The sequence below is a fragment of the Thamnophis sirtalis genome, unplaced genomic scaffold, assembly GCF_051295495.1.
Source record: "Thamnophis sirtalis isolate CommonGarterSnake01/CBP01778 unplaced genomic scaffold, rThaSir2_p1.2 scaffold_3, whole genome shotgun sequence".
Classification (NCBI taxonomy): domain Eukaryota; kingdom Metazoa; phylum Chordata; class Lepidosauria; order Squamata; family Natricidae; genus Thamnophis; species Thamnophis sirtalis.
In genome coordinates, this window is record NW_028261383.1 from 4904805 (window position 1) to 5048983 (window position 144179).

Consider the following 144179-nt stretch of genomic DNA (forward strand, 5'->3'; position numbering starts at 1 on the left):
ATTTTTTTGAATTAGAGCTTTTCTTCCTGTAGTGTAGTTCTTCTTAGCTCTTATTAAAATATATATTGGAAAGAATAGAAAGGAATTCAAAGTGGGCTCTTCTGGGTGCAAAGAGACTCATGATCGATGACCTGTTTGACCCACTCCTTGGGCATAGTCTGGTCATCTCCTACATATTTATTCAGTGTACACTGAAGGAATTTCCCTCCAGAAAAATGTGGGAGAAAACCTTACAGACGAAAGGAAGCACACATATATCTACATTTTAAGAAAGGAGGACAAAATAATAATAATACATATGCATTTCTAATACTTGATGTAAGAATAAATATTAATAATTAACAAGTCTCAAGTTATTTTTTTACAGTTTCTACATGTACAGTTACTAAACTCAATAAAGTGTTATGGTCTAAATAAAAATAAACAAATCAGTTGCATTGCCATAGCACTTTTGATAAAATGTATTGAGAAACAAAGGTGTCGTGGTTACTACATACAATTCTTCTATATTTCTAACAGGTTAAAACTTTCCCGCTGCTCCAAAAACCTGCTTCCCTCACAAGCTACAGTCACCCTTTAATGATTTCAAGAAAAAACTTTGCCCAAGCCACCCATAGAAAATAATGTGTACCATTTTCTAAGATTGGTCTTGTTAGGTGAGCTCCCCGATGGGAGAGCAAGTACGTTCAGAGAAGCTTTGTTAGAGTTGTGTTGGAGAACACACAAACCAGCATACAGAGACACTGCAGTTTAAATAGGCTTTTACTTTTGTGAAAATAGAGGTATCAGAGTCCATTAAACAGTCCAAGTCATACAAGGTCAATCATCAATGTCTTTCAGTTAAGGGATAATCCTAATAACATAGTCCAGTATCATATAATCAGTTCAGAACTCAAAGTTTGCTACCAGTTGCAAAACTTACAATAGTTCACGACACTCAGATCAGATCTGCCCAGCATCTAACGAACAGAGAACTAACAGTCATTCTGGCTCCCTCTTATGGCCAGTTGAGGAAAACAGCAACCAATCACATTTTACAGTATGATTTAAAGAAACAGGTACAACATTGTTACATGATTTATATATTGCCAACCCAACCGTTAGAATTATATTCCTAACAGGTCTGTTGAAACATGTGGAGAGTCGACAATCCTCTGTCTCACATCTCTACATATATTCTGGTTGTAAGCTGTTCCTTTGTATTCAGGTCAGGCCTCAGAATGATAATGTAGCATTTGGGTATGAAGATGCAGCCCAGAAGCCCAGCACTAGAGGCCAAGATGGAGAAGAGCTGAACAGCCACCATGTATTTCCCTTTAGTGCTCAGGTAGGTGGGCACAAAAGTCATCCAGACACTGCAGAAAACCAGCATGCTGAAGGTGATCAGCTTGGCTTCATTGAAGGCTCCAGGCAGATTTCTGGCCAGGAAAGCCACCGTGAAGCAGGTGACAGCTAAGAAGCCCATATATGAAAGGGTGATGTAGAACATGACAACAGAGCCTTCATTGCATTGCAGGATGATTAGTCCAGGCTGAGAATGAAAGTCAGAGTCAGGAAATGGGGAAGAAACTCCTAGCCAGATGGAACAGATGATAATTTGGAGAATAGAACAAGAAAGGATGATTGAGTTGGCCAAGCCCTTTCCCAACCATTTCTTCATTTGGTTGCCTGGTTTTGTGGCCAGGAAAGCCAGCACCACCATGATGGTTTTGGCCAAGAGAGAAGAAATAGCAACTGAGAAAATGATGCTGAACACTGTTTGTTGTAGAAGGCAGGTTGCTTTCCTTGGTCTACCAATAAAGAGAAAAGGACACAAGAAGCAAAGCAGAAGGGAGACCAGGATGATGAAGGAGAGGTCTCGGTTGTTGGCTTTGACAATGGGAGTTTCTAGGTATTGAATGAATACAATTGAAACAAGGCCTGTGGTTAGGAACAGGAGTAGGGAAAAAGAGACCAGGATGATACCCAGATGTTCTTCATAAGACAAAAAGGAGATAACTCTGGGGATGCATTGGACTCTGTCCTCATTGGGATATTTATCATCTGGACATTTGGTACATTTTTCTGTATCTGGAAAAACCAAAATGCGACATTTATTAAATGTTGTGTCCTTTTATATTTAAAGGAATAAATTGTTGGGGTAACAGCTGTTAACCAGCAGCATTTTTTATGATACATTTTTTAACATCTCTAGAAAAAGAAGGCAAGAATATCATTTTTTTTTCTATGAAATTGGGGAAGTCTTATTTCCTGAAAGATTTACAGCAAAATATGCCGATTCTCCACAGCAACCTATAAGATTAGAAGTAAACAATTAATCAGTCTTTCTAGACTAACTTTCTGGGTCCTATTAGAATGTACTTCTTAATATACTGGACTCACATGCTGTCTATCTTTTGAAATCTAATTGGCTGGCAGTGAAAACTGCTCCTGAAAATAATCTGGACTGGTTATTGGGAACCATGGTAATATGTGTGTAATGAGTGTATCCATAACTGTTCACATCACCTGACTATAAACCATCTATACTTTCCCAGTGATTCACAAGGGGAGGTCCATGTAGAAAGTATTGCAATAATCTTTCTAGAAGGTGGACCTAAGACAATTACTCTAGCTTCCAGGAATTCAGACATTCTTAGAATGGTAAATGTAGACACATTCAAATGAAAAAAACAACATATATTTTCACTTGCAGTAGTAATAGACCTATGTCTTCTTAACTCTTTCATCATCCCACTTTGCTACTTCCTTTGAAATAAGAATTGTGCAGGTTGAAAATAAACAAGACAAATTGAGTTTCAATGTATCTTTTAAATGTGCACTCTCATGAAAATGGTCTGGATGAATCTACTTCCATAAGGTCTACATTTTTCTTTGGTATTACCTACCTTCTTGATTGGAGACGGTCCCTTCTGGACAAGGAACACAGTCATAGCAGCAAACTGGCTCTCCTTCTCTAGCCCATTTGAGAAACCCAGGATGACAATTTCCCACACATTTGGACTGAGGCAGAGACTAAGAAGAAAAAGAAGGAATGCCAAATAAAATACAACATGTGAGGACTAAATCATTCATGGAAAATGAAGATAGTCAAATTGGGCTTCACTTAGATAAACATGAAATCTCAGACTAGTTCCAAATAGTTGTAAGAGATAGAACTACTCGCAGATTGTTCATTTAGTTCCTCTCTTTTTCTTCTCACATATCACGCTTCAGTAAAGGAGGTGTTTTTTTTAATTTAATAAAATCTGAATGGATCAATTAGATTTAATATTGTGACAAGTAGTTTTATATAAAAAAATATTTCTTCATTCTTTATATATGCATAATTTAATGCATTATATTGTATTCATGTTAACTTTTAGAATAAATGTTAATCTAAAAGATTTGTTAAATATTTATTCTAATAAAGGAAAATATGTATAGCTCAGGGTCAGTGGTGGGATTCAGCCGGTTCGCACCTATTCGGGAGAACCAGTTGTTAACTTTCTAAGCAGTTCAGAGAACTGGTTGTTGGAAGAAATCTCCTTTTGTTTTTTCCCACTTTATAGGGCTAATCCAGTAAGGAAGGCAGGAAGGAAACATTCTGATGTTTTTCTATCCTAACCTTTATTGCCCTGCTTACAGAAACTGCCTTTCCGGTTAACCCTTATGACATTGTAACAGCTAAGGCGAAGCGCCTATCGATCTGAGTGACCTTGAGTTGGCCACACCCACCCAGTCACATGACCATTGATCCCCACCTACCCAACTGGTCATTAGGGCAGAGAACTGATTGTTAAATTATTTGAATCCCACCACTGCTCAGGGTTGAAATGAGGGGCCCTTGCTGCTCTCTGAGCTTGCTTGTTTTCTGGCAGATGTTCCATTACCCTAACTAGGTAACATCATCAGTGCTAATAAGGGAATGGGGCTTGCTCTCAGTTTTATGTTCTGGTGTCTTGCCTGTTTGTATGGATGGGGGAAGTCTTACGAATTATTTGGCTGGGCTGTTTACTAATAGATCTTTGGCAGTTTTTTGATTGGGGTATTGCTTATTTATTTGTTGGTTTGAAGTTGACCTTGGAGTTAATCTATACTGATCTGAGTGCTGATTACTGGTGGAGAGGTGCTAGAGTATTTTCCCCTTTGGGGCTGGTTGACTGTTTCTTTTGCATAGTCTACAGATGGGTTCCTACCGGTTCGGGCAACTAACTCAGCTGGCCACCCTCCAGAACTGGTTCTATCAGTGGTGCCATAGGCACATCCATCTTGTTTTTTGCTTCTGTGCATGCACAGAAGGAATTTTTTTTATTACTGCACAAAGTGCAAAGTGCACCCCTGAGCGAACCAGCAATAACAGAAGCTGGAACCCACCCCTGATAGTCTATAGATGTTGTTGGTGTCTATGTGTCTATTGGTGGCTGATTTGTCAAAGTGCCAGAATTCTAGAATTCCTTGGCATTTTTGTATTTGACCTGGTCTAGGATTGACACATTTTCCAGTTGAAACTATGGTTGTGAAATTAAAGAAGTTTCATCATGCCTCTGATTGCCAGTTGGTGTTCATGGATGTGTTCTGCCAGCCTTCTGCCTGTTTGTCCTACATAGCAGTTGGTGCAGTTTTTATACTGTATGTTGTAGATGACTCCTGTTTTTTTCTTCTGGGGTTTCTGGGACTTTTGGTTTGAATGTTTTGGAGGGCTTTAGTTGGCTTGTGTGCTATGCTGATTCCATGTGGTTGTAATAGTCTATTTGTGGTTTCTGATATATTCTTTTTTTTTAATAAATGTTTTTTAATTTTAGTTTAAAACAGGTACACATCTTTCTTTACATCTGTAGAAAATGTATCAATCAATTACAGATAAGTTTTGGTACATCTCCTCCACAGTCAACCAACATAACTCATATTAACTAAAGCATTATTATATATCCATTTTCATTTAACTGTAATTATTATTTAAAAATATTGATAAAAGTAATAATCTTGAACAATCCCTGCCCACACCGGTGGGAGAGGAAAAAAAAAAAAAGGACAAATAAAAAATAAAAATTAAAATAAAAAATAAAAGATAAAAATAATACAAAAAAAGACAAAAACGACAAGAGACAAGGCAGGAAAACAAAACATAACACAGGTGTCTATCATGAAAAAAAAGAAGTATATCAACTGGTTACAACATGCTTTGGTGCTTCTCTTCCATTAACTCATATTAATTCAAATATCTTAACTCAAATATTTACCATATCAACATCATTATACCTCCAGTTTTAATTACCTATGGTTATTTAAACATCCTTCATCCTTAGCTATGCATTACATAATTAATCCATAACACATGCTGACAATTCATTTACTTATTTGTAAAATCTTCTATTATCATCAAATCCTCATATCCTATTTTAGCTGGACATCCATAATATTTAATTATATCATATATCATAACATTTTCCCAGTATTGATTAACATTTGATTGTATGTATTTTATTTAGTTTTTTAATAGTGATAATTATTGTAGTTAATACTCTTTATGTATAATCTTCCAATTGTTAGTTATCATATCAACTCCACATTATATACATTACTATCAATATCAATTATTATTCAACTATATCTGTTGGTTTCTGATATATTCTTGATGTATGGCAGTGTAATACTTTTTAAAGTTTGTGTTGGTTGTGCTGTATTGGATTGTGTGGGTATTTATTCTGTTAGATTTATGAAAATAGAATAAAACTGTTATGAAGAAAGAAATGTATGACTTAGGGCCTAATTTCTAGAACTGTAGTTGGATGATATAGAACCAAGGTCATGAGAACACATGCCTCAAAAAGTCAAGCATCTCTTGTTGCACAAGATGAACATGATTACGAGCCCATTGTTGGAAAAGGTTATTTTGAAAGCCCAGCTAGATATCCAAGACAAAGTCCTTTCAGTTGAAGAAGTATAACTAGATGACACCAACTGCCATGGAAAGGCAAACTCACATATATTATTACTTAAATTTGGAGCCTCATATCTGCCTAAACAGACTTATAGTAGCTAACAAATCGTGAAAAATAATATCATTCAAGGTATTTTAAGATGAAATGCTGTCTTACAAGTCAGAGGAAGAATCTAAATTATGTTTGTTTTCAAATTGTTTTTCATTACTTCCAACATCAGAAAGAACTTTCTGTCGATGAGAGTCATCTTCCAGTTCTCCAGTTTTCTGGGTCAGGGCATTTTCTGGCAGTTATTATGCATTCAAGTAAACTGAAAATCTTAGAATTCCTTTCAAGGGGCAAAATCTCAGTGGGATAAAAGAGAAGAATGAATTACTCTGGCCATGTCTTGGCTTCGTAAAAGTATCACTGACTATGGATCTTTTCTTTCCATGGACACCGACTGTCCCCAATTTGGATGGTCAGAAGATCAAGGCTTATTTGCTATAGTGACCAACAGGGCATCTATCCAGTCTTGGTTCAGTTTCATTGGATTTAGTCCAAACCTGAATTTAGGTACCTGTTACCATAACTGCCTTCTTATTTGCTTATTTGCACATTAAATTCTCAGTGAAAATCAATCACCTTAATGATTAGGCTTAGCCAACTTAAAATGGGTACTATGACTTTTGGTAATGAAGGAAGAACACCAATATTTCTACTACCTTGTTGCATAACCTTAGCCATGACATTGTATCATGATTGATGATTAGTCTCTGCCTTTCAAAACTCCCCATTTTCTTGTCGATGGGAACCATCCTGGGAAGAAGCACCCAACCTATGGCATTCAGATCTGCTGCTACATCTCCATTCTGGTCCAAGTACAGTTTCCGATGGGAAATATTACAAAACTCGTTCTTCTCCAGAAATGGATGGAACTAGAACAAAAACATCAGGAATTTTAAAAGCAAAAACCTTGGTTTCTTACTCCAGGTGGTCTTTTCACAATTGACTCTTTCTTGTCTAATTTGCAAGTATTGTGAGTTGGGAAAACAAATGTTACTACTATCTTCGGAAGTGAAAAAAAGTTGTGATAAGTTTGACAATTATATATTGAAAAAAAGGTCTATTGACAAGATATAACTGACCAAATTTGACCAAAAGGGAACTAATGATAGACCACAAATAAATTGAATGAAGAAACAAATGAAGACATTATTCATAAACTTGTTGGAAAAAAAGCAGGGTGATTACCAGTAAGCATGGATTTGTCCAAAAGAAAGTTGCAGGCTAATCTTCTCTCAGATAGGCCAAATGAGAAACCTGGCTGAGAATATCTGCCTGGACCAAAGTCCCCAAGTTGGCTTTTATGATTAAGATGGGACTTGAACTCATGATCTCCCTCTAGCTTGTACATACTAGTGTGTAAAATAAAAAGTTAAGGTTGTAATATATTATCTTTTACTGTGCCAAAAAGAGTTATAAATCAATGTTAGGAATATAATCTAACGGTTGGGTTGGCAATATATAAATCATGTAACAATGCTATATCTGTTTCATACTGTAAAATGTGATTGGTTGCTGTTTCCTCAATCGGCCATAAGAGGGAGCCAGAATGATTGTTAGCTTTCTGTTTGTTAGATGCTGGGCTGATCTGATCTGAGTGTTTTGGAAGCTGGGTGTTAGAAAGTGCCGTGAGCTATTGTAAGTTTTGCAACTGCTAGCAAACTTTGAGTACTGAACTGATTATATGATACTGGACTATGTTATTTGGATTACCCCTTAACTGAAAGACATTGATGATTGACTGTCTTATCCATGTATGACTTGAACTGTTTGATGGACTCTGATACCTCTATTTCCACGAAAGTTAAAGCCTATTTAAACTGCAGTGTCTCTGCATGGTGGTTTGTGTGTTCTCCAACAACACTCTCACAACGCTTCTCTGAACACACTCGCTCTCCCAACAGGAAGCTTACCTAACAGTCAACATTTTTGTTTTCTTTTTTCCTTTCTACCGTACATATTCTCTTTTTCCTTCCCCTAGTTTTCCATTACTTTTTATTTCCCTTTGTATTTTACATTTTAATAAACTAATATAATTTGTAAATACAAAATGAACCAGATATAAAATTGAAACAAACATCTTGATGATTTATCAAATTGTGCTAAAAAACAACAAAGAAAAACATAACAAATAGAAACGAAGAAGCCATCAGTTAGAGAAGCATTAACTCAATTTCTTGCAGTTAGGCTAGATGGCCTCATATTGTTCTTCAAATATATAAATGTAAAATTTTATGATGCCGATCAGAAAACTACACTTACAGAAATTTATTTAAAAAGGCATAGCTGTGTTTAATATCAAAATACATCTATCGTGGTGGCTGCTCATTGGAATATTATGCCCTGACAGATTAGATTGACAACACCTGTTGGCCTTTTGTAGTACAAGGAGGGTGAGATGATTCACCTCCATCTTATTTATTTAGTTTGTCAACATGTATGAGATAGCAGGTATAAGGATCAACATGGACATGAACACAGGAAATGGGTACAAATGAATGGCGACAATAGGACAGGGATGGTAGGCACGCTGGTGTGCTTATGCACGCCCTCTTACAGACCTTGTAGGAAAGGGGTGAGGTCCATGTTAGACAGCTTAAGGTTAAAGTTACGGGGGTTTGAGGATGTTACAACGGAGTCAGGTAGAGCATTCCAGGCATTGACCACTCTGTTGCTGAAGTCATATTTTCTGCAATCAAGTTTGGGGGAGCTTTACCTTGAGTTTGTATCTATTGTTTTCCCATGTATTATTGTGGTTGAAGCTGAAGTAGTCATTGACAGGTAGGACATTGTAGCAGACAATTTTGTGTACTATGCTTAGGTCTTCTTTGGATTCCTACTCAATAGGAGCTAAGTTTGATGGATCCTTGTCAGGATCTCCTACCTGCCATGGCTGCAGCTTTGGGGCTTCTAAAGCTGCTTTGCCCTCTTTTCTTCTCCTCCTGGATCTGGAGGAATATGCAGCATTCAAGGTTTGGGCCAGAGTCTTAATGACACTGTTCAAATGGCGGTGAAAAGGGATCCATATTCTCCTCCTTTCCTTCCCAGTCTTAAGTGGCACTTTTTGGATGCATCTTTTCCGGCCTTTGATAGAAAAGACCTGTTTTGAAAAAGAACACTGAAAAGAACGATATTCATATTGAGGGTTCACAAAGGAAATGTGTTCAAGGGTATCATCCTCTGGCCCTTTTTTCCCCTGAAAACCAAAAGTCCAAATACTATGGACATATTTGTAAAGACTCTCACGTTCTAATATCAGATAATCAATGGTTGCCACGATCCAGACTTTTCCTTCGATAGGTCCTGGCATACCTTCAAATGTTAATTGGAAAGTATGAATTCTGTCCCAAACATTCATATATTCTATGTAGTGCACAAAGACATTGACTTGTCTCCACTTAGAGAGGGCAACTCTGAGGGATGCTGTATGTCCAGTTGTAGAGAATTGTTGTGATATAACAACACAAATTCCCTTCCTGACAAGCATTGGAGTCAAAGTCCTCATGAAATTCTCTCCATTATCTGTGTCTGAAGTAAATAGACCAATCAAGAACCATCTGAAATGGAGGAGAACTTGGACAATATGCGGGTAGACGATCCCTTCTTTGGGGAGCATCCAGTGGAAAAAAGGGAATTGCTTTTTATTACTCAGAGCCCCTGAAACAATTGCATCACTGACCTGAAAAACAGTGAAGAATGCAATGTTATATTCAGAGTCAGATCAACTCTAGAATATTAGCTTTGAATCAATACAACTTGGTTCTCATAAACAGAATAGTTTATGGTTGATCAGTTAGTAGACAATATCAAGAAACAGGATATAAAATGCAAAACATTAACAAGTACCCTCTCTCTCTCTCTGTGTGTATAATATATATGACATATACCCTGTTTCCCTGAAAATAAGACCTCCCCGGATAATAAGCCCAATAGAGGTTTTGAGTGCATGTGCTAAAATAAGCCCTCCCACAACACAGCAGCAGGCATGAGGTGACCATGCTCAACACCTCCTGCACCTCAAAAATAATAAGACCTCCCCGAAAATAAGGCTAAGTGCTAATTTCAGGGGTCAAAATAAAATAAGACACTGTCTTATTTTCGGGAAAACATGGCATACACACATACGCCAACCAAGAGTTAGTTCCTACTGTTATAATAATAAAGGAGTAATAATTAAAGAATAATATTGTAAAATCAGAATAAAGGATGGTGACATAATAGGTATTTCATACTTTAGATGTGTGCACTTCAGAATCATTCATTTGTCCTGGTAACTCATTTATATGTAGACAGGCTTACAATGGTTGAAACTTGGTTTTCCCTTTGATGAATATAGATCCTACTTTTCATGGCTTCATTCATCCCAAAGAGCAGGCTCATGCAAGTGAGTTTTAAAAGGACTTTGATCAGGGCCAAAAGTCTGGGCTTCATTTTAAATGCTATCAGTTTTCCCCATAATATTTCTCTGATTACTATGTAAAAAAACCCACCTTCTTCTGAGGTTCCATTTCTCTTCAGGTATTTTAGGATGAATTTGATCATGTATATGTTAGGGTGAAAAATAGCTGATATGTTGTCTAATGCACTTGAAGTGTTTTTTTTTTTTTTAATAAAGTGTAGTCCCAACAAGTCAATGAAACACATATGTTTTATCAAATATAGATAAGATAATCATTGGGATTTTTTTTTTCACAAAACACATATTTGTTCACCATTGTAAATATCATTGTTGGTTAAGATTATGCATCTAAATTACCATCACAGCTTCACCATCCTTTTTACAGAAGACCCTCTGATTGGTCACAAATGTGCAGGAGACAGCCCCAAAGCAATGAGGATGGTGTCACAAGAGGCTATTTGTGCTTTGATCCATGCCCCCTCCTCATTGTGAATCCCAATCACTAACCATGATACCAACAACAACTGATCATGGGGAAAAGCAGCTCTTGTGTTCCATAGACAAAATATAGTTGGATCTATTGCTCATCCCTGACTATAGATAGACAAGCATACACACATACCTGAGGGATTTTATAGGTGCCTACTAGTGATGACATCTGGATGGAGATATCCCTTTCAGCTCCATCAACAACAGCCAAAAGGTTGTCCTTCTTTCCACAGCTGTAGTTGGGAACGTTGGCTTCTCCAGTAGACAGCATGTCAAGCACAGCATCAGAAGTTGCAAGTGTGTTGATATAGTTGTCGTGGATGTTGTAACCTAATGTGAGATTGTGTAGGAGCTGGGGATTGTTGTTGACCACTTGAATGGCAAAAATCAGGATTAGCAGTTTAAAATGATTTGTCCGTGTTCTCCTGTAAAAAAAAATCATGTTATTATCAACAACAATAGAAACAGCAAAACACTTGTTTCAATTTAATCCTTCTTCTCTCCTCAAGCCAAGTGACTCTTAAACAATTCAGATCCAAAGCTAGAAGTAAATGATAGCTACCCATCAGTGTTTAATTGTATGAGCATTAAGGAGATGAAATGGATATCTCTCCACATAGATCATTATTTGTAACAGTTCTAGTTTTCATCTGCCCAGTAATCACAATTCAAAATTATTCAATCATTAATCACTTATGATTTTTCATGTGATCCAAAAAAAGCCGTTCTAAAAATAAGTCTATTTTTATAAGAATCGGGTATTGAATATCAACAAGCCTTTACAAAAATATGGAACTGGCACTACAACCTATTTAGTAAGTACAATAAACAAAACACATTATTCAAGTGCTGAACTCCAGATTGGAGGAGAAGAGGAAAATAACTTGGACTTCTTTCAGCCTTTTTTCTGCCCCGTCTTTGGAATTTTGCCTCTTTCACAAAATAAGACAAATGAGGGAAGCAATGAAAATGATCCAAGAAATTAGACAGGTACTACAATATATCAACAAGTGAAATAAGGAAAAATGAAGAAGAGTGTTAGAACTGCAAATCGAGAGAATGCAACTCTACCACATTGAATGACTTACGAGTAAGAATGAGTATAAGGAGCCAAGTTGAAAGGTAGGTGATAAGTAGGTATAGATGTTATTTTTGTTTCCGTGATGACTATACTAATGAGATGGTCCCCTGGCTTGTAAAAGCTCCATGGTTTTTTTCCATCCAGGTTCTTGAAACTTAACGGGCACTTCATTTTAAACTAATCTCAGAAATGTGATGAGATACCAGCAGCATCATATGCAGAAGGAGGAAATCTATAATTTATAGAGCTGAATCAATCCTCTTCCTGTTACTAAACTATAGCAAAAAATTCAAACCACTTTCACTTCTCTCATTTAGACAGAGGAAAAATGTTTCATTTGAAAGGAGAGAAAGGTACATTCAAGAGCACAGATCCTGCCTATCCCAAAATCTCTGCTATACAGAATGTCACCTGAGGAAGCTATCCTTTTTATTTTTTATTTCATCCTTTCCTGATGCAATATCCCTTCCATGTTGTTTCAGTCTTTGTTGACATCCAAGGAAATCACTGGAGAAGTAGCAAAACATGAGTCAATGACTGGGGTGGTGATAATTATAGTGAGAAGCATCTTCTCCTCTGAGGATCCTGAAGTTATTCCTTGGTTCCATATGCAGAGGGGAGGATGAAGAACATAGTGAGTTTGCAAGGATTTGATTTTTTTTTTCTGTTTGTTTAGCAAATAAAATAAAATGACTCCAAAAGTTATTCAGAGTCCTTTCATAGGTCAACTCTGATGAAGAGTTGGCAAGCAGTCCAAATTCTGGAACAAAATTGGCATTAGGTGTGGCATTGGCATTCTTCCATCGTTTGTATTTGTGAGTCCTTTTATCTTGGTGTATAAAAAAGTCTTGCTGTTCTTTGCATGTATAAAAACAAAGTGCCATATATTTGTTTCAATTTGATTGTCCCATTTTATCCCAATCTATTGCTCACTCTTAAGGATGCAGCAGAAGCCCCCATAGTTATGGGGATGCTGTCATGGGAAAATATGGCTGTTTTGATCCTTGTCCTTTCCCTATTTTCCCTACCTCCCCAATCTTTAGCCATAAATCCTACAATGATCGTGATGATAAAACAGTTCTGGGATATCATGGAGACAATGTGACTGGAGCTATCAGTCACCAATCATGAATTTCACACATGACTATACTGTCACACAAACAGTGAAAGTGAGCTAGTCCCTTGCTACATTCTTGTTGATAGCTTTGGCACTATGCAAAACTAGGACTTATGTATTGAATAATATGATATATGTTTTCATTGTCTAATTTTGTGTTTTCAGTAGGCATACGTACCAGTGGTGGGTTTCAAAAAAATTTAGAACCTCTTCTGTAGATGTGGCCTACTTTGTGGGAATGGCTTGCCAGCCATGTGACCAAGTGGTAGTGGCTTGGCAGTCATGTGACTGGGTGGGTGTGCGCAACTTGTAAAATGTGGTGAAACTGACTTAACAATGCTCTTGCTTAGCAACCCAAATGTTGGCTCAGAAACTCTGGCATTTGAAGCACGGAAGTCTTAAAGCTGTCAAGTTACAAGACCCTTGCACCCCAACCCTTTAGAAAAAAACCCCCAGGGGTGTTCAAACTTGACAGCTTTAAGATTTGTGGACTTCAACTCCCAGAATTCCTCCTCTCGCTTTACATCTTGATGATATGCGGACGAGCTGGAACTGGTTCTAAATGGCACTGTAGATTTGTGGAACCTCTTCTATAGAAGAGGTTAGAACTGGCAGGAACTCACCCCTGATACATACGTACACATAACATCTACACGTTTTTACATTTGTTTATATACATTTATCTCCCCCAGATTTAATTCTCCATAGTATTTCTTTATTAATAAATATCAAATTTGGCATTTTAACTCAAGGAATGATTGTTTGGCTTTTCCCAGTGAAATGTCTTTGTTGTGTTTCCTTGGTTCTATGATTGCAACAAAGCTGTTGAATTGTGTAAAGGAACATCTGCAGAAACTCATGGCTTCTGCCAGAATGATCCTTGCAGCTTCACAAGTTCAAGCTGCAAGCTCCAACCCTTTGGGGCATATCTGATGTCACAATGCACTTAAGAGAAAGGGGAGGGGGTTTGTCTGTTTCCATCACTCTGGCTCTCCAGTGAAAGTGATTTCCCCATATATTCCCTACATGGGGTCTATGTAGCAATATGGTCATTTTGTGGGAGTTTTTAACATGCTGCAAATGCCTGATAACCAGACATTGATTTCCTAGGTCTGCTGTAGTTGCTCTGTGGGGACTGGCCACACCATTGTATCCCCATTTTGTGGTAGGTCCTTGACCTCCTATCAAAAGCCAAATCTGCCCTAAAGCCAGAAAAGGTACAGGAGACCCAGCCTGAGAGTAGTAATATGGCCTCATAAGATATAATAAAAATATTTTAAAAACACAGGGAGTTTATTTATATACATTAACTATATTACATATTTTATATACAGTGCATGTCAATTCCTCTTCACTCGATGTGTCCCAGGCAAGCCAACAAACTAGACTCCCATGATTCAGAATCTAAATCTGCATGGAACTCCTTTAGGACTCCAGCAAACATGGATTTTAGCTAACCAGTGTTGCTTGTTCTTTTATCGCCAAATCTCAGCATTGATTCCTTTCAGCTAGAAAATCATTTTACCCCTCCTTGAGTAGTATCCAAGGTTGTGAAAACATGAAAGTCAGTTCTTGTTTACAGGCCCACCTCTATAGCAAAGCTGCTATAGCATGTATCCACTTCTCCCCTATAATTATGGAGCCGTTAGGGATTTCTCCTCCCCTCTTTTCTCTTCCAGGGAGTTTAATCAATTGTCACGCCAGAAACAATCCTGTAAATGGGAAATACAAGGATTAATACAAAGTTATGTCCTACCCAAAACCAGAGGCCCTAAATAGAGAGAATTCCTGGCTTGGCCTAATTTTTTGGCATTATATATCTAATTTTAGACTCTGGCCTTTCTGCTTTCATGCCCCTTTTCTGCTAGAGATGCTTATTTCAAAATGCAAAGTCAGTCCTTGAAGACACATTTCACTCCTGTTCCAGATATGCACTTAAAAATACTTTAATCCATCTTGATTTAGTCAAAGTTATGGACACAGTTATAGTCCAAAGCATCAATGGCCCCTTTGGTCTTCTTTAATACCATATTAGAATGCCATTCCAAGTTCTAAGATACCTTCCCTTTCTCCTTTCATCAAAGTCATTAATAAAAATGTTGATGAATACAGAATCCAAAGCAGAATACTGTGGCAAATCCAATTGTTCATGTTTGTTCAACCACTCAATCAGCCCACCTTGGATATATTTCTCAGCCAGCTTAATAACCACTACAGCATACTACACTGGTGTTCAGCATTGTCTTCTCAGTAGCTGTGTTTTCTGTGATGGTCAAAACAATCACAGTGGTGTTGGCATTCCTAGCCTCAAAACCAGGAAACAGAATGAGAAGGTGGTTGGGGAAGAGCTTGGCCAACTCCATCATCCTTTCTGGTTCTGGTATCCAAATTATCATTTATGACATTTGACTTGGATTTTCTCCCCCGTTCACTGACACTGATCTCCACTCCCAACCTGGAGAGATCATCCTTCAATTCAACAAGGGGTGTGTCACAATGTTTTATGTTGTGCTCGGCTCTATTTCCTGTCATTTGATTCACCATAGCTTTTCTGGCTAGCAACCTGCCTGGGGCTTTTAACAAAACCAAGCTAATCACATTCAGTATGCTGGTCTTTTGCAGTCTCTGGGTCTCCTTCCTGCCACCTATCTAAGAACCAAAGGAAAATCCATGGGAGTTGTGCAGATCTTCTCCATCTTGGCTTCCAGTGCTCTATAAAAAAGTTACCATGTCAAATGAACTCTGCCTCAAGCAATTTGCCCTGGGTGCTTTTTGGAAGACCCAGCCTGGATTTGAATGAGAATTTTCTTCTAATGATATATACAAAAAAAGTCACACAAAACCAGGGTTTACCTGCCAAGTCTCTTTTCAAAGAAAAGCAAAAGAGCTAACAAAAGAGTCATTTAAGATGGTCCAAATTCAAAGTTGGTCCAAGATCGAAGTGTCAGCCAGTTCAAGCATCTAAGGTTGAAGAGTGAAATTCATACACAGGGATCACTTTTGAGCATTAAATGTCATTTCCAGCAATGAGAACAGAGGGAACCCAGTCTCTTCTATCAACTGTCACTCCTTGGAATGTTGCTTCAGCCAACTGTCACTGCTCAGAATCTTGGCTGTTGCTAGGCAACTAACCTAATGGAACCTCTCTTCTGCTCGCCTTTTTCCTGGGCCTTGACAAGTCAACACCTCAAAATAACTACAATGAGTGCAGTGGACAATCTTGTCTTATCCCCCTGTAGATATCACATGATTTGGTTACATCACCATTAACCATAATTAATCTTCTGAAATGTATATATCCTCTTAATTTCTTAATGATTTTTTTTTGCTAAAGTCAATATCTTTTAGGACTTTAAATTCAAATTTATTTATTCATTTTTCAAATTTTCTAACCATCCATCTTCCTCAGATTGCCAAATACAGGTGAAACTCAAAAAATTAGAATATCATGCAAAAGTTCGTTTTTTTTTCAGTAATGCAACTTAAAAGGTGAAACTAATATATGAGATAGACTCATTACATGCAAAGCAAGATAGTTCAAGCCGTGATTTGTCATAATTGTGATTATAGCTTACAGCTCATGAAAACCCCAAATCCACCATCTCAGAAAATTAGAATATTACATGCAATCAATAAAACAAGGATTGTACATAGAACAATATTGGACCTCTGAAAAGTCTAAGCATGCATATGTACTCAATACTTGGTTTGGGCCCCTTTTGCAGCAATTACTGCCTCAACGTGGCGTGGCATGGAAGCTATCGGCCTGTGGCACTCCTGAGGTGTTATGGAAGACCAGGATGCTTCAATAGCGGCCTTCAGCTCTTCTGCATTGTTCGGTCTCATGACTCTCATCTTTCTCTTGGCAATGCCCATAGATTCAGGTGAGTTTGCTGGCCAATCAAGCACAGTAATCCCACAGTCATTCAACCAGGTTTTGGTGCTTTTGGCAGTGTGGGCAGCTGGAAAATGAAGTCACCATCCCCATAAAGTTCATCTGCAGAAGGAAGCATGAAGTGCTCCAAAATCTCCTGGTAGATGGATGCGTTGACCCTGGTCTTAATGAAGCACAGTGGTCCAAAGTCCTGTTGCTCAATGGTCCAAAGTCCTCTTTTCTGATGAGAGCAACTTTTACATCTCATTTGGAAACCAAGGACCCAGAGTACGGAGGAAGAATGGAGAGGCCAATCAAGCACATTAAACATGGTCATTGTACCAGGTTTTAGTGCTTTTGGCAAAAGTTGCTCTCATCAGAAAAGAGGACTTTGGACCCCTGTGCGTCATTAAGAGAGAAATTCAGATAGGATCCTTCCCAACTTCTCAAGTTGAAAAGAGTTGATTGGACATTTGTATTTTCAGACATGCAAAATTGCCTTGCATCGTGAAATGAGCAACATATCATTTATTTATCTATCATTAAATTTATGAGATTGGGCGGGGGGGAGGGCAGGCAGGCAGGCAGGCAGATATTATCTTCATGTTGCCTAAAATTAAAGTAGAATTAACTCAACTGGATGTGTTTCCAATCTGGTCTACATGGAAGGAGATTAGTCTGGACATGAAACATGAAGCAAATTATACATGAATATATATATAAGATTTTCCCCAATTTCATAGACCGTAGCTCTATATGGTTTAGAAAATGATGTTCTTCCTATCTTCTTTCTCAGGAGATATTAAGAAACATCTAGGAAAATGCTGCTGATATCATCTGATGTCCCTAGAAGTTATTCCTTGAAATGTAAAGGACAGAATTTTAAGGAAGTATTGCATTTTTATTTTCTCAGATAAAGAAAAATGCACCAAGTGTTCAGATGATCAATATCCAAATGAAAATCAAGTTCAATGTATCCTCAAAGTAATAACCTTCTTGTCTTATAAAGAATATTTGGGCTTCATCCTCATCTCTTTTACCCTATTCTTGTTCCTAACCACAGACCTTGTTTTAATCATATTCACTAAATACAGAGAAACTCTCATTGTCAAAGCCAATTCCATCTGCCAGTCAAAGTTGGCTGGTGACTCCCCGAGGGAGGGCCTTCTCTGTAGCTGCTCCAGCCCTATGGAACGATCTTCCCGTTGAGATCCGGACCCTTACTACCCTTCCGGCCTTCCGCAAAGCGACTAAGGCCTGACTGTTCCGGCAGGCCTGGGGCTGTTGATATATCCAGCCCCATCCTAAGTTATGAATGTTGTTGAATCTTTAATGTTGTTTTTTTATTTTTTGTATGTCCCCCCTCTCTTTTTTTACCTGTAAGCTGCCCTGAGTCTCATTGAGACTGGGCGGCATACAAATAAATTAAATAAACAAACAAACAAAAAAACAAACAAACAACTGGGACCTTTCTTACATACTTTTGGTCTCCCTTCTGCTTTGCTTCTTGACTCCTCTTTTCTTCATTGGTCAACCAAGAAAAGCTACCTGCCTTCTCCGACAAATGGTTTTCAGCATCATCTTCTCAGTTGCTATTTCTTCTCTCTTGGCCAAAACAATCACGGTTGTGCTTGCTTTCCTGGGCACAATACCAGGAAATCAACTGAAAAGGTGGTTGAAAAAGACCTGGGCCAACTCCATCATCATTCTTCTGCTGCTACCCAAATTATCATCTGCTCCATCTGGTTTGGAATTGCTCAATCATTCCATGACTCTGACCTCCATTCCCAGCCTGGAGTGATCATCCTGCAATGCAACAAAGGCTCTGCTCTCATGTTCTACATCACCGTCAGTTATCTGGGCTTTCTTGCTGCCTTCTGCTTCACAGTGGCTTTCTTGGCCCAGAATCTGCCTGGTGCCTTCAATGAAGCCAAGCTGATCACCTTCAGCATGCTGGTCTTCTGCAGCATCTGGCTGACTTTTGTGCCCACCTACCTCAGCACCAAAGGAAAATACATGGTGGCTGTTCAGGTATTCTCAATCTTGTCCTCCAGTGCTGATCTGCTGGGCTGCATCTTCATCCCCAAGTGCTACATTATCATTCTGAGGCCAGACCTGAATACAAAGGAGCACCTTAGAAGAAGAAGAAATGTAGAAATGTGAAACAGAAGAATTTTGATTCTTAAAATTTTCCAAGAGTCCAAATCTTGAATATGTGCAAGATGTTCTTCATACGTGAGTGGGCCAATGATTTTGCTTGGGAAAATTAAAGGGCAGTCAAACAATAGTATCTTGCTTTGTGTGTTTTAATCACAAATAAAACTGTATATTGCCCTTTCTTTAATAAAGGAGGTCAGTTTGTCGATATTGGCAGGTTTGTTAATTTCATCAGCCCTTTCTTCAAGATGGGCAGTGCTGAATCTTTCCAACTTTGTGCATATAGTAATCTCACTATAGTAATCATATATTGAAATCATGTTCCATGACATTTTTATAACAGATCATTCTTCAAACTTCAAAGGAAATGTTCTGGGTGCAATTGAATGTTTATCTTTAAAATTCTCTGTATCAATGTTTGAACATGAAACCATTTAACATGGCCCCAAAGGATGATATTATGTATCTGTCAGCCCTTCTTCATTCACAAATCAGGAAAGAAAACCACCAGACTCCATTTGTTGAAATCAAGTGTACTTTTACTAATTATAAATGAATAGAAGCGAAGCTAAGCTAAGTCTGGTTATTTAGGCACGAAAGCGAATAATATATTGTATAATTCATCCCCCTCCCCTTGGCATCCCGTGCACAGTCCAATCATAATTCTCCCAAATGTCAGGTGTGAGATAACTTCGAAATGCATCACCAGGATGGAATGCTGGTCCGTTGGCCTTGGCGGGAAACACTCCTCCTCCACATGCGCAGTAAGGTGGTCAGTTCAAAATCTAGAATCTTCCTCCAGCACAACAATGAGTCCCCTCCCAAATACCATGCCCCCCCTCCCCGTTTCAATGGCAGCCGAAGCAGCAGCAAAGCGGAGGCTGACAGTATCTTCATGTTGTTCATCTTTCCAACTCTAGAAACCTTTCCTATAAAAGCTCAGGATATGGTCTCTGTTTTAATTGAGTTGATGTGAAAGCCAAAACTAGGAGCAGCCCAGGCAATCTTTCCTTGCATACACATCATCCAAGATTCCTGACACACCTAGAGACTCATCTGATGAAGAGGAATTAAAAAATATATATGTTTATATGTGTATTGGAGAGGGGAAATAAGGCAGATGATTGTTATGGTTGACAACATTGAGAAACTTACCTTGAAACCCCATCCTTTCCCCTTCTTTTTCAGAGAATCAAAATGATGTTTATGTTCCTTGGACATTAAATCTTCACTCATTTTCTTTTTTATTATTACATAGATTTAACTCAGGTTCTTCTTGCCATAATTCAGCCATGTCTTCTGTGGTCAGACCTGTATTTGATAAATTTCCCTTCCTGAATCATTGATTTTGGAGGGCATGGGTGCCAGCAAATAGATTTCTGTGTCAGGTTTAGCTGAAACCTCAATGGATGGGCTACCCACCTTCACAGAGATGGAATTTTATTTATTTTTCCTATGATTCTATGCTCCACATTGAAGTAACTTGTCTCAGTAGAAAAAAAAACAGAAGAAGGTTTCTCTCACTGAGGAAGGTGAATACAGAGAGTGAACTGAGTGAAGCACAAATACTGGCCCAGAGTATTTTAAAAATGGATATTTCAGATTCTTTTCAGTTAAATTCTTAGCCTTGTAACTAGTGAAACCTATCTGGTTTACTTAGTCACCTTTTGCCAAATCTCAAAGATTCTGAATAGATCTTGGCACTGAGGGGAAGCCTTGAGACAAAACCAACACAGAGAGAAGTCTTGGATAAATCACCTCAGTACTCAGACAAGCTTTATTCCAAATAGAGATCCAGCTATGAGTAAAGTGGCAGATGAAGCAATCCACCAATTGAACAGCTTGTCCTTAGAAGTTGTGGTGCTCCATCACTGGAGGCTTTCAAAAAAAGACTGGACAACCATTTATTTGAAATGCAGTAGGGTCTCCTACTGGAACAGGGTTTTGGACTAGAAGACCTTCAATATCCCTTCCAACCAGGGGTGAAATTCAGCAGGTTCTCACAGGTTCTGGAGAACCAATAGTAGAAATTTTGAGTATGTTGGAGAACCAGCAAACACCACCTCTGGCTGGCCCCAGAGTGAGGTGCGAATAGAGATTTTTCAATATCCTTCCCCCAAAAGTGGGGAGAGAATGGAGATTTTGCAGTATCTTTCCCCTGCCACACCCACCAAGCCAATAGTAATAGTAGCCAATAGTAAAAAAAATGAATTTCACCACTGCTTCCAGCCCTATTATTCTATATTCTACATTTTATCTTTCTTTTCTACCTTTCACTTAGAGTTATTTATTGAAGGGAGGGTGGGAAGAGATTTATGACTCAACACTAAAATCATGGAATCCAGAAGTCTTCCAAAGATCATAATGCCACCAAACAAGTGCAGAAATAACTGGGGAAGGTCATCCAGAATGTTGCCACTGGAGGGGGGTTATCATTTGCATGTTCTTAACAATCAACTCTATTACTCTCATCAACTTTCAAGAATTAGTCATAGAGAAGAGAGAGCAGTGTTGAAAGAAATTTAGGTCTCAATATTTATCTCAGTTTAGACCATGGATATCAAAGTCACCCTGTCGCACTGCCATCACGTAATGTTTCACAACATTTTTACCATTTGTGGAGCTGAGGTGGGCGTGGTCTGTGTGTGATGCATCTGGCCTGTAGGCTCCCAGTTTGACACCCCTGTGTTCAACAATGGATTCCTTCCCCCACTGTTTGGGGAATCCTGTTTTCCCTGGCTGAAAACAAGTTTAATTATTCATTCATTTATTTTACCATTTGGAATATAATTTCAGTAGTCTTACAATATTATTATTTTTTATTTCATAGACACAGATCACTTTCACACAGACTAAAAATTCCATATTCATCCCACCCATTATTATTATTAATTTGTTTATTTTACTGATTGATTATCATGTTGGAATTTAATTTCATTAGTTTTGCATTCTTTGTAAGTTTTTTTTCTTGTTTTTAAATCATTGTATTTCTCAAATTGATGCAAAGGAAGTGTATAAGCAAATAATAACTGCAATGAAAAAATAAATATCATGAATCTAAGAAACAATGTTAATGTTATTTCCCAACTTTTATCGTCAGATGTTCCTTAGTGTTCAGGTCTGGCCTCAGGATGATAATGTAGCACTTGGGGATGAAGATGCAGCCCAGCAGTCCAGCACTGGAGGCCAAGATGGAGAAGATCTGAACAGCTACCATGTATTTCCCTTTGGTGCTCAGGTAGGTGGGCAGGAAGGAGACCCAGACACTGCAGAAGACCAGCATGCTGAAGGTGATCAGCTTGGCTTCATTGAAGGCCCCAGGGAGGTTCCTGGCCAGGAAAGCTACAATAAAGCAAGTGGCAGCTAGGAAACACATATAGCCAAGGACAACGTAAAACATGATGACAGAACCTTCATTGCATTGAAGGATGATCTCTCCGGGCTGCGAGTGGAGGTCAGAGTCAGGGAATGGTGGTGAAACTGCTAGCCAAATGCAGCAGATGATAATTTGGATAGCAGAACAAGAAAGGATGATGGAGTTGGCCAAGCTCTTCCCCAACCATCTTCTCACTTTGTTCCCTGGTTTTGTGGCCAGGAAAGCCAACACCACTGTGATTGTTTTGGACAACACAGAAGATACAGCTACTGAGAAGACAATGCTGAACACCGTTTGTCGGAGAAGACAGGTGGCTTTCCTTGGCTGTCCAATGAAGAAAAAGGAGGACAAGAAGCAAAGCAGAAGGGAGACCAGGATGATGAAGGAGAGGTCCCGGTTGTTGGCTTTGACAATGGGAGTTTTTAGGTATTCAATGAATATGATTAAAATGAATCCTGTAGTTAAGAACAAGAGTAGGGCAAAAGAGACCAGGATGATACCCAGATGTTCTTCATAGGACAGGAAGGTTATCCTTTTCGGGATACATTGGACCCTGTTCTCAGTTGGATATTGATCATCTGGGCATTTGATGCACTTTTCAGTATCTGAGAAAACAGAAAGTAATATTTCTTTTATATTGTCTCCCTCTGCATTTCAATAAATACTTTCTTTGGATGACAGGAGAGACAAGAACATGCCATACTAAATGGTCAATAGGAGCCTGCATACATATATAAAACATTTGTCTGACTGATTGTCTTATATCTCTCTTAGGGCAGCTAAAAGTCCAGCAAAAACTTTACCCAATATATACAAGTGTACCAACAACAAGCAGAAAAAAAATAAACCCAAAATACAATTTGTTGATGCACAGCAACCCTTCACTAATGCAATCCAGCATATTCTTCTCATACACTAACTTCCCCTTATCCGAGTGGTGAAGAGAAGAACCAGGTCTCCTGAATTTTAGAGGAGTCTGGGCCGTTTGGAATTCAAGGAGGTACTTGATTAATACTGCAGGAAATGCAACAGAAAAGTTAGGCTTCCAAGAACATGTCTTCAAAAAACAAGGTAGCCTTGATTTATGAAAGGATTTGGAACATGCCTCCTATACTTGCTCTAGTGGGACAAGCAGATAACCTCAGGGACAGGAATTCTGACTGAGATCTTGATTCTGTGCAAAATGCAGCTTTAAAGTGATTTGAATTGTACTTGGAAAAACACTATGAGCCTGTGCAGCTCAGATTATAGGGTTGAATATAGGGAAAACCAATAACATCCCTGCCGTGGCAGTCTGGATCATTTGTATGTTCTAAGTCCATAATGGCGAACCTATGGCACGTGTACCACAGATGGCACACGGAACCATTTGTCAGGTCACGCGAGGTGTTGCCCTGTCAACTGTCCAGCACACATGTGTGCACTACACAGCTCACTTCAGCCTTCTTTTGAGGCAATTTTTCACTCTCAGGAGGCTTCCTTGAAGCCTCCAGAGATCGAAAAACCAGTCCTATGGGCAAACTGGAAGTTCGGGAACAGACTTCCGGTTTGCTTGTAGGGCCAGTTTTAGCCCCCCCCCCCCCTCCGAACATTCAGGAACCTCCAGGAATCTACCCTGAATGATCCAGAGGGCTAAAACCGGCCCTAACGAACAATCCAGAAGTATGTTCCTGAACTTCTGGTTTGCCAGTAGGATGGGTTTTTCATACTGCAAAGGCTTAAGGAAAGCTCCGGGGGAGCTGTTTTCACTCTCCCCAGGCTCTTATAAATCCTTTGGAGCCTGGGGAAGGCGAAATAAGAACATCAAAAATGGGGAGAAGCACTGATTGTGCACCCATATGTGCTGGGGTCATGCACATAGCATTATAAGTATGTGGCACGCTTGCGCATGACCCCCTGTGCTCTCCCCGCTTTTGGCATGCGAGTCATCACTGTTTTAAGTGGTCTTCAGGAGCAGACCCATGTATAGCAACTGCAATAATTCAAACAGGAAATGAATAATGCACGTCAGGTAAGGGCATAAGAAGAATCTCTATGAATGTCACTCTAACTTGCCCGGGTTGAGTTGAAGTCGGATCCTTCCCATCCAGATAAATACAACTTCCAGGTGCTCATCCACCATAACAACAGCACCACCTGCCTGGCCACAAATGGCATACAGATTTATTTATTTGTTTGTTAAGTTTATTTGCCACATATTTTGCTGTGGGTGTACTGTAGGCAACTTACAATAATAAAAATAGAGAAATGAACACATATATAAATGTGACAGTGGTAAAGTGTGAGAATAAGTAAGGAAACCCACTGCAAATCAATGTCTCCCACTCCCAATCCCCAAATCCAAGACAAGGTCACAGTGCTCTGGATGAATCCAATATCTTGTCCTCCAGGGTTACCCACCTTCCTGAGTAGAGATGGTCCCCACAGGACAAGGTACGCAGTCATAGCAGCAAACTGGCTCTCTTTCTCGAGCCCTCTTGACAAATCCAGGATGACAATTTTCCACACATTTGGATTGAGGCAGAGACTAAGAAGGAAAACAAGGCACACAAAAATGTGTTAGGACTCATCATCCAATGACAAATTTGGTCAACCTGAGTATTAGCCAAGTTGTCTCTGAGCTTCAGTTACGTAAATATGAAATCTCAAATAAGTTCCAAATACTGACAGACTCTACATTTAGTTCTTCCCTTTTGCTTCTGACATATCAGATTGTAAGAAAGTACCATTCTGCTTAATCAAATCTAAAGGAATGGAATTGAGAAAAGATTAAAGCGAGTGACGGTTAATGCGGCCTACGGGGTGCTTAGATCTGGCCTGCAGGGCCGCTCTAGAAACAGTGAAGGAACGGCCCATGGAGCCTGTGCCAGAGAAAATGGAGCTCATGAGAGCCGTGTATGACCCTCTTGAGCTCTGTTTTTGCTTGTAGAGGGTTGCAGGAGGCCATTGCAGCTGAAAATGGAGATCAGGAGGCCTTTTTCACTGGCAGAGTGTTCAAGCCACTACAGGCGCCCCTGACACAAGTGATGTCAAGCTGATCATGCCCACCCTGGCCCCTTGAGGTCAAACACCACCCTGATGTGGCCCTCAATGAAATCAAGTTTGATACTCCTGCTATGAGGGTTCTGCACTTCACACTGAATTCTCAGTGAAAGTCATCCACATTACTAACTAGGCCTAGTCAACATACCATGGGTCCTAAGGATTTGGAAAATAGAGAAAAGACACCAGCATTTCACCAACCTTGTTAAGCAACTTTAACAGTAAAAGAGCATCTTTATTGATATTCAATCTCTGTCTTTCAAAACTCCCCAGATGTGCTAGGATGGGATCCTCCTTGGGGAGAATTATCCAGCTTAAGATGTCCAGATCTGATACTATGTCTCCATTTTGGTCCAAGTATAGTTTCTTTCGAGAAAGATTGAAATACTCATTCTTCTTCAGAAAGGGATGGAACTGAAATGGAAGCATCTCAGAATTCTAAAAGTACAAATCTTGGTTCCTTACCCCACAAGCTGTTTTTGCACATGAATGTTTCTGCTACAGTTTTTTAACTTTCAAATATGCTGAAGAAGGACACCATATCTTACTACAATCTTTAAAAGAGTTTTTGCAAAATTTCTCAAATATATGTTGATCAAATAAATAATTAACAAACATGTTAACTATAGAAAATGTTCTCCAGCAACAGATAACTAATTTTGTTTTGTTTATTTTGTACAATGACAATAAAGGCTATACTATACTATAACTTGAAAAAGCAATAACCAACAGAAAATTATTCAGTCCTTCAAGACAACAGTGATTTGCGGAAAGCATAAATCTCTAAAGAAGTGATTTTCCAGGCTAACGTCTATGGAGATTCTTAGCCATCCTGGTCATGGCTGTCTCAAAGGTGCTTTTTTCAAGAGTTAACTGGATTTTCTGTTTTTTCTTTGAAGACATTTCACTTCTCATCCAAAAAGCTGAAGCAGCTTCTTGGATGAGAAGTGAAAATTTTTCAAAGAACAACGAGAAAGTCCAATTGCCTCTTGAAAAAGCATCTTTGGGATTTCCAGGCTAATATTTTCCCAGGTGGGAAAGACAATGAGATAAAGTTATTTACTTTATTTTAAGGCTACATTAACAGAATCTTCTTTTGGTCTATTTTATTGAAAGGTTATATTAACAAAAAAAATTCCAAGTCTGAAAGTACAAATCTCCCACCATCTCTTTTAAGAGCCTGAAAAATTACAGGGGGGTCCTTTCTCATGTTTTTTTTTTACCATTATGCAACTTGTTAGGAATATAATCTAACGGGTGGGTTGGCAATATATAAATCATATAGCAATGCTGTACCTGTTTCTTTAAATCATACTGTAAAATGTGATTGGTTGCTGTTTCCTCTTTCGGCCATAAGACGGAGCCAGAATGACTTTTAGCTTTCTGTTTGTTAGATACTTGGCTGATCTGATCTGAGTATTTTAAAACTGCTAGCAAACTTTGAGTAGTGGACTGTTCCTCTTGAGTACCTCTTCTTTGTGGCAACCCCTGAGATATTGGAACACTGCTATCATGTCTCCTCTAGTCCTTCTTTCTCTTTAACTAGACATACCTAGTTCCTGCAACCATTTTTCATAGGTTTTAGTCTCCAGTCCCCTAAGAAGAGTCAGGATAAATGTTCTCAGGGATGTATGAATTTCAAATTCTATTCTATTAATCTCAAATCAATACATACTGTACATGACTTTATTTAAAGATGCACACATGCCCTTTATATTTAGTAGGATTTTTTTCATGTCAGAACATATCTATCAAATATGCCCATTGTTTGAAACATTATCTCTTGAGTGATTAGATTGACCAATCCTATTGGCATTTTGTAGCTCAAAGAGGTTGAGAAGGTTCCCCCCTCCTTCTGCTTTGGATTCCTTCTCAGGGAATCTTTGTTGGGAGCTCATACCTGCCACGGCTGCAGTTTTGGAGCAAAAAATATCTCTTTACCCTCCTTGCTTCTCTTTCTATATTTGGAGGAATAGGCAGCATTCAAGATATGAGCCAGAGTCTGAATGAGAGTGTATAAAAGCCCATCATTTGGGATTTGTGTCTTGCTCCTTTCTCCTTGGATCCCCACTGGCACTTTCTGGGTGCATCTTCTCCGCTCTTTGACAGAAAAGACATTTTTTGAAAAGGAACAGTGAAAATACCCATTTGGAAATTGGTGCTCTAGAAAGATAATGGGTTCATAGGCAATATCTTTTGGTTTTTTTTTCTGCTGAAGGCCGAAGAACCAAATACTATGGTTGTGTTTGTAAACCTTATGCCTTGTCACTATCATTCCGACCACGACTGCAGTGACCCAGACTTTCCCTTCAATGGGTCCTGGAATGCCTTCAACTGCTAAATAGAAAGGGATAATTTGGTTCAGTTGGGATTGGTGTTCCATGAAGTTAACAAAGACATTGACTTGTCTCCACTTAGTGAGGCCATTCCTGAGTTCTGATATAATTGCAGTTTCTGAGAACTTTGGTGCTATGACAACACAAATTCCATTCCTGACAAGCATAGGAATAAAAGTCCTCATGAAATTTTCTCCATTTTCTGAGTCTACAGCAAAGACACCAATCAAGGTCCATCTGAAATGGAGAAGCACTTGGACAATTGCTGGATACTCGATCCCTTCTCTGGGGAGCATTGGGTGGAAAAAGGGGAACTGATTTTTATCACTCAGAGCTTTTGGAACAAATACAGAACTGATCTGAAAAAGTAATGAAGTTTGATGTGTCATATTTGGGGTCAGATCAAATCCACAATATTACCCTTTAATAAACCTATCTTCATTCTTGTGAACATATTAAAATAGTTTGTTATTAAGCATTAGGCCATATCAAGCTAAATAATTCAAAATGCAGAATATTGACAAGAGTGAATATAATTGAATTAAAGAAACATATAAAGCAATAAAGATTAAAAACAAAGTACATAAGTCATATTTGTGTTGTCACCCCTACAATTTACTGCAATCAGACTCAGGTATGCAGATCTGAACTGAAATGTTTCAATTCTGTTTCAAGCTTGGCTTATAGACTTTAATGATTGACAATTTGAAATTTGACATATCAAATATTGATCCTATTTGTCATGGCTCCACTGAGCCCAAATCTCACTCTCAGACAAATGCTTGCCAAAAGGGTTTTGATCTGGGCCAAAAGTCCAGGTTCCAATTTAAGGGAAATCAATTTCCTCCATAATATTTTTGTTCACTGTGTTAGATCCTGAACTGAGATCTATAAAGGCAGCAAACCATTGTTTCCCCAGACTGATATATTTTTTGGTATTGATGGTTGAGGACAAAATATTTGTCAATAGTGGATTGACTTGTACTTCTTCAAGGATGCACTTTTCATCTACCCACTGTTAACCCTACTCAATAAGAAACATGCATTTAATTTAGCCATACTATCTGTTAGACTAATGGGTTTTCATTAACAGGTTCCTCTTTATTTCATTTTTATGCATTGAAACTACCATTACCATCTTCCACCCAACTGGAATATGGCAGCTATGATTTATATTTGTAATGAACCAGTGAATATTTGGGATATTGATTGAATAGTTCAGGTGTAAAATCATCTCCGGGGGCTCTATTGCTCACCAAGACTTTATGATAAATTGTATGATGGACAGATTAGGGTAAAATATATGTTGGCTAATATGCTTGTAATTTTATTTAATAAAATGGTTAATTAATGCTAGTGATACTATGTCTATTCAAGTTGTTTGTCAAATATAGTTAAGGTAATCCACTGGCATTATCTTCACAAACCTGGTATTTGCTCACCATTGAAAATCTTATTCTGAAAAAGGCATGGATAAAATGCAAGCTTCCCATCACTGCTGCACAGTCCTTTTAACAGAAAGCCCTTTGATAGAACACAGAGGAACTCTTAAACTTCAAAGCTGTGCTGCCAATTACAGGAAAGTAATGAGGATGGTCTCATAAGAGGAAGGGACTGCTCTGAATTTGGCCCCCTCCTCACTAAGTATCCCAAGGCCAAACAATGAGTCTTACAATGGTCATGGTGAAAAGCCACACTTGAATTCCATACAGAAGCTATGAATGGTTCAATTGCTCACTCATCACCACTACAAACCAGAAGTGGGTTGCAGGTGGTATGCCCAGGTATGGGTGTGCTGGAGCCTGCCCGGAGCACCGGATACCATTCTGGTATAGTGCTCTGAAGGGGCCACTCGCCCGCCCGTACTCCTTACCTGTCTTTAAACTCTTCGGCAGTTCTGTGCATGCACATGGCATGTACAGTGCGTGGGTGACACTCCGCTGAGCACTGCAGCATCACGGAGGTTCGCGGAAGGGTTGCTGGATGGTAAGACACATGCGTGTGCTGCGTCCGTGTGCACTCAAGCCACGCACATTCATATGGAGGATGCTGGGCCCCGTTGTAACCGTACCAGGTGCAACGAGATCTGGAACCCACCACTGCTACAAACCCTCTATCAGCTAGGTAACAAACAAACAAACACACACACACACACACACACACACAACACACAAACCTGTGGGACTTTGTAGGGACCTACTAATGCTGACATCTGGATGGAGAAGTCACTGTCAGATCCATCAAGGACAGCCAAAAGTTTATCCTTCCTTCCACAGCTGTAGTTGGGAACATTGGCTTCTCCAGTAGAGAGCATGTCCATCAAGGCATCTGAAGTGCCAATGGCGCTCAAATAGTTGTCACGGATGTTGTAGCCAAGTGTGAGATTTTGCAGCAGTGGAGAGTTCTTGTTCATCACTTCAATAGCAAAAACAAATCTTAGAAGTCTTTGGTAATCATATGAAAACCTAGCATTGAAAAAGCTATTTAAATTATCTGTATGAGAATGGCAAGCCAGAGCTAGAAGTATTATTTCAAAAGATCCATGTCCACCCTCCCCCCATGAATCCCATTGACCCTTATCTAGTTCCAATTTAGAACTGACCATTAATTAACTAGATTCTTGTAGATGTAGCAACAATTATCTCTTCTGCGCTTTAAGCTCAATGGATGTTCTTTGTTTCTTGCACCTGACATTATCATCATTACCATCAACAGCAACATTTTTTTAAAAAAAAATTCTCTTTTTTTACCCTACCCCATTATACTTTAATGACAATATTCATTCAAAACAGAAGCAAGTCCATATTCACCAATTACCATTTACTTTTGTCAATGCTAAGAAGATGGGCTGGGTTCAATGGTCATAAACATATAATCAAAACATTTAAAATATTAGACAGGTTTTGTAATGTAGGAGTAAGTAACATAAAAGGAAAGAAGGCAATTGTTAAAACTGCAAAAGGAGAGAATGCAACTGTGTCATGCTAAATGACTTACACATGAAACTGATTTGAAGGAGTCATGTTGAAAGACAACATTACTTCTGATAATGATGTTGAACTGATGATTATACTAACGACATGATCTCCTGGCCTATAATAGCTCCCTGGTTTATTTTCGTTGTGGTGCTCAAAACTCCGTGGGCACTTCATTCTAAGTTTCCCAGAGACTGGGTGGGATAACAGCAGCACCAGAAGCAGAATCAGGAGTGCCATAATTCATGGAGTTGCATCAATCCTCCTTCCATTTATCAACAAGAACAGGAACAAGAACAAGAAAAGCACTCTCACAGGATAGAAATGCCAGTGGTTTTCCTGATTCAGACAGAGGTCAACCAAGCTCTACATGGAAAGAAGAGAAAAGTACGTTCAAGAGCAGAGGCCCTGCCTATCACAAATTTTCTGCAACACAGAGCATGAGACATTTGTCTTTTTCTGGTGCAAGATCTCTTCTATGTTGCTTCAGTCTGATATGTACATCAAAGGCACTCATTGAAGAAGTCTCAATGGCTGGGCTGGGGATAATTATAGGGAAAAGCAGCGACTGCTCTGGGGACTCTGAAATTTTCCCAAGGCTCCATGTGGAGATAGGTAGCTAGAAAAAAGCATGTTAGTTAAAAATCACAGAGACTCCCCTGGGGCCAATGTTCTGTAGTCATTGTGGTGCTTCTTGTCAGGACATGTCCAGAAAGTGGAAAGTGGAAGAAGAAAGTTCAACACTCAGGAAATTGTCTTCTGCTGTTTTTCAATGTGGTGTCTTGTCCCCAGAGACTGCTGGGGAAAGTCATTCAGAGCTATGCAGTTTGGTGCCACTCTAGGTTAGTGACACTTAACTCTAGCAGTGCCTGTCTTCTAACCATAAGGATTCAATCAGTTCCCTGCCTAAAAGTATCAATAGGGGACTTTTGTGGATTTTTTAAAATATTGTGTGTCCATATAGTAATCCTAAATGGGAGCTGATAGCTTTATGACTGAAGTGAAATTTTATTTTCTGTTGATTCTAGGAATATCAGTTTTGAGATGAGAGCTGACTAAGAGACAGGAAAAAGACAGCCAGTCTTTACCATTAGCTAAATAGTGGGAAAGTGGATAAATAATGAAATAAATAGTGGGAAAGTAGACAAATAGTGGGAAAGAGAGGAGAGAAGTTATGTCTTTTTACACTCGCTCTATTGCCTTTCCATATTCACATAAAGCACTAAGATCTTTTTATATTTTGAAGTTTCTTAGTTTTGTAGTAAACCACGGACTGTGTGGTCCGCAGCTGAAATGGTGGTGATGCCCACAGTGTGGTGGATGTTACAACGTGATTACTTGCCATAACCATCCAAAAACTAATTTTGAAGCACATGGCCTTTCTTCTGGGTGTGTAAATGGCCTGAGTGTTGCTTTGACCTTCGTCTTCCTGATGTCAGTCAGATTTCAGGTAGAAATGAGTACTGTGACATCCTTGGTTGTGCTTATCAGTCACCTAAGACACAGCTTGGGCAGAGGTGGTGCCTCCGTCCTTTTGCTAAATGATCTCTCATGATCTAACATACTATCCATCTGAACCAGCTTCATGGACTGGTGATTGGTGACACTGTTTTACATGTTGATGATGTCCAATTACACCTTTTTATTCCTCACATCAGCCAAATAAGCCTTTTGAAGTTCTCCTCAATATCTAGAGGCAGTGCTGGTTTGGGAAGAGCCATCTTCTTCTGATTTTTAACACACTCAGAAAGAACTTGGGAAAAATTTCTTCGATGCAAATCTTTGTGGCCCAAAAAGTACAGGAGGGAACTAGAGGGACAGACATACTGGACATTATTCTTAGAAACACAGAAGATGTGATAGAGGGAGTTGAAACTGCAGGAAACTTGGGTGAAAGTGACCATGTCATACTAGAATTCAACATAACACAAACACAAGTAATATAACATAATGATACCAGAGTCTTAGATTTTAAAAGAGCTGATTTTAACCAATTCAGAGATGTCTTGAGAAAGATTCCGTGGATGAAAATCCCAAAGTGGAAAACAAGTCAAGGAGCTTGGGAAACTCTGAAAAATATGATCATAAAAGCCCAATCCATCACAATACCACTGAATAAGAAAAACAAAAAATCCAAGAAGAAACCAGCATGACTGCGCAAAGATCTTTCTGATAAAATGAAGGTCAAAAAGGACAAGTATAACAAAGAGGAAGATGGACAAATATCAGCAGATAGCCAGAATGTCAAGCCTCTAAGTAACATATCCCAAAAAATAAAATCCAAGGTATCTACCTTCTTTTCAAAGTCTATTTATTAGGCACACATTAATTTGGAAAGGGCTTGGTGTAATTCCGACACTGGACAGGATCTGGAATTACACCCAATTAAAGCAAAAGTATGTAACTTTCCTCCAAGTCACAATCTCCAATCAATCCTCAGTCCAACAGTCCAGTGACTCCAAACTCCTCCTTCGTCTAGCTGCAGGCATCTTCTCTGCTCCCACAGAAAACGAATGCCACCTAGACATAACATTCCCCCTTTATCTCTGCAACAGTTAGAAAGTGGCTAGCCTTATTAAACTCATAATATGAATAAATTCATATTATTAGATTCATTTACTTACAAATCTAAAAGCTAATTTAAAAACATACAAAGCATACAATAAAATATGACTACACTTATGCCATCTTCAGGCTCGACAGGCTTCCCCCCCCCCTCAAGTGAAAAGAACTTCCTGCAAAGAGACAACCATAAAGGTTTAATTAAACTCTAACCTCCCCTGCCACCTCTAGAAACCCCCCACTCAGATCAAAATGGCTTCTTACCTAAAAGACAAATTAAAGATAATATGAGAATGATTTTGAATACTTTGGAATACTATGAGGCCCATCCTGAAAAACAAATGGCACTGATGTTCCTCGATGCGCAGAAGGCTTTTGACAATGTGAATTGGCAATTTATGTTTTTACAACTGGAGCAGATGAATTTTGGCAAGAAGTTCACTTAAACTATACTAATGATATATCAGAAACAAGCAGCAAAGATAATGGTAAATGGAGAATTAACAGATCTGATTGAAATAAAGAGAGGTACGAGACAAGGCTGCCCATTATCACCACTACTCTTTGTCTTAACATTAGAGGTCTTAAACAGAAAGATCAGAGAAGAAGAAGAAATAAGAGGAATGAAAATTTAGAGAGAAGAGTATAAGCTACAAGTGTTTGCAGATGACCTAGTTTTTATTCTTGAAGATCCATTAGAAACAGCACCCAAATTGCTAGAAAGAACAGAGGAATATGGAGAAGTAGCAGGTTTGAAAATAAACAAAGATAAAACAAAGATTATGACAAAGAATATCCCAGCAACACAAAAGGAAGAGCTGTCAGAAACGTTGCAGATTCAAACTACAAGTAAGGTTAAATATTTGGAGATATACCTATTACCTAGATGTAGCACTATTAAGGAGGACAACTATACCAGACTAAAACAACAAATAGCAATTGATTTGGAGAAATGGGAAAATCTGCACTTATCAATGATGGGAATAATTTCTACAATTAAAATGAACATTTTACCAGAATTCTATACCTGTTTCAGACAATCCCAATCAGATTGGGTAAGGATTTTTTTCAAGATTTAAATAAAATAGTTTTGAAATTTATTTGGCAAGGGAAAAAAGCTAGAATAAAACTTAAATTACTACAAGATGCTAGATCTAGAGGATGATTTGGCCTACTTGATTGTAAGCTATACTATCAAGCAACAAACTTGATGTGGATTAAGGAGTGGATATCATTAAAAAACTCTAGACTATTGAATGTAGAAGCTCATGACTTATTCTTGGAATGGCATGCTTTCTTATGGTATAAGGGAACTAAAGCACATGGTTATTTTAGAAGACATTATATAAGGGAGGCGTTGTTATTAAATTGAACTGGTATATATATGCAGTGATGTTTTGTTGAAAAATGAAGGAATAAGATCTCTGAAGGTATGAAATACAAGGACAATAATGAACATAAGTATATTTTCTGAAAAAAATAATACTAATGTTAACTGAATATATATTGTAGAATGAAAATGAGGTTTTTAGTTATACTAGATGAAAAGTTTGAGATGGTAAATATTATTCGAGGATGTGGATGTTAAAACACTTGTAACCAAAGGACATGCTGCATGTGATGATGTGTTTTGTGTGTGTGTGTGTGTGTGTTTTTAAAAAAATTTATTTTATTGTTGTGTCTATTAAATATATAACAGAGAGATACGGTGTGTGTGTGTGGGGGGACGTAGTTGGGATGGATTGCCACAGGCAGGGGAATAAGAAACGATACTAAATTATAATCTATTAAATGAAACAATGAATGTATAAGAATGATAAATGTTAAAACACCTGTAACCAAACGACATACTGTATGTGATGATGGACTTTTTTTCACTTTCTTTTGTGTGTTCTTTTTTCTTTCTTTTCTTTTTTTCTTTTTTGCTTTTATTTTTCTATTGTTGTGTGTATATGTTGTCTATGTAGCAAAAATAAAAATAAAAATTTATATATATAAAAAGGTTTAATTAAACTCTAACCTCCCCTGCCACCTCCAGGAACCCCCTTTGGCTTATGGGGATTCTTCTCATGGAAATGTTTAATCAACCTATCTGCCTCCACTTTCCAGCTTTTTACCCAGGTTGCATCTGAAATTGGTTATCCTTTCCAGTGTATTAAATACTGTGATTGCCCCCTATGCTTGTAGGAATTTAACCTCATAGTGCTCATAACCCATAATCAGTACAAGTTTTGGTGGGGTTCAATCTACTGGCTTAAGGGAAGAACTGACAGTTGGTTTTAACAAGCTTCTGTGGAAAACTGGATTTATTTTCCTTTGCAGATGAGTGAGTTTAAGTTTCACTCTGAATGGATTTCTTATTTTAGTAATTTCAAAGAACATAAGAACTTAGGCCCTAACTTCCTAAGGTCACTGAAGCTTCCAAAATTTGGTGAAAAGTAAACTTTATCCCCCAGTCTGAATTGTGGTTGTTGGGAGCTTGAGTTTTGTTGATTTTTGCAGCTTCCGCTAAAGCGCACCATTTTCCCAGGAACTTTTTAATGAGTTCATCCATTCACTTACTGACATGGATGAGGGGGTTTCTGTTTGGATACTCCAGCATAGGGATACATTCCATGTCAGTGCTCATCTGAAAAGGAGAATTAGTCTCGTGCTACTATGCACTGCATTGTTGTAAGTGACATCAGTGAATGGTAACAGCTCTGCCCAATTTGATTGCTGGTAATTTACATAACATCTCAAATATTGGCCAGTCATTGTGTTCATGCATTTCGCTGCCCCATTCACGCTCAGATGAAAACCAGACCCAATCACTTTTATAAACTCCTGCCAGAACTTAGCCATGAATTGGACACCTATCTGATATAATTCTACGCAGCACTGTAGGGACTTAAGTCAGAGGGTGATCACTGCCCATTCCACTTGCCTAATTTCATATATCAGATCTATATTTCAGCTAGAATAAGTAGGGAAGCTTCCAGAGAAGGTGGGCTCACCCTGCCGCTCTCTAGCTAAGTCTGGATAGTAAAGCCTTAAAGATGACCTCCTGCCATTTTCCATTATAGATTATTTTCCCATCCACATAGAAGACTTCTGAAACCTTCCCATTTAGACGCCAGCAGATCATGTGATTTCTTTGGATAAGAGAACCAATGTGGTTTCTTCCCTCTTTCCTGGATCAAGTGATTCCTTTTGGGGCATGTCCAGAAAGGGTGTTGAGAGATTGATGACTCAACACTAAAATCATGGAATCTCCCAAAGATCATGATGTCACCAAACAAGTGCAGAAATAACTGAGGATGGTCATTCAGAGTGTTGCCACTGGAGGGGGTATCATCTGCATCAGTGCTGGATTCCTGCCAGTCCGCACTGGTTCTGGTGAACAGATTCGTCACCGGACCTGGAAGTAAGTTTTGGAACGCCTGCCCCAGACCTGTCATTCGCTTGCTCATTCGCCCCTGCCCGGTCCATTGCTAACTCTCCCTGCCCATCTGCACTATCCTAGCCCCATCCACCGCTCACTAATTGGCTAGCTCACCAATTGCCCTATCCGCCTCTAAGAACTTTATCTAAACCCACCTACCTTTTTTCCTGCTTGGCTCTCTATTGCTGCCTGCCGACTCCGAGGTGGTAAGTAAGCTGCAACTAAGTGTGGGGCAGGGGGGGGGGGCAGTGGCAGGCCATCTGGAGCAGCCTGCCACTGCCCTGAACTATAAGCAAATCCAGTCACCTTTTGCAGCCTTGCAAGGATCCTGGGCTTGCTTATAGCGCAGGGCTGCAGGGCCGCCAGAAAGCACGATCACGGGGGTGGGGGTGGGAGCTTCTGTGGCATGGTCAGCGTCTTTGACAGGTTTGGGGATCTCGTAAGGCCTAAGCAAAATCCCCGGACTTGCCCAAGATGCCAGGCTGACAAAAAGCATAGGCATGGTGGTGGGGACGGGAGCTTACATGGCACGGCCACCGTCTTTTACAAGTTCTGGGACCTCACAAGGCCTCTGCAAAGTCCCCAGACATGCCTAAGATTCCAGACCACCAAAAGCATGGGTGCGGGGGTGGGGAATGGAGCTTATGCAGTGTGGCCGGCATCTCTGATAAGTTCGGGGACCTTGCAAGGACTTTCCAAGGTCCCCGGACTTGCCCAAGATGCCAGGCTGCCAAAAAGCACGGGCACGGGCACGGGGGTAATCAACAAAGTTTGGTAACACCATCAATGCTAGAAGGGAGTGGGTTTGGGGGGTTAGGAGGAGAAAGGACAAAAAGGAGAAAGAGAGGGAGAAAGAGGAGTTGGGGGATAGTGGGATCCCTGCTACTTTCTGAGCTTGGTGGTTTTCTTGCAGACATTTCATTAGCAAACTAGGTAACATCATCAGTGGTAGAAGGGAATGGGGTTGGGGGGGAAGGAGGAGAAAGATAGGACAAAAAGGGAAAAGTTAACGAGGGAGAGGACTGTGGGGTCCTTTGGTGTTCTCTGAACGTGGTGGTTTTAAATTATTTTTAGGGAATTTTTATTTATTTATTGTTTATAGAATGTTTATTACAAGAAATGTTATTCCTTTTTGCAAATGTTTTATTTGTGATGCAATATGTTGCTTTTAAGTGTACAGGTGGGTGCATAGTTTATGTGTCTCAAGGAGACTGCTTTTCTATGGGCAGGTCAGGTTGGTGCAAGGCAGCTTTGCCAGATTTTGTGTGTTTCTGTGTGATATCTTAGGTAATTGTGAGGTGGCTGCTGGTTCTGTGAGCTCCCTGGCACTGTCCTTTACAATTTCCCACAATGCTTTGATGGTTTTTATTCCAGTGGCTTGGTCTTTCCTGTTCTTAGGGTTAGGGAAAACAACTGGTTTCATTTGCAGTCTTTTGGGGGGGAAATTGTTATTTTTTAGAGTTTTCCTGGCAATGCCATAGTTTGTGTGTGTGCATGTGTAATTTCCCGCAGTTATCTACACATTAATAATGATAAAATACTGATAATATTTCTTTATACATTTTAGTGACCTTTCCTTATATAATTGGTCTTTTCCTTCATACTTTTAGATTTCTAATTGCTGTTTCTGTCAGGTAGCAATTGATAAAACAAATCCCATGTGAAAAAGTATTCAAAGCCTTCTTGATTTTAATAGTCAATTTATTCATTCCTGGCCCTTGGGCTGCCAGTTTGACACCCCTGTGTTCAGCAACAGATTCTCTCCCACACTATTTGGGAAATCTCGTTTTCCCTGGCTGCATAGCAAGTTTAATTATTCATTCATTTATTTTACCATTTGGAATATAATTTCACTAGTCTTACAATATTATTATTATTTATTTCATAGACAGAGATCACGTTCACACAGACTAAGAATTCCATTTTCATCCCACCTATTATGATTATTAATTTGTTTATTCTACTGATTGATTATTATGTTGGAATTTAATTTCATTAGTTTTGCATTCTTTGTAAGTTTTTTCTTGTTTTTAAATCATTGTATTTATCAAATTGATGCAAAGGAAGTGTATAAGCAAATAATAACTGCAATGAAAAAATAAATATCATGAATCTAAGAAACAATGTTAATGTTATTTCCCAACTTTTATCGTCAGATGTTCCTTAGTGTTCAGGTTTGGCCTCAGGATGATAATGTAGCACTTGGGGATGAAGATGCAGCCCAGCAGTGCAGCACTGGAGGCCAAAATGGAGAAGATCTGAACAGCTACCATGTATTTCCCTTTGGTGCTCAGGTAGGTGGGCAGGAAGGAGACCCAGACACTGCAGAAGACCAGCATGCTGAAGGTGATAAACTTGGCTTCATTGAAGGCCCCAGGGAGGTTCCTGGCCAGGAAAGCTACAATAAAGCAAATGGCAGCTAGGAAACACATATAGCCAAGGACGGCATAAAACATGACGACAGAGCCTTCATTGCATTGAAGGATGATCTCTCCAGGCTGCGAGTGGAGGTCAGAGTCAGGGAATGGGGGTGAAACTGCTAGCCAAATGCAGCAGATGATAATTTGGACAGCAGAACAAGAAAGGATGATGGAGTTGGCCAAGCTCTTCCCCAACCATCTTCTCACTTTGTTCCCTGGTTTTGTGGCCAGGAAAGCCAACACCACTGTGATTGTTTTGGACAACACAGAAGATACAGCTACTGAGAAGACAATGCTGAACACTGTTTGTCGGAGAAGACAGGTGGCTTTCCTTGGCTGTCCAATGAAGAAAAAGGAGGACAAGAAGCAAAGCAGAAGGGAGACCAGGATGACGAAGGAGAGGTCCCGGTTGTTGGCTTTGACAATGGGAGTTTCTAGGTATTTAATGAATATGATTAAAATGAATCCTGTAGTTAAGAACAAGAGTAGGGCAAAAGAGACCAGGATGATACCCAGATGTTCTTCATAGGACAGGAAGGTTATCCTTTTCGGGATACATTGGACCCTGTTCTCAGTTGGATATTGATCATCTGGACATTTGATGCACTTTTCAGTATCTGAGAAAACAGAAAGTAATATTTCTTTTATATTGACTTCCTCTGCATTTCAATAAATACTTTCTTTGGATGACAGGAGAGATAAGAAAGGGCCATACTAAATGGTAAATAGGAGCCTGAATACATATATAAAACATTTGTCTGACTGATTATCTTATACCTCTCTTAGAGCAGCTAAAAGCCAGCAAAAAGACCACCCAATTTTTACAACTGTACCAACAATAAGCAGAAAATTAAACCCAAAATACAACTTGTTGATGCACAACAACCCTTCACTAATGCAATCCAGCATATTCTTCTCCTACACCAACCTCACCTTATCCCAATGGTGAAGAGAAGAACCAGGTCTCCTGAATTTTAGAGGAGTCTGGGCCCTTTGGAATTCAAGTAGGTACTTAATTAATACTCCAGGAAATGCAACAGAAAAGTTAGGCTTCCAAGAACATGTCTTCATAAAACAAGGTAGCCTTGTTTGATGAAAGGATTTGGAACATGCCTATTATACTTGCTCTAGTGGAACAAGCAGATAACCTCAGGGACAGGAAATCTGACTGAGATCTTGATTCTGTGCAAAATGCAGCTTTAAAATTAGTTGAATTCTACATGGAAAAAAAACTATGTACCTATGCAGCTCACATAATAGGGTTGAATATAGGGAAAATAACATCCCTGCCATTGCCGTCTGGATCATTTGTATGTTCTAAATCCATGATGGCGATCCTATGGCACACATGCCAAGGTGGCACACGGAGCCATTTGTCAGGTCACGTGAGGCGTTGCCATGTCAACTGTCCAACATGCATGGGTGCACTAGACAACTGAGTTCAGCCTTCTTTTGAGGCCATTTTTATTCCTTGAAGCCTCCAGAGCATGAAAAAACCGACCCTATGGGCAAACCGGAAGTTTGGGAACAGACTTCCGGTTTGCTCGTAGGTCCAATTTTAGTGCCCCCCCCCCCCGAGAATTCAGGGACCTCCAGGAATCTTCCCTGAATGATCCAGAGTGCTAAAAAAGGCCCCAACAAACAACCCAGAAGTCTGTTCCCAAACTTCCGGTTTGCCCATAGGATTTGTTTTTTGTGCTGTAGAGGCTTTGGGAAAGCTCCAGGAGGAGCTGTTTTCACTCTCCCCAGGCTCCTATAAAACCTTTGAAGCCTGGGGAGGGCAAAATAAGAACACCAAAAATGGAGAGGAGCACTGGTTGTGCACACATGCGCGCTGGGGTCATGCAATATAAATATTGGTGTTTCGCATGCCTGTGCATGACCCCTTTTGCTCCCCCCACTTTTGGTGAGACAAAAAAGGTTCACCATCACTGTTATAAGTGGTCTTCAGGAGCAAACCCATGAATAGCAACAGCATTAATTCAAACAGGAAATGAATAAGGCAGTTCAGGTAAGGGCATAAGAAGAATCTCTGTGAATGTCCCTTTAGGAATGGCTTCCACCTGCTCATCAACTGTAGCCATGAATCTAGGAGGAACCTCATATTGGGAACCACTGCCATCCAGGAGAGTGACATCCCATTCAGAGTCAGGGATGCTTTTTTACTTGTCCCTTGGGGGCCAAAAACAGAAAGACACTCTAACTTGCCCAGGTTCAGTTGAAGTTGGATCCTTCCCACCCAGATCCATACAACTTCCAGGTGCTCATCCAGCACAACAACAGCACCACCTGCCCGACCACAAATGGCATAGAGATTTATTTATTTCTTTGTTAACTTTATTTGCTACCTATCTTGCTGTGGGTGTACTGTAGGCAACTTACAATAATAAAAATGGAGAAATGAACACATATATAAATGTCACAGTGGTAAAGTGTGAGAATAAGTAAGGAAACCCATTGCAAATCAATGTCTCCCACTCCAAATCCCCAAATCCAAGACAACCACAGTGCTGTGGTTGAATCCAATATCTTGTCCTCCAGGGTTACCCACCTTCCTGAGTAGAGATGGTCCCTTCTGGGCAAGGAACACAGTCATAGCAGCAAACTGGCTCTCTTTCCCGAGCCCTCTTGACAAATCCAGGGCGACAATTTTCCACACATTTGGATTGAGGCAGAGACTAAGAAGAAAAACAAGGCACACAAAAATGTGTTTGGACTCATCTTCCATTGACAGATTTGGTCAATGTGAGTATTGGTCAAGTTGTTTCTGAGCTTCAGTTACGTAAAAATGAAATCTCAAATAAGTTCCAAATAGTTGGAAGAAACACAACTACTGACAGACACTACATTTAGTTCTTCCCTTTTGCTTCTGTCATATCAGATTGTAAGAAACTACCCTTCTGCTTAATCATATCTAAAGGAATGGAATTGAGAAAAGATTAAAGCGAGTGACGATTAATCACTCATGACATGCATTCCTCCATTCATCCTATGGCCATGATCATAAAGTATGATGATCTAGTGATATTCAATTTTAGAACTGAATCAAAATTTAATTAAAGAAATAAAATTTGTTCTAAAACCTTTATTATTGATTTATTAAAACAGAATAAATCTATAGTGATAAAAGAAATCTCTGACCATTAAGATCTGAAAGATTTTTTTCTAGATTATATAAAAAATTGCAAAACCATTCCAATTTAGGGAAATAGTTGAAAACCACTTTCCAATTGAGATAAAAAGGAAAATTTCCTTACAAAATAGGTAGCGCTGTCAATCTTAAAGGAGGAAGCATTCATTTATTTATGTATTTATTTATTCAACATATTTGGCTGCTGTGCTAGTGAAGAAAGATCAAATGTCACTATATGTAGAATTGTAATGAATTGAGATGGAGATGAGGTCATGAGTACATATCCTTTAAACAGGAATTTTTAGCTGCAGTGCATGGGAAATAATTAGGAACACTGTATTGGAATGGGACATTTCTATGTCCCAGCTAAGTATCCAAAAAGGTTCTTTCTCTTTTCAAATGAAATGCCCTCTTACAATCCAAAGAAAAAGTCTAAGTAGCATTTCAAAATATATCTCATTATTTCAAATATCAGGAAGGGCTTTTCTTTGGTTCAGTTCTTCAGTTTTCTGGGTCAAGGCATCTCATAAGAGATCAGTCTTTATGATTATGAATTCAGTGCCTTGGACTTCCTTTCTAAGAGCAGAAGGCCTATTGCCCTATCCCAGTGGGGTGAAAATGATCCATGGATAATTCTGACCAAGTCTGGTATATTTAAAAACATCACAGACTATGGACCTTCCCTTTCAGCAGACACTGGCTCCAAGCAGGCCATGGTGAATCCTAATGCCAAAGCTTGTTTCTCGCTGGGTCCATCAGGACTTCCATCGAGTCATTATTCATTTTAACTGCATTCATTCCAATCTTGAATTTGAATGCTGGTTTACATAATTCTTTTCTCCTTTGCTAAATGTACCTAAGAAACAAATGAATCTATCAGAACTACAATCAACAGCAATTGAGGGACTCACACACATTTCATGAAGATCCCAGATTGCAGAGAGGATACAGAAGGGTCATGATCCATTTCTTAAAATATACTCACTGAACATCCCATTGATCAGCCTAAAGCAGTGGTTCTTATTATAGTGTAGGAAGAATATCCATGATCAGGAGTACTGATGACTCTCAAGCCACCTGAGAAATCTATAAGGCAGGGGTGTCAAACTGAAGGCCTGTGGGCCAGATCTGGCCCACAGGGTGCTTAGGTCTGGCCTGCAGGGCCACTCTAGAAACAGTGAAGGAACGGCCCACAGAGCCTTTGCCAGAGAAAATGGAGCTTGTGAGAGACATGTGTGACCCTCTCGATCTCTGTTTTGCTTGTAGAGAGTTGCAGGGGGCCATTGCAGCTGAAAATGGAGATCAGGAGCCCTTTTTCACTGGCAGAGTTTTCAATCCACTACAGGCGCCCCTGACACAAGTGATGTCAAGCTGATCACGCCCACCCTGGACCCCTGAGGTCAAACACAACCCTGATGCGGCCCTCAATGAAATCAACTTTGACACTCCTGATATTAGGGTTCTGCACCTCACACTGAATTCTCAGTGAAAGTCATTCACATTAGTAACTAGGCCTAGTCAACATACGATAGGTCCTAAGGGTTTGGAAAATAGAGAAAAGACACCAGCATTTCACCAACCTTGTTAAGCAACTTTAACAGTAAAAGACCATCTTTATTGATATTCAATCTCTGTCTTTCAAAACTCCCCATATGTGCTACGATGGGATCCTCCTTGGGGAGAATTATCCAGCTTAAGATCTCCAGATCTGATACTATGTCTCCATTTTGGTCCAAGTATAGTTTCTTTCGAGAAAGATTGAAATACTCATTCTTCTTCAGAAAGGGATGGAACTGAAATGGAAGCATCTCAGAATTCTAAAAGTAGAAATTTTTGTTCCTTACCCCACAAGCTGTTTTTGCACATGAATGTTTCTTCTACAGTTTGTTAGCTTTCAAATATGCTGAAGAAGGACACCATATCTTAATACAATTTTTAAAAGAGTTTTTGCAACATTTCTCAAATATATGTTGACCAAATAAATAATTAACAAATATGTTAACTATAGAAAATGTTCTCCAGAAAAGATAACTAATTTTGTTTTGTTTATTTTGTACAATGACAATAAAGGGTATACTATACTATAACTTGAAAAAGCAATAACCAACAGAAAATGTTTCAGTCCTTCAAGACAACAGTGATTCGCAGAAAGTATAAATCTCTAAAGAAGAGATTTTCCAGGCTAATGTCTATGGAGATTCTTAGCCATCCTGGTCATGGCTGTCTCAAAGGTGCTTTTTTCAAGAGTTAACTGGATTTTCTGTTTTTTTTAAAGACATTTCGCTTCTCATCCAAAAAGCTGAAGCAGCTTCTTGGATGAGAAGTGAAACATTTTCAAAGAACAACCAGAAAGTCCAGTTCCCTCTTGAAAAAGCATCTTTGGGATTTCCAGGCTAATATTTTCCCAGGTGGGAAAGACAATGAGATAAGGTTATTTACTTTATTTTAAGGCTACATTAACAGAATCTTCTTTTGGTCTATTTTATTGAAAGGTTATATTAACAAAAATGTTCCAAGTCTGAAAGTACAAATCTCCCACCATCTCTTTTAAGAGTCTGAAAAATTACAGGGGGGTCCTTTCTCATGTTTTTTTTTTTACCATTATGCAACTTGTTAGGAATATAATCTAACAGGTGGGTTGGCAATATATAAATCATATAGCAATGCTGTACCTGTTTCTTTAAATTATACTGTAAAATGTGATTGGTTGCTGTTTCCTCTTTCGGACATAAGAGGAAGCCAGAATGACTGTTAGCTTTCTGTTTGTTAGATACTGGGCTGATCTGATCTGAGTGTTTTGCAACTGCTAACAAACTTTGAGTAGTGGAGTGTTCCCCTTGAGTACCTCTTCTTTGTGGCAACCCCTGAGATATTGGAACACTGCTATCATGTCTCCTCTAGTCCTTCTTTCTCTTTAACTAGACATACCCAGTTCCTGCAACCATTTTTCATAGGTTTTAGTCTCCAGTCCCCTAAGAAGAGTCAGGATAAATGTTCTCAGGGATGTATGAATTTCAAATTCTATTCTATTAATCTCAAATCAATACATACTGTACATGACTTTATTTAAAGATGCACACATCCCTTTTATATTTAGTAGGATTTTTTTCATGTCATAACATATCTATCAAATATGCCCATTGTTTGAAACATTATCTCTTGAGTGATTAGATTGACCAATTCTATTGGCATTTTGTAGCTCAAAGAGATTGAGAAGGTTCCCCCCTCCTTCTGCTTTGGATTCCTTCTCAGGGAATCTTTGTTGGGAGCTCATACCTGCCACGGCTGCAGTTGTGGAGCAAAAAATATCTCTTTGCCCTCCTTGCTTCTCTTTCTATATTTGGAGGAATAGGCAGCATTCAAGATATGAGCCAGAGTCTGAATGAGAGTGTATAAAAGCCCATCATTTGGGATTTGTGTCTTGTTCCTTTCTCCTTGCATCCCCACTGGCACTTTCTGGGTGCATCTTCTCCGCTCTTTGACAGAAAAGACATTTTTTGAAAAGGAACAGTGAAAATACAGATTTGGAAATTGGTGCTCTAGAAAGATAATGGGTTCAAAGGCAATATCTTTTGGGTTTTTTTTCTCCTGAAGGCCAAAGAACCAAATACTATGGTTGTGTTTGTAAACCTTATGCCTTGTCACTATCATTCCGGCCACGACTGCAGTGACCCAGACTTTCCCTTCAATGGGTCCTGGAATACCTTCAACTGCTACATAGAAAGGGATAATTTGGTTCAGTTGGGATTGGCGTTCCATGAAGTTAACAAAGACATTGACTTGTCTCCACTTAGTGAGGTCATCCCTGAGTTCTGGTATAAATCCAGTTTTTGAGAACTTTGGTGCTATGACAACACAAATTCCATTCCTGACAAGCATAGGAATAAAAGTCCTCATGAAATTCTCTCCATTTTCTGAGTCTATAGCAAAGACACCAATCAAGGTCCATCTGAAATGGAGAAGCACTTGGACAATTGCTGGATACTGGAACCCTTCTCTGGGGAGCATTGGGTGGAAAAAGGGGAACTGATTTTTATCACCCAGAGCTTCTGGAACAAATCTAGAATTGATCTGAAAAAGCAAATAAGATTGCTGTGTCATATTTGGGGTCAGATCAAATCCACAATATTACCCTTTAATAAACCTATCTTCATTCTTGTGAACATATTAAAATAGTTTGTTATTAAGCATTAGGCGATATCCAGCTAAATAATTCAAAATGCAGAATATTGACAAGGGTGAATATAATTGAATTAAAGAAACATATAAAGTAATAAAGATTAAAAACAAAGTATATAATTCATATTTGTGTTGTCACCCCTACAATTTACTGCAATCAGACTCAGGTATGCAGATCCGAACTGAAATGTTTCAATTCAGTTTCAAGCTTGGCTTATAGACTTTAATGATTGACAATTTGAAATTTGACATATCAAATATTGATCCTATTTGTCATGGCTCCACTGAGCCCAAATCTCACTCTCAGACAAATGCTTGTCAAAAGGGTTTTGATCTGGGCCAAAAGTCCAGGTTCCAATTTAAGGGAAATCAATTTCCTCCATAATATTTTTGTTCACTGTGTTAGATCCTGAACTGAGATCTATAAAGGCAGCAAACCATTGTTTCCCCAGACTGATATATTTTTTGGTATTGATGGTTGAGGACAAAATATTTGTCAATAGTGGATTGACTTGTACTTCTTCAAGGATGCACTTTTCATCTACCCACTGTTAACCCTACTCAATAAGAAACATGCATTTAATTTAGCCATACTATCTGTTAGACTAATGGGTTTTCATTAACAGGTTCCTCTTTATTTCATTTTTATGCATTGAAACTACCATTACCATCTTCCACCCAACTGGAATATGGCAGCTATGATTTATATTTGTAATGAACCAGTGAATATTTGGGATATTGATTGAATAGTTCAGGTGTAAAATCATCTCCGGGGGCTCTATTGCTCACCAAGACTTTATGATAAATTGTATGATGGACAGATTAGGGTAAAATATATGTTGGCTAATATGCTTGTAATTTTATTTAATAAAATGGTTAATTAATGCTAGTGATACTATGTCTATTCAAGTTGTTTGTCAAATATAGTTAAGGTAATCCACTGGCATTATCTTCACAAACCTGGTATTTGCTCACCATTGAAAATCTTATTATGAAAAAGGCATGGATAAAATGCAAGCTTCCTATCACTGTTGCACAGTCCTTTTAACAGAAAGCCCTTTGATAGGACACAGAGGAACTCTTAAACTTCACAGCTGTGCTGCCAATTACAGCAAAGTAATGAGGATGGTCTCATAAGAGGAAGGGACTGCTCTGAATTTGGCCCCCTCCTCTCTAAGTATCCCAAGGCCAAACAATGAGTCTTACAATGGTCATGGTGAAAAGCCACACTTGAATTCCATACAGAAGCTATGAATGGTTCAATTGCTCACTCATCAGCACTATAAACCAGAAGTGGGTTGCAGGTGGTATGCCCCAGTATGGGTGTGCTGGAGCCTGCCCGGAGCACCGGATACCATTCTGGTATAGTGCTCTGAAGGGGCTACTCGCCCGCCCGTACTCCTTACCTGTCTTTAAACTCTTCGGCAGTTCTGTGCATGCACATGGCATGTACAGTGCGTGGGTGACACTCCGCTGAGCACTGCAGCATCACGGAGGTTCGCGGAAGGGTTGCTGGATGGTAAGACGCATGCGTGTGCTGCGTCCGTGTGCACTCAAGCCACGCACATTCATATGGAGGATGCTGGGCCCCGTTGTAACCGTACCAGGTGCAACGAGATCTGGAACCCACCACTGCTACAAACACTCTATCAGCTAGGTAACAAACAAACAAACACACACACACACACACACATAACACACAAACCTGTGGGACTTTGTAGGGTCCTACTAATGCTGACATCTGGATGAAGAAGTCATTGTCAGATCCATCAAGGACAGCCAAAAGTTTATCCTTCCTTCCACAGCTGTAGTTGGGAACATTGGCTTCTCCAGTAGAGAGCATGTCCATCAAGGCATCTGAAGTGCCAATGGCGCTCAAATAGTTGTCATGGATGTTGTAGCCAAGTGTGAGATTTTGCAGCAGTGGAGAGTTCTTGTTCATCACTTCAATAGCAAAAACAAATCTTAGAAGTCTTTGGTAATCATATGAAAACCTAGCATTGAAAAAGCTATTTAAATTATCTGTACGAGAATGGCAAGCCAGAGCTAGAAGTATTATTTCAAAAGATCCATGTCCATCCTCCCCCCATGAATCCCATTGACCCTTATCTAGTTCCAATTTAGAACTGACCATTAATTAACTAGATTCTTGTAGATGTAGCAACAATTATCTCTTCTGCGCTTTAAGCTCAATGGATGTTCTTTGTTTCTTGCACCTGACATTATCATCATTACCATCAACAGCAACATTTTTTTTAAAAAAATATCTCTTTTTTTACCCTACCCCATTATACTTTAATGACAATATTCATTCAAAACAGAAGCAAGTCCATATTCACCAATTACCATTTACTTTTGTCAATGCTAAGAAGATGGGCTGGGTTCAATGGTCATAAACTTATCATCAAAACATTTAAAATATTAGACAGGTTTTGTAATGTAGGAGTAAGTGACATAAAAGGAAAGAAGGCAATTGTTAAAACTGCAAAAGGAGGGAATGCAACTGTGTCATGCTAAATGACTTACACATGAAACTGATTTGAAGGAGTCATGTTGAAAGACAACATTACTTCTGATGCTGATGTTGAAGTGGTGACTATACTAACGACATGATCTCCAGGCCTATAATAGCTCCCTAGTTTATTTTCGTTGTGGTGCTCAAAACTCCGTGGGCACTTCATTCTAAGTTTCCCAGAGACTGGCTGGGATAACAGCAGCACCAGAAGCAGAATCAGGAGTGCCATAATTCATGGAGTTGCATCAATCCTCCTTCCATTTATCAACAAGAACAGGAACAAGAAAAAGAAAAACACTCTCACAGGACAGAAATGCTAGTGGTTTTCCTGATTCAGACATAGGTCAACCAAGCTCTACATGGAAAGAAGAGAAAAGTGCGTTCAAGAGCAGAGCCCCTGCCTATCACAAATTTTGTGCAACACAGAGCATGAGACATTTGTCTTTTTCTGGTGCAAGATCTCTTCTATGTTGCTTCAGTCTGATATCTACGTCAAAGGCACTCATTGAATAAGTCTCAATGGCTGGGCTGGGGATAATTATAGGGAAAAGCAGCGACTCCTCTGGGGACCCTGAAGTTTTCTTAAGCCTCCATGTGGAGAGAGGTAGCTAGAAAAAAGCATGTTAGTTAAAAATCACAGAGACACCTCTGGGGCCAAAGTTCTGTAGTTGTTGTGGTGCTTCTTGTCAGGACATGTCCAGAATGTGGAAAGTGGAAGAATAAAGTTCAAAACTCAGGAAATTGTCTTCTGCTGTTTTTCAACATGGTCTCTTGTCCCCAGAGACTCCTGGGGAAAGTCACTCAGAGCTATGCGGTTTGGTGCCACTCTAGGTTAGTGACACTTAACTGTAGCGGTGCCTGTCTTCTAACCATAAGGATTCAATCAGCACCCTGCCTAAAAGTATGAGTAGAGCACTTTTGTGTATTTTTTTAAATATTGTGTGTCCATATAATAATCCTAAATGTTGATTCTAGGAATATCAGTTTTGAGATGAGAGCTGACTAAGAGACAGGAAAATGACAGCCAGTCTTTACCATTAGCTAAATAGTGGTAAAGTGGATAAATAATGAAATAAATAGTGGGAAAGTAGACAAATAGTGGGAAAGAGAGGACAGAAGTTATGTCCTTTTACACTCGCTCTATTGCCTTTCCATATTCACATAAGAGACTAAGATCTTTTTATATTTTGAAGTTTCTTAGTTTTGTAGTAAACAATAGCCTGTGTGGTCTGCAGCTGAAATGGTGGTGATGCCCACAGTGTGGTGGATGTTGCGACCTGTGCCATGACCATCCAAAAACTAATTTTGAAGGACATGGTGACCTTTCTTATGGTTGTGTGGATGGCCTGGGTGTTGCTTTGGCCTTCCTGTTCCTGAAGTGAGTCAGACTTCAGGTGGAAATGAGTACTGTGACATCCTTGGTTGTGCTTATCAGTCACCTAAGACACAGCTTGGGCAGAGGTGGTGCTAAATGATCTCTCATGATCTAACATAGTATCCATCTGAACCAGCTTCATGGACTGGTGAGTGGTGACACTGTTTTACATGTTGATGTTGTCCAATTATACCTTTCGACCTCAAATCAGCCAAATTAGCCTTTTGAAGTTCCGCTCAATATCTAGAGGCAGTGCTGGTTTGGGAAGAGCAATCTTCTTCTGATTTTAACACGCTCAGAAAGAACTTGGGAAAAATTTCTTGGATGCAAATCTGACAACTTTGTTGTCCAAAAGGTACAGGTGGTAACTAGAGGGACAGACATACTGGACTTAATTCTTACAAATACAGAAGAAGTGATAGAGGGAGTTGAAACTGCAGGAACCTTGGGTGACAGTGACCATGTCGTGCTAGAATTCAACATAGCAAAAACACAAATAATAGAACATCATGATACCAGAGTCATAGATTTTAACAGAGCAGATTTTTACCAATTCAGAGAGGTCATGAGAAAGGTTCCTTGGATGAAAATCCTAAAGAGGAAAACAACTCAAGAAGCTTGGGAAACTCTGAAAAATATGATCATAAAAGCCCAATCCATCACAATACCACTGAAAAAGAAAAATAAGAATTCCAAGAAGAAACCAGTATGACTGCAAAAAGATCTCTTTGATCAACTGAAAGACAAAAAGGACAAGTAGAACGAAGAGAAAGAGGGACAAATATCAGCAGATAGCTAGAATGTCAAGCCTCCAAGTAACATATCCCAAAAAATAAAATACAAGGTATTTTCCTTCTTTTCAAAGTCTTTCTATTAGGCATACATTAATTTTTAAGGGCTTGGGGTAATTCTGACACTGGACAGGATCCGGAATTACACCCAATAAAAGCAAAAGTATGTAACTTTCCCCCAAGTCACAATCTCCAATCAATCCTCAGTCCAACAGTCCAGTGACTCCAAACTCCTCCTTCATCCAGTTGCAGGCTCCCACAGAAAATGAATGCCACCCATAGATAAAATTTCCCCTTTATCTCTGCAACCCCTTTTTCAACAGTTAGAAAGTGGCTAGCCTTATTAAACTCATAATATGAATAAATTCATATTATTAAATTCATTTACTTACAAATCTAAAAGCTAATTTAAAAACATACAAAGCATACAATAAAATATGACTACACTTATGCCATCTTCAGGGTCAATAGGTTTCCTCCCCTTCAAGTGAAAAGAACTTCCTGCAAAGACACAACCATAAAGGATTAATTAAACTCTAACCTCCCCTGCCACCTCCAGGAACCCCCTTTGGCTTATGGGGATTCTTCTCATGGAAATGTTTAATCAACCTATTTCGATCCACCTTCCAGCTTTTTACCCAGGTTGCATCTGAAATTGTATATCCTTTCCAATGCATTAAATACTGTGATTTACCCCTATACTTTCAGGAATATAACATTCATTTAACGTCATAGTGCTCATAACCCTCAATCAGTACAGGTTTTGGCTTAAGGGAAGAACTGACAGTTGGTTTTAACAAGCTACTGTGGAAAAATGGATGTATTTTCCTTAGCAGGTGAGTGAGTTTAAGTTTCACTCTAACTGGATGTATTATCTTAGTAATTTCAAAAGAACCTAAGAACTTTGGCCCTAAATTCTAGCAGGCCACTGCAGCTTCCAATATTTTGTAGAAAGTTAAACTTTATCCCCCACTCTGAATTGTGGTTGCTGGGAGCACACCGTTTTCCCAGCAACCTTTTAATGAGTTCATCCATTCACTTACTGACATGGATGAAGGGGGTTCTGTGTGGTACTCCAGCAAATTCCATCTCAGTGCTCATCTGAAAAAGAGAATTGGTCTCGTGCTACTATGCACTGCATTGTTGTAAGTGACTTCAGTGAATGGTAACAGCTCTGCCCAATTTGATTGCTGGTAATTTACATAACATCTCAAATATTGGCCAATCATTGTGTTCATGCATTTCGCTGCCCCGTTCATGCTCAGATGAAAACCAGAACTTAACTCTTGGCATCACCCAATCACTTTTATAAACTCCTGCCAGAACTTAGCCATGAATTGGATACCTATCTGATATAATTCTGTGATCGATAGATGTTCTTAACAGTCTAGCTAATTTCTTTGCTGGGGAGAGACCATTGCAGTCTAAGAAATGGGCTTGTTCAGAAAATAAGTCAACCACGGTCAATATGACTGTGTTCCTGCCATTTTTCTTTCCTTGGAATAATACGGGGGCTGCCCCACCTTGGGTTTCACTGGCTGTATGAAGCCCCTAGACAGATTGATGCCAATGTGTTCCCATAGCATATTCATTTCTCTGGCGTCATGGAGTACATTTTTAGTTGTGGTAACTTGGCCTCTTCCACAAATTTTATCATGCAATTTGTGGGTCAGTGGGGGGTTATTATATAGCATTCTTCTTTGCTAAAGACTTTTTCAAGTCTCTGTATATCCTGGGGATCTGTGGGGTCCCAGGGTTGTTCTGATACTGCTACTGTCACCTCCCTTTGATTGCCAGCGGTTTGCTGCCTGTTTTCCCATTCATGTGATGGGTTTGGAAACGGTTCAGGGCCGAGTGCTAATTTGAGTTTCCAATCACTGCCTTCCCAAGTAATAGTGGGACAACATTTGTCCAAACAGGCAAGGCCCAAGATGGTTGATTCTATCAATTTTGGCACTATTTTGAAGCAAAACTCAAACTCAAATTCAAACATTTTGCAAATAAAACCTGAAACAAGTCCAGATTATTGAGGCTTTCCCTTCAAATACCATGTTCATCAATGGGACACTGAATTTGATTTAAAATAGTGATTGAGAGGGCTTTAATATGCTTCTGCCCAGCCCATTTCCATTGTTAAATAACTGCTAATTGATATTCAATGCCTGATCCTTAGAGGAATAAAGGATGATTTCTTTTTACAGTTGGTTTTCTGGGTCACTTATGAAACATCCTCTTCATTTCATGGTGTTTCCACTTTAATCATAATCATAAGAGATCTGGAAGGAACCTTGGAGGTCTTATAGTTCAGCCCCCTGCTCAAGCAGGAGAACTTATACTATTTAACTGTCTAGTCTCTTTTTAGAAACCTCCAGTTTTAGAGCACCCACATCTTCTGAAGGCAAGCTGTTCCACTGGTTAATTGTCCTCACTGTAAGGAAGCTTCTCCTCAATTCCAGGTTGCTTCCCTCCTTGATTCGTTTCCACCCATTGTTTGTTGTCCTGTCCTCTGGTGCTTTGGAAAATAAATTGACCCCTCTTCTTTGTGGCAGCCTATCAAATATTGGAACACTGCTATCATGTCCCCTCGTAGTCCTTCTTTTCTCTGACTGTCCACAATAAGAACAATTTATACTTCTTTATCGATATTTCTCAAGGTGGCAGAGGCAACCTGCTCTTTCCTTTTGACTGTCCAAAGGAAGAGAAACACAGCACTGTAGGGACTTAAGTCAGAGGGTGATCACTGCCCATTCCACTTGCCTAATTTCATATATCAGATCTATATTTCAGCTAGAATAAGTAGGGAAGCTTCCAGAGAAGGTGGGCTCACCCTGCCGCTCTCTAACTAAATCTGGATAGTAGCTGTGACCAGGGGGGCATTTGCCCAGGTTCGCCTGGTGTACCAGTTGCGCCCCTACCTGAACCAGGAGGCTCTCACAACAGTCACTCGTGCCCTTGTGACCTCTCGGCTGGAGTACTGCAATGTGCTCTACATGGGGCTGCCCTTGAAGAGTATTCGGCGACTTCAGCTAGTCCAGAATGCGGGCGCGAGAGCGATTGTGGGGGCACCTCATTTCACCCACATAACACCTATCCTCCGCGAGCTGCACTGGCTACCTGTCGATCTCCGGGTACGCTTCAAGGTGCTACTTGTCACCCATAAAGCCCTTCATGGTAGTGGATCTGGGTACTTGAGAGACCGCCTACTGCCGATTACCTCCACGCGACCTATTAGATCTCACCGATTAGCCCTCCTCCGAGTTCCATCTGCCGGTCAATGCCGACTGGCAACCACGCGGAGGAGAGCCTTCTCGGTGGCAGCTCCGACCCTATGGAATGATCTCCCCGTGGAGATTCGTACCCTCACCACCCTCCAGACCTTCCGCACAGCCCTCAAAACCTGGCTATCCCGTCAGGCCTGGGACTAAGATTGTAACCCGCCCAAATGGTATGAATGTTGTGTTTTTTAAATTTGTATTGTTCTATATGTCTAAAGTTTGTTTTTCCCCCTTCCCCTCTTGAGTTGTGAGCCTCCCTGAGTCCCCCCCAGGGAAAAGGGCGGCATATAAATTTAATAAAATAATAAATACTAAATACTAAAGCCTTAAAGATGATCTCCTGCCATTTTCCATTATAGATTATTTTCCCATTCTCATAGAAGACTTCTGAAATCTTCCCATTTAGAGGCCAGCAGATCATGTGATTTATTTGGATAAGAGACCAAAGTGGTTTCTTCCCTCTTTCCTGGATCAAGTGATTCCTTTTGGGACATGTCCAGAAAGGGTGTTGAGAGATTGATGACTCAACACTAAAATCATGGAATCTCCCAAAGATCATGATGTCACCAAACAAGTGCAGAAATAACTGAGGAAGGTCATCCAGATTGTTGCCACTGGAGGCGGGTATCATCTGCATCAGTGGTGGGTTGCTGCCGGTCTGCACCAGTTCTGGTGAACTGGTTCATCACCTGACCCAGAAGTAAGTTCCGGAACACCTGTTGCTCGCTCGCTCGTTCGCCCCCACCCATCTGGAAGCCGGTCCATTGATCACTCCCCCTGCCCATCTGTACTATCCTAGCCCCACCCACTGCTCACTGATTGGCTGGCTCACCAATCGCCCCACCCACCTCTAAGAACCCTATCTAAACCCACTTACCTTTTTTCCTGCTTGGCTCTCTATTGCTGCCTGCTGACTCCGAGGAGGTAAGTAAGCTGCAACTAAGCGTGGGGAAGGGGGGGGCAGCGGCAGGCCATATAGAGCGGCCTGCCACGGCCCTGAACTATAAGCAAGTCCAGTGACCTTTTGCGGCCTTGCAAGGATCCTGGGCTCACTTATAGCGCAGGGCCGCAGGGCCACCAAAAAGCATGGGCACGGGGGTGGGGGGGAGTTTACGTGGCTTGGCCACGTCACAAGGCCTTTGCAAGGTCCCCGGACTTCCCCAAGATGCCAGGCCACCAAAAAGCATGGGCACAGGGGTGGGGGCGGGAACTTACGTGGCTCGGCCAGCGTCTTTCACAAGTTTGGGGACCTCACAAGGCCTTTGCAAGGTTCCCGGACTTGCTCAAGATTCCAGGCTGCCAAAAAGCATGGGCGCGGGGGCTGGAACTTATGAAGCACGGCTGGCATCTCTGACAAGTTCTGGGACCTCGCAAGTACTTTGCAAGGTCCCCGGACTTACCCAAGATGCCAGGCTACCAAAAAGCATGGGCGCGGGCATGGGGGTAATCAACAAAATTTGGTAACATCATCAGTGCTAGAAGGGAGTGGGGTTGGGGGGGGGAAGGAGGAGAAAGGACAAAAAGGAGAAAGAGAGGGAGAAAAAGGAGGTGGGGGATAGTGGGATCCTTGCTGCGTTCTGAGCTTGGTGGTTTACTTACAGACATTTCATTACCAAACTAGGTAACATCATCAGTGCTAGAAGGGAGTGGGGTTGGGGGAGGGGAAGGAGGAGAAAGATAGGAGAAAAAGGAAAAAGATAACGAGGGAGAGGACTGTGGGGTCCTTTGGTGTTCTCTGAACATGGTGGGTTTAAAATATTTTAGGGAATTTTTATTTATTTATCGTGTATGGAATGTTTATTACAAGAAATGTTATTCCTTTTTGCAAATGTTTTATTTTTGATGCAATATGTTGCTTTTAAGTGTATAGGTGGGTGCATAGTTTAAGGTGGCTGCTTTTCTATTGGCAGGCCAGGTTGGTGCAAGGCAGCTTTGCCAGATTTTGTGTGTTTCTGTATGATATCTTAGGTAATTGTGAGGTGGCTGCTGGTTCTGTGAGCTTTCTGGCACTGTCCTTTATAATTTCCCACAATGTTTTTATTCCAGTGGCTTTGTCTTTCCTGTTCTTAGGTTTAGGGAAAACAACTGGTTTCATTTGCAGTCTTTTGGGGGGAAATTGTTATTTTTGGGAGTTTTCCTGGCAATGTCATAGTTTGTGTGTGTGCATGTGTAATTTCCCGCAGTTGTCTAAACATTAATAATGATCAAGTACTGATAATATTTCCTTATACATTTTAGTGACCTTTCCTTACATAATTGGTCTTTTCCTTCATACTTTTAGATTTCTAATTGCTGTTTCTGTCAGGTAGCAATTGATAAAACAAATCCCACGTGAAAAAGTATTCAAAGCCTTCTTGATTTTAATAGTCAATTTATTCATTCCTGGCCCTTGGGCTGCCAGTTTGACACCCCTGTGTTCAGCAATGGATTCTCTCCCACACTGTTTGGGGAATCTCGTTTTCCCTGGCTGCATAGCAAGTTTAATTATTCATTCATTTATTTTACCATTTGGAATATAATTTCACTAGTCTTACAATATTATTATTATTATTTATTTCATAGGCAGAGATCACGTTAACACAGACTAAGAATTCCATATTCATCCCACCTATTATTATTATTTATTTATTTATTTATTTTACTGATAGATTATTACGTTGGAATTTAATTTCATTAGTTTTGCATTCTTTGTAAGTTTTTTTTCTTGTTTTTAAATCATTGTATTTGTCAAATTGATGCAAAGGAAGTGTATAAGCAAATAATAACTGCAATGAAAAAATAAATATCATGAATCTAAAAAAGAATGTTAATGTTATTTCCCAACTTTTATCGTCAGATGTTCCTTAGTGTTCAGGTCTGGCCTCAGGATGATAATGTAGCACTTGGGGATGAAGATGCAGCCCAGCAGTCCAGCACTGGAGGCTAAGATGGAGAAGATCTGAACAGCTACCATGTATTTCCCTTTGGTGCTCAGGTAGGTGGGCAGGAAGGAGACCCAGACACTGCAGAAGACCAGCATGCTGAAGGTGATCAGCTTGGCTTCATTGAAGGCCCCAGGGAGGTTCCTGGCCAGGAAAGCTACAATAAAGCAAATGGCAGCTAGGAAACACATATAGCCAAGGACGACATAAAACATGACGACAGAGCCTTCATTGCATTGAAGGATGATCTCTCCAGGCTGCGAGTGGAGGTCAGAGTCAGGGAATGGGGGTGTAACTGCTAGCCAACTGCAGCAGATGATAATTTGGACAGCAGAACAAGAAAGGATGATGGAGTTGGCCAAGCTCTTCCCCAACCATCTTCTCACTTTGTTCCCTGGTTTTGTGGCCAGGAAAGCCAACACCACTGTGATTGTTTTGGACAACACAGAAGATACAGCTACTGAGAAGACAATGCTGAACACTGTTTGTCGGAGAAGACAGGTGGCTTTCCTTGGCTGTCCAATGAAGAAAAAAGAGGACAAGAAGCAAAGCAGAAGGGAGACCAGGATGATGAAGGAGAGGTCCTGGTTGTTGGCTTTGACAATGGGAGTTTCTAGGTATTTAATGAATATGATTAAAATGAATCCTGTAGTTAAGAACAAGAGTAGGGCAAAAGAGACCAGGATGATACCCAGATGTTCTTCATAGGACAGGAAAGTTATCCTTTTCGGGATACATTGGACCTTGTTCTCAGTTGGATATTGATCATCTGGGCATTTGATGCACTTTTCAGTATCTGAGAAAACAGAAAGTAATATTTCTTTTATATTGTCCCCCTCTGCATTTCAATAAATACTTTCTTTGGATGACAGGAGAGACAAGAAAGTGCCATACTAAATGGTCAATAGGAGCCTGCATATATAAAACATTTGCCTGACTGATTATCTTATACCTCTCTTAGGGCAGCTAAAAGTCCAGCAAAAAGACCACCCAATATATACAACTGTACCAACAACAAGCAGAAAAAATAAACCCAAACTACAATTTGTTGATACACAACAACCCTTCACTAATGCAATCCAGCATATTCTTCTCCTACAATAACATCAGCTTCTCCCAATGGTGAAGAGAAGAACCAGGTCTCCTGAATTTTAGAGGAGTCTGGGCCCTTTGGAATTCAAGGAAGAAGTTGATTAATACTGCAGGAAATGCAACAGAAAAGTTAGGCTTCCAAGAACATGTCTTCATAAAACAGGGTAGCCTTGTTTTATGAAAGGATTTGGAACATGCCTCCTATACTTGCTCTAGTGGAACAAGCAGATAACCTCAGGGACAGAAAGGCTGACTGATATTTTGATTCTGTGAAAAATGCAGCTTTAAAATGATTTGAATTGTACTTGGAGAAACACTATGAGCCTGTAAAGCTCACATAGTAGGGTTGAATATAGGGAAAACCAATAACATCCCTGCCATTGCAGTCTGGATCATTTGTATGTTCTAAGTCCATGAGGCGAACTGATGGCACACATGCCACAGGTGGCAAGCGGAGCCATTTGTCAGGTCACACAAGGCTAAAGTGACCAGATTTTAAAAATGGTAAAGCGGGACACCATTGGCGGGCGGGGCGGGGGGGTGTTCTTGATTAAAATTTTTGCCGCCAGGCGCTGAGGTGAAGCCGCCAAAGCTCCCGCCCATGGCAGCAGTGGTGCTTCCTACCCCTCCGCTCGGAGCACCTGAGCTGGGCACCGCGTTACCCCTGCCCTGCCCCCTCCTCCACTGCCGTGCTTTTGAGGAGCCGTCGGGCCTTTTTTCCTGCTCCCACCCCTCCGCCGCCTTCCTACTGGCTCCCGTGGCCTCAAGGCTCCTCAAAAGCACGGTGGGAGATTTGGTGACTTCACCAAAGCAAATCCAGCGGTGCTGTTAGAGGAGGAGGAGGCAGCAGCAATTAGTCTGGTAGTGGCGGGGGCTTACCGTCAGTCCAGTCGCCCCGTGCTCATCACAACAAATCATTGTGGCTGTACGGGAGTTAAAAAGTGCTACGCGGTGTTTTCTTGTCTTGGGATCAGTGGTCCCGTGGGAGTGTCTCCGGCCGCTGCGCTCGCCTTGCCCGCCGGCCTCCGAAGTGTGTGAGGGATGCTTGGGGAAAGGCTCCACTTCCAGACACCTCCAAGGGCCACACACACAGGTGGTTCTTTTCGGAGAGGCGGAGGCTTTCCCATGGCTTGTCCGGGTGGAAGTGGGGCTGGAAAGGCAAGCCGCTCCCCCGTCCATCCGCCCTCTCACTCGCTACACCCCGCCCATGCGAGCAGCAGCGGATGGGCAGGGGAACAAATGAGTGGCTTACTCGCTCCCTGCCCATCCGCCCGCTAACTCGCTACAGTACCCCGCCTAGTGAATTGGTGGGAGAGCGAGCGAGAATACGGCAAAATTAAAGTGGGATATTTTGATAATGCCCTGGGATGCGGGAAAAATTATTAAAAGGCGTGGCTTTCCCGCCAAATGCAGGACGTCTCATCACCCTACGCAAGGCATTGCCCTGTCAACTGTCCAGCACGCATGTGTACACTAGACAGCTCACTTCAGCCTTCTTTTGGGGCCATTTTTCAGCCGCTTGGGGCTTCCTTGAAGCCTCCAGAATGTGAAAAACTGGCCCTATGGGGAAACCAGAAGTTTGGGAGCAGACCTACGGTTTGCTCGTAGGGCCAGTTTGAGCTCCCCGGAGCATTCAGGGATCTCCAGGAGTCTTCCCTGAAAGATCCGGAGCGCTAAAACTGGTGCTAATGAACAACCCAGAAATCTGTTCCTGAACTTCCGGTTTGCCCGTAGGATTGGTTGTTCGTGCTGCGGAAGCTTCAGGAAAGTTCTGGGAGGAGCTGTTTTCACTATCCCCAGGCTCCTATAAAGCCTATGGAGCCTGGGGAGGGCAAAATAAGAATGCCAAAAATTGGGAGGAGCACTGGTTGTGCATCCATGCACACTGGGGTCATGCCCATATAAATATGGGTGTGTGGCACGCCTGTGCATGACCCCCTTTGCTCCCTCCACTTTTGGCATGCGAGCCAAAAAAGGTTCACCATCACTGTTCTAAGTGGTCTTCAGGAACGGACCCATGTATAGCAACTGCAATAATTCAAAGAGGAAAAGAATAAGGCAGGTCAGGTAAGGACAAAGAAGAATCTCTGTGAATGTCCCTTTAGGGATGGCTTCCACCTGCTCATCAACTGTAGCCATGAATCTAGGAGGAACCTCATATTGGGAACCACTGGGGAGTGACATTCCATTCAGAGTCAGGGATGCTTTTTTACTTGTCCCTTGGGGGCCAAAAACAGAAAGACACACTAATTTGCTTAGGTTCAGTTGAAGTCGGATCCTTCCCATCCAGATCCATACAACTTCCAGGTGCTCATCCAGCACAACAACAGCAGCACCTGCCTGCCCACAAATGGCATACAGATTTATTTATTGATTTGTTATCTTTATTTGCTACCTATCTTGCTGTGGGTGTACTGTAGGCAACTTACAATAATAAAAATGGAGAAAGGAACACATATATAAATGTAACAGTGGTAAAGTGTGAGAATAAGTAAGGAAACCCATTGCAAATCAATGTCTCCCACTCCCAATCCCTAAGTCCAAGACAACCACAGTGCTGTGGCTGAATGCAATATCTTGTCCTCCAGGGTTACACACCTTCCTGAGTAGAGATGGTCCCCTCTGGGCAAGGAACACAGTCATAGCAACAAACTGGCTCTCTTTCGCGAGCCCTCTTGACAAATCCAGGGTGACAATTTTCCACACATTTGGATTGAGGCAGAGACTAAGAAGAAAAACAAGGCACACAAAAATGTGTTTGGACTCATCATCCATTGACAGATTTGGTCAACATGAATATTAGCCAAGTTGTCTCTGAGCTTCAGTTACATAAATATGAAATCTCAAATAAGTTCCAAATAGTTGGAAGAAACACAACTACTGACAGACTCTACATTTAGTTCTTCCCTTTTGCTTCTGGCATATCAGATTGTAAGAAAGTACCATTCTGCTTAATCAAATCTAAAGGAATGGAATTGAGAAAAGATTAAAGCGAGTGACGATTAATCACTCATGATTTTGAGTGACAACCAGTGGGTTCCTCCTTTCTATATTGACATGCATTCCTCCATTCATCCTATGGCCATGATACTAAAGTATGATGATCTAGTGATGTTCAATTTTAGAACTGAATTAAAATTTAATTAAAAAATGAAAAATTGTTCTAAAATGTTTATTATTAATTTATTAAAATAGAATAAAACTATAATGAAGAAAGAAATCTCTGACCAGTAGGATCTGAAAGATTTTTTTCTGGGTTATATAAAATATTGCAAAACCATTCCAATTTAGGGAAATAGTTGATATAGAAAGGAAAAATTCCTTACAAAGTAGGTAGGGCTGTCAATCTTCAAGGAGACAGCATTCATTTATTTATGTATTTATTTATTCAATGTATTTGGCTGCTATGCTAGTGAAGAAAGATCAAAGATCACTATATGTAGAATTCTAATGAATTGAAATGGAGATGAGGTCATGAGTACATATCCCTTAAACAGGAATTTTTAGCTGCAGTGCGTGGGTCGTAATTAAGAACACTGTATTGGAATGGGATATTTCTATGTCCCAGCTAAGTATCCAAGAAAAGGTTCTTTCTCTTTTCAAATGAAGTGCCCTCTTACAATCCAAAGGAAAAGTCTAAGTAGCATTTCAAAATATATCTCATTATTTCAAATATCAGGAAGGGCTTTCTTTGGTTCAGTTCTTCAGTTTTCTGGGTCAAGGCATCTCATAACAGATCAGTCTTTAAGATTATGAATTCAGTGCCTTGGACTTCCTTCCTAAGAGCAGAACGCCTATTGCCCTATCCCAGTGGGGTGAAAGTGATCCATGGATAATTCTGACCAGGTCTAGTCTATTTAAAAACTTCACAGACTATGGACCTTCCCTTTCAGCTGACACTGTCACCAAGCAGGCCATGGTGAACCTAATGCCAAAACTTGTTTCTCGCTGGGTCCATCAAGAGTTCCATCTAGTCGTTATTCATTTTGATTGGATTCATTCCAATCTTGAATTTGAATGCTGGTTTACATAATTCTTTTCTCCTTTGGTAAATGTACCCAAGAAACAAATGAATCTATCAGAACTACAATCTACAGCAATTGAGGGACTCTCACACATTTCATGAAGATCCCAGATTGCAGAGAGGATACAGAAGGGTCATGATCCATTTCTTAAAATATAGTCACTGAACATCCCATTAATCAGCCTAAAGCAGTGTTTCTTATTATAGTGTAGGAAGAACATCCATGATCAGGAGTACTGATGACTCTCAAGCCACCTGAGAAATCTATAAGGCAGGGGTGTCAAACTCAAGGCCTGTGGGCCAGATCCGGCCCACAGGGTGCTTAGATCTGGCCTGCAGGGCCGCTCTAGAAACAGTGAAGGAACGGCCCACAGAGCCTCTGCCAGAGAAAATGGAGCTCATGAGAGCTGTCCGTGACCTTCTCGAGCTCTGTTTTTGCTTGTAGAGGGTTGAAGGAGGCCATTGCAGCTGAAAATGGAGATCAGGAGCCCTTTTTCACTGGCAGAGTGTTCAAGCCACTACAGGCGCCCCTGACACAAGTGATGTCAAGCTGATCATGCCCACCCTGGCCCCCTGAGGTCAAACACAACCCTGATGCGGACCTCAATGAAATCAAGTTTGAACACTCCTGATATGAGGGTTCTATACTTCACACTGAATTCTCAGTGAAAGTCATCCACATTAGTAACTAGGTCTAGTCAACATAACATGTGTCCTTATTATTTGGAAAATAGAGAAAAGACACCAGCATTTCACGAACCTTGTTACGCAACTTTAACTGTAAAAGAGCATATTTATTGATATTTAATATCTGTCTTTCAAAACTCCCCAGTTGTGCGTGGATGGGATCCTTCGTGGGGAGAATTATCCAGCTTAAGATGTCCAGATCTGATACAACGTCTCCATTTTGGTCCAAGTATAGTTTGTTTTGAGAAAGATTGAAATACTCATTCTTCTTCAGAAAGGGATGGAACTGAAACTCAGAAGTAGAAATCTTAGTTTCTTACCCCAAAAAGCTTTTTTTGCACATGAATGCTTCTTCTACAGTTTTCTAACTTGCAAATATGCTGAAGCAGGACACCATATCTTACTACAATCTTTAAAAGATTTTTGGCAAAATTTCTCAAATATATGTTGACCAAATAAATAATTAACAAAACATGATAATTATAGAAAATATTCACCAGCAACAGATAAGTAATTTTGTTTTGTTTATCTTGTACAATGACAATAAAGGCTATACTGTACTATAACTTGAAAAAAACAATAACCAACAGAAAATTATTCAGTCATTCAAGACAACAGTGATTCGCAGAAAGCATAAATCTCCAAAGAAGAGAATTTCCAGGCTAACGTCTATGGAGATTCTTACCCATCCCTGTCATGGCTGTCTCAAAGGTGCTTTTTCAAGAGACAACTGGACTTTCTGTTTTTTCTTTGAAGACATTTCACTTCTCATCCAAAAAGCTGAAGCAGCTTCTTGGATGAGAAGTGAAACGTTTTCAAAGAAAAACCAGAACGTCCAGTTGCCTCTTAAAAAAGCATCTTTGGGATTTCCAGGCTAATATTTTCTCAGGTGGGAAAGACAACCAGATAAGGTTATTTACTTTATTTTAAAGCTACATTAACAGAATCTTCTTTTGGTCTACTTTATTGAAAGGTTATATTAACAAACATTTTCCAAGTCTGAAAGTACAAATCTCCCACCATCTCTTTTAAGAGCCTGAAAAATTACAGGGGGGTCCTTTTTTTTTTTTACCATTATGCAACTGCAAAAATTTTCCCCAGGTGTTCATTCTGTAAGTAGCATCCCTTCCGTGGTACCCCAAGCATCATTTTCACATATCCCACTTAATAGATTGTGGGAATGCTTGTGATATAACTTAATTTCTTCAAAATATTAATAAATTATTTTCTGATGTGATGACCTTTCTAAGTGAGGATTGGATGCTATGATAGTTCAGTGGTTAAAAACTTCCTTAAATTCTTTGATAATTTATTTGTCTACATTTTCATTAAAAGAGGTAGGTTGGATTAATAAATCATGATTTTGTTATGCAAGAGTTGCATGGAGTCTTAGACAAAACCATTTGGAATTTGTTTAAAAATCATAAGCTCGCAAACTATTTATTGTTTCCTTTAAGGAGAGATACATAAGTAAAAACCAGGGGAAAAAATATCTCATTTCTAGTTTATATTGGAGCTGACAATAAAAAAGAATCTGGGAAGACCTTTTCCAGCTGAAACTATCTCTGAGTTGGAGAAGGGAGATAAAAACTCTCTTCCAGTCACTGAAAATTTGAGCCCTGGTGGAGCAGCAGTTAGAATGCAATGTTTCAGGCAAACTATGCCTACAGCCTGGAGTTCAATCCTGACCCAGCTCAAGGTTGGGTTCAGCCTTCCATCCTTCAGAGGTATAAAATGGTTGGGGTCAGTATACAAATAATGCTGACATTGTAAACCACCCCAAGAATGCTATAAAACACTAATTTATTAGTATAGTATAGCATAGCATAGCATAGCATAGCATAGCATAGCATAGCATAGCAGAGCAGAGCAGAGCATTGCATAGCATAGCATAGCATAACATAACATAACATAACATAACATAACATAACATAACATAACATAACATTATTTATTTATTTATCAGCATATTTACTTTATTTATTTATCAGCACAAATACAACACACAGACACACAGACACATACACACACACACACACACAAACATATTATCAGTCTAGTTGCTATAGCTATTGCTAAACATTTAACAGAAGGGCTCTAGAGATGTTCCCTGTTATTCTGGAGGGTGACACATGGGGAAAATTAACTCAATAACAAGAGAGGAGATTCTGGCTAAATGAGAGGAAAAGCATCCTAATAGGAGGAGCAGTTTTAGAGCTGAGTAAGGAAAGCAAAGAAGTTCAGTCTCCCTTTACTGGGTGCCTTAATGCAAAGACATAGAAGACACCAGACAGAGATGCTTTAGATGGGATCCCTTTAGAGAAGAATAATACAATAGCAGAGTTGGAAGGGACCTTGGAGGTCTTCTAGTCCAACCCCCTGCCTAGGCAGAAAACCCTATACCGTTTCAGACAAATGGGTATCCAACATCATCTTAAAAACTTCCAATGTTAGGGCATTCACAACTTTTGGAGGCAAGCTGTTCCACTGATTAATTGTTCTCACTGTCAGGAAATTTCTCCTTAATTCTAAGTTGCTTCTATCCTTGATTAGTTTCCACCCATTGCTTCTTGTTCTACCCTCAGGTGCCTTGGAAAATAGCTTGAATCCCTCTTCTTTGTGGCAACCCCTGAGATATTGGAACAGTGCTATCATGTCTCTCCTAGTCCTTCTTTCTCTTAAACTAGCCATACCCAGTTCCTGCAACCGTTCTTCATATGTTTTAGTTTCCAGTCCTCTAAGAAGAGTCAGGATAGATGGTCTCAGGGATGTATGAATTTCAAATTATATTCTATTAATCTCAAATCAATACATACTGTACATGACTTTATTTAAAGATGCACACATGACTTTTATATTTACTAGGATTTTTTTCATGTCAGAACACATCTATCAAATATGCCCATTGTTTGAAACATTATCTCTTGAGTGATTAGATTGACCAATCCTATTGGCATTTTGTAGCTCAAAGAGGTTGAGAAGGTTCCCTTCCTTCTGCTTTGGATTCCTTCTCATGGAATCTTTGTTGAGAGCTCATACCTGCCACGGCTGCAGTTTTGGAGCCACCAATATCTCTTTGCCCTCCTTGCTTCTCTTTCTATATTTGGAGGAATAGGCAGCATCTAAGATATGAGCCAGAGTCTGAATGAGAGTGTAAAGAAAACTGTCATTTAGGATTTGTGTCTTGCTCCTTTCTCCGTGGATCCTCACTGGAGCTTTCTGCATGCATCTTCTCCGCTCTTTGACAGAAAAGACATTCTTTGAAAAGGAACAGTGAAAATACCCATTTGGAAATTGGTGGTCTAGAAAGATTTTGGGTTCATAGGCATCATCTTTTGCGGGTTTCTTCTTCTGAAGGCGGAAGTACCAAATACTATGGTTGTATTTGTAAACCTTATGCCTTCTCACTATCATTCCCCCCACGACTGCAGTGACCCAGACTTTCCCTTCAATGGGTCCTGGAATACCTTCAACTGCTACATAGAAAGGGATAATTTGGTTCAGTTGGGATTGGCGTTCCATGAAGTTAACAAAGACATTGACTTGTCTCCACTTAGTGAGGCCATCCCTGAGTTCTGGTATAATTGTAGTTTCTGAGAACTTTGGTGCTATGACAACACAAATTCCATTCCTGACAAGCATAGGAATAAAAGTCCTCATGAAATTCTCTCCATTTTCTGAGTCTATAGCAAAGACACCAATCAAGGTCCATCTGAAATGGAGAAGCACTTGGACAATTGCTGGATACTCGATCCCTTCTCTGGGGAGCATTGGGTGGAAAAAGGGGAACTGATTTTTATCACCCAGAGCTTCTGGAACAAATACAGAACTGATCTGAAAAACCAATGAAGATTTCTGTGTCATATTTGGGGTCAGATCAAATTCAAAATATTACGCTTTAATAAACCTATCTTCATTCTTGTGAACATATTAAATAGTTAGTTATTAAGCATTAGGCCATATCCAGCTAAATAATTCAAAATGCAGAATATTGACAAGAGTGAATATAATTGAATTAAAGAAACATATAAAGCAATAAAGAATAAAAACAAAGGACATAAATCATATTTGTGTTGTCACTACTACAATTTACTGCAATCAGACTCAGGTATGCAGATCTGAACTGAAATGTTTCAATTCAGATTCAAGCTTGGCTTATAGACTGTAATGATTGGAGCTAAGGAAGATGGATAGCTATGATTTTTTTTTTAGTTTAAGCAATGCATTGAGTCATGACCTTGCTCTAAGTAAGAGAGTTTGATGATGATTGGGCCAACATCCTGTCGCAGAGAAAACTACTCCAGATAAGGAAAGTTGTGTGAAAAGTCACCTATGACTAGGATGCCATTTTTCACAGATGATAATTTTTGCGTTTGATTTACTAATATCATAGAATTATTATGAAAGTAAGAGCCAAGTCTTCTTAACATTCTACACAAACCAATTTGCCAGTAGGGTGATAATATCATATTATTAGCATACAACAAGGTGTTAGAATATGAACTTAGTGCCTTAGGCATATGTACTTCATGATCCTTCATCAGTCCTGGCAAGCCATCAATATTTAGACTGAAGAACCATGGTTGAAGTATGCACCCATTTCTTACCCCTTGGTAAATATTGATCCTATTTGTCATGGCTCCACTGAGCCCAAATCTCACTCTCAGACAAATGCTTGTCAAAAGAGTTTTGATCTGGGCGAAAAGTCCAGGTTCCAGTTTAAGGGAAATCAATTTCCTCCATAATATTTCTGTTCACTGTGTCAGATCCTGAACTGAGATCTATAAAGGCAGCAAACCATTGTTTCCCCTGACTGATACATTTTTGGGGGTTGATGGTTGAGGGCAAAATATTTGTCAATAGTGGATTGACTTTGTCTAAAGGCAGCTTGTACTTCTGCAAGGATGCACTTTTCATCCACCAACTGTCAACCCTATTCAATAAGAAACATGCATTTAATTTTGCCGCACTAACTATTAGACTAATGGGTTTTCATTAACAGGTTCCTCTTTATTCCTCTTTTATCTATTGAAACTACCATTACCATCTTCCACCCAACTGGAATATGGCAGCTATGATTTATATTTGTGAATGAACCAGTGAATAGTTGGGATATTGATTGAATAGTTCAGGTGGAAAAATCCTCATCGGGGGCTCTATTGCTCACCAAGCCCTTATGACAAATTTTATTACGGAAAGATTAGGGTAAAATATATGTTGGCTAATATGCTTGTAATTTTATTTAATAAAATGGTTAATTAATGCTTGCGACAGCTATGTATACTCAAGTTGTTTGTCAAATAGAGTTACGGTAATCCGCTGGCATTATCTTCATAAACCTAGTATTTGCTCACCATTGAAAATCTTATTATGAATAAGGAATGGATAAAATGCAAGCTTCCCATCATTGCCGCACAGTCCTTCTAACAGAAAACCCTTTGATAGGACACAGAGGATCTTAAACTTCACAGCTGTGCTGCAAATTACAGCAAAGGAATGAGGATGGTCTCATAAGAGGAAGGGACAGCTCTGAATTTGGCCCCTTCCTCACTAAGAATCCCAAAGCCAAACCATGAGTCTTACAATGGCCATGGGGAAAAGCCACACTTGAATTCCATACAGAAGCTATGAATGGATCAATTGCTCACTCATCACCACTACAAACCAGTGGTGGGTTGCAGGCAGTATGCCCCAGTACAGGCATACCAGAGCCTGCCCGGAGCACCTGATACCATTCTAGTATAGTGCTCCAGAGGGGCCATTCGCCCGCCTGCGCTCCTTAACTGTCTTTAAATTCTTCGGCCATTCTGTGCATGCACATGGCATGTACAGCGCCTGGGCAATGCTCCGCCGAGCTGCTGGAGCATCACGGAGGCTCGCAGAAGTGTCGCTGGATGGTAAGATGCATGTGCATGCTGCATGCATATGCACGCGTGCCACACACATTCATATGGAGGATGCTGGGCCCTGTTGCAACCGTACCAGTTGCTATGAGATCCGGAACCCATCACTGCCACAAACCCTCTATCAGGTAGATAACAAACATACGCACAAAGAAACAGACACACACACACACACACACACACACCTGTGAGACTTTGTAGGGACCTACTAATTCTGATATCTGGATGGAGAGGTCATTGTCAGATCCATCAAGGACAGCCAAAAGTTTATCCTTCCTTCCACAGCTGTAGTTGGGAACATTGGCTTCTCCGGTAGAGAGCATGTCCATCAAGGCATCTGAAGTGCCAATGGCGCTCAAATAGTTGTCACGGATGTTGTAGCCAAGTGTGAGATTTTGCAGCAGTTGAGAATTCTTGTTTATCACTTCAATATCAAAAACGAATTTTAGAAGTTTTTGGTAATCATCTGTGAGCCTAGCATTAAAAAAGCAATTCAAGTTATCTGTAGGAGAATGGCAAGCAGAACTAGAAGTCTTATTTCAAAAGACCCACGTCCATCCTCCCCTCACGAATCCCATTGATCCTTATCTAGTTCCAATTTAGCACTGACCATTAATTGGCTAGATTCTTGTAGATGTAGCAACAATTATCTCTTCTGTGCTTTAAACTCAGTGGATGTTCTTTGTTACTTGCACCTGGCATTATCATCATTACCATCAACAGCAACATTTTTTTAAAAAAAAATTTCTCTTTTTTTACCCTACCCCATTATACTTTAATGACAATATTCATTCAAAACAGAAGCAAGTCTATATTCAACGATTACCATTTAATTTTGTCAATGCTGAGAAGATGAGCTGGGTTCAATGGTCATAAACATATCATCAAAACATTTAAAATATTAGACAGGTTTTGTAATGTAGGAGTAAGTGACATAAAAGGAAAGAAAGCAATTGTTAAAACTGCAAATGGAGGGAATGCAACTCTATCATGCTAAATGACTTACACATGAAACTTATTTGAAGGAGTCATGTTGAAAGACATTACTTCTGATGCTGATGTTAAAGTGGTGACTATACTAACGACATGATCTCCAGGCGTATAATAGCTCCCTAGTTTATTTTGGTTGTGGTGCTCAAAACTCCGTGGGCACTTCATTCTAAGTTTCCCAGAGACTGGCTGAGATAACAGGAGCACCAGAAGCAGAATCAGGAGTGCCATAATACATTGAATTGCATCAATCCTCCTCCCATTTATCAACAAGAACAGGAACAAGAAAAAGAAAAGCCCTCTCACAGGATAGAAATGCTAGTGGTTTTCCTGATTCAGAGAGAGGTCAACCAAGCTCTACCTGGAAAGAAGAGAAAAGTACATTCAAGAGCAGAGCCCCTGCCTATCACGAATTTTGTGCCACACAGAGCATGAGACATTTGTCTTTTTCTGGTGCAAGATCTCTTCTATGTTGCTTCAGTCTGATATGTACGTCAAAGGCACTCATTGAAGAAGTCTCAATGGCTGGGCTGGGGATAATTATAGGGAAAAGCAGCGACTCCTCTGGGGACCCTGAAGTTTTCTTAAGCCTCCATGTGGAGAGAGGTAGCTAGAAAAAAGTATGTTAGTTAAAAATCACAGAGACACCCCTGGGGCCAATGTTTTGTAGTCGTTGTGGTGCTTCTTGTATGGACATGCCCAGAAAGTGGCAAGTGGAAGAAGAAAGTTCAACACTCAGGAAATTGTCTTCTGCTGTTTTTCAATGGGGTCTCTTGTCCCCAGAGACTGCTGGGGAAGGTCACTCAGAGCTATGGGTGCCTGTCTTCTAACTATAAGGATTCAATCAGTACCCTGCCTAAAAGTATCAATAGGGGACTTTTGTGGATTTTTTAAAATATTGTGTGTCCATATAGTAATCCTAAATGGCAGCTGATTGCTTTATGACTGAAGTGAAATTTTATTTCCTGTTGATTCTAGGAATATCAGTTTTGAGATGAGAGCTGACTAAGAGACAGGAAAAAGACAGCCAGTCTTTACCATTAGCTAAATAGTGGGAAAGTGGATAAATAATGAAATAATTAGTGGGAAAGTAGACAAATAGTGGGAAAGAGAGGACAGAAGTTATGTGTTTTTACACTCCCTCTATTGATTTCAATATTCACATAAAGCACTAAGATCTTCTATATTTTGAACTTTCTTAGTTTTGAAGTAAACAATGGACTGTGTGGTCTGCAGCTGAAATGGTGGTGATGCCCATAGTGTGGTGGATGTTGTGACCTGATTACTTGACATAACCATCCAAAAACTAATTTTGAAGGACCTGGTGGCCCTTCTTCTGGTTCTGTGGATGGCCTGGGTGTTGTTTTGGCCTTCCTGTTCCTGAAGTCAGTCAGATTTCAGGTGGAAATGAGTACTGTGACATCCTTGGTTGTGCTTATCAGTCACCTAAGACACAGCCTGGGCAGAGGTGGTGCTAAATGATCTCTCATGATCTAACATAGTATCCATCTGAACCAGCTTCATGGACTGGTGATTGGTCACACTGTTTTACATGTTGATGATGTCCAATTATACCTTTGGACCTCACATCAGCCAAATTAGCCTTTTGAAGTTATGCTCAATATCTAGAGTCAGCGCATGTTTGGAAAGAGCCATCTTCTTCTGATTTTCACACACACAGAAAGAACTTGGGAAAAATTCCTTCGATGCAATTCTGACAACTTTGTTGTCCAAAAGGTACAGGTGGGAACTAGAGGGACAGACATACTGGACTTAATTCTTACAAATACAGAAGAAGTGATAAAGGGAGTTGAAACTGCTGGAACCTTGGGTGACAGTGACCATGTCATACTAGAATTCAACATAGCACGAACACGAGTAATAGAAATAATTATACCAGAGTCTTAGATTTTAAAAAAGCTGATTTTAACCAATTCAGAGAGGTATTGAGAAAGATTCCGTGGATGAAAATCCTAAAGAGGAAAACAAGTCAAGAAGCTTGGGAAACTCTGAAAAATATGATCATAAAAGCCTAATCCATCACAATACCACTGAAAAAGGAAAACAAGAAATCCAAGAAGAAACCAGCATGACTGCACAAAGATCTCTCTGATAAACTGAAGGACAAAAAGGACAAGTACAACAAAGAGAAATAGGGACAAATATCATCAGATAGCCAGAATGTCAAGCCTCCAAGTAACATATCCCCCAAAATAAAATCCAAGGTATCTACCTTCTTTTCAAAGTCCATTTATTAGGCACACATTAATTTGGCAAGGGCTTGGGGTAATTCTGACACTGGACAGGATCCGGAATTACACCCAATAAAAGCAAAAGTATGTAACTTTCCTCCAAGTCACAATCTCCAATCAGTCCTCAGTCCTACAGTCCAGGGACTCCAAACTCCTCCTTCATCCAGCTGCAGGCATCTTCTCTGCTCCCACAGAAAACAAATGCCACCTAGACATAACATTCCCCCATTATCTTTGCAATCCCTTTTTCAACAGTTAGAATGTGGCTAGCCTTATTAAACCCATAATATGAATAAATTATAATATAAATATTATTATAATATAATATAAATATTATTAGATTCATTTACTTACAAATCTAAAAGCTAATTTAAAATCATACAAAGCATACAATAAAATATGACTACATTTATGCCATCTTCAGGGTCAACAGGCTTCCTCCCCTTCAAGTGAAAAGAACCTCCTGCAAAGAGACAAACATAAAGGATTAATTAAACTCTAACCTCCCCTGCCACCTCCAGGAACCCCCTTTGGCTTATGGGGATTCTTCTCATGGAAATATTTAATCAACCTATCTCCATCCACCTTCCAGCTTTTCACCCCGGTTGCATCTGAAATTGGATATCCTTTCTAATGTATGAAATACTGTGATTGCCCCCTATGCTTTCAGGAATCTAACATTCATTTAACCTCATAATGCTCATAACCCGGAATCAGTACAGGTTTCGCTGGGGTCCGATCTACTGGCTTAAGGGAAGAACTGACAGTTGGTTTTAACAAACTTCTGTGGAAAACTGGATGTATTTTCCTTAGCAGACGAGTGAGTTTAAGTTTCACTCTAACTGGATTTATTATCTTAGTAATTTCAAAAGAATCTAAGAATGTTGGCCCTAATTTCCTAGAAGGCCACTGCAGCTTCAAATATTTTGTAGAAAGGTAAACTTTATCCCTCACTCTGAACTGTGGTTGCTGGGAGTGATGTTTGTCAGCTTGTGTTTTGTTGATTTTTGCAGCTTCCGCTAAAGTGCACCGTTTTCCCAGGAACCTTTTAATGAGTTCATCCATTCACTTACTGACATGGATGAGGTCGGTTCTGTTTGGATACTCCAGCATAGGGACAAATTCCATCTCAGTGATCATCTGAAATAGAGAGTTGGTCTCGTGCTACTATGCACTGCATTGTTGTAAGTGACATCAGTGAATGGTAACAGCTCTGCCCAATTTGATTGCTGGTAATTTACATAACATCTCAAATATTGGCCATCATTGTGTTCATGCATTTCACTGCCCCGTTCATGCTCAGATAAAAACCAGAACTTAACCCTTGGGATGACCCAATCACTTTTATATACTCCTGCCAGAACCTAGCCGTGAATTGGACACCTATCTGATATAATTCTGAGCTGAGGTGGCGCAGTGGTTAAATGCAGCACTGCAGGCTACTTCAGCTGACTGCAGTTCTGCAGTTCGGCTGTTCAAATCTCACCGGCTCAGGGTTGACTCAGCCTTCCATCCTTCCAAGGTGGGTAAAATGAGGACCCGGATTGTTGTTGGGGGCAATATGCTGACTCTGTAAACCGCTTAGAGAGGGCTGAAAGCCCTATGAAGCGGTATATAAGTCTAACTGCTATTGCTAACTGCTATAATTCTGCGAGGAACCCCATGTAATCAATAGATGTGCTTAACAGTCTAACTAATTTCTTTGCTGGGGCGAGACCATTGCAGTCTAAGAATTGGGATTGTTCAGAAAAAAAGCCAACCACGGTCCATATGACTGTGTTCCTGCCATTTTTCTTTCCTTGGAATAATACAGGGGCTGCCCCACCTTGGGTTTCACTGGCTGTATGAAGCCCCTAGCCAGGTTGATGCCAATGTATTCCCACAGCTTCTTCATTTCTCGGGGGGTCATGGAATACATTTTTAGTTGTGGTAACTTGGTCCCTTCCACAAATTTTATCATGCAATTTGTGGGTCAGTGGGGGGTTAATATATTGCATTCTTCTTCGCTAAAGACCTTTTCCAAGTCTCTGTATTTCCTGGGGATCTGTGGGGTCCCAGGGTTGTTCTGATACTGCTGCTGTCACCTCCCTTTGATTGCCAGCGGTTTGCTGCCTGTTTGCCCATTCATGTGATGTGTTTGGAAACGGTTCAGGGCCGAGTGCTAATTTGAGTTTCCAATCACTGCCTTCCCAAGTAATAGTGGGACAACATTTGTCCAAACAGGCAAGGCCCAAGATGGTTGATTCTATCAATTTTGGTAATATTTTGAAGCAAAACTCAAACTCAAACTCAAATTCAAACATTTGGCAAATAAAACCTGAAACAAGTCCAGATTATTGAGGCTTTCCCTTCAAATACTATGTTCATCAATGGGACACTGAATTTGATTTAAAATAGTGATTGAGAGGGCTTTAATATGCTTCTGCCCAGCCCATTTCCATAGTTAAATAACTGCTAATTGATATTCAATGCCTGATCCTTGAAGGAATAAAAGATGATTTCTTTTTACAGTTGGTTTTCTGGGTCACTTATGAAACGTTCTCTTCATTTCATGGTGTTTCCACTTTAATCATAATCATAAGAGATCTGGAAGGAACCTTGGAGGTCTTATAGTTCAGCCCCCTGCTCAAGCAGGAGAACTTATACTATTTAACTGTCTAGTCTCTTTTTAGAAACCTCCAGGTTTAGAGCACCCACAACTTCTGAAGGCAAGCTGTTCCACTGGTTAATTGTCCTCACTGTAAGGAAGCTTCTCCTCAATTCCAGGTTGCTTCCCTCCTTGATTCGTTTCCACCCATTGTTTGTTGTCCTGTCCTCTGGTGCTTTGGAAAATAAATTGACCCCTCTTCTTTGTGGCAGCCTATCAAATATTGGAACACTGCTATCATGTCCCCTCGTAGTCCTTCTTTTCTCTGACTGTCCACAATAAGAACAATCTATACTTCTTTATGGATATTTCTCAAGGTGGCAGAGGCAACCTGCTCTTTCCTTTTGACTGTCCAAAGGAAGAGAAACGCAGCACTGTAGGGACTTAAGTCAGAGGGTGATCACTGCCCATTCCACTTGCCTAATTTCATATATCAGATCTATATTTCAGCTAGAATAAGTAGGGAAGCTTCCAGAGAAGGTGGGCTCACCCTGCCGCTCTCTAGCTAAGTCTGGATAGTAAAGCCTTAAAGATGACCTCCTGCCATTCATATAGCAGACTTCTGAAACCTTCCCATTTAGAGGCCAGCAGATCATGTAATTTATTTGGATAAGAGACCAAAGTGGTTTCTTCCCTCTTTCCTGGATCAAGTGATTCCTTTTGGGACATGTCCAGAAAGGGTGTTGAGAGATTGATGACTCAACACTAAAATCATGGAATCTCCCAAAGATCATGATGTCACCAAACAAGTGCAGAAATAACTGGGGACGGTCATCCAGATTGTTGCCACTGGAGGCGGGTATCATCTGCATCAGTGGTGGGTTGCTGCCAGTCTGCACCGGTTCTGGCAAAGTGGTTCATCACCTGACCCAGAAGTAAGTTCCGTAACGCCTGCCCTGGACCTCTCGCTCGCTCGCTCGTTCGCCCCCACCCAGCTGGAAGCTGGTCCATTGCTCGCTCCCCCTGCCCATCTGCACTATCCTAGCCCCACCCACCGCTCACTGATTGGCTGGTTCACCAATCGCCCCACCTGCCTCTAAGAACCCTATCTAAACCCACTTACCTTTTTTCCTGCTTGGCTCTCTATTGCTGCCTGCTGACTCCGAGGAGGTAAGTAAGCTTCAACTAAGCATGGGGCAGATTGGGGGCAGTGGCAGGCCATCTGGAGCAGCCTGCCACGGCCCTGAACTATAAGCAAGTCCAGTGACCTTTTGCGGCCTTGCAAGGATCCTGTGCTCACTTATAGAGCAGGGCCGCAGGGCCACCAAAAAGCATGGGCACGGGGGTGGGGGCGGGAGCTTATGTGGCTCAGCCAGCGTCTTTCACAAGTTCGGGGACCTCACAAGGCCTTTGCAAGGTCCCCGGACTTGCCCAAGATTCCATGGTGCCAAAAAGTATGGGCACCCGGGCTGGAGCTTATGCAGCACGGCTGGCATCTCTGACAAGTTCTGGGACCTTGCAAGTAGTTTGCAAGGTCCCCAGACTTACCCAAGATGCCAGGCCACCAAAAAGCAGGGGCGCAGGCATGGGGGTAATCAACAAAATTTGGTAACATCATCAGTGCTAGAAGGGAGTGGGGTTGGGGGGGAAGGAGGAGAAAGGACAAAAAGGAGAAAGAGATGGAGAAAAAGGAGGTGGGGGATAGTGGGATCCTTGCTGCGTTTTGAGCTTGGTGGTTTTCTTACAGACATTTCATTACCAAACTAGGTAACATCATCAGTGGTAGAAGGGAGTGGGGTTGGGGGGGAAGGAGGAGAAAGATAGGACAAAAAGGAAAAAGTTAACGAGAGAGAGGACTGTGGGGTCCTTTGGTGTTCTCTCAACGTGGTGGTTTAAAATTATTTTTAGGGAGTTTTTATTTATTTATTGTTTATAGAATGTTTATTACAAGAAATGTTATTCTTTTTTGCAAATGTTTTATTTGTGATGCAATATGTTGCTTTTAAGTGTATAGGTGGGTGCATAGTTTATGTGTCTCAAGGTGGCTGCTTTTCTATGGGCAGGTCAGGTTGGTGCAAGGCAGCTTTGCCAGATTTTGTGTGTTTCTGTGTGATATCCTTGGTAATTGTGAGGTGGCTGCTGGTTCTGTGAGCTTCCTGGCACTGTCCTTTATAATTTCCCACAATGCTTTGATGGTTTTTATTCCAGTGGCTTTGTCTTTCCTGTTCTTAGGGTTAGGGAAAACAACTGGTTTCATTTGCAGTCTTTTGGGGGGAAATTGTTATTTTTTGGTGTTTTCCTGGCAATGCCATAGTTTGTGTGTGTGCATGTGTAATTTCCCGCAGTTATCTACACATTAATAATGATCAAGTACTGATAATATTTCCTTATACATTTTAGTGACCTTTCCTTACATAATTGGTCTTTTCTTTCATACTTTTAGATTTCCAATTGCTTTTTCTGTTAGGTAGCAATTGATAAAAGAAATACCACATGAAAAATTATTCGAAGCCTTCTTGATTTTAACCTTCTGTAAGTAGCTCTTTTATTGTTTTGTGTACTTATTTTAATCTTATTAAAGGAGTAAGTGCATAAAATAAAAAAAATTCCTTTCTTATATCTTCTTTTTGTAGATCATCCATTGGGCCAAAGAATTCAGTGACATCGTCTTGGCCACTCACATCCGGTCACATGACCGGCAAGTCACTCCCACCCGGTCACATGGCCGGCAAGCCACCCCACCCAGTCACATGACTGCCAAGTCATTCCTACCCAGTCACATGGCCGGCAAGCCATTCCCACCCAGTCACATGGCTGGTAAGCCACTCCCTCAAAGGAGGCCACACCCACAGAGTAGGTTCCAATTTTTTTTGAAATCCACCACTGATCTGCATGTTCTTAACAATCAACTCTATTACCCTCATCAACTTTCAAGAATTAGTCATAGAGAAGAGAGAGCAGTGTTGAAAGAGATTTAGGTCTCAGTATTTATCTCAGTTTAGACCATGGATATCAAACTCACCCTGTCACATTGCCATCATGTAATGTTTCACAACATTTTTACCATTTGTGGAGCTGAGATGGGCATGGTCTGCGTGTGATGCATCTGGCCCTTGGGCTGCCAGTTTGACGCCCCTGTGTTCAACAATGGATTCCTTCCCCCACTGTTTGGGGAATCTTGTTTTCCCTGATTGCATAGAAAGTTTAATTATTCATTCATTTATTTTACCATTTGGAATATAATTTCAGTAGTCTTACAATATTATTATTATTTATTTCATAGACAGAGATCACGTTCACACAGACTAAGAATTCCATATTTATCCCACCCATTATTATTATTAATTTGTTTATTCTACTGATTGATTATTATGTTGGAATTTAATTTCATTAGTTTTGCATTCTTTGTAAGTTTTTTTTCTTGTTTTTAATAGCAATAGCAATAGCAAAAGCAGTTAGACTTATATACCGCTTCATAGGGCTTTCAGCCCTCTCTAAGCGGTTTACAGAGTCAGCATATTGCCCCCAACAACAATCTGGGTCCTCATTTTACCCACCTCGGAAGGATGGAAGGCTGAGTCAACCCTGAGCCGTTGAGATTTGAACTGCTGAACTGTAGAACTACAGTCAGCTGAAGTAGCCTGCAGTGCTGCATTTAACCACTGCGCCAAATCATTGTATTTGTCAAATTGATGCAAAGGAAGTGTATAAGCAAATAATAACTGCAATGAAAAAATAAATATCATGAATCTAAGAAACAATGTTAATGTTATTTCCCAACTTTTATCGTCAGATGTTCCTTAGTGTTCAGGTCTGGCCTCAGGATGACCATATAGCACTTGGGGATGAAGATGCAGCCCAGCAGTCCAGCACTGGAGGCTAAGATGGAGAAGATCTGAACAGCTACCATGTATTTCCCTTTGGTGCTCAGGTAGGTGGGCAGGAAGGAGACCCAGACACTGCAGAAGACCAGCATGCTGAAGGTGATCAGCTTGGCTTCATTGAAGGCCCCAGGGAGGTTCCTGGCCAGGAAAGCTACAATAAAGCAAATGGCAGCTAGGAAACACATATAGCCAAGGACGACATAAAACATGACGACAGAGCCTTCATTGCATTGAAGGATGATCTCTCCAGGCTGCGAGTGGAGGTCAGAGTCAGGGAATGGGGGTGTAACTGCTAGCCAACTGCAGCAGATGATAATTTGGACAGCAGAACAAGAAAGGATGATGGAGTTGGCCAAGCTCTTCCCCAACCATCTTCTCACTTTGTTCCCTGGTTTTGTGGCCAGGAAAGCCAACACCACTGTGATTGTTTTGGACAACACAGAAGATACAGCTACTGAGAAGACAATGCTGAACACTGTTTGTCGGAGTAGACAGGTGGCTTTCCTTGGCTGTCCAATGAAGAAAAAGGAGGACAAGAAGCAAAGCAGAAGGGAGACCAGGATGATGAAGGAAAGGTCCCGGTTGTTGGCTTTGACAATGGGAGTTTCTAGGTATTTAATGAATATGATTAAAATGAATCCTGTGGTTAAGAACAAGAGTAGGGCAAAAGAGACCAGGATGATACCCAGATGTTCTTCATAGGACAGGAAGGTTATCCTTTTTGAGATACATTGGACCCTGTTCTCAGTTGGATATTGATCATCTGGACATTTGATGCACTTTTCAGTATCTGAGAAAACAGAAAGTAATATTTCTTTTATATTTTCCCCCTCTGCATTTCAATAAATACTTTCTTTGGATGACAGAAGAGACAAGAAAGTGCCATACTAAATGGTCAATTGGAGCCTGCATATATATATAAAACATTTGTCTGACTGATTATCTTATACCTCTCTTAGGGCAGCTAAAAGTCCAGCAAAAAGACCACCCAATATATACAACTGTACCAACAACAAGCAGAAACAATAAACCCAAACTACAATTTTGTTGATGCACAACAACCCTTCACTAATGCAATCCAGAATATTCTTCTCCTACAATAACTTCACCTTATCCCATGGTGAAGAGAAGAACCAGATCTCCTGAATTTTAGAGAAGTCTGGGCCCTTTGGAATTCAAGGAGGTAGTTGATTAATACTGCAGGAAATGCAACAGAAATGTTAGGCTTCCAAGAACATGTCTTCATAAAACAAGGTAGCCTTGTTTTATGAAAGGATTTGGAACATGCCTCCTATACTTGCTCTAGTGGGACAAGCAGATAACCTCAGGGACAGGAAGTCTGACTGAGATCTTGATACTGTGCAAAATGCAGCTTTAAAGTGATTTGAATTGTACTTTGAGAAACACTATGAGCCTGTGCAGCTCACATAATAGGGTTGAATATAGTGAAAACCAATAAAATCCCTGCCATTGCAGTCTGTATCATTTGTATGTTCTAAGCAATAGCAATAGCAGTAGACTTATATACCGCTTCATAGGCCTTTCAGGCCTCTCTAAGCGGTTTACAGAGAGTCAGCATATTGCCCCCAACAATCCGGGTCCTCATTTTACCCACCTCGGAAGGATGGAAGGCTGAGTCAACCCTGAGCCGGTGAGATTTGAACCGCTGACCTGCTGATCTAGCAGTAGCCTGCAGTGCTGCTTTTAACCACTGCGCCACCTTGGCTCTAAGTACGTGATGGCGAACCTATGGCACGCGTACCGCACGCGCACCTTGGCTCTAAGTACGTGATGGCGAACCTATGGCACGCGTACCGCAGGTGGCACGCGGAGCCATTTGTCAGGTCATGCAAGGCGTTGCCCTGTCAACTGTCCAGCACGCATGTGTACACAAGACAGCTCACTTCAGCCTTATTTTGAGCCCATTTTTTGGCCTCCGGAGGCTTCCTTGAAGCCTCCAGAGTGTGAAAAACCGGCCCTATGGGGAAACCGGAAGTTCGGGAACAGACCTCCGGTTTGCTCATAGGGCCAGTTTTAGCTCCCCAGACCATTCAGGGATCTCCAGGAGTCTTTCCTGAAAGATACGGAGCGCTAAAACTGGCTCTAACGAACAACCCAAAAGTCTGTTCCTGAACTTCCGGTTTGCCCGTAGTATTGCTTGTTCGTGCTGCGGAGGCTTCAGGAAAGTTCTGGGATGAGCTGTTTTCACTCTCCCCAGGCTCCTATAAAGCCTTTGGAGCCTGGGGAGGGCAAAATAAGAACGCCAAAAATGGGGAGGAGCACTGGTTGTGCACCCATGTGCGCTGGGGTCATGCCCATATAAATATGGGTGTGTGGCACGCCTGTGCATGACCCCCTTTGCTCCCCCCACTTTTGGCATGTGAGACAAAAAAGGTTCGCCATCACTGTTCTAAGTGGTCTTCAGGAGCGGACCCATGAATAGCAACAGCAATAATTCAAACAGGAAATGAATAAGGCAGGTCAGGTAAGGGCATAAGAAGAATCTCTGTGAATGTCCCTTTAGGGATGGCTTCCACCTGCTCATCAACTGTAGCCATGAATCTAGAAGGAACCTCATATTGGGAACCACTGCCATCCAGGGGAGTGACATCCCATTCAGAGTCAGGGATGCCTTTTTACTTGTCCCTTGGGGGCCAAAAACAGAAAGACACACTAATTTGCCTGGGTTCAGTTGAAGTCGGATCCTTCCCATCCAAATCCATACAACTTCCAGATGCTCATCCAGCACAACAACAGGACCACCTGCCTGGCCACAAAGGGCATACAGATTTATTTATTTATTTGTTAACTGTATTTGTTGCCTATCTTGCTGTGGGTGTACTGTAGGCAACTTACAATAATAAAAATGGAGAAACGAACACATATATAAATGTAACAGTGGTAAAGTGTGAGAATAAGTAAGGAAACCCATTGCAAATCAATGTCTCCCACTCCCAATCCCTAAGTCCAAGACAACCACAGTGCTGTGGTTGAATCCAATATCTTGTCCTCCAGGGTTACCCACCTTCCTGAGTAGAGATGGTCCCCTCTGGGCAAGGAACACAGTCATAGCAGCAAACTGGCTCTCTTTCGCGAGTCCTCTTGACAAATCCAGGATGACAATTTTCCACACATTTGGATTGAGGCAGAGACTAAGAAGGAAAACAAGGCACACAAAAATGTGTTAGGACTCATCAAACAATGACAGATTTGGTCAACATGAGTATTAGCCAAGTTGTCTCTGAGCTTCAGTTAGGTAAATATGAAATCTCAAATAAATTCCAAATAGTTGGAAGAAACACAACTACTGACAGACTCTACATTTAGTTCTTCCCTTTTGCTTCTGGGATATCAGATTGTAAGAAAGTACCATTCTGCTTAATCAAATCTAAAGGAATGGAATTGAGAAAAGATTAAAGCGAGTGACGATTAATCACTCATGATTTTGAGTGACAACCAGTGGGTTCCTCCTTTCTATATTGACATGCATTCCTCCATTCATCCTATGGCCATGATCTTAAAGTATGATGATCTAGTGATATTCAATTTTAGAACTGAATCAAAATTTAATTAAAGAAATAAAATTTGTTCTAAAACCTTTATTATTGATTTATTAAAATAGAATAAAACTATAATGAAGAAAGAAATCTCTGACCAGTAGGATCTGAAAGATTTTTTTTCTGGGTTATATAAAATATTGCAAAACCATTCCAATTTAGGGAAATAGTTGAGATAGAAAGGAAAATTTCCTTACAAAGTAGGTAGGGCTGTCAATCGTCAAGGAGACAGCATTCATTTATTTATGTATTTATTTATTCAATGTATTTGGCTGCTATGCTAGTGAAGAAAGATCAAAGGTCACTATATGTAGAATTGTAATGAATTGAGATGGAGATGAGGTCCTGAGTACATATCCCTTAAACAGGAATTTTTAGCTACAGCGCGTGGGTCGTAATTAGGAACACTGTATTGGAATGGGATATTTCTATGTCCCAGCTAAGTATCCAAGAAAAGGTTCTTTCTCTTTTCAAATGAAGTGCCCTCTTACAATCCAAAGGAAAAGTCTAAGTAGCATTTCAAAATATATCTCATTATTTCAAATATCAGGAAGGGCTTTCTTTGGTTCAGTTCTTCAGTTTTCTGGGTCAAGGCATCTCATAACAGATCAGTCTTTAAGATTATGAATTCAGTGCCTTGGACTTCTTTCCTAAGAGCAGAAAGCCTATTGCCCTATCCCAGTGGGGTGAAAGTGATCCATGGAGAATTCTGACCATGTCTGGTCTATTTAAAAACATCACAGACTATGGACCTTCCCTTTCAGCAGACACTGTCACCAAGCAGGCCATGGTGAACCTAATGCCAAAGCTTGTTTCTCACTGGGTCCATCAAGACTTCCATCTAGTCGTTATTCATTTTGATTGAATTCATTCCAATCTTGAATTTGAATGCTGGTTTACATAATTCTTTTCTCCTTTGCTAAATGTACCCAAGAAACAAATGAATCTATCAGAACTACAATCTACAGCAATTGAGGGACTCTCACACATTTCATGAAGATCCCAGATTGCAAAGAGGATACAGAAGGGTCATGATCCATTTCTTAAAATATAGTCACTGAACATCCCATTAATCAGCCTAAAGCAGTGTTTCTTATTATAGTGTAGGAAGAACATCCATGATCAGGAGTACTGATGACTCTCAAGCCACCTGAGAAATCTATAAGGCAGGGGTGTCAAACTCAAGGCCTGTGGGCCAGATCTGGCCCACGGGGTGCTTAGATATGGCCTGCAGGGCCGCTCTAGAAACAGTGAAGGAACGACCCATAGAGCCTCTGCCAGAGAAAAAAGAGCTCATGAGAGCTGTCCGTGACCTTCTCGAGCTCTGTTTTTGCTTGTAGAGGGTTGAAGGAGGCCATTGCAGCTGGAAATGGAGATCAGGAGCCCTTTTTCACTGGCAGAGTGTTCAAGACACTACAGGCGCCCCTGACACAAGTGATGTCAAGCTGATCATGCCCACCCTGGCCCCCTGAGGTCAAACACAACCCTGATGCGGACCTCAATGAAATCAAGTTTGAACACTCCTGATATGAGGGTTCTATACTTCACACTGAATTCTCAGTGAAAGTCATCCACATTAGTAACTAGGTCTAGTCAACATAACATGGGTCCTAAGGATTTGGAAAATAGAGAAAAGACACCAGCATTTCACGAACCTTGTTACGCAACTTTAACTGTAAAAGAGCATATTTATTGATATTCAATCTCTGTCTTTCAAAACTCCCCAGTTGTGCATGGATGCAGTACTCTTTAAAAGAGTTTTGGCAAAGTTTCTCAAATATATGTTGACCAAATAAATAATTAACAAAACATGACAATTATAGAAAATATTCTCCAGCAACAGATAAGTAATTTTGTTTTGTTTATCTTGTACAATGACAATAAAGGCTATACTGTACTATAACTTGAAAAAAACAATAACCAACAGAAAATTATTCAGTCATTCAAGACAACAGTGATTCGCAGAAAGCATAAATCTCCAAAGAAGAGAATTTCCAGGCTAACGTCTATGGAGATTCTTACCCATCCCTGTCATGGCTGTCTCAAAGGTGCTTTTTCAAGAGACAACTGGACTTTCTGTTTTTTCTTTGAAGACATTTCACTTCTCATCCAAAAAGCTGAAGCAGCTTCTTGGATGAGAAGTGAAACGTTTTCAAAGAAAAAACAGAAAGTCCAGTTGCCTCTTGAAAAAGCATCTTTGGGATTTCCAGGCTAATATTTTCTCAGCTGGGAAAGACAACCAGATAAGGTTATTTACTTTATTTTAAAGCTACATTAACAGAATCTTCTTTTGGTCTACTTTATTGAAAGGTTATATTAACAAACATTTTCCAAGTCTGAAAGTACAAATCTCCCACCATCTCTTTTAAGAGCCTGAAAAATTACAGGGGGGTCCTTTTTTTTTTTACCATTATGCAACTGCAAAATTTTTCCCCAGGTGTTCATTCTGTAAGTAGCATCCCTTCCGTGGTACCCCAAGCATCATTTTCACATATCCCACTTAATAGATTGTGGGAATGCTTGTGATATAACTTAATTTCTTCAAAATATTAATAAATTATTTTCTGATGTGATGACCTTTCTAAGTGAGGATTGGATGCTATGATAGTTCAGTGGTTAAAAGCTTCCTTAAATTCTTTGATAATTTATTTGTCTACATTTTCATTAAAAGAGGTAGGTCAGATTAATAAATCATGATTTTGTTATGCAAGAGTTGCATGGAGTCTTAGACAAAACCATTTGGAATTTGTTTTAAAATCATAAGCTTGCAAACTATTTATTGTTTCCTTTAAGGAGAGATACATAAGTAAAATCCAGGGGGAAAAATATCTCATTTCTAGTTTATATTGGAGCTGACAATAAAAAAGAATCTGGGAAGACCTTTTCCAGCTGAAACTATCTCTGAGTTGGAGAAGGGAGATAAAAACTCTCTTCCAGTCACTGAAAATTTGAGCCCTGGTGGAGCAGCAGTTAGAATGCAATGTTTCAGGCAAACTATGCCCACAGCCTGGAGTTCAATCCTGACCCAGCTCAAGGTTGGGTTCAGCCTTCCATCCTTCAGAGGTATAAAATGGTTGGGGTCAGTATACAAATAATGCTGACATTGTAAACCACCCCAAGAATGCTATAAAACACTAATTTATTAGTATAGTATCGCATAGCATAGCATAGCATAGCATAGCAGAGCATAGCATAGCATAGCATAGCATAGCATAGCATAACATAACATAACATAACATAACATAACATAACATAACATAACATAACATAACATAACATAACATAACATAACATTATTTATTTATTTATCAGCATATTTACTTTATTTATTTATCAGCACAAATACAACACACAGACACACATACACATACACATACATACACACACACAAACATATTATCAGTCTAGTTGCTATAGCTATTGCTAAACATTTAACAGAAGGGCTCTAGAGATGTTCCCTGTTATTCTGGAGGGTGACACATGGGGAAAATTAACTCAATAACAAGAGAGGAGATTCTGGCTAAATGAGAGGAAAAGCATCCTAATAGGAGGAGCAGTTTTAGAGCTTAGTAAGGAAAGCAAAGAAGTTCAGTCTCCCTTTACTGGGTGCCTTAATGCAAAGCCATAGAAGACACCAGACAGAGATGCTTTAGATGGGATCACTTTAGAGAAGAATAATACAATAGCAGAGTTGGAAGGGACCTTGGAGATCTTCTAGTCCAACCCCCTGCCTAGGCAGAAAACCCTATACCGTTTCAGACAAATGGATATCCAACATCTTCTTAAAAACTTCCAATGTTAGGGCATTCACAACTTTTGGAGGCAAGCTGTTCCACTGATTAATTGTTCTCACTGTCAGGAAATTTCTCCTTAATTCTAAGTTGCTTCTATCCTTGATTAGTTTCCACCCATTGCTTCTTGTTCTACCATCAGGTGCCTTGGAAAATAGCTTGAATCCCTATTCTTTGTGGCAACCCCTGAGATATTGGAACAGTGCTATCATGTCTCTCCTAGTCCTTCTTTCTCTTAAACTAGCCATACCCAGTTCCTGCAACCGTTCTTCATATGTTTTAGTCTCCAGTCCTCTAAGAAGAGTCAGGATAGATGGTCTCAGGGATGTATGAATTTCAAATTCTATTCTATTAATCTCAAATCAATACATACTGTACATGACTTTATTTAAAGATGCACACATGACTTTTATATTTAGTAGGATTTTTTTCATGTCAGAACACATCTATCAAATATGCCCATTGTTTGAAACATTATCTCTTGAGTGATTAGATTGACCAATCCTATTGGCATTTTGTAGCTCAAAGAGGTTGAGAAGGTTCCCTTCCTTCTGCTTTGGATTCCTTCTCATGGAATCTTTGTTGAGAGCTCATACCTGCCACGGCTGCAGTTTTGGAGCCACCAATATCTCTTTGCCCTCCTTGCTTCTCTTTCTATATTTGGAGGAATAGGCAGAATCTAAGATATGAGCCAGAGTCTGAATGAGAGTGTAAAGAAAACTGTCATTTAGGATTTGTGTGTTGCTCCTTTCTCCAGGGATCCTCACTGGAGCTTTCTGCATGCATCTTCTCCGCTCTTTGACAGAAAAGACATTCTTTGAAAAGGAACAGTGAAAATACCCATTTGGAAATTGGTGGTCTAGAAAGATTTTGGGTTCATAGGCATCATCTTTTGCGGGTTTCTTCTTCTGAAGGCGGAAGTACCAAATACTATAGTTGTATTTGTAAACCTTATGCCTTCTCACTATCATTCCCCCCACGACTGCAGTGACCCAGACTTTCCCTTCAATGGGTCCTGGAATACCTTCAACTGCTACATAGAAAGGGATAATTTGGTTCAGTTGGGATTGGCGTTCCATGAAGTTAACAAAGACATTCACTTGTCTCCACTTAGTGAGGCCATCCCTGAGTTCTGGTATAATTGTAGTTTCTGAGAACTTTGGTGCCATGACAACACAAATTCCATTCCTGACAAGCATAGGAATAAAAGTCCTCATGAAATTCTCTCCATTTTCTGAGTCTATAGCAAAGACACCAATCAAGGTCCATCTGAAATGGAGAAGCACTTGGACAATTGCTGGATACTCGATCCCTTCTCTGGGGAGCATTGGGTGGAAAAAGGGGAACTGATTTTTATCACCCAGAGCTTCTGGAACAAATACAGAACTGATCTGAAAAAGCAATGAAGATTTCTGTGTCATTTTTGTGGTCAGATCAAATTCAAAATATTACCCTTTAATAAACCTGTATTCATTCTTGTGAACATATTAAAATAGTTAGTTATTAAGCATTAGGCCATATCCAGCTAAATAATTCAAAATGCAGAATATTGACAAGAGTGAATATAATTGAATTAAAGAAATATATAAAGAAATAAAGAATAAAAACAAAGGACATAAATCATATTTGTGTTGTCACTCCTACAATTTATTGCAATCAGACTCAGGTATGCAGATCTGAACTGAAATGTTTCAATTCAGATTCAAGCTTCGCTTATAGACTGTAATGATTGGAGCTAAGAAAGATGGAGAGCTATGATTTTTTTTTAGTTTAAGCAATGTAAGATACTTTGATGATGATTGGGCCAACATCCTGTCGCAGAGAAAACTATTCCAGATAAGGAAAGTTGTGTGAAAATTCACCTATGACTAGGATGCCATTTTCCAGAGATGATAATTTTGGTCTTTGATTTATTAATATCATAGAATTATTATGAAAGTAAGAGCAAAGTCTTCTTAACAATCTACACAAACCAATTTGCAAGTAGGGTGATAATATCATATTATTAGCATACAACAAGGTGTTAGAATATGAACTTAGTGCCTTAGGCATATGTACTTCATGATCCTTCATCAGTCCTGGCAAGCTATCAATATTTAGACTGAAGAACCATGGTTGAAGTATGCACCCATTTCTTACCCCTTGGTAAATATTGATCCTATTTGTCATGGCTCCACTGAGCCCAAATCTCACTCTCAGACAAATGCTTGTCAAAAGGGTTTTGATCTGGGCCAAAAGTCCAGGTTCCAGTTTAAATCAATTTCCTCCATAATATTTCTGTTCACTGTGTCAGATCCTGAACTGAGATCTATAAAGGCAGAAAACCATTGTTTCCCCTGACTGATACATTTTTGGGGGTTGATGGTTGAGGGCAAAATATTTGTCAATAGTGGATTGACTTTGTCTAAAGGCAGCTTGTACTTCTGCAAGGATGCACTTTTCATCCACCAACTGTCAACCCTATTCAATAAGAAACATGCATTTAATTTAGCCACACTATCTATTAGACTAATGGGTTTTCATTAACAGGTTCGTCTTTATTCCATTTTTTAATATTGAAACTACCATTGCCATCTTCCACCCAACTGGAATATGTCAGCTATGATTTATATTTGTGAATGAACCAGTGAATAGTTGGCATATTGACTGAATAGTTCAGGTGGAAAAATCCTCATCAGGGGCTCTGTTGCTCACCAAGCCCTTATGACAAATTTTATTATGGAAAGATTAGGGTAAAATATACGTTGGCTAATATGCTTGTAATTTTATTTAATAAAATGGTTAATTAATGCTTGTGATAGCTATGTATATTCAAGTTGTTTGTCAAATATAGTTAAGGTAATCCGCTAGCATTATCTTCATAAACCTAGCATTTGCTCACCATTGAAAATCTTATTATGAAAAAGGCATGGATAAAATGCAAGCTTCCCATCACTGCTGCACAGTCCTTCTAACAGAAAACCCTTTGATAGGACACAGAGGAACTCTTAAACTTCACAGCTGTGCTGCAAATTACAGCAAAGGAATGAGGATGGTCTCATAAGAGGAAGGGACAGCTCTGAATTTGGCCCCTTCCTCACTAAGAATCCCAAAGCCAAACCATGAGTCTTATAATGGTCATGGTGAAAAGCCACATTTGAATTACACACAGAAGCTATGAATGGATCAATTGCTCACTCATCACCACTACAAACCAATGGTGGGTTGCAGGCAGTATACCCCAGTACAGGCATACCAGAGCCTGCCCGGAGCACCTGATACCATTCTAGTATAGTGCTCCAGAGGGGCCATTCGCCCGCCTGCTCTCCTTACCTGTCTTTAAACTCTTCGGCCCTTCTGTGCATGCACATGGCATGTACAGCGCCTGGGCAATGCTCCGCCGAGCTGCTGGAGCATCACGGAGGCTCGCAGAAGTGTCGCTGGATGATAAGATGCATGCGCATGCTGCATGCACATGCATGCGTGCCACATGCATTCATATGGAGGATGCTGGGTCCTGTTGCAACCGTACCAGTTGCTATGAGATCCAGAACCCATCACTGCCACAAACCCTCTATCAGGTAGATAACAAACATACAAACACAGACACGCACACACACCTGTGGGACTTTGTAGGGACCTACTAATTCTGATATCTGGATGGAGAGGTCATTGTCAGATCCATCAATGACAGCCAAAAGTTTATCCTCCCTTCCACAGCTGTAGTTGGGAACATTGGCTTCTCCGGTAGACAGCATATCCATCAAGGCATCTGAAGTGCCAATGGCGCTCAAATAGTTGTCACGGATGTTGTAGCCAAGTGTGAGATTTTGCAGCAGTTGAGAATTCTTGTTTATCACTTCAATATCAAAAACGAATTTTAGAAGTTTTTGGTAATCATCTGTGAGCCTAGCATTAAAAAAGCGATTCAAGTTATCTGTAGGAGAATGGCAAGCAGAACTAGAAGTCTTATTTCAAAAGACCCACGTCCATCCTCCCCTCACGAATCCCATTGATCCTTATCTAGTTCCAATTTAGCACTGATCATTAATTGACTAGATTCTTGTAGATGTAGCAACAATGATCTCTTCTGTGCTTTAAACTCAATGGATTTCTTTGTTACTTGCATTATCATCATTACCATCAACAGCAACATTTTTTTTAAAAAAATATTTCTCTTTTTTTACCCTACCCCATTATACTTTAATGACAATATTCATTCAAAACAGAAGCAAGTCTATATTCACCAATTACCATTTAATTTTGTCAATGCTGAGAAGATGGGCTGGGTTCAATGGTCATAAACATATCATCAAAACATTTAAAATATTAGACAGGTTTTGTAATGTAGGAGTAAGTGACATAAAAGGAAAGAAAGCAATTGTTAAAACTGCAAATGGAGGGAATGCAACTCTATCATGCTAAATGACTTACACATGAAACTTATTTGAAGGAGTCATGTTGAAAGACATTACTTCTGATGCTGATGATAAAGTGGTGACTATAATAACGACATGATCTCCAGGCTTATAATAGCTCCCTAGTTTATTTTGGTTGTGGTGCTCAAAACTCCGTGGGCACTTCACTCTAAGTTTCCCAGAGACTGACTGGGATACCAGCAGCACCAGAGGCAGAATCAGGAGTGCCATAATTCATGGAGTTGCATCAATCCTCTTCCCATTTATCAACAAGAACAGGAACAAGAACAAGAAAAGCACTCTCACAGGATAGAAATGCCAGTGATTTTCCTGATTCAGACAGAGGTCAACCAAGCTCTACCTGGAAAGAAGAGAAAAGTACATTCAAGAGCAGAGCCCCTGCCAATCACAAATTTCGTGCCACACAGAACATGAGATATTTGTATTTTTCTGGTGCAAGATCTCTTCTATGTGGCTTCAGTCTGATATCTACATCAAAGGCACTCATTGAATAAGTCTCAATGGCTGGGCTGGGGATAATTATAGGGAAAAGGAGTGACTGCTCTGGGGACTCTGAAATTTTCCCAAGGCACCATGTGGAGATAGGTAGCTAGAAAAAAAGTATGTTAGTTAAAAATCACAGAGACTCCCCTGGGGCCAATGTTCTGTAGTCGTTGTGGTGCTTCTTGTCAGGACATGTCCCGAAAGTGGAAAGTGGAAGAAGAAAGTTCAACACTCAGGAAATTGTCTTCTGCTTTTTTTCAAATGTGATCTCTTGTCCCCAGAGACTGCTGGGGAAAGTCACTCAGAGCTATGCGGTTTGGTGCCACTCTAGGTTAGTGACACTTAACTCTAGCAGTGCCTGTCTTCTAACGATAAGGATTCAATCAGTACCCCGCCTAAAAGTAGGAGTAGGGCACTTTTGTGTATTTTTTTAAATATTGTGTGTCCGTATAGTAATCCTAAATGGGAGCTGATTGCTTTATGAGTGAAGTGAAATTTTATTTCCTGTTGATTCTAGGAATATCAGTTTTGAGATGAGAGCTGACTAAGAGACAGGAAAAAGACAACCAGTATTTACTATTAGCTAAATAGTGGTAAAGTGGATAAATAATGAACTAAATAGTGGGAAAGTAGACAAATAGTGGGAAAGAGAGGACAGAGGTTGTCTTTTTACACTCGCTCTATTGCCTTTCCATATTCACATAAGAGACTAAGATCTTTTTATATTTTGAAGTTTCTTAGTTTTGTAGTAAACCACGGACTGTGTGTTCTGCAGCTGAAATGGTGGTGATGCCCACAGTGTGGTGGATGTTACAACGTGATTACTTGCCATAACCATCCAAAAACTAATTTTGAAGCACATGGTGGCCTTTCTTCTGGGTGTGTAAATGGCCTGAGTGTTGCTTTGACCTTCGTCTCCCTGATGTCAGTCAGATTTCAGGTAGAAATGAGTACTGTGACATCCTTGGTTGTGCTTATCAGTCACCTAAGACACAGTTTGGGCAGAGGTGGTGCCTCCGTCCTTGTGCTAAATGATCTCTCATGATCTATCATAATATCCATCTGAACCAGCTTCATGGACTGGTGATTGGTGACACTGTTTTACATGTTGATGATGTCCAGTTATACCTTTGGACCTCACATCAGCCAAATTAGCCTTTTGAAGTTCTGCTCAATATCTAGAGGCAGTGCTGGTTTGGGAAGAGCCACCTTCTTCTGATTTTAACACACTCAGAAAGAACTTGGGAAAAATTCCTTGGATGCAAACCTTACAACTTGGTTGTCCAAAAGGTACAGGAGGGAACTAGAGGGACAGAGATACTGGACTTAATTCTTACAAACACAAAAGAAGTTTTAGAGGGAGTTGAAACTGCAGGAACCTTGGGTGACAGTGACCATGTCATGTTAGAATTCAACATAGCACAAAGACAAGTAATAGAACATCATGATACCAGAGTCTTAAATTTTAAAAGAGCTGATTTTAACCAATTCAGAGAGGTCTTGAGAAAGATTCCTTGCATGAAAATCCTAAAGAGGAAAAGAACTCAAGAAGCTTGGGAAACTCTGAAAAATATGATCATAAAAGCCCAATCCATCACAATACCACTGAAAAAGAAAAACAAGAAATCCAAGAGGAAACCAGCATGGCTGCACAAAGATCTCTCTGATAAACTGAAGGACAAAAAGGACAAGTACAACAAAGAGAAAGAGAGACAAATATCAGCAGATAGCCAGAATGTCGAGCCTCCAAGTAACGTATCCCAAAAAATAAAATCCAAGGTAAATCTACCTTCTTTTCAAAGTCTATTTATTAGGCACACATTAATTTGGCAAGGGCTTGGTGTAATTCCGACACTGGACAGGATATGGAATTACACCCAATAAAAGCAAAAGTATGTAACTTTCCCCCAAGTCACAATCTCCAATCAATCCTCAGTCCAACAGTCCAGTGACTCCAAACTCCTCCTTCGTCCAGCTGCAGGTATCTTATCTGCTCCCACAGAAAATGAATGCCAACTAGATATAACATTTTCTCTTTATCTTTGCAATCCCTTTTTCAACAAGTTAGAATGTGGCTAGCCTTATTAAACTCATAATATGAATAAATTCATATTATTAAATTCATTTACTTACAAATCTAAAAGCTAATTTAAAAACATACAAAGCATACAATAAAATATGACTACACTTATGCCATCTTCAGGGTCAACAGGCTTCCCGCCCTTCAAGTGAAAAGAATTTCCTGCAAAGACAAAACCATAAAGGATTAATTAAACTCTAACCTCCCCTGCCACCTCCAGGAACCCCCTTTGGCTTATGGGGATTCTTCTCATGGAAATGTTTAATCAACCTATCTCCATCCACCTTCCAGCTTTTTCCCCAGGTTTCATCTGAAATTGGTTATCCTTTCCAATGTATGAAATACTGTGATTGCCCCCTATGCTTTCAGGAATCTAACATTCATTTAACCTCATAATGCTCATAACCCGCAATCAGGTTTCGGTGGGGTCCGATCTACTGGCTTAAGGGAAGAACTGCCAGTTGGTTTTAACAAACTTCTGTGGAAAACTGGATGTATTTTCCTTAGCAGACGAGTGAGTTTAAGTTTCACTCTAACTGGATTTATTATCGTAGTAATTTCAAAGAACCTAAGAACTTTGGCCCTAATTTCCTAGAAGGCCACTGCAGCTTCAAATATTTTGTAGAAAGGTAAACTTTGTCAGCTTGTGTTTTGTTGATTTTTGCAGCTTCCGCTAAAGCGCACCATTTTCCCAGGAACCTTTTAATGAGTTCATCCATTCACTTACTGACATGGATAAGGGTTTTCTGTGTGAGTACTCCATCATAGGGACAAATTCTATCTCAGTGCTCATCTGAAAAAGAGAGTTGGTCTCGTGCTACTATGCACTGCATTGTTGTAAGTAACTTCAGTGAATGGTAACAGCTCTGCCCAATTTGATTGCTGGTAATTTACATAACATTTCAAATATTGGCCAGTCATTGTGTTCATGCATTTCGCTGCCACGTTCATGCTCAGATGAAAACCAGAACTTAACCCTTGGGATGACCCAATCACTTTTATAAACTCCTGCCAGAACTTAGCCGTGAATTGGACACCTTTCTGATGTAATTCTGCGAGGAACCCCATGTAATCGATAGATGTTCTTAACAGTCTAGCTAATTTCTTTGCTAGGGGGAGACCATTGTAGTCTAAGAAATGGGCTTATTCAAAAAATAACTCAACCATGGTCCATAAGACTGTGTTCCTGCCATTTTTCTTTACTTGGAATAATACGGGGGATGCCCCACCCTGGGTTTTACTAGCTGTATGAAGCCCCTAGCCAGGTTGATGCCAATGTATTCCCACAGCTTCTTCATTTCTTTGGGGGTCATGGAGTACATTTTTAGTTGTGGTAACTTGGCCCCTTCCACAAATTTTATCATGCAATTTGTGGGTCAGTGGGGGGTTAATATATTGCATTCTTCTTCGCTAAAGACCTTTTCCAAGTCTCTGTATTTCCTGGGGATCTGTGGGGTCCCAGGGTTGTTCTGATACTGCTGCTGTCACCTCCCTTTGATTGCCAGCGGTTTGCTGCCTGTTTGCCCATTCATGTGATGGGTTTGGAAGTGGTTCAGGGCCAAGTGCTAATTTGAGTTTCCGATTGCTGCCTTCCCAAGTAATAGTGGAACAACATTTGTCCAAACAGGCAAGGCCCAAGATGGTTGATTCTATCAATTTTGGCACTATTATGCAGCAAAATTCAAATTCAAACATGTGGCAAATAAAACCTGAAACAAGTCCAGATTATTGAGGCTTTCCCTTCAAATACTATGTTCATCAATGGGACATGAATTTGATTTAAAATAGTGATTGAGAGGGCTCGAAGATGCTTCTGACAAGCCCATTTCCATAGTTAAATAACTGCTAATTGATATTCAATGCCTGATCCTTAGAGAAATAAAGGATGATTTCTTTTTACAGTTGGTTTTCTTGGTCACTTATGAAACATCCTCTTCATTTCATGGTGTTTCCACTTTAATCATAATCATAAGAGATCTGGAAGGAACCTTGGAGGTCTTATAGTTCAGCCCCCTGCTCAAGCAGGAGAACTTATACTATTTAACTGTCTAGTCTCTTTGAAAAACCTCCAGTTTTAGAGCACCCACAACTTCTGAAGGCAAGCTGTTCCACTGGTTAATTGTCCTCACTGTAAGGAAGCTTCTCCTCAATTCCAGGTTGCTTCCCTCCTTGATTCGTTTCCACCCATTGTTTGTTGTCCTGTCCTCTGGTGCTTTGGAAAATAAATTGACCCCTCTTCTTTGTGGCAGCCTATCAAATATTGGAACACTGCTATCATGTCCCCTCGTAGTCCTTCTTTTCTCTGACTGTCCACAATAAGAACAATTTATACTTCTTTATGGATATTTCTCAAGGTGGCAGAGGCAACCTGCTCTTTCCTTTTGAGTGTCCAAAGGAGGAGAAATGCAGCACTGTAGGGACTTAAGTCAGAGTGTGATCACTGCCCATTCCACTTGCCTAATTTCATATATCAGATCTATATTTCAGCTAGAATAAGTAGGGAAGCTTCCAGAGAAGGTGGGCTCACCCTGCCGCTCTCTAGCTAAGTCTGGATAGTAAAGCCTTAAAGATGACCTTCTACCATTTTCCATTATAGATTATTTTCCCATTCACATAGAAGACTTCTGAAACCTTCCCATTTAGAGGCCAGCAGATCATGTGATTTATTTAGATAAGAGACCAATGTGGTTTCTTCCCTCTTTCCTGGATCAAGTGATTCCTTTTGGGACATGTCCAGAAAGGGTGTTGAGAGATTGATGACTCAACACTAAAATCATGGAATCTCCCAAAGATCATGATGTCACCAAACAAGTGCAGAAATAACTGAGGATGGTCATCCAGATTGTTGCCACTGGAGGGGCGTATCATCTGCATTAGTGGTGGGTTGTTGCCAGTCCGCACCGGTTCTGGTGAACAGATTCGTCACCGGACCCGGAAGTAAGTTTTGGAACGCCTGCCCCGGACCTGTCACTCGCTTGCTCATTCGCCCCTGCCCGGTCAATTACTCACTCCCCCTGCCCGTCTGCACTAACCTAGCCCCACCCACTGCTCACCGATTGGCTAGCTCACCAATCGCCCCACCCGCCTCTAAGAACCCTATCTAAACCCACTTACCTTTTTTCCTGCTTGGCTCTCTATTGCTGCCTGCTGACTCCGAGAAGGTAAGTAAGCTGCAACTAAGTGTGGGGTGGGGGGGGGCAGCGGCAAACCATCTGGAGCAGCCTGCCACGGTCCTCAACTATAAGCAAGTCCAGTGACCTTTTGCGGCCTTGCAAGGATCCCGGGCTCGCTTTTAGTGCAGGGCCGCATGGCCATCAGAAAGCACGGGCACGGCGCGGGGGTGGGAGCTTACGCGGCATGGCCAGCATCTTTGACAAGTTGGGGAGCTTGCAAGGGCTATGCAAGATAGCAATAGCAATAGCAGTTAGACTTATATACCGCTTCATAGGGCTTTCAGCCCTCTCTAAGCGGTTTACAGAGTCAGCATATTGCCCCCAACAACAATCCGGGTCCTCATTTTACCCACCTCGGAAGTATGGAAGGCTGAGTCAACACTGAGCCGGTGAGATTTGAACAGCCGAACTGCAGAACTACAGTCAGCTGAAGTAGCCTGCACTGCTGTATTTAACCACTGCGCCACCTCGGCCTCTCCCGGACTTGCCCAAGATGCCAGGCTGACAAAAAGCATGAGCATTGTGGGGGGAGCTTACGGGGCTCGGCCGGCATCTTTGACAAGTTTGGGGACCTCGCAAGGCCTTTGCAAGGTCCCTGGACTTGCCCAAGAAGCCAGGCCGCCAAAAAGCATGGGCACGGGGGGCTGGAGCATATGCAGCGTGGCCAGCGTCTCTGACAAGTTTGGGGACCTTGCAAGGACTTTCCAAGGTCCCCAGACTTACCCAAGATGCCAGGCCACCAAAAAGCATGGGCGCGGGCATGGTGGTAATCAACAAAATTTGGTAACATCATCAGTGCTACAAGGGAGTGGGGTTGGGGGGGGAAGGAGGAGAAAGGACAAAAAGGAGAAAGAGATGGAGGAAAAGGAGGTGGGGGATAGTGGGATCCTTGCTGCATTTTGAGTTTGGTGGTTTTCTTACAGACATTTCATTACCAAACTAGGTAACATCATCAGTGGTAGAAGGGAGTGGGGTTGGGGGGGAAGGAGGAGAAAGATAGGACAAAAAGGAAAAAGATAACGAGGGAGAGGACTGTGGGGTCCTTTGGTGTCCTCTGAACGTGGTGGTTTTAAATTATTTTTAGGGAATTTTTATTTATTTATTGTTTATAGAATGTTTATTACAAGAAATGTTATTCCTTTTTGCAAATGTTTTATTTGTGATGCAATATGTTGCTTTTAAGTGTACAGGTGGGTGCATAGTTTATGTATCTCAAGGTGGCTGCTTTTCTATGGGCAGGGCAGGTTGGTGCAAGGCAGCTTTGCCAGATTTTGTGTGTTTCTGTGTGATATCTTAGGTAGTTGTGAAATGGCTGCTGGTTCTGTGAGCTTCCTGGCACTGTCCTTTATAATTTCCCACAATGCTTTGATGGTTTTTATTCCAGTGGCTTTGTCTTTCCTGTTCTTAGGGTTAGGGAAAACAACTGGTTTCATTTGCAGTGTTTTAGGGGGAAATTGTTATTTTTGGGAGTTTTCCTGGCAATGACATAGTTTGTGTGCGTGCATGTGTAATTTCCCGCAGTTATCTACACATTAATAATGATCAAGTACTAATAATATTTCCTTATACATTTTAGTGACCTTTCCTTACATAATTGGTCTTTTCTTTCATACTGTTAGATTTCTAATTGCTGTTTCTGTTAGGTAGCAATTGATAAAAGAAATCCCACGTGAAAAATTAATCAAAGCCTTCTTGATTTTAATTGTCAATTTATTCATTCCTGCACATTCTAATATTTATTCATTTTCATATCTTTGTTTTTCCCACTGTTGTCCAAACACAATTCCAACAGCTGTTAAAGTGTGTAAAATTAAATATGTATTTATTCCCTTTGAAATACAAGTAGTAAGTAGTAAGCTACTTACCTTCTGTAAGTAGCTCTTTTATTGTTTTGTGTACTTATTTTAATCTTATTAAAGGAGTAAGTGCATAAAATAATAAATTATCTTTTTTATATCTTCTTTTTGTAGATCATCCATTGGGGCAAAGTATTCAGTGACAACGTCTTGGCCACTCACATCCGGTCACATGACCGGCAAGTCACTCCCACACGGTCACATGGCCGGCAAGCCACCCCCCCACCCAGTCACATGGCCAGCAAGCCATTCCCACCCGGTCACATGGCTGGTAAGCCACTCCCAAAAAGGAGGCCACACCCACAGAGTAGGTTCCATTTTTTTTCCAAATCCACCACTGATCTGCATGTTCTTAACAATCTATTACCCTCATCAACTTTCAAGAATTAGTCTTAGAGAGGAGAGAGCAGTGTTGAAAGAGATTTAAGTCTCAGTATTTATCTCAGATTAGACCATGGATATCAAACTCACCCTGTCACATTGCCATCAGGTAATATTTCACAACATGTTTACCATTTGTGGAGCTGAGGTGGGCGTGGTCTGCATGTGATGCATCTGGCACGTGGGCTGCCAGTTTGACACCCCTGTGTTCAACAATGGATTCCTTCCCCCACTGTTTGGGGAATCTTGTTTTCCCTGGATGCATAGCAAGTTTAATTATTCATTTATTTATTTTACCATTTGGAATATAATTTCAGTAGTCTTACAATATTATTATTATTTATTTCATAGACAGAGATCACGTTAACACAGACTAAGAATTCCATATTCATTACACCCATTATTATTATTATTATTATTATTAATTTGTTTATTCTACTGATTGATTATTATGTTGGAATTTAATTTCATTAGTTTTGCATTCTTTGTAAGTTTTTTTCTTGTTTTTAAATCATTGTATTTGTCAAATTGATGCAAAGGAAGTGTATAAGCAAATAATAACTGCAATGAAAAAATAAATATCATGAATCTAAGAAACAATGTTAATGTTATTACCCAACTTTTATCATCAGATGTTCCTTAGTGTTCAGGTCTGGCCTCAGGATGATAATGTAGCACTTGGGGATGAAGATGCAGCCCAGCAGTCCAGCACTAGAGGCCAAGATGGAGAAGATCTGAACAGCTACCATGTATTTCCCTTTGGTGCTCAGGTAGGTGGGCAGGAAGGAGACCCAGACACTGCAGAAGACCAGCATGCTGAAGGTGATCAGCTTGGCTTCATTGAAGGCCCCAGGGAGGTTCCTGGCCAGGAAAGCTACAATAAAGCAAATGGCAGCTAGGAAACACATATAGCCAAGGACAACGTAAAACATGACGACAGAGCCTTCATTGCATTGAAGGATGATCTCTCCAGGCTGCGAGTGGAGGTCAGAGTCAGGGAATGGGGGTGAAACTGCTAGCCAACTGCAGCAGATGATAATTTGGACAGCAGAACAAGAAAGGATGATGGAGTTGGCCAAGCTCTTCCCCAACCATCTTCTCACTTTGTTCCCTGGTTTTGTGGCCAGGAAAGCCAACACCACTGTGATTGTTTTGGACAACACAGAAGATACAGCTACTGAGAAGACAATGCTGAACACTGTTTGTCGGAGAAGACAGGTGGCTTTCCTTGGTTGACCAATGAAGAAAAAGGAGGACAAAAAGCAAAGCAGAAGGGAGACCAGGATGATGAAGGAGAGGTCCCGGTTGTTGGCTTTGACAATGGGAGTTTCTAGGTATTTAATGAATATGATTAAAATGAATCCTGTGGTTAAGAACAAGAGTAGGGCAAAAGAGACCAGGATGATACCCAGATGTTCTTCATAGGATAGGAAGGTTATCCTTTTCGAGATACATTGGACCCTGTTCTCAGTTGGATATTGATCATCTGAACATTTGATGCACTTTTCAGTATCTGAGAAAACAGAAAGTAATATTTTTTTTTATATTGTCCCCCTCTGCATTTCAATAAATACTTTCTTTGGATGACAGAAGGGACAAGAAAGTGCCGTACTAAATGGTCAATAGGAGCCTGCATATATATATAAAACATTTGTCTGACTGATTATCTTATACCTCTCTTAGGGCAGCTAAAAGTCCAGCAAAAAGACCACCCAATATATACAGCTGTACCAACAACAAGCAGAAAAAATAAACCCAAACTACAATTTGTTGATGCACAACAACCCTTCACTAATGCAATGCAGCATATTCTTCTCCTACACTAACTTCCCCTTATCCCAATGGTGAAGAGAAAAACCAGGTCTCCTGAATTTTAGAGGAGTCTGGGCCCTTTGCAATTCAAGGAGGGAGTTGATTAATACTGCAGGAAATGCAACAGAAAAGTTAGACTTCCAAAAATGTGTCTTCATAAAACAAGGTAGCCTTGTTTTATGAAAGGATTTGGAACATGCCTCCTATACTTGCTCTAGTGGAACAAGCAGATAACCTCAGGGACAGGAAGTCTGACTGATATCTTGATTCTGTGCAAAATGCAGCTTTAAAGTGATTTGAATTGTACTTGGAGAAACACTATGAGCCTGTGCAGCTCACATAATAGGGTTGAATATAGGGAAAACCAATAACATCCCTGCCATTGCAGTCTGGATCATTTCTTTGTTCTAAGTCCATGATGGCGAACCTATGGCACACATGCCACAGGTGGCACGTGGAGCCATTTGTCAGGTCACGCAAGGCGTTGCCCTGTCAACTGTCCAGCACACATGTGAACACTAGAAAGCTCACTTCAGTCTTATTTTGAAGCCATTTTTCGGCCTCCGGAGCCAAGGTGGCGCAGTGGTTAAATGCAGCACTGCAGGCTACTGCTAGATCAGCAGTTCAGCGGTTCAAATCTCACCGGCTCAGGGTTGACTCAGCCTTCCATCCTTCCGAGGTGGGTAAAATGAGGACCCAGATTGTTGGGGGCAATATGCTGACTCTCTGTAAACCGCTTAGAGAGGGCTGAAAGCCCTATGAAGCGGTATATAAGTCTACTGCTATTGCTATTGCTATTCCTTGAAGCCTCCAGAGCGTAAAAAACCAGCCCTATGGGGAAACCGGAAGTTCGGGAACAGACCTCCGGTTTGCTTGTGGGGCCAGTTTTAGCTCCCCGGACCATTCAGGGATCTTCAGGAGTCTTCCCTGAAAGATCTGGAGCGCTAAAACTGGCCCTAACAAACAACCCAAAAGTCTCTTCCTGAACTTCCGGTTTGCCCGTAGGATCGGTTGTTCATGCTGCGGAACCTTCAGGAAAGTTCTGGGAGGAGCTGTTTTCACTCTCCCCAGGCTCCTATAAAGCCTTTGGAGCCTGGGGAGGGCAAAATAAGAACGCCAAAAATGGGGAGGAGCACTGGTTGTGCACCCATGCGTGCTGGGGTCATGCCCATATAAATATGGGTGTGTGGCACGCCTGTGCATGACCCCCTTTGCTCCCCCCCACTTTTGGCATGTGAGACAAAAAAGGTTCGCCATCACTGTTCTAAGTGGTCTTCAGGAGCGGACCCATGAATAGCAACAGCAATAATTCAAACAGGAAATAAATAAGGCAGGTCAGGTAAGGGCATAAGCAGAATCTCTGTGAATGTCCCTTTAGGGATGGCTTTCACCTGCTCATCAACTGTAGCCATGAATCGAGGAGGAACCTCATATTTGGAACCACTGCCATCCAGGGGAGTGACATCCCATTCAGAGTCAGGGATGCCTTTTTACTTGTCCCTTGGGGGCCAAAAACAGAAAGACACACTAATTTGCCCAGGTTCAGTTGAAGTTGGATCCTTCCATCCAGATCCATACAACTTCCAGGTGCTCATCCAGCACAACAACAGGACCACCTGGCTGGCCACAAAGGGCATACAGATTTATTTATTTCTTTGTTAACTTTATTTGCTACCTATCTTACTGTGGGTGTACTGTAGGCAACTTACAATTATAAAAATGGAGAAATGAACACATATAGAAATGTAACAGTGGTAAAGTGTGAGAATAAGTAAGGAAACCCATTGCAAATCAATGTCTCCCACTCCCAATCCCCAAATCCAAGACAACCACAGTGCTGTGGTTGAATCCAATATCTTGTCCTCCAGGGTTACACACCTTCCTGAGTAGAGATGGTCCCCTCTGGGCAAGGAACACAGTCATAACAGCAAACTAGCTCTCTTTCGCGAGTCCTCTTGACAAATCCAGGATGACAATTTTCCACACATTTGGATTGAGGCAGAGACTAAGAAGGAAAACAAGGCACACAAAAATGTGTTAGGACTCAACAAACAATGACAGATTTGGTCAACATGAGTATTAGCTAAGTTGTCTCTGAGCTTCAGTTAGGTAAATATGAAATCTCAAATAAGTTCCAAATAGTTGGAAGAAATACAACTACTGACAGACTCTACATTTAGTTCTTCCGTTTTGCTTCTGGCATATCAGATTGTAAGAAAGTACCATTCTGCTTAATCAAATCTAAAGGAATGGAATTGAGAAAAGATTAAAGTGAGTGATGATGAATCACTCATGATTTTGAGTGACAACCAGTGGGTTCCTCCTTTCTATATTGACATGCATTCCTCCATTCATCCTATGGCCATGATCTTAAAGTATGGTGATCTAGTGATATTCAATTTTAGAACTGAATTAAAATTTAATTAGAAAATGAAAAATTGTTCTAAAACTTTTATTATTGATTTATTAAAATAGAATAAAACTATAATGAAGAAAGAAATCTCTGACCAGTAGGATCTGAAAGATTTTTTTTCTGGGTTATATAAAATATTGCAAAACCATTCCAATTTAGGGAAATAGTTGAGATAGAAAGGAAAATTTCCTTACAAAGTAGGTAGGGCTGTCAATCTTCAAGGAGACAGCATTCATTTATTTATATATTTATTTATTCAACGTATTTGGCTGCTATGCTAGTGAAGAGAGATCAAAGGTCACTATATGTAGAATTGTAATGAATTGAGATGGAGATGAGGTCATGAGTACATATCCCTTAAACAGGAATTTTTAGCTACAGCGCATGGGTCGTAATTAGAAACACTGTATTGGAATGGGATATTTCTATGTCCTAGCTAAGTATCCAAGAAAAGTTGTTTTCACTTTTCAAATGAAGTGCCCTCTTACAATCAAAGGAAAAGTCTAAGTAGCATTTCCTTTCAAAATATATCTCATTATTTCAAATATCAGGAAGGGCTTTTCTTTGGTTCAGTTCTTCAGTTTTCTGGGTCAAGGCGTCTCATAACAGATCAGTATTTAAGTTTATGAATTCAGTGCCTTGGACTTCCTTCCTAAGAGCAGAAGGCCTATTGCCCTATCCCAGTGGGGTGAAAGTGATCCATGGATAATTCTGACCAGGTCTGGTCTATTTAAAAACATCACAGACTATGGACCTTCCCTTTCAGCAGACACTGGCTCCAAGCAGGCCATGGTGAATCCTAATGCCAAAGCTTGTTTCTCGCTGGGTCCATCAGGACCTCCATCTAGTCATTATTCATTTTAATGAGCCAAGGTGGCGCAGTGGTTAAATGCAGCACTGCAGGCTACTGCTAGATCAGCAGTTCAGCGGTTCAAATCTCACCGGCTCAGGGTTGACTCAGCCTTCCATCCTTCCGAGGTGGGTAAAATGAGGACCCAGATTGTTGGGGGCAATATGCTGCCTCTCTGTAAACCGCTTAGAGAGGGCTGAAAGCCCTATGAAGCGGTATATAAGTCTACTACTATTACTGCTATTGCTAATTGGTTTCATTCCAATCTTGAATTTGAATGCTGGTTAAAATAATTCTTTTCTCCTTTGCTAACTGTAGCCAAGAAACAAATGAATCTATCAGAACTACAATCCACAGCAATTGAGGGACTCTCACACATTTCATGAAAATACCAGATTGCAGAGAGGATACAGAAGGGTCATGATCCATTTCTTAAAATATAGTCACTGAACATCCCATTAATCAGCCTAAAGCAATGTTTCTTATTATCGTGTAGGAAGAACATCCATGATCAGGAGTACTGATGACTCTCAAGCCACCTGAGAAATCTATAAGGCAGGGGTATCAAACTCAAGGCCTGTAGGCCAGATCCGGCCCACGGGGTGCTTAGATCTGGCCTGCAGGGCCTCTCTAGAAACAGTGAAGGAACGGCCCACAGAGCCTCTGCCAGAGAAAATGGAGCTTGTGAGAGCCGTGTGTGACACTCTCGAGCTCTGTTTTTGCTTGTAGAGGATTACAGGAGGCCATTGCAGCTGAAAATGGAGATCAGGAGCCCCTTTTCACTGGCAGAGTGTTCAAGCCACTACAGGCGCCCCTTACATAAGTGATGTCAAGCTGATCACGCCCACCCTGGCCCCCTGAGGTCAAACACAACCCTGATGCGGCCCTGAATGAAATCAAGTTTGACACTCCTGATATGAGGGTTCTATACTTCACACTGAATTCTCAGTGAAAGTCATCCACATTAGTAACTAGGTCTAGTCAACATAAGATGAGTCCTAAGGGTTTGGAAAATAGAGAAAAGACACCAGCATTTCACCAACCTTGTTAAGCAACTTTAACTGTAAAAGAGCATATTTATTGATATTCAATCTCTGTCTTTCAAAACTCCCCAGTAGTAGGTGGATGGGATCCTTCTTGGGGAGAATTATCCAGCTAAAGATGGCCAGATCTGATACTACGTCTCCATTTTGGTCCAAGTATAGTTTGTTTTGAGAAAGATTGAAATACTCATTCTTCTTCAGAAAGGGATGGAACTGAAATGGAAGCATCTCAGAATTCTAAAAGTAGAAATCTTAGTTTCTTACCCCAAAAAGCTGTTTTTGCACATGAATGCTTCTTCTACAGTTTTCTAACTTGCAAATATGCTGAAGCAGGACACCATATCTTACTACAATCTTTAAAAGTGTTTTGGCAAAATTTCTCAAATATATGTTGACCAAATAAATAATTAACAAAACACGATAACTATAGAAAATATTCTCCAGCAACAGATAAGTAATTTTGTTTTGTTTATCTTGTACAATGAAAATAAAGGCTATACTGTACTATAACTTGAAAAAAACAATAACCAACAGAAAATTATTCAGTCATTCCAGACAACAGTGATTCGCAGAAAGCATAAATCTCCAAAGAAGAGATATTCCAGTCTAACATCTATGGAGATTGTTAGCCATCCCAGTCATGGCTGTCTCAAAGGTGCTTTTTCAAGAGGCAACTGGACTTTCTGTTTTTTCTTTGAAGACATTTCACTTCTCATCCAAAAAGCTGAAGCAGCTCCTTGGATGAGAAGTGAAACATTTTCAAAGAAAAAACAGAAAGTCCAGTTGCCTCTTGAAAAAGCATCTTTGGGATTTCCAGGCTAATATTTTCTCAGGTGGGAAAGACAACCAGATAAGGTTATTTACTTTATTTTAAAGCTACATTAACAGAATCTTCTTTTGGTCTACTTTATTGAAAGGTTATATTAAGAAACATTTTCCAAGTCTGAAAGTACAAATCTCCCACCATCTCTTTTAAGAGCCTGAAAAATTTCATGGGGGTCCTTTCACATGTTTTTTTTTTTACCATTATGCAACTGCAAAAATTTTCCCAGCTGTTCATTCTGTAAGTAGCATCCCTCCCGTGGTACCCCAAGCATCATTTCCACATATCCCACTTAAAAGATTGTGGGAATGCTGGTGATATAACTTAATTTCTTCAAAGTATTAATAAATTATTTTCTGATGTGATGACCTTTCTAAGAGAGGATTGGCTGCTATGATAGTTCAGTGGTTAAAAACTTCCTTAAATTCTTTGATAATTTATTTGTCTACATTTTCATTAAAAGAGGTAGGTCGGATTAATAAATCATGATTTTGTTACGCAAGATTTGCGTGGAGTCTTAGACAAAACAATTTGGACTTTGTTTAAAAATAACAAGCTTGCAAACGATTTATTGTTTCCTTTAAGGAGAGATACATAAGTAAAATCCAGGGGGGAAAATATCTCATTTCTAGTTTATATTGGAGCTGACAATAAAAAAAGAATCTGGGAAGACCTTTTCCAGCTGAAACTATCTCTCAGTTGGAGAAGGGAGATAAAAACTCTCTTCCAGTCACTGAAAATTTGAGCCCTGGTGGAGCAGCAGTTAGAATGCAGTGTTTCAGGCAAATTATGCTCACAGCCTGGAGTCCAATCCTGACCCAGCTCAAGGTTGTGTTCACCTTGCAATAGTTGGGGTGAGTATGCAAATAATGCTGACATTGTAAACCACCCCAAGAATGCTATAAAACACTAATATATTAGTATAGCATAGCATAACATAACATAACATAACATAACATAACATAACATAACATAACATAACATAACATAACATAACATAACTTAACATAACATAACATAACATTATTTATTTATTTATCAGCACATTTACTTTATTTATTTATCATCACAAATACAACACACAAACACACACACACATATACACACACATTAATAGTCTAGTTGCTATAGCTATTGCTAAACATTTAGCAGAAGGGCTCTAGAGATGTTCCCTGTTATTCTGGAGGGTGGCACATGGGGAAAATTAACTCAATCACAAGAGAGGAGATTCTGGCTAAATGAGAGGGAAAGCATCCTAACAGGAGGAGCGGTTCTAGAGCTGAGTAAGGAAATCAAAGAAGCTCAGTCTCACTTTACTGGGTGCCTTAATGCAAAGACATAGAAGACACCAGACAGAGATGCTTTAGATAGGATCCCGCAGAGAAGAATAATACAATAGCAGAGTTGGAAGGTACCTTGGAGATCATCTAGTCCAACCCCCTGCCTAGGCAGAAAACCCTATACCGTTTCAGACAAATGGGTATCCAACATCTTCTTAAAAACTTCCAGTGTTGAGGCATTCCAACTTCTGGAGGCAAGCTGTTCCACTGATTAATTGTTCTAACTGTCAGGAAATTTCTCCTCGCTTCTAAGTTGCTTCTCTCCTTGATTAGTTTCCACCCATTGCTTCTTGTTCTACCTTCAGGTGCCTTGGAGAATAGCTTGACTCCCTCTTCTTTATGGCAACCCCTGAGATATTGGAACACTACTATCATTCCTCCCCTAGTCCTCCCCTAAGAAGAGTCAGGATAGATGGTCTCAGGGATGTATGAATTTCAAATTCTATTCTAGTAATCTCAAATCAATACATACTGTACATGACTTTATTTAAAGATGCACACATGCCTTTTATATTTAGTAGGATTATTTTGATGTGAGAACATAACTATCAAATATGCCCATTGTTTGAAACATTATCTCTTGAGTGATTAGATTGACCAATCCTATTGGCATTTTGTAACTCAAAGAGGTTGAGAAGGTTCCTCTATTTCTGCTTTGGAATCTTTCTCATGGAATCTTTGTTTGGAGCTCATACCTGCCACGGCTGCAGTTTTGGAGCCACCAATATCTCTTTGCCCTCCTTGCTTCTCTTTCTATATTTGGAGGAATAGGCAGCATTCAAGATATGAGCCAGAGTCTGAATGAGAGTGTAAAGAAACCTGTCATTTAGGATTTGTGTGTTGCTCCTTTCTCCATGGATCCTCACTGGAGCTTTCTGCATGCATCTTCTCCGCTCTTTGACAGAAAAGACATTCTTTGAAAAGGAACAGTGAAAATACCCATTTGGAAATTGGTGGTCTAGAAAGATTTTGGGTTCATAGGCATCATCTTTTGCGGGTTTCTTCTTCTGAAGGCCGAAGTACCAAATACTATGGTTGTGTTTGTAAACCTTATGCCTTGTCACTATTATTCCCCCCACGACTGCAGTGACCCAGACTTTCCCTTCAATGGGTCCTGGAATACCTTCAACTGCTACATAGAAAGGGATAATTTGGTTCAGTTGGGATTGGCGTTCCATGAAGTTAACAAAGACATTGACTTGTCTCCACTTAGTGAGGCCATCCCTGAGTTCTGGTATAATTGTAGTTTCTGAGAACTTTGGTGCTATGACAACACAAATTCCATTCCTGACAAGCATAGGAATAAAAGTCCTCATGAAATTCTCTCCATTTTCTGAGTCTATAGCAAAGACACCAATCAAGGTCCATCTGAAATGGAGAAGCACTTGGACAATTGCTGGATACTCGATCCCTTCTCTGGGGAGCATTGGGTGGAAAAAGGGGAACTGATTTTTATCACCCAGAGCTTCTGGAACAAATACAAAACTGATCTGAAAAACCAATGAAGATTTCTGTGTCATATTTGGGGTCAGATCAAATCCAAAATATTACCCTTTAATAAACCTACCTTCATTCTTGTGAACATATTAAAATAGTCAGTTATTAAGCAGTAGGCCATATCCAGCTAAATAATTCAAAATGGAGAATATTGACAAGAGTGAATATAATTGAATTAAAGAAACATATAAAGCAATAAAGAATAAAAACAAAGGACCTAAATCATATTTGTGTTGTCACCCCTACAATTTACTGCAATCAGACTCAGGTATGCAGATCTGAACTGAAATGTTTCAATTCAGATTCAAGTTTGGCATATAGACTGTAATGATTGGAGCTAAGGGAGATGGACAGCTATGATTTTTTTTTAGTTTAAGCAATGCATTGAGTCATGACCTTGCTCTAAGTAAGATACTTTGATGATGATTGGGCCAACATCCTGTCGCAGAGAAAACTACTCCAGATAAGGAAAGTTGTGTGAAAAGTCACCTATGACTAGGATGCCATTTTCCACAGATGATAATTTTTGTCTTTGATTTATTAATATCATAGAATTATTATGAAAGTAGGAGCCAAGTCTTATTAACAATCTACACAAAGCCATTTGCAAGTAGGGTGATAATATCATATTATTAGCATACAACAAGGTGTTAGAATATGAACTTAGTGCTTTAGGCATATGTACTTCATGATCCTTCATCAGTCCTGGTAAGCCATCAATATTTAGACTGAAGAACCATGGTTGAAGTATGCACCCATTTCTTACCCCTTGGTAAATATTGATCCTATTTGTCAAGGCTCCACTGAGCCCAAATCTCACTCTCAGACAAATGATTGTCAAAAGGGTTTTGATCTGGGCCAAATCCAGGTTCCAGTTTAAGGGAAATCAATTTCTTCCATAATATTTCTGTTCACTGTGTCAGATCCTGAACTGAGATCTATAAAGGCAGCAAACCATTGTTTCCCCTGACTGATACATTTTTGGGGGTTGATGGTTGAGGGCAAAATATTTGTCAATAGTGGATTGACTTTGTCTAAAGGCAGCTTGTACTTCTGCAAGGATGCACTTTTCATCTACCATCTGTCAACCCTATTCAATTAGAAACATGCATTTAATTTAGCCGCACTATCTATTAGACTAATGGGTTTTGATTAACAGGTTCCTCTTTATTACTATTTTATCTATTGAAACTACCATTACCATCTTCCACCCAACTGGAATATGGCAGTTATGAGTTATATTTGTGAATGAACCAATGAATAGTTGGGATATTGATTGAATAGTTCAGGTGGAAAAATCCTCATCGAGGGCTCTATTGCTCACCAAGCCCTTATGACAAATTTTATTATGGAAAGATTAGGGTAAAATACATGTTGGCTAATATGCTTGTAATTTTATTTAATAAAATGGTTAATTAATGCTTGTGATAGCTATGTATACTCAAGTTGTTTGTCAAATATACTTAAGGTAATCCACTGGCATTATTTTCATAAACCTAGTATTTGCTCACCATTGAAAATCTTATTATGAATAAGGAATGGATAAAATGCAAGCTTCCCATCACTGCTGCACAGTCCTTCTAACAGAAAACCCTTTGATAGGACACAGAGGAACTCTTAAACTTCACAGCTGTGCTGCAAATTAAAGCAAAGGAATGAGGATGGTCTCATAAGAGGAAGGGACAGCTCTGAATTTGGCCCCTTCCTCACTAAGTATCCCAAAGCCAAACCATGAGTCTTACAATGGCCATGGTGAAAAGCCACACTTGAATTCCATACAGAAACTATGTATGGATCAATTGCTCACTCATCACCACTACAAACCAGTGGTGGGTTGCAGGCAGTATACCCCAGTACAGGCATACCAGAGCCTGCCCGGAGCACCTGATACCATTCTAGTATAGAGCTCCAGAGCGGCCATTCGCCCGCCTGCTCTCCTTACCTGTCTTTAAACTCTTCGGCCCTTCTGTGCATGCACATGGCATGTACAGCGCCTGGGCAACGCTCCGCAGAGCTGCTGGAGCATCACGGAGGCTTGCAGAAGTGTCGCTGGATGGTAAGATGCATGCGCATGCTGCATGCATATGCACGCGTGCCACACACATTCATATGGAGGATGCTGGGACCTGTTGCAACCGTACCAGTTGCTATGAGATCCGGAACCCATCACTGCTACAAACCCTCTATCAGGTAGATAACAAACATACACACAAAGACACAGACTCACACACACCTGTGGGACTTTGTAGGGACCTACTAATGCTGACATCTGGATGGAGAGGTCATTGTCAGATCCATCAAGGACAGCCAAAAGTTTATCCTTCCTTCCACAGCTGTAGTTGGGAACATTGGCTTCTCCGGTAGAGAGCATGTCCATCAAGGCATCTGAAGTGCCAATGGCGCTCAAATAGTTGTCACGGATGTTGTAGCCAAGTGTGAGATTTTGCAGCAGTTGAGAATTCTTGTTTATCACTTCAATATCAAAAACGAATTTTAGAAGTTTTTGGTAATCATCTGTAAGCCTAGCATTAAAAAAGCGATTCAAGTTATCTGTAGGAGAATGGCAAGCAGAACAAGAAGTCTTATTTCAAAAGACCCACGTCCATCCTCCCCCCATGAATCCCATTGATCCTTATCTAGTTCCAATTTAGCACGGACCATTAATTGGCTAGATTCTTGTAGATGTAGCCACAATTATCTCTTCTCTGCTTTAAGCTCAATGGATGTTCTTTGTTTCTTGCAGCTGACATTATCATCATTACCATCAACAGGAACATTTTTTTTACAAAAATATTTCTCTTTTTTTACCCTACCCCATTATACTTTAATGACAATATTCATTCAAAACAGAAGCAAGTCTATATTCACCAATTACCATTTAATTTTGTCAATGCTGAGAAGATGGGCTGGGTTCAATGGTCATAAACATATCATCAAAACATTTAAAATATTAGACAGGTTTTGTAATGTAGGAGTAAGTGACATAAAAGGAAAGAAGACAATTGTTAAAACTGCAAATGGAGGGAATGCAACTCTATCATGCTAACTGACTTACACATGAAACTGATTTGAAGGAGTCATGTTGAAAGACATTACTTCTGATGCTGATGTTAAAGTGGTGACTATAATAATGACATGATCTCCAGGCTTATAATAGCTCCCTAGTTTATTTTGGTTGTGGTGCTCAAAACTCCGTGGGCACTTCATTCTAAGTTTCCCAGAGAATCGCTGGGATACCAGCAGCAGCTGAAGCAGAATCAGGAGTGCCATAATTCATGGAGTTGCATCAATCCTCTTCCCATTTGTCAACAAGAACAGGAACAAGAACAAGAAAAGCACTCTCACAGGATAGAAATGCCAGTGGTTTTCCTGATTCAGAAAGAGGTCAACCAAGCTCTACCTGGAAAGAAGAGAAAAATACATTCAAGAGCAGAGCCCCTGCCTATCACAAATTTTGTACCACACAGAGCATGAGACATTTGTCTTTTTCTGGTGCAAGATCTCTTCTATGTTGCTTCAGTATGATATCTACGTCAAAGGCACTCGTTTAAGAAGACTCAATGGCTGGGCTGGGGATAATTATAGGGAAAAGCAGCAACTGCTCTGGGGACTCTGAAATTTTCCCAAGGCTCCATGTGGAGATAGGTAGCAAAAAAAAAGTATGTTAGTTAAAAATCAGAGAGACTCCCCTGGGGCCAGTGTTCTGTAGTCATTGTGGTGCTTCTTGTCAGGACATGTCCAGAAAGTGGAAAGTGGAAGAAGAAAGTTCAACACTCAGGAAATTGTCTTCTGCTGTTTCTCCATGTCGTCTCTTGTCCCCAGAGACTGCTGGGGAAAGTCACTCAGAGCTATGCGGTTTGGTGCCACTCTAGGTTAGTGACACTTAACTCTAGCAGTGCCTGTCTTCCAACCCGTAAGGATTCAATCAGTACTCTGCCTAAAAGTAGGAGTAGGGCACTTTTGTGGATTTTTTTAAATATTGTGTGTCCGTATAGTAATCCTAAATGGGAGCTGATTGCTTTATGACTGAAGTGAAATTTTATTTCCTGTTGATTCTAGGAATATCAGTTTTGAGATGAGAGCTGACTAAGAGAAAGGAAAAAGACACCCAGTATTTACTATTAGCTAAATAGTGGGAAAGTGGATAAATAATGAACTAAATAGTGGGAAAGTAGACAAATAGTGGGAAAGAGAGGACAGAAGTTAAGTCTTTTTACACTTGCTCTATTGCCTTTCCATATTCACATAAAGCACTAAGATCTTTTATATTTTGAAGTTTCTTAGTTTTGTAGTAAACAATGGACTGTGTGGTCTGCAGCTGAAATGGTGGTGATACCCACAGTGTGGTGGATGTTGTGACCTGATTACTTGCCATAACCATCCAAAAACTAATTTTGAAGCACATGGTGGCCCTTCTTCTGGTTGTGTAAATGGCCTGGGTGTTGCTTTGGCCTTCGTCTTCCTGATGTCAGTCAGATTTCAGGTAGAAATGAGTACTGTGACATCCTTGGTTGTGCTTATCAGTCACCTAAGACACAGCTTGGGCAGAGGTGGTGCCTCCGTCCTTGTGCTAAATGATCTCTCATGGTCTAACATAGTATCCATCTGAACCAGCTTCATGGACTGGTGATTGGTGACACTGTTTTACATGTTGATGATGTCCAATTATACCTTTGGACCTCACATCAGCCAAATTAGCTTTTTGAAGGCTCAATATCTAGAGGCAGTGCTGGTTTGGGAAGAGCCACCTTCTTCTGATTTTAACACACTCAGAAATAACTTGGGAAAAATTCCTTGGATGCAAATCTGACAACTTTGCTGTCCAAAAGTTACAGGAGGGAACTAGAGGGACAGAGATACTGGACTTAATTCTTACAAACACAAAAGAAGTGATAGAGGGAGTTGAAACTGCAGGAACCTTGGGTGACAGTGACCATGTCATACTAGAATTCAACATAGCACAAACACAAGTAATAGAACATCATGATACCAGAGTCTTTGGCCCTAACTAACTAAAAGGCCACTGCAGCTTGAAATATTTTGTAGAAAGGTAAACTTTATCCCCCACTCTGAATTGTGGTTGCTGGGAACGATGTTTGTCAGCTTGCATTTTGTTGATTTTTGCAGCTTCTGCTAAAAGGCACCGTTTTCCCAGGAACCTTTTAATTGAACTGAATTGAATTGAATTTATTATACTTCTATGCCACCCTTTTCCCCGAGGGGACTCAAGGAGGCTCACAACCCAAGTCGGGGGGGGGGGGGAGGTACAAATAAGAAAAAAGAACACGAACAAAACAATACCACAATTTAAAACACTCAACAACCATACCATTCGAGGGGGGACAAAAACTCATTAGCCTCAGGCCTGTCGGAACAGCCAGGTTTTAAAGGCTTTGCAGAAGGCCTGGAGGGTCGTGAGGGTCCGAATCTCCACGGGGAGCTTGTTCCAAAGGGCCGGAGCAGCCACAGAGAAAGCCCTCCTCCGGGTGGTCGCCAGTTGGCATTGGCCAGTGGATGGAATTCGCAGGAGGCCTAATCTGTGGGATCTAATCTGTCTATTGGAGGTAATTGGCAGCAGGCGGTCTCTCAAGTACCCAGGTCCAATACCATGAAGGGCTTTATAAGTGACGACTATCGCCTTGAAGCATATCCGAAGACCAATAGGCAGCCAGTGCAGCTCGCGGCGGATAGGTATAACGTGGGTGTACCGAGGTGCACCCACAATCGCTTGCGCGGCTGCATTCTGGACAAGCTGGAGTCTCCGAATGCTCTTCAAGGGCTGCCCCATGTAGAGGACATTGCAGTAGTCCAGTCTTGAGGTCACAAGGACACGAGTGACTGTTGTGAGGGCCTCCCGGTTCAGGTAGGGATGCAACTGGTGCACCAGGCGAACCTGGGCATATGCCCCCCTGGTCACAGCTGACAAGTGGTGTTCAAAAGTCAGCTGGGGGTCCAGGAGGACTCCCAAATTGTGAACCCTGTCTGAGGGGCGTACTGTTTGACCCCCCAGCCTGAGAGATGGAAAACTTGGCCAATTAGTGGGAGGGAAACACACCAGCCACTCGGTCTTATCCGGATTGAGTGCAAGCTTGTTAACCCCCATCCAGACCCTAACAGCCTCGAGGCACTGAAACATCACATCAACCGCTTCACTGAGTTGGCACGGGGCGGACAGATACAGCTGTGTATCGTCCGCATACTGATGGTATTTTATCCCGTGCCGTCGAATGATCTCACCCAGCAGCTTCATGTAGATATTAAACAGGAGGGGGGACAGGACCGAACCCTGCGGCATCCCATAATTCAGGGGCCTAGGAGTCGATCTCTACCCTCTGACCAACACCGACTGCAACCTGTCTGAGAGGTAAGAGGAGAACCACCGTAGGACGGTGCCTCCCACCCCCACCTCCCGCAGTCGTCGCAGAAGGATACCATGGTCGATGGTATCGAAGGCCGCTGAGAGGTCATGGAGCACTAGGACGGAGGCATGACCCCCATCCCTGGCTCTCCAGAGATCATCGGTCAGTGCGACCAAAGCGGTTTCTGTGCTGTAGCCAGGCCTAAATCCTGACTGAAAGGGATCTAGATAATCAGTTTCATTCAAGGACCGCCGGAGCTGAGAGGCCACCACTTTCTCAACAACCTTCCCCACAAAGGGGAGGTTGGAGACTGGACGATAGTTATTTAAAACAGCTGGATCCAAAGATGGCTTCTTCTGGAGGGGTCTCACCGCCGCCGCCTTTAAAGTGGGGGGAAAGAACCCCTCCCAAAGGGAGGCGATAACAACCGCCTCGATCCAGCCCCGTGTCACCTCCCTGCTGTTGGTGACCAGTCAGGAGTGGCACGGGTCCAGCACACATATGGAGGCACTTACAGCTCCCATGGCCTTGTCCACTTCCTCAGGGGTAACAACTTGAAAATCAATCCAGAGATGTCGCTCCAGATTCTCCCCTGGTGCCTCAGCTGGCTCTGCACAATTGGAGTCCAGGTCCGCCCGAAGCCGAGCAACTTTATCCGTGAGAAATTGGATGTATTCCTCAGCTCTACCTCGCAAAGGATCGCTCATATCCCTCCTATTCAGGAGGGAGCGAGTTATCCTAAACAAGGTGGCTGGGCACGACTCAGCAGAAGCTATCAGAGAGGCAATATGTGTTCTTTTTGACATCCTAATTGCCCGAAGGTAAACTCTGATGCTGGATTTTAATAGTGCCCGAGGTGACTCGGACTTACTGGATCTCCAGAGGTGCTCTAGGCGTCTCTGTTGGCGCTTCATCTCCCGGAGAGCCTCAGTAAACCAAGGAGCCCTCCTGGATCCACTGCCTCAGATCGGCCGTAAAGGCGCAATCCGGTTAAGAGCCTCTGACGCTGCTGAGTTCCAAGCAGCAACCAGGGTCTCCGCCAGATTGCGGGTGAGGGTATCAGGAACAACACCAAGCGACGTCTGAAAGCCCAAAGGGTCCATAAGGCACCTGGGGTGGAACCACCTAATCGGTTCCTCCTCCCTACAGTGGGGGTTTGGGCTCCGAAAGTCAAGCCTCAATAGGTAGTGGTCAGACCATGACAGGGGTAAGGTCTCACTACCCCTCAAACCAAGATCACAACTCCACTGCTCCGAGAGGAATACAAGGTCGAGCGTGTGACCCGCTGAGTGAGTCGGGCCTCGGATTACCTGGGTCAAGCCCATGGCTGTCATGGAAGCCATGAACTCCTGTGCTCCATCAGAGTGCTCGCCGAGCGAAGGCAAATTGAAATCCCCCAGCACTATAAGCCTGGGGAACTCAATTGCCAGCTCGGCTACTGACTCGAAGAGCGAGGGGAGGGCTGTTGCAACGCTGTTGAGAGGCAGGTATGTTAACAACAGGCCCACTTGACCCTCGAGGTCCAACTTCACCAGCAAGGACTCACACCCGACAAACTCCGGAGCAGGGATCCTACAAGGAACTAGAGACTCTCGGATAACAATAGCCACACCCCCACCCCTTTTTCTGGGGTCGCGGCTGGTGAAGCACCTGAAAACCCTCTGGGCACATCTCAGTGTGGGGGACTCCTCCCTCCGGGCCCAACCAGGTTTCAGTAATACATGCCAGGTCTGCCCTCTCATCTAAAATTAGGTCCCGGACGAGAGGAGCCTCGTGAACCACAGACCTGGCATTTAGTGACAACAGCCTGAGACCAGGATCCTGATTACTGACGCCATCTGGCCTTGGAGTGGGACTAGAAGGGTCGGAAGAAGGGATCTCTGTGACGTAGGGAACCCTCCTTCCCTGGTAATGGCTAGCCCTAAAGTCCCCGCCATATCTGCCCCTCCCTGTTAAGACCGCAATGCTCTTGCCCACTCCCATGTCCATGGTCCCTCCACCCACACTCATAGCCCCCGCATTCTCCAGCAGGCCCTTCCAATCAGACATCCTGAGGCTGGGATTGGGCCCAGGCCCAGAATGAGTCCATCCATTCACTTACTGACATGGATGAGGGGGGTTCTTTGTGGGTATAGGCATAGGGACAAATTCCATTTCAGTGCTCATCTGAGAAAGATGAAAGGTCTCGTGCTACTGTACACTGCATTGTTGTAAGTGACTTCAGTGAATAGTAACAGCTCTGCCCAATTTGATTGCTGGTAATTTACATAACATCTCAAATATTGGTCAGTCATTGTATTCATGCATTTTGCTGCCCCGTTCATGCTCAGATGAAAACCAGAACTTAACCCTTGGGATGAATCACCTTTATAAATTCCTGCCAGCACTTAGCCGGGAATTGGACACCTATCTGATATTATTCTGCGAGGAACCCCAGGTAATTGATAGATGTGCTTCACAGTCTAGCTAATTTCTTTGCTGTGGGGAGAACATTGCAGTCTAAGAAATGGGCTTGTTCAGAAAAAAAGTAACAAGGTCAGCCAATGTATAGGCATGGCAACTGTGTCAGCCAATGTGAACTATTTGGTGACTGAAGCCAAAAAATTCCAGGCAGAACTGTTATAGATGTCATCCCTGAAACTGGCCTGACTGAGGCCATTTTGGGACTTCAGAGCTGACACACCAGGGAAGAGGGATAGGGAGGGTGGAATAGAGATAGTTGGATGTCGTAGCCAAAACAAAATACTTTCTTGTAGGAACCAAGGACATCTCTGCATGTGCTCAAAAGGGGAGAACTGGAGTTACCTAGTGACTGGACCATGATTGGACCCAGACTGGACTATGTGACTGATGGTTTTGAGAATCACTTTCACTTTTAGCCAGGTGAAAACCGTGAAAAAATTCAGATTTGGTTTTCACCAGCTCGTGCCAATATGACTTGTCCAATAAACCTATTCTTTGAGGAATTTGCCTCACTCAGATTTTTGTTTGTTATGGGTATGTTACTTGGAACCTGAAAATAAAGAGGTTATAAGGACTATAGATCAAGTTTCCTATTGAATGATTAGAAACTGTTTACATTAACTTTGGTTGATGGATAAAAAAGTATTTTCAAGAATGTATTCATGAAGACCAATGCCTAATGTTACATAAAGGACAAAAGACAATGCGAGAATTGTAATGGATGTAACAGATGCAACAGATTAAAATAATTGGAAGGGATCTTATAGGTCAGCTAGAAAAACCCTACCCAAGCAGGCAGGGGTGGGTTTCTCGCCCCGTTCCAACCGGTTCGGCGTACTAGCACCTGTGCGATGCTCCAGCTGCTCCTGGAGGATCGCGCAGGCGCTGTATGCGTTCTGCGCATGCGTAAACGCGCAGAATTCATAAAAACCGGGTAAGGAGCGGGCGCGGGTGTGCGGGCGCGCACGGGCATGGGGGGGGGGCTTCGCCGTTCCCGGAAGTTACTTACTTCAGGGTTCGGCGACCAACCGGATCGCAGGGACCGGTGTGAACCGGTTGAAACCCACCCCTGCAAGCAGGAGACCCTACACCATTTCTCTTCTTCTCACTCCAGCCTCTTCTTGAAAGATTCCAGTGATGAAGCACCCACAACTTCTAAAGGCAAGCTGTTCCATTCGCTGATTGTTCTCACTGTCAACATGTTGCCCCCAACAATCTGGGTCCTCATTTTACTGACCTTGGAAGGATGGAAGGTTGATTCAACCTTCAGTCGGTCAGGATTGAACTCCTGGCACAGGCAGAGTTCACCTGAAATACTGCATTCTAACCACTACACCACCATGGCTTAATGCCACTAGATAGGCCTGAAAACCAGCTCTAACTTGTGTTTGATCAAGGTAGTTCTCCATCAGCAATATTCCAGATGTCTGTTCTTTCATTGCATTTCCCTCAAATCCTCCATGATCCATGGAGAGTGATGAGATTCCAAAGACGGAATAGTCACATGGATGTGATCTGACTTAGCTATACAAGCACACACACACACACACACACACACACACACACACACACACACACACACACTTATTCCAAGCAGTAACCAAGGCTTCAGATCATGGGAGGTATCCAACAGTCACTACTGCCAGTTCGCTTGTGGGCTGTGCATCAGAGGTGGGTTCCTACCAGTTCGCACCAGTTCGGTAGAGGTTCCACCAGAAAGCAGGCCACACCTACAGAAGAGGTGCCAAAAATTTTTGAAACCCAACACACACACACACACACACAGAAAGAGAAAGAAAGGAATTAAAAAAAGAAAAAAGAAAGAAAAAGTGAGAGATGAAAGAAAAAAGGAAAAAGGGACAGAGAGACAAAAGGAAGGAAAGAGAGAGAGAGAGAAAGAAAGAAAGAAAGAAAACACATGGCCGGGAAGCCACTCCCACCAGGTCACATGGCCGGCAAGCCACTCCCACAAAGGAGGCCACACCCACAGAGTAGGTTCGAAAAAAATTTGAAACCCACCACTGCTGTTTTTTCATCTGAGCTTTGAACTCTCATCCTCCACTTAATTTTCTAACAGGTCTCAATAGGAAACGCCAGAACCACTGCAGAACAGTGTCCCCATGGGTGAGTTTCTGTAACTTTTTACTATCATAGTGTTCTCCAGTTGCCCCTTTGCACATAGAGCCCTACAAGAAGTTCTTGGTCCCCAGAGAAGTTGCTTCTCAGTGTAATTATCACAATCCTGGTCTTTGAAACCCTTTTGCTACTTGTCTAGTGACTGCCTTTGAAGTAAACAGCAGACTGAAGCAACATAGAAGAAATCTTGCATCAGAAAATTATAAAAGCTTTTAGTCATGCTGAGATTTTTGCCCAAGACTTAGGACAGGCAGGGGCTGGGTTCTTGAAAATGTATCTTTCTCCTCTTTCCATATGAAGCTTATTTTGTCTGAATCAGGAAAGCCACTGCTGTCTCTATCTTCTGAGTGTGCTTTGTATTACTCTTCTTGTAGTTTAGAAACAGAGGAGAGACTGGTTGAGCCCAAGGAGGTATGGATCTTGTACGTCTCCTTCTCATGCTGCTGCTTATGCCGACTGAAAGAAACTCTGGGAGGATCAGAACCAAATGCCCCACAACTTTGAAAGAGCAAGATGGAGGAAATGTATTGAATTTTTACAAGCCAGGAGACCATTTCATCAGTGTGGTTGTCACTGCAACAAAATATTTTCTTCAGCTGATACAATTCAATGGGTCACGTTACATTTCTTCTCATAAGTAAGTCATTCAGTGTGATGGAGTTGCATTCCCTTACTTTGAATTTCTAATACACTTTTCCTTTCATCTTCTTCCTAAGTTGCATGATGTCTGCAAGCTCTTGGGCCATTTTGATTTACAGGGATCTACTCTTTGATTTACCTTGTGCAAGAGACTCAAATCCAGGGATGGGGCAAAAGAAACTCTAACAGAACCCGAGAAAAAGAGACACAGAAATCCAGAGGATCTTCCCCTCTTCTTCAGCTGATCTCTTGAATATTTTTATTTAACATAGTTATTGAAAGCATTGATATTTCTTTGGCCAGACCACATGCATGCTATTTATAAGTGAATGATTTGTTTTAGAATGGCCTGCTGAATGATTACTACATCTATGTACTTTTAATTGTGGTTGTAGTAGTTTGTTGAACAAATACAACTCAGCCCTACTACAAGTAATGATATATATTAATCCTGGTGGAGGACTAGCTTCATTCCATCTTCTTATCACATATTGCAACTAAATAGTGATGGGTGACTATAATTTGTCTCTGGTTTTGGTTCAGTATTGGTGTACAATTCAATAGTTGTAAATACAAACAGGAATAAATAAAGATATATATCTTTTGCTGTTGCTGTGGATATGATGATAATAATAACATGAACATTTTTTTTTACAGAAGGCTATCTTATGATCAATCAAGAATCCTATTCTTCATTTTAGCCATTCAATTGGTAAACAAGAATCTCCAGCTTTTGCATAATCTCACACTTGGCTACAACATCCATGACAACTATTTGAGCACCTATCACACTTCAGATGCATTGGTGGACATGCTTTCTACTGGAGAAGCCAATGTACCCAACTACAACTGTGGAAAGAAGGACAACCTTCTGGCTCTTCTAGATGGAGCTGACAATGACATTTCTATTCAGATGTCAACCTTAGTAGGCACCTATAAAATCCCACAGGTTTGGTAACATGTTTTTCTCTATTTGGTGAAGTGAATGTGGCAGGTGGGTGTGAGAGAGTGATAGATGCAACCATAGATGCTTTTCACAAAGGCCACTGCAGCTGCCATGGCTAGGGATGGGATCTGCAGTGGGGAAAGGGGAAGGAACAAGGGGCAAAGAAACTGTACCCCCTTGTGACACCATCCCCATTGGTTTGAGGGCTGCACATTTGTGAATGTTAGAAATGTTCTGTGTCCAATCAAATGGTCTTTGCAAAAAAAAAAAGAAGATGCACCATGATAGAAGATTCATATGTGAAACTAATTTGGATCAAATAATATTTTCATTGGTGAACAAATCTCAGATTTCTGATAATATTCCCATTGTATTCTTTTGACTATAGATGATAAATATATATGTATCATAGACACATTGTGACCACTAACATTAAGTATCCACTTTACAAAAAAATGAAATAAAAAATACCCAATATCTTAACTGGTTTTACCCTAATATGTTCATGATCAAATTAATCATATTGAAGAGCAATAAAGCTCCTCAAGAGGACTTTATATAGGTTGGAATGTGTGTGTGTGTGTGTGTGTGTGTGTGTGTGTGTGTGTGTGTCTGTGTGTGTGTGTATGTATATATATATATATGTTTTTTTATTTGTGCTGATAAATAAATAAAGTAAATATAAAATAAATAAATAAATAAATAAATAAATAAATAAATAAATAAATAAATAAATAAATAAATAAATAAATAAATAAATAAATAAATAAATAAATAAATAAATAAATAAATAAAACACACAAATATAACAAAAGGCAACAGTAAAAATATTGGGTTTCTGTCGTGATGGACTCTTGTGACGAGCCGAATGACAGATGATGGAAGCAGTTAGCTTCCTCCCATAATTGGGGCTTACCAGGGGTTGTAAAAATCTAATATATATATATATATATATATATATATATATATATATATATATATATATATATATATATATATATATATATATATATATATATATATATATATATATATATATATATATATATATATATATATATATATATATATATATATATATATATATATATATATATATATATATATATGTTTTTATTTGTGCTGATAAATAAATAAATACTGGTTCGAATCCCAGTAAGGATATGGCTAGCTGATGAGAGCTAAATAGCTTGAAATAGATCTATACTAGTCTTCCCTTATTTATTTATCAGCACAAATAAAAACACAAATATAACAAAGGCAACAGTAAAAATATTGGGTTTCTGTCTGGATGGACTCTTGTGACGAGCCTAATGACAGAGAGTGGAAGTGTGACCTTCCTCCCACACTTGGGCATACCAGGGGTTGTGACTTTAAGTATATATATATATATATATATATATATATATATATATATATATATATATATATATATATATATATATATATATATATATATATATATATATATATATATATATATATATATATATATATATATATGCATATATAATTATATAATTATATACACACACACACACACACACACACACACACACACACACACACACACACACACACACACACATATATATATATATATATATATATATATATATATATATATATATATATATATATATATATATATATATATATATATATATAGTCACAACCCCTGGTATGCCCAAATATGGGAGGAAGATCACACGATCTCTGTCCTTCGGCTCGTCACAAGAGACCATCCAGATTATTTATCAGCACAAATATAACATACATACATGCATATTCGGGTCTTTTCCCATGTAAGATTGACAGAGGATAATTATAGAAGCTATCAAAATAGAGAAACACCCCCACAACATGAATAAACGTGATGATACCTCCCATCTACCAGACATTTGGAAAGTAGACCTAATTCAATAAATGAGTCCCAGCCACAAAAACTGACACAGAACCCAGAACAATCCAGGATACCATCACCAATCACCTGACGTTGAAAACAGCATTGCTCCTTGATTTTTCAGATTGGTTATAAAATTGTTTCAGAGGCTCTCAATGATAAAAGTCATTTCCCCTTTTTCTACCGGATGGCCCCAAAAGAAGGGATCCATTACCCAGCAATTGTTCAACTTCTCCTCCATTTCAGATGGACCTTGATTGGTCTCTTTGCTCCAGACACAGAGGAGGGAGAACATTTCATGAGGAATTTGAAAATGTTGCTTGTCAAGAATGGAATTTGTGTTGTTATAGAACAACGATTTTCAGTGACTGGACTTAATGCACCCTTGAGGGATTCTATCTCTAAGTGGCGACAAGTCAATGTCTTTGTTTACTTTATAAAATATGGTACCATCATAGACAGAATTTTCCCTGTCCATTTAACACTTGAAGCTTTTTCAGGACCCATTAAAGGAAAAGTATGGATCATCTCAACCTATAAGGAATTGACACTGAGAAGGCACAGCTTTTACAGACACGTTCATAGTATTTGGACTTTTACGTTTCTGGAAAAAAATAGGACAAAAGATGATGCTTCTGAAGCCAATCTGTTTCTTAAACACAAGTTTGGACAACCATCTTTTAACTGCTCCATTTCAAAGCACGTATTTTCAGTGAAAGACAGGACAAGATGCACCCAGAAAGCAGCACTGGAGACTCAAGAGAGTGGAAACAGTATCCAGATTCAAAATGATCACCATCTTTACAGTGTCATTAAGACTCTGGCTCATGCCTTGAATGCTGCATATTCCTCCAGATCTTGGAGGAGGAGGAGAAAGAAGGGCCCTAATAGGTTGAGGACTCGAAGAGTGCAACCATGGAAGGTATGGAGACCCCAAAAGTATCTGTATTCTTAGAAGTAATGCAAAGTGTACCAAAAAGGACAACAGGTTTAACACGGCTACTATTAAAAAGGATGTATGCATTTTAAAATAATTCCCTGTATGTATGGTTTTATGATAAGCATTATAGAATTTTATTTTCATAAAATTGAAGAGGTCTGTGAGACCATCTAGCTAATCCCTCCTCTTTGCAGGATACCCAATTAAAGCTTTTCCTACTGACAGCTGCTCAATCTTTGCATTAAGACAATAAATGAAAACCAAAAATTCCTATTTTATAATTCAATAGAAAGGTTGACTAATACCAGATTTTTTTTCAGTCAACATTGTTATTGAATTGCAAACTATTATAAAATAAAAATACATTGAATTTAATACAATTAGATAAATGGATAAAAATCGAAGAAAGATTTTAGGAGAAAGATAGATTTAACAAAATTTGAAATGATTATAAAAGAAGGTGAGGTGAATGAAGAATATCTGGGTAAAGGAAGATTTGGGTATACATATATATATATATATATTATATAAAGGATAAAGGAGGAGAGCATGTGGCTTAGTGGCTAACACAACTGCCTAATATGTAATACGGCACAGGCTCAAATCCCAGTAAGGGTATGGCTAGCTGATGAGAGCTAAATAACTTGAAATAGATCTATACTAGTCTCCCTTTATTTATTCATCAGCACAAATGCTGATATATGGATATGGATATGGATATGGATATGGATATGGATATGGATATGGATATGGATATAGATATAGATGATATAGATGATATAGATGATATAGATATAGATATAGATATAGATATAGATATAGATATAGATATAGATATAGATATAGATATAGATATAGATATAGATATAGATATAGATATAGATATAGATATAGATATAGATATATAATTAACTGAATTAGAAGAGCAGACAAACATGATAATGATTGGAAAAATATTTGGAACAGAAGAGTATATAAGAATATGTCAGTTAGCGTTAACTGATGTGTCACAAAGTCATGGTTTTAACTATTTGCATTAAGAAAAATATAGGAGAACTTATGACCAATGTGAAAATTGTTATTCATAACTCTCGAGTTATATGAGGAACATTGAGCATTATCTGATTACAATTTTAAGAAAACTTTTATGGACTCAATTATTATACCATCCAGCACTAATTTAACTAGGCTAATAATCATCACATCAGGAAGTACTTGTCAATACTTTGCTGAAAATATGTTATGTCTCCAATCCCACAATCTATTTAGAAAATGTTATATCTTCAAATGAGCTTGGAGTGAAGAGATGCTGCCTAAGGGACAATCATATAAAAGGAAGGGGAAAACTACAACTGCAGAAAAAGCAAAGAAAGGAATTCAGAAAGGATTACTCCCAAATAAAAATAGTTGGTGCGAGATCTGTACTTCTGATTTGCAAGATTCTGTTAATGTAGCTCTCCAATAAAGTAGAATTCATTCATCTGGTCATGTTTTAGCCTGACATTTTGCTAAAGCTTTGTTTAAAGTTCTAAAGATAATGGTCATACTTATCTCAAATTAGGGTATTTGCAAGTTTGACAACAGTAGAAAAAAGATGCAAATGTAAAAAAAAGCCACAGGGGATAAGAAACCAAGATTTCTAATTTCAAAATCCTGGATTTTTCCATTCTAGTTTCACCCATTTCTGGAGAAGAATGAATTTTGCAATATTTCCTTACTGAAACTATACTTGGACCAAAATGGAGATGTAGCAGCAGATTTGAACATCATGAGCTGGGTGTTTTTCTCCAAGAAGGATCCCATCAAAGACCAAATAGGAAGTTTTGAAAGACAGAGACTTATTATTAACCAAGGTGTTCTTTCACGGTTAAATCTGCTCAATAAGGTGAGTGGAATATTGGTGTTTCTTATCAATTTTTGAAAGCCTTAAGACCCATTTAAAGTGAGCTAAGCCTAGCCACAAAGGCTAAGTGGAGAACTTGTGAAGCCACATGTGAAGCCCACAAGTGCTGAGGATTCTGATGTTGATATCTTTCCTTGTTCCTTGTGGTCCAATAGCAAAGAGGGTTGAATAGAGCTTTTAGTTCTGCAACAGAAAGGGCCTGTTCTTGGATAACTAACTGGACCTTTGAAAGATAACTTTCCCACACAGGACTCAAACGTCTGTCCCACATGCTGCAGCAAAAGATGCCTGATTTAACTTGTTATATTAGATTAGATTAATTAAAGTTTAATGTTGATCAATCACCATACTTTAAAACCAGAGTCTAGAAATATGAAGAATGGAGAAACAAATGCTCATACAGCCATGATGATGAATCAACTGGTTCTTACTTAATGCCTAGATCTTTTCACAATTCAATCTCTCCAGATTTTATTAAGTAGAAAAGTCCTTTATTGCAATGTGATCTGCCAAAAGCAAAAACAAAGAAGTAAATGAGGAATCTGTGAGCAATTGTATGTACCATATCTGTTTGGAATGAGTCAGTAATTTCATATTTATTTAAGTGAAGCTCAGAGACTACGAGACTAATGTTCATATTGACCTCCGTTTTCTTTTTTTTAATCAATTTTTTATTTTTCATAATCTTTACACATATCAGTGCGTGAAATGGTGTGGTAATTGGGTAATACATTTCAGTACATATAAATATATTATTATTTCTAGATATTACATTTCATTTCTATTATTTCATATTATTTATACATGCCCTTTGTGATCACGTTTCATTTCTGAACCATCTTTCTGACCTTTTGTATATCTTAACATATTAATGTATAATTATTTTTATTCCCCACTATTTTCTATCCTTATTTTAACTTCCCCCCTTTCATAACGCTATAATATTCAAAGATGTGTTTTCCACCTATTTTGTTGCTCATATTTCCTCAGTTAAATCAAAGTTCCATCCTTCATTCTTCCATTATTCAATATCTCCTTATACAGTTTTAGTATCAATCAGAATCATTTATATATTTAGAGTACTTCTATTCATACTCTTTCCAGTTCTTCAATCCATATAATTTTACTAATAATACACATGCTTAGATTAAAATATATTTATATATATTTACCTAGTCACCCATTGTTAAGTTCCAATCTTCCACTGTTGTTCATATATTTATACATATTTAGTAGTACAGTCATTCAAAGTCTATTTTTCCAATTCTTCATATCCAATTATATTAAAATATTATCCTGATATCTATCACGCTGCTAAAATAATAATCCAACCTGTATAGTTCTAATATTAATAAATACTATTGAAATATATTCATAAAAATATTATTTTACTCTATTTTCCTTTATCCATCATCTCTTACCTGCATCCAAACCTTTAATCTTATTTTATTTAAAATTTTCCTCCCACATTTACCCCTTAGGACTTTTGTTCCATCTATTTGACTATTTAATCTAACTTTTCCTCCCAAGTCTACCCTTTTCTACAGTCTAATTCCAGAACTATTCAGTCCGCCTCCTATCTCTTTCCCCCCCCAGATCTCTTCCTGTTTCTCTCATTCCCTTTTTAGGTCTTTTATATTATTTTCATATTTTTAGTTCCTTAATCACTATTAGTTTTGACAACATCTCCTCCTTATTTTCTTCTTGTTGATTTCTCTCTGCTTTCCCCTCTTTTTTTTTTTTTACTGGTGACTCCATTCTTTCTTCCTTGTCCTGATCATTGTCCATTATTCTTTGTATTAAATTTCCCAATTTTTCATCTATATGGTCAAATATTTTCTCAATGCTTTGAAAAAGCTCCATTCCATTTAGGTTCCCCTCACTTCCATCCTGTGTTGCATCTGTGTTTAGTCAATCTATTTTTTGTAGTCATTAATTCAAAAAGCCCAACTTCCAAGTCACAATTTCAAATGTCTCATCAATAGTCAGTCCAAACTATTTAAATTCAGCAGGAGGTTTTCCACACCTCGTCAAATTACTTTATATGTTCAATAATATTCAATGATGTTTAGAGGCTCTCAACTGAAGTCCTTAGTTAATAATCAAATCTCTAGTGGTCTTAGAGTTTGTCTGTGTCCCACAAACATTTCAGTCTATTTGAATAGTTATTTCCAAACTTGCATATTTCCCTTTTCATCAGCAGATGGCGCTCTCACTTCTGTCTGCTTCAACCTGTCTGCAATATGGTCGACAGTTCCAATTTCAATTATTTTAAATTGGGCAATATTCATAAAAATAAATGCAAGACTTTAATTTCAGTGTTTTAAAATGCTCTCGATATCATGACTTTTCACTTTTAAAACCAAGTTTTTATTTGTCGTTTAAAAAACAAGTTTTTCTTCCTTCAATTCTCTAGTATTTTTCTTTTGTGCTTCAACAAATAACTTTAAATATGTTTCCCCCTTGGATTTCTGCTGTCAACTTCCAATAAAACTTATGTTCTCATCCAGATCACACTCCATTTACTTTCTCCACTCCAGTCGTGGGTATTCAGTCTCCGGCTTCATGACAGCCATTTTGGCTGCCACTGCTGCTTGTCTTCAGATAAGGGGGCTTTCCAAGTCAGGGAGGAGAGATGAAGCTCTCCTCTACCTGCCAGGCAGTCCCACTGTACTTCACCACCCATTCAGGGTGGCTGTGATTCAAATTTGGACCTCTGACAGAGAGAGGTTGGAGCTGACCACAGAGCTGGCAAATCAGGCTTCCGAAGGCACTTGAAGTATAACCGGAAGTCCTATTGGCCTCCATTTTCCATTGATGGTTTAGTCCTAACACATTTTCCTTGGCACTCTTTGTTTTTCTTCTTAGTCTCTACCTCAGTCCAAATGCGTGGAAAATTGTAAACCTGGATTTGTGAAGCAGGTTCGAGAAGGAGAGCCAGTTTGCTGTTATGATTGTGTTCCTTGTCCTGAGGGGACCATCTCCACTCAGGAAGGTGAGTATCTATAAAAATATTCATGTTAAATCTGCATGTACAGCCATTTGGATAATTTGAAGTCAGTGCAGGGTGTGAATGTGTTGGGTTGCGTCAGGGAAGGGTAGTTGTGGTGCCAGGTATTTGTCTTGTGCATTTTCTTGTGTTGTTGTTTTATAGTAATATACTGTGTATTGGTTTTTTCCCTTGGGCTATAAGCTTCTTAGGCTGGGCAGAAAAATAAATTGTTTATATATGTATATAGGCTCCTATTTACCATTTACTATGGTTTTCTTATCTCTTGATATGACTATAACCTAAAATAGATCTTTCTTGAAATGTGAAAGATTAGGAAAAATGTATATTGCTTTCTATTCCACAGATACTGAAAAGTGCACCAAGTGTCCAGAAGATCAATATCCAACCAAGAACCGAGTTCAATGTATCCCCAAAAGAATAACTTTTCTGTCTTATGAAGAACATCTGGGTATCATCCTGGTCTCCTTTGCCCTATTCTTGTTCTTAACTACTGCCTTGATTTTAACCATATTCCTTAAATACTTAGAAACTCCCATTGTCAAAGCAAATAACCGGGACCTCTCCTACATCCTACTGGTCTTCCTGATGCTTTGCTTCTTGTCTTCCATTTTCTTCATTGGAAAACCAAGAAAAGTCACCTGCCTTCTCCGACAAACAATGTTCAGCATTGTCTTCACAGTGGCCATATCTTCTGTGTTGGCCAAAACAGTCATGGTGGTTCTGGCCTTTCTGGCCTCAAAACCAGGAAATAGAATAAAGAGATGGTTGAGAAAGAGCTTGGCCAACTCCATTATCCTTTCTTGTTCCAGTGTACAAATTTTCATCTGTGCCACATGGTTGAGAGTTTCTCCCCCATTTCCTGACTTTGATTTATACTCCCAGCCTGGAGAAATCATCCTGCAATGCAATGAAGGCTCTGTCATCATGTTTTATATTGTCCTTAGTTACATGGGTTTCCTAGCTGCCATCTGCTTCACAGTGGCTTTCCTGGCCAGGAACCTGCCTGGGGCCTTCAATGAAGCCAAGCTGATCACCTTCAGTATGCTGGTCTTCTGCAGTGTCTGGATCTCCTTCTTGCCCACCTACCTGAGCACCAAGGGGAAATCCATGGTGGCTGTTCAGGTCTTCTCCATCTTGGCCTCCAGTGCTGGATTGCTGGTCTGCATCTTCTTCCCCAAGTGCTACATTATCATCCTGAGGCCAGATCTAAACACTAAGGAATATCTAATGATAAAAGTAGGGAACAATTTTCACCGGAACTGAAATCTCATTTTCCTCTTCCCCCTTTCCAGTCAGAACTGAAACTTTCATTAAATCTTCTGTTGATTGTTTCAGTTCCTGGCTGAACAGAAAGATAGACTGCTCCTTCTTCTTCACCTTCCCTTCCTTCAAACAGAATAGATCTGAAAGGTATCTTGGAGGTCTTTTAGTCCAACCCCTTGCTTGAGCAGGACACCCTATACAATCTGAGATAAATGGCTGTCCAATCTCTTCTTAAAATCCAGTGAGGAAGCACTCACAACAAGTTAAGCTATTCCATTGGTTAATTGTTATCATTGTTAGGAAGTTTCCTCTTGATTCTAGGTTGCTTCTCTCCTTGATTAGTTTCCATCCATTGTTTCTTGTCTTGCCTTCTGGTGCTTTGGAAAATAAGTTGATTCCATCTTCTTTGTGGCAGCCCCTCAAATACTGAAATGCTGCTATCATGCTCTGTTCCCCCCAGTCCTTCTTTTCTCTAGACTGGCCATATCTAATTCCTCCAACTGTTCTTCCTATGTTTTTGTCTCCAGGCCTGTCATCATCTTAGTTGTTCTTCTTTGCACTTTTTCCAAAGTCCCAACATCTTATTTGTAATGTGGTGACCATAACTGGATGCTGTATTACAGGTGTGGTCTTACTAAGGATTTCTAAAGCTATACTAATACTTTACATGATTGTGATTCTGTACCTCTGTTAATACAACCAAGGATTATATTAGCTTTTTTTATTGCTGCTGCTGCACACTGCTGGCTTATATTTAAGCGATCGTCCACTAGCACTCCATGGTTCATCTCCATGGTCCTTACCCAAATCTAATGGGTAAGCTGCATCTATTCACCCAATCCAGGATCGCCCAGGATCCCATGCAGCATTCCTTTGAAAGAGTGATTTCTCCAAGGGCACTCTGTAACGTTAACCATCATTTATCCTCATCCCTATTATTAGGGGTGGTGTTCCAATTATGAACTGGTACAATAACGAGAAATGGCAGAATTTTAAAGGGTCCATTTTCCATTGCTGATCCCCAATGTCTTTAAGTCATAATTGGGTGTCAGTCATTCAGTCCTGCACCATGTTTTGGAGCCTCTGTAGGGTGCTAAGGAGGCCAAAAGGACTGGGGGAATTAGGAGTTCTCTGACAGATGCGTCATTTGGTGCAATTTTCAAGATATGTTAATATGACACGATCAACCTCTTGGTTAGACAATTTGTAATGGAGGCTGTGTTGATGTAGCCTCTAGATCCATTTGAGGGGATCAGGGCTCAAGTCCCCCAGATCTCTAACAGCTGTTTCAGCTCTTCTCCAATGAAGTGGTATGAGTAACTACTTGTTCTCACTCTTCCCATTGATGGTATTGGGCATTTCTGCACCATGTATATACTTACGATTCCACTATTGATATTGAAGCCCCAGGAATCTTGTTGCTTATTTCCTCAAAAGACTCCTTCCCATCAAATAGATATTCTGGGGTTTCATCAATATCTTGGCCTGTTAAGCAGCCTATTTGGTAAGATCGTTGCTTTATTTGTCTGAGCAACTCATCTACCTTGCTACATTCTCCACAATCTGGGTGCTTATGCCTAGCAGAAATAGGTTTGCACAAAGTCCTTTAAGGCTTTGATTTTGCACAGCCTGCTTTTGCTGCCATTCCTCTTCCCTTCCTCCACCATTCTTCAGGTCAGACAAGGTCTCTTTTAGTCCCAGCATTAAGCAGAATAACAGAGTTGAAAGGTATCTTGGGGTGTGTGTGTCTTCTAGTCCACCCCACCTGATAAAGCAGACAAATGGCTGTCCAAGCTCTTTGTCTCTTTTGCAGCTGGTAATCAGCCTGTAAGATCATGGCATCCGGCACTGTCAATTCCTGGCAAATAGGTGGGGAAGAAATGGAGTTAGTGACAGATTTTATTTTCCTGGGCTCCAAGTTCACTGCAGATGAGGACTGCAGCCAAGAAATTAAAAGACGCTTGCTCCTGGGGATGAAAGCTATGGCAAATCTAGACAGCATCTTAAAAGGCAGAGACATCACCCTGCCAACAAAAGTGCATATAGTCAAGTCTATGGTTTTCCCAGTTGCAATGTACGGCTGTGAAACTTGGACCATAAGAAAGGCTGGCCACAAAGGAATTGAGGCCTTTGAACTATGGTGCTAGAGAAGACTCCTGCGAATCCCTTGGACTGCAAGGCGATCAAACCAGTCAGTCCTAGAGCAGATCAACCCTGACTGCTCTTTAGAAGGCCAGATCCTGAAGATGAAACTCAAATACTTTGGCAACCTAATGAAAAGGAAGGACTCACTGGAGAAGAGCCTAATGCTGGAAAAGATTATGGGCAAAAGAAGAAAGGGATGACAGAAAATGTGGTGGCTGGATGGAGTCACTGAAGAAGTCAGCATGAGATGAAATGGACTCTGGGGGATGATAGAGGGCAGGAAGGCCTAGAGGAACATTGTCCATGGGATTGCGATGGGTCAGACATGACTACATGACTAACAATAACAACAACAATCAGGCTGTGAAACATGATGGTTATTTTTGCCCCAAGTCTCAGTTTAAAGAGGAGTTCTCTGATCACAACTGCCCAAGGAACTGATCCATTTGTGTCAGCTAAACTCCCAATATTACTGCCAACACTCCATGTAAATCTTTGTTTCTTTCAGTTCTTCCTTCTCACTCAAATCCCCAGTTTTATATTCTAGGCCAAGGCATGTATGTGTGTAAAGGTCCCAGTCCCTCCAGAAAGTAAATTTAATCTCCCTCAAAACTGACCCAGATACTCCAAGAACAAAAAGACCTCACAGAAACGCAACATCCACAGAATAAGAAGAAGAGCTATTGGATCCCTCTAAACCAGTTATTGTATGTATGTGGCAAGAAATCAGGGCACACCAATGCTGTGCATAGCTGCAGACCTCACAGCTCAATATTTACTTAATAAACTAACTTCAAATACAAAGAATCTCAGTGTCTTACATGAAGATGGAAAAACAGCAGTGTCAAGAAAAAACAAAAACCCTTATTATTTCTCATCTAATGATTCAGTCCACAGGCAAACACAAAGGGTTTTCTATTTAAGCAGAGGGTTGGACTCCAAGGTCCCCTCCAACTCTGCTATTCTGTTCTGTTCTATTCTATTCCATTCCATTGCATTCCATTGCATTCTTTCTATTCTATTCTCACGAAATCATAATTATTTTTTGTTATCCTGACCGAGAAAATCCAATAGTATTTTTCTATTTTATGAAGTCTGGATGGATGGAATTGAGAAAAGATTTAAACATTAAATGAAGACCAGTGGGTTCCTGCTCATGGCCTCCATTCTTCATATATCCATAATTTTAAATTTTGGTGGTATATCCATACTAAATTTTATATATAACTTTATTCTATTTGATTTGAGCAATATAGCCAAAAGTGGAACAGAGGTAGCTGCAAGTATTTCATATTGACTCATCAGTACCTGCATTCCAATAACATGGTTAAAAACTCAACCTCGGATATAAGATCTAGCAAGAGCATTAATTAAGCCTATAACGCATTTAGGAAAGCAACCAATGGCAAGCTGTATGCTCACAGGAGGCGTAGATTGACATAAACCTGTTTCTGCATGCACAAGGGAGGCTTCAACAATTAATGGCAAACCACTCAGCAAACCGCAGGAAACAAGAGTTCTTGTGGCACAGTAAAACTTCAAAGCAGAGTTTTGATCCACATGGTGACCCATAGATAGTAAGTGGCTCGCAATGGCCAATGAAGACATTTTATGGCCAGAATTTGCTGCTGTTGTTGGATTACTCAAGGTGGTTTGGACCCATTTCAGAAGATGCTCTTTTCTTCTGAAAACCAATGTATTGTCTCCACAATTACAAACCAATTGGTAAACACAATGAGTTTTGGTGCTGATAGGTTGTGCTTCCTTACTTAAAGGCAGGGGTAGTCTCTGGGTTTGATGTAATATGTGAAGCTCAGCCATATTGAATGTTGCTTGGATTAAGGTGTTTAAACATCAAGTCATCAGACGTGCTAATGGCTCATCCTTAAATAGCAGCTCAATAAGTACTTTATTTTTACTGGCAGTTGGAAGTCCTGGCTTTGGTTCTCTTATGTTGTGCCTGTCAATAAAACACCTTGGATAACCATTTGAGCAGAGTGTTTGGGTTAAAAATTCCAGTTCTTCTTTAAACAGTCCTCAATGCAAATTTGACATGCTCATGTAAATAGTGTCGGTACTACTGCACATTTATACTTAATTGGGGTAAAGCTTGTGAAATTCAGATATTGGCCAGACCATGTTGACTTTCTATATACCATTCTTTTAATGGACCCATCACTGCTTCATATGGTCAGTATATCCAGGACAAGGGTAATATTCACTTATTTTCCCTACCAGTTCACAAACATGAGTGCATACATGTTGTGCGCACACATGACACCTCCATGCATGCGCACTGTCTTCCGTGAATGTAATTTTGGTGAAAAAAAGGGGCCTCAATGGGATACTGTAGAGCCGAGGTGGATGGGTGGGGCCACCCACCATTTCTGCTACTGGTTTGGGTGAACTGGTCTTTACCAATAGAATACCATCTCTGATCCAGGAAGGGTCATCTACTTCATACTCAATGGTGACTTTCAGGTTAGGATGACAGCTGTTCCAATGATCCACAAAGTTATTAATAGTCTGTCTTGATGGGCAAAAATCAAAAATGATTACCATTAACTATTTGAAGCCTCCCTTGTGCGTGCAGAAAAAGCTTTACGTTAATCTATGCCTCCCATGGGCATAAGGCTTGCCATTGGTTGATTTCTTGCATATGTTAGAGCAGTGTTTCTCAACCTTAGCAACTTGAAGATGTTTGGTCTTCAACTCCCAGAATTCCCCAGCCAGCGAATGCTGGCTGGGGAATTCTGGGAGTTGAAGTCCAGACATCTTCAAGTTGCCAAGGTTGAGAAACACTGTGTTAGAGGCTTATTTAATGCTCTTGCCAGATCTTATATTTGAGGCTGATTTTAACCGAGTTGTGGTGATGTAGGTACTGATGAGTCAATTCGAAACACTTGCATCTAGCTCTGTTCATCTCGGTGTTGTTGAAACTATTAAAAGGGATCAATTGTTTTAAATTGCTCTATTCGATTTATTAAGATATGTATAACTGTGATGAAGAAAGAAACTGCTGACCAGTAGGTTTGGGAAAGTTTTGTTCTGGAATGCATGAAACATTGCAAAGCTGCTCTCCTTTGAACATAGTCAAAAATGAACTTCTAGTTAAAATACAATAAAAATACTTACAAAATAGTTCTGTCAACTTAGAAGAGCACTTTTTAAATGTTTTATTTATTTCATCAAATCTTATAGCTGCTAGGCTAATGAACTTACTGCACTTAAGATGTTGCCTCATTTGCTAATGAAATATTTGTGTCTTTTGTGCCTTTTCTCTTTGGATTGGCTTAATCCAAATATTGGTTGATCTGTGTGCTGAGGTAAAGGAGGACTACTGACAGTTTAAAAAACATAAAAATTAATTATTAATTCATTAATTTTATTATTTAGTGATTCTCTTGAATTTTTTTTGACTAACAAACTTCACATATTTATTTCCTTCAGTTTTAATAAGCCTAAGTTGTCAAACAAATGCAAAGGAAGTACACAAACACAATAATAATGAATAATTAAATGCTATGACCCTAAGAAACAATTTCAGTCATTTCCCAGCTTTTGTCATCATATGTTGCTTAGTGTTTAGATCTGGTCTCAGGATGATAATGTAGCACTTGGGGAAGAAGATGCAGACCAGCAGTCCAGCACTGGAGGCCAATATAGAAAAGACCTGAACAGCCACCATGGATTTCCCTTTGGTGCTCAGGTAGGTGGGCAGGAAAGAAACCCAGACACTGCAGAAGGCCAACATGCTGAAGGTAATCAGCTTGGCTTCATTGAAAGCCCCAGGCAGGTTCCTGGCCAGGAAAGCCACCATGAAGCAGATGGCAGCCAGGAAACCCATATAGCCAAGGACAATATAAAACATGATGACAGAGCCTTTGTTGCATTGAAGGATGATCTCTCCAGGCTGCGAGTGGAGGTCAGAGTCAGGGAATGGGGGAGAAACTCCCAGCCACATGGCACAGATGAGAATTTGGCCAGCAGAACAAGAAAGGATGACAGAGTTGGCCAAACTCCTTCCCAACCATCTTCTCATCCTGTTCCCTGGTTTTGAGGCCAGGAATGCAACCACCACTGTGATTGTTTTGGCCAACACAGAAGACACGGCTACTGAGAAGACGATGCTGAACACCGTTTGTCGGAGAAGACAGGTGGCTTTCCTTGGTTGACCGATGAAGAAAAAGGAGGACAGAAAGCAAAGCATCAGGGAGACCAGGAGGATGAAAGAGAGGTCCTGGTTGTTGGCTTTGACAATTGCAGTGTCTTGATATTTAAAGAATATGATTAAAATGAATCCTGTGGTTAGGAACAAGAGTAGGGCAAAAGAGATGAGGATGGTGCCCAGATTTTCATCATAGGACAGGAATGTTATTCTTTTGGGGATACATTGGATGCGGTTCTTAGTTGGATATTGATCATCTGGACATGTAGTGCATTGTTCACTATCTGAGAAAACAAAGTAACATTTTTTTTATAAAAATATTTCTACAGAAATGTTTCAAGAAATTATTTAGAAATGAGAAGTGAAAGTCTCAGTACTTACACTCCAGCCAAAAAAACAACAACAACAAACAAAAAAACAACCCAATAAATACAATTATAAAAACAAGAACTAAATAAAATTAAAAGAAGAAATATCTGGTGCCACAACCTACCTTCTCTGAAGTAATCCAAAGATTCTGATCTTGCACTGACTTGACTTTATTACCTGACTCTGTGGTTTCATCCCCAAACCCCCACAACTTCAACCTTAGACTGTCTACTGTTGATCTCACCCCATTCTTAAGCATGGATAAGTGCACCAAGATGCCTACCATCCCTGTCCTAATGTTTCTTTTCATTTGCATCCATTTCATGTATCCAAAATCATGTTTATACATACATACATACATACATACATACATACATACAAACAAACAAACAAACAAACAAACAAACATACAGGTTGTCTAATACATGCTTGAGAAAATAAAATAAGATAAGATAATAAAATAAAATAATAAAATAAAATAAAATAAAGTAAAATAATAAACTAAACTAATAAAATAAAGTAATAAAATAAAGTAATAAAATGTAATAAAATAATAAACTGAACTAAACTAATCTAATCTAAACTAAACTAAATTAACTAAACTAATAAAATAAAATAAAGTAATAAAATAAAATAAAATAATAAAAGAAAATAATAAAAGAAAACAATAAAAACATAAAACATAAAACAATAAAATAATAAAAAATAATAAAATAAACTAAAAAAACTAAAAAACTAAATAAACTAAAATAAACTAAACTAAACTAAAATAAAATAATCTAAAATAAACTAAAATAAACTAAAATAAACTAAAATAAACTAAAATAAACTAAAATAAACTAAAATAAACTAAAATAAACTAAAACAAACTAAAATAAACTAAAATAAACTAAAATAAACTAAAATAAACTAAAATGAAAATGGTTGGATTCATGGAAAGCTTCTTGAGAAGGGTTGCAACAATGCCCTCTTCAGGACAGTTGGTACAGCCCACTCCAGGAAAGAGAAATCACCCTGAAATTGAGATTATCTCCAAACTAGGAGACCTTCTAGAAATGCCTTAACATGTGATTCTTTCAGCAGTCCTGGGGGAGTCTCCTGGTAACAAGGCCCTGTGTGGTGGTTACATGGTAGGTAGCATCTTGATGTACTCCTCTCTTGCTTTCTTAGTATTTATTACCTCATTGATTTAATTTTTAATTGTTGGTTTAATTGTATGCCATCAAGAATCACTTTGTGTGAACTAGAGCGACATATAAATTGATAAATAAATTCATGATGGAATTCAAGAAGAGGAACTGGGTCTCTTATCTACAAAGGCTTTTTATCCTGAAAAGGGGAGATGAAGCAACATATTTCCATACTCTCTAGATTTGGAAACAATGTTAAAGAGAGAATGAATTCAACATTGATATCAGTGGGTATTAAGTAGATTGATCTTTATTAGTTCTCCTTGTCCTCCCAACTTTCTGTTCCTTTTCATCCCAACACTGTATGTTAGACTTTTTTCTTTTGTGAACCAGGACTATATTCCTTTTTTTGTTGGTGTTATAACTGTTTGTGTCTAACAACAATATTTTGGAAAGATAAGAAAAGGTGGGTAGGAAATATCCACTTGATGGTTTTACGGTGAGTCCTGTGTTTAGCTTTTATTTGTTCTTGAACCAAACTTCTCTCCCTCCATTGTTCCTCCCAATTGGATATCTCGGTTTATAAGGATTTATCTTTATAAAGATTCATAAAGACTAACTAAGTAATTGAATGATTGATTGAAGTATATTTTGGTCTGTAATGTGAAGCTGGTTTGGATGAATGAAACCCACTGATCTAAAACCATTCTTCAACACAAAGAGTTCAGGTGTTCCTAAAAAAGATAAATATGGAAGGACACATCCAAACTTTCCAATAAAAAGAGAGCTTTCCTACCCTTCCTATCCTTCTTCCCACCTCATCCTTCAAGATCTCTTTCTTATCCCTTTGAAATTGGACACCATGAAAATTAAGAACAAACTTATAGGTGTTGTTGACATGCCTATTGATCAAAGTTCTCTGGATGAATCCAGTAGCTTTCCCTATGGCTGTCATGGCGAACCTATGCCACATGTGCTAGAGGAGGCATGCAGAGCCCCATCTTGGGCACATGCACCATCGCCAACTGCTCTTCCAGGTTCCGGCACGTGAATATGTGCCAGCCAAATGGTCTTTGTGTGTGCATGCGCACTGGGCAGCTGTTCTTCCAGTTTCCAATACTCCTGCATACGCAAAAACCTGTTGGTCTTCTGGTTTCCAGCATGAAAAGATTTGCCAATACTGCCCTATGGTTTCACTCACTTTCCAGAGTGGAGATGGTCCCCTCTGGACAAGGAATGCAGTCGTAGCAGCAAACTGGCTCTCCTTCTCGAGCCTGCTTGACAAATCCAGGATGACATTTTTCTACACATTTGGACTGAGGCAAAGGCTAAGAAGAAAAAGTAGAAATGTCAAAGAAAATATGTTAAAATCACCATTCATGTAAGATGGGGGTAGTAGAAATGAACATTAGCCAAGTAGTCTCTTGGCTTCATATAGGCAAATATGACATCTCTGACTACTTCCAAATGGTTGCAGGAGATACAATTGCAGGCAGATGCCTCATTTAGTTCTTCCCTTTTTTCTTCTGACATATCAGATTGCAAAAAAAAATATCTTTCTACTTAATAAAGTCTGGAGGGATGAAATTGAGAAAAGATTTAAGCACTAAGTGACGACTAGTGAGTTCCTCCTCATAGTGGAATTAACCTACATTAAATTCCTCCATTCTTCGTATAGGTGTTTTAAAATATGATATACACTCATATTAATTTTTTGAGTAAACTTTATTGTAAAATATTAAATTTTCATTCCACTATATTTATTAAAATAAAATAAAATTGTGATGAAAAAAGAAATTTCAGATCAGTAGAATCTAGAAAGATTCCTTCTGGAGAACTTAAATATTACAAACTTGCTTCCCTTTGAAAATAGTCCAAAACTACCTCCCAGTTATGATACAAAGGAACAAAAATCTTTTTTCACGGAACTTCTCTCTATTAGAATATGTGATTTGTTTGTCTGTTTGTTTGTTTAATTTAGATTGCTGCCTATTTGGCCATGGCAACTCAACGTGGCTTACAGAATATAAAATTTCATTTAAAACAATAAAACTAATAAAAAGAATCAAATAAATTAACATAATAAAATAAAATCACCCCCTGCCCCAGTGACAAGAGAGCACACGAGCCATTTAATGGGCTCCATCCCACTCTAGGTTCTCCAGCTGTGACCTGGTCTGGGCTGCTTAAAAACATCATAGACCATGGACTTTTCATTTTAGGGAACAGTGTCCTCAACCAGGACAAGATGAAGCTGATTTCCCACTTAGCTCAAAGGTCCTCCATTCAGTTTTGATTCCACTTCATTGGATGCAATTTAAATCTGAACTCAGGTCCTGATCAACATAATTGCTTTCAACTTTGATATTTGAATACAAGGAACATGTGAATCTGAAGTTATTAATACCAAAATCCTGAGCATATGAGCCTTCTCTCACCAGTTTTATGGAGATTTAAATTGCAGAAGAGACACTAAATGGCAATGATTTGTGTGCTAAATAATAATCACCCTACATGTCATTTTGAATGCAGCTGAATCAGCTTAAAACAGTATTCAGAATTACAGCCCTTGGATATATTAATCAATAGATCTGTAGCCTCCTTCTTCAACTAAGAAAATTATACATGTTTTACTCCACACATTCAATTCTAAGTGAAGGTTACCAACCTTTTTGATTGGGATTACCCCACTTAAAATGGGTCCTAATTCTTTGGAAAAAAGAAAAAAAATACATCAATGTTTTTCCCACCTTCTTGAGCAACTTGAGCTGTGACAAAGCATCTTGGTTGATTATAAGTCTCTGTCTTTCGAAACTCCCCAACCTCTTGCTGATGGAATCCTTTTTGGGGAGAACCACCATACTAATAATCTTCAGATCTGCTGCTATGTCTCCATTTTGATCCGGGTAGATTTTCATCAGGGACAGATTGCAGAATTCCTTCTTCTTTAGAAATGGATGGAACTAGAATGGAAACGTCCAGGAGTTTTAAAAGCAGAAATCTTAGCTTCTTATCTCACATCGCCTTTTTCACATTTGAATCTTTCTTCTACAGCTGCTAAACTTGCAAATATTGTTGGGAGAACAAATCTCACCAATAGCTTCAAAGCTCTAGGTCAAAGTTTCAGTACTTCTCAACTATACAGTATACTGACAAAAAGTATAGAGAAAAAAGTTGTGTTTGACAAACTGTCAATTATGGGGAACATTCTAGGAAAGGTCACAAATAAATTGAACAAATGCCCAAATAACTAGAATAATCATAAATTCCTTGAAAACCACAGGACAATTACCAGAAAACAAGATTTGTTAAGAAGAAAGTTGCAAGGCTAATCTTTATTCAGATAGAGCAGACAGGAAAAGAAGATCAGATACAATAATTCTACTTTATTGTAAACTATATTAACAATCTGAAGTTACAAATCTTTCATCACCTCTTTTGCCAGTGTAAAAAATTAGAGGGGATCTTTTTAGTTTGCTTCTGTGCCTGTAATGCAGCTGTGGCAGCCACAATCTTGATCTTTCTTTAGGATTTCATTAGTAGTTTATTCAATACGTACAATGGTAAGTGATTAAAATAAAGTAGTAGCAGTGTTTAATGATTTGATAATAATCATATTATTAATGTAATAATAATTTCATCAATGACCCAGTGGAATCATAATAGATCCCCTTGTATGCCCCACATTTGGAGAAGACGTTGCACAAAATTTCCATCAGCTTCCTCGTCTTCCAGAAGGTGAGGAAGATATCAAAGGGATTGTTTTTATCCTTGAGGAAAGCCAACAAGGAGAAGAGCCATGCTGGTTTATGGGTGCTTAAGATGAGAAGGAGTCTAGGAACATTTTTCAAATGTAAGAAACATATTGGTTGTACAAGGGAAGATGATGTGCTCTTCCAATAAATGCAAGATATAATACAGCAGCTTAAGATCTTAAACAACCAAACTCAGAGAAAACCAAAGACCTTGAAAATGACTTTAGTTGGCTGGATCCTTGTGGGGACCCCATACCTTCCATGGCTGCAGTCTTGAAACCCCCAACATCTCTTCTCCTTTCTTCATTTGTCTCTTGAATTTGGAGGCAGCATGTAAGGCATGGGCCAGAATCTTAATGACACTGTAAACAACACCTGGATTTTGGATCTGCACCTTATTTTCCTTCTCTTGTATCTCCAGTGGGGCTTTCTGGGTGCATCTTCTCCGACCTTTGACAGAAAAGATGTGTTTTGAAACAGAACAGTGAAAACATTCAGCTTGAAATTTAGGTTCCACAAAGAAATCTGTTTTATAAAGATCATCATTTTTCTTTTCTTTCCATTGAGGAGGAAAGCTCCAAATACTATGGACATACTTGAAAAGTCTGTCCTTCTTTCTTGAATAGATTCCATCCATTGTCATGATCCAGACTTTTCCTTCAATGGGTCCTGGGAAACCTTCAAATGTTGAATGAAAAGGAAGTATTCTGTCAAAAATGGGAGCAAATTCTATGAAGTGAACATAGACATTCACTTGCCTCCACTTAGAGATGATGTCCATGAGAGGTGCTGCATGACCAGTTGTTGAGAATCGTTGTGAGATAACAACACAAATTCCATTCCAAATAAGCATAGGAGTAAAACGTCTCATGAAATTCTCTCCCTTCTCTGTGTCTGAAGTAAAAAGACCAATTAAAATCCATTTGAAATGGAGGAGAATTTGGACAATTCCTGGGTAGTGGAACCCTTCTTTGGGCAGCATTGGATGGAAAAAGGGAAATTGACTTTTATCACTCAGAGCCTCTGAAACAATTCTATCACTTATCTGAAAAAGCAATGGAGAGGGCTATGCTATATTCGGGTCCTACCAAGACCAAAATTTTAGCTTTTTTCTCATACACATATTAGAGCAGTTTCCTAATCATTAGTTATTAGGCCATATATAAAACACAGATCATTAACAACACTGAATGTAAAAGAAGGTTTAAAAAGTTTAAGTCCAATAGAATAAGCATAAAGAATAAAGATAACATTTCTTTATCACCACCAGAATTTATTACAATCAGACCATATTTGAAGATCTCAACTGAAATAATTTCCTCTAAAAGAGGGCCGTATTATATACAATTTTGAATTCTGACTACACAGGAAATATCTTATTTTAATATTAGGATACCAATAAGTTGTTTCTCTAATGTGCAGCCCAAGATATTGATCTCCCTCTTTCTTATACAGTTGACATTCAAATAATAGATGTATTACATTTTTGATCTCTGGATAGAAGATTGGTATCCACAAATACAAGTCTGTTCATTGTAAGGGACTTGGAATATTTGGAAGCCAATATGTATCCATTTGAAAGGTACATTTGTAGCAGCTGTTGCATTTCAATGTGCCAACGTTACTGGGGATGGCTTTTGTTAGGTAAGCTCCCCGTTGGGAGAGCGAGTACGTTCAGCGAAGCGTTGTGAGAGTTGTGTTGGAGAACATATTGCCAACCCAACCATTAGAATTATATTCCTAACAGCTATATCTTTCTCTGTTTTGAAAATATTGGATTCTTTTTTTATTTATAAAGGTTTATTTTTCATTTTACAACATAAAATCACATGTATGCTATTACATAATCAACATCATAAGGTATCAAATGATGGCACTTAGATCCCAAAAAGCTTGCTTCTATGTATCCGAATGTTCAACCTAAATGTTGGAGATGTGGTTCTCTTGATGCTACATATTTTCATATATGGTGGACATGTCGTAATGTGGAGGCATTTTGGATAAAAATATGGTGGATTCTGCAAAATATCTTCAAAAGAAGGATAAAATTCATCCCCCAGCTGTTTTTACTAGGTATATGTATTGACTTTACGGCAGCAGAGATTAATTTGGTTCTGTATTTAATAACGGCAGCAAGACTCTTGGTGGCACAATATTGGAAGAAGAAAGATTTGCCTACAATTCAAGAATGGACTTTAAAAGTTATGAACTTAGCCGAAACGGCAAAAATTTCAGCATATCTCAAAGAACACTCAAACGAGAGATATAAACGAGACTGGAAAAAATGGATTGATTATATACAAAGTAAACATGGGATTAAGAAACTCCAGATAGCTTATGCTTAGCATCAGTAAGAACTTAAACTTTTTAAAATTTGGGTAACAATAAGAAGCTGAGATCAATGTAGAGATATTTTAGACTGTGATTGTCAAAAAGTTATACCATGTATGGGCTCTGGGAAGTCGGGGGGAGGGAAGGGAGGTGGGGATCTAGGGGGAGGGGGGAGGGGGGAAACATAATATGTGTTAAACTTTAAGGTACATGATTGCACTTGTATACTGTGACTTTTTAATGTTAGTGTCAAAACAGAACAAACCGAATATATTGGAAGGTAATAGAAGTATACCGAAGGGAGGAGCTGAGTGAAAGAAGAAGGAGGGTGGAGAGAGTGAGAGAGAAGAGGAGGAGAAGGAAGGGAGGG

The 144179-nt window shown here is 40.0% G+C and overlaps 2 protein-coding genes across 2 annotated transcripts; both read right to left on the minus strand.

The window, feature by feature from the left end:
• Positions 1-1159: 1159 nt before the first annotated feature.
• On the minus strand, positions 1160-15421 carry LOC148047055 (vomeronasal type-2 receptor 26-like). The gene is made up of 3 exons (XM_087707709.1): positions 15278-15421; positions 6742-6841; positions 1160-2070 (listed from the first exon to the last, which is right to left on the minus strand). Exons 1-3 carry the CDS (start codon positions 15419-15421, stop codon positions 1160-1162), a joined length of 1155 nt encoding a protein of 384 aa, XP_087563835.1.
• A 23512-nt stretch (positions 15422-38933) lies between these two features.
• Positions 38934-87346, minus strand: LOC148047056 (vomeronasal type-2 receptor 26-like). Its single transcript, XM_087707710.1, has 5 exons — positions 86774-87346; positions 66253-66354; positions 45631-45732; positions 41773-41899; positions 38934-39838 (listed from the first exon to the last, which is right to left on the minus strand). Exons 1-5 carry the CDS (start codon positions 87344-87346, stop codon positions 38934-38936), a joined length of 1809 nt encoding a protein of 602 aa, XP_087563836.1.
• Between the last annotated feature and the right edge of the window lie 56833 nt (positions 87347-144179).

Coding starts and splice junctions, on each gene's coding strand:
- LOC148047056 (XM_087707710.1), bottom strand. CDS start 87,346: ATGGCACCAAAGTTCTCAGAAACTACAATTATACCAGAACTCAGGGAT. Junction 41,900..45,630: donor CACAACTGCAGCCGTGGCAG/GTATGAGCTCCC, acceptor TTTTCTTCTTAG/TCTCTGCCTCAATCCAAATG. Junction 39,839..41,772: donor GACCATCTCTACTCAGGAAG/GTGGGTAACCCT, acceptor CTGTTTTCTCAG/ATACTGAAAAGTGCATCAAA.
- LOC148047055 (XM_087707709.1), bottom strand. CDS start 15,421: ATGATGGAGTTGGCCAAGCTCTTCCCCAACCACCTTCTCATTCTGTTT. Junction 6,842..15,277: donor CAATGCTGAACACCAGTGTA/GTATGCTGTAGT, acceptor TTTTTGTTCTAG/TTCCATCCATTTCTGGAGAA. Junction 2,071..6,741: donor AGCAGATCTGAATGCCATAG/GTTGGGTGCTTC, acceptor TGGTTTTTCCAG/ATACAGAAAAATGTACCAAA.